The 140,572-nt window shown below is 32.4% G+C and overlaps 6 protein-coding genes across 8 annotated transcripts; 5 read left to right on the forward strand and 1 right to left on the reverse strand.

Moving 5' to 3' along the window:
• Positions 1-669: 669 nt before the first annotated feature.
• On the forward strand, positions 670-13,100 carry LOC134725241 (uncharacterized). Of its 3 annotated transcripts, none has more exons than XM_063588901.1 (8): positions 670-818; positions 2,403-2,669; positions 3,511-3,656; positions 5,199-5,352; positions 6,537-6,794; positions 7,754-7,798; positions 8,308-8,383; positions 11,233-13,100. In XM_063588901.1, exons 1-8 carry the CDS (start codon positions 713-715, stop codon positions 12,365-12,367), a joined length of 2,187 nt encoding a protein of 728 aa, XP_063444971.1. In that variant the 5' UTR covers positions 670-712; the 3' UTR covers positions 12,368-13,100. The 3 variants fall into 3 exon arrangements, with proteins under 3 accessions (XP_063444971.1, XP_063444973.1, XP_063444972.1); XM_063588903.1 differs by having other exon boundaries at positions 2,403-2,476; XM_063588902.1 differs by lacking the exon at positions 2,403-2,669.
• A 3,550-nt stretch (positions 13,101-16,650) lies between these two features.
• LOC134725242 (uncharacterized) lies at positions 16,651-34,580 on the forward strand. Its single transcript, XM_063588904.1, has 8 exons — positions 16,651-16,746; positions 20,625-20,903; positions 23,455-23,600; positions 26,338-26,491; positions 28,715-28,987; positions 29,521-29,580; positions 31,160-31,229; positions 33,797-34,580. The coding sequence occupies exons 1-8, from the start codon at positions 16,683-16,685 to the stop codon at positions 34,347-34,349; spliced, it is 1,599 nt and encodes a 532-aa protein (XP_063444974.1). The 5' UTR covers positions 16,651-16,682; the 3' UTR covers positions 34,350-34,580.
• Positions 34,581-45,123: 10,543 nt separating this feature from the next.
• LOC134725243 (3'-5' exoribonuclease HELZ2-like) lies at positions 45,124-86,015 on the forward strand. The gene is made up of 29 exons (XM_063588905.1): positions 45,124-45,225; positions 47,331-47,459; positions 48,151-48,178; positions 48,537-48,737; positions 51,620-51,778; positions 54,834-54,989; positions 55,514-55,553; positions 57,299-57,510; positions 57,969-58,017; positions 59,900-60,400; positions 61,772-62,299; positions 62,790-64,118; positions 65,288-65,603; positions 65,995-66,205; positions 66,849-66,956; positions 67,806-68,329; positions 69,144-69,617; positions 70,148-70,339; positions 70,978-71,776; positions 73,540-73,621; positions 74,044-77,656; positions 78,293-78,378; positions 78,815-79,072; positions 79,515-79,885; positions 80,458-80,670; positions 81,185-81,391; positions 82,247-82,403; positions 83,299-83,466; positions 84,444-86,015. Exons 2-29 carry the CDS (start codon positions 47,344-47,346, stop codon positions 84,548-84,550), a joined length of 11,205 nt encoding a protein of 3,734 aa, XP_063444975.1. The 5' UTR covers positions 45,124-45,225; positions 47,331-47,343; the 3' UTR covers positions 84,551-86,015.
• A 5,789-nt stretch (positions 86,016-91,804) lies between these two features.
• Positions 91,805-94,658, forward strand: LOC134725244 (uncharacterized). Its single transcript, XM_063588906.1, has 3 exons — positions 91,805-92,047; positions 93,187-93,433; positions 94,280-94,658. Exons 2-3 carry the CDS (start codon positions 93,190-93,192, stop codon positions 94,465-94,467), a joined length of 432 nt encoding a protein of 143 aa, XP_063444976.1. The 5' UTR covers positions 91,805-92,047; positions 93,187-93,189; the 3' UTR covers positions 94,468-94,658.
• Positions 94,659-98,600: 3,942 nt separating this feature from the next.
• LOC134725247 (small ribosomal subunit protein uS3m-like) lies at positions 98,601-103,550 on the reverse strand. The gene is made up of 3 exons (XM_063588908.1): positions 103,478-103,550; positions 100,506-100,722; positions 98,601-98,943 (listed from the first exon to the last, which is right to left on the reverse strand). The coding sequence occupies exons 1-3, from the start codon at positions 103,496-103,498 to the stop codon at positions 98,654-98,656; spliced, it is 528 nt and encodes a 175-aa protein (XP_063444978.1). The 5' UTR covers positions 103,499-103,550; the 3' UTR covers positions 98,601-98,653.
• A 12-nt stretch (positions 103,551-103,562) lies between these two features.
• Positions 103,563-113,393, forward strand: LOC134725245 (GTP-binding protein SAR1b-like). Its single transcript, XM_063588907.1, has 7 exons — positions 103,563-103,715; positions 104,567-104,633; positions 105,298-105,417; positions 105,989-106,054; positions 106,526-106,629; positions 111,646-111,777; positions 112,542-113,393. Exons 2-7 carry the CDS (start codon positions 104,591-104,593, stop codon positions 112,656-112,658), a joined length of 582 nt encoding a protein of 193 aa, XP_063444977.1. The 5' UTR covers positions 103,563-103,715; positions 104,567-104,590; the 3' UTR covers positions 112,659-113,393.
• Positions 113,394-140,572: the final 27,179 nt, after the last annotated feature.

The following is a 140,572-nucleotide window of genomic DNA, read 5'->3' on the forward strand; positions in this document are numbered from 1 at the left end:
TGGAACTCTTGGTTTAATAGCTTCCTTGTGAGCAGTAACCCTCTATCAAAAAAATCATGATAGGAAATGCAAGCACGGGAATATCGTATCAATTGGGAGATATATACCCCGTATGCAGATGCTGCTGGAATGTTGCTACTTAGAAATGGAAAGTTCACAATTGGAAAGCTGAAATCATCTCTTTTGTCGTAAAGTTTTGTCTTCAACCGACCCTCATCGTCAGTTTCTAGATGTAAAAAAAAGATATGAAGCCGACTTAACTGTATCTGTTGAATCCTTTATCTCCATTTCGATGGGATAGATGCGTTCCACATAGTCACCAAATTTTGAATTGTTTAGTGAAAGAACGTCATCTATATAGCGGAAAGTAGAGTAAAAGGATATTGCTAACTTCTTATCTTTCTTCCTAAGAAGTTCCTGCATGAAGTCAGCCTCATAATAATAAAGAAACATATTTTTGACTTTCATCATGCAAGACGATTTCCGAAATGAATGTCCTATTAGATAGAAGATAGTTGTCTAATTTGCAATCATACCTCCTTTTTCTTTTTCTTCTTTTTGTAAATGCACACATTAATGTATAAGTAATGATTAGTATTTGTATTGTTAACGTAAAAAAAATAAAAGGGAAAAGGAAGTGGGAAGTGTATAATGCGGTCATATCCTATCATGTACATATTGTTGGCCTTATGTAGTTATGTACATGCGATAAATGTGTAATGTCTCAATCGACTCAATGAGAATACCCATGGACTGTTTTTGGCTTCATATTTGGGTCAGTTTTATACTGATAAAATTCGTATACTTGGATAGAAACCGTAAGTTTAAATTATTTTGTTTTTAACTTCATTTTCTCTTACCTATTGTCCTCCTCGTCTGTTTATCTGTCAATTAAGAATTTCATCAACGCAAATTTTCTACAACTGACACATTTATTTAATAATCTTGACGGAACTAGGTAACATCATGTATAGCAATGTAACAGTTTATTTGTCTACAACAATTTTTTGAATCCATAAGCAAAACATTTGAACATTGTGCATGTGGCATTATTTATTGTTTGAAAATCGTCTACAGCTGATAAAGAATAAGAACAAACTACATTATTTTACAATGTTAAGTGTTGCGAAAAGTAAAATCACAAAAATACTCAGCTTCGAGGAAAATTCAAACGAAAAGTCCCTAATCAAATGGCAAAACAAAATATCAAACACATCAAACACATCAAAAGAATGGAAACAACTGTCATATTCCTGACTTAGAACAGGTAATTTTTCTTAGGTAGAAAATGGTGGATTAAATCTGGTTTAATAGCTAGCTTAAGCTCTCACTTGTATGACAGGCGCATAAAGTTCCACGAACGATTTTGAGCTTGAATAATTGTATTGGCTGATGTCGAAGAATGTATGCTTTTCTCTTGATGTATTTTGGCTATTTTTTTCGTAGAGTTGCTGTGTCATTGACGAATATCACATGTTTCCTTCTATTCATTTGTTCTTTGGTTCAATATCTACCTTGTAAATATCATCTCACTATCAAAAAATTCATTAAATGAACTAGAACACATTTTTGTGTAGAGTCTAGCTGAGGTGCCGGGTTTTCTCGCTGCATTTTAAGAACCATTGGTGGCCGTAGTCTGTTATCTGCTCTTTGGTCGGGTTGTTGACTCTTTGACATATTCCCAGTTTCCATTCTCGTATTCAGAAAGAAACTATTTTACATATATGGATTTTTTGTCAACAGAAATTATAAACAGCTATCAAAATAATGAAAAGTGGTATAAATCATTTAGACAATTGTTTTTTATTAGAATGCTTTTCGGTTATGTGTGCATGTGGTTTGATTAAATACTAGTATATAGTTGTTGTCCCTTGTAATAAAAAGTATAAAATAAACTCATCACAGATACCAGGATATTATAATTGGAAATAGTTGTAATGTATTATATAAATCTCCACAAGGATAGTTTTTTAAATTTGAATAACAAACTACACATATTGTATAACTTATTATTTTAAATGCAAGACATTACACCATCAAGTTTACAAAGATACGTAATAACATGTTATATGTGGATTACCTCAGTTTTAGTTTGTTACCCAGATTTGTGTTCTCTCATACGATTTATGACTTTCGAACAGCGGTAAACTACTTGCCTTTATATACGACGTCAAATTGTTAGCTAATGCATAAATCAAACATAAATAAACAACAAACATTATTAAGTTCTCAGAAAAAAGTTTTATCTGAAATCAATGTATTGTGCTTTTAGAGGTTTTTTTTTAATTAATGTTCATGGGATTTTTATTAAATAAAAGTCAACAACTACTAGTTTAATTGACATTAAAATTAATTTAATTTTAATGTATTTGTTTGTTTTAACCTATCTTGTCACCTTGTAGTGACAGCAATTCTATGTGAACGGCAAACGGTGTCATTAACATGTGATGAAGGAACTAGGATTCATATAAATGAGGTACATTTTGGACGAAACGAAGAAGTCTTAACTCTCTACAATAGAACCCTGACTAGAGATGAAAATAATACTAGGAAAATTGTTGCATTATTATGCAATGAACACAACACCTGTCACCTTAATAACAGTCTAAACAATTTTACTGGTTTTCTGTCAACGATACCAAGAAAAATAAGTTTCACGTATAGATGTGGTGAGTGTTGATAATTTTGAACACAAATTTTAATCTGGTTTTTTTCTGTGCATTTAAGGATACCAGCATAGTTGTATATGAAGGGGAAAGTTGAATTTTGGTTTTTATAGGACTATAATTCGTCAAAATAAATAAACAGTGGAATGATTCAAACTAACAGCACAAAATTAAACAGGTCAACATACCGTAAACCTTAAACTTCTTTGATGACAATTTCAATTACATATTTGAAATATTGGTTGGTTTTATTTCGTTCATTAAAAGAATCTTGTCTGGTTTTATATCACAATGATAAGATAATTTGTGATTCAATTGACCCTAGCTATAAAACCACGTTTAGTCTACCATTGTTTACATAGGACAATGTCTGTACAAAGTAAGGAATATGACAGTTGTTATCTTTCGTTTGAGGTGTTTGAGCTTTTGGTTTTGCCATTTGACTACGGACATTCCATTTTCAGTTACATAGGAGTTTTAATTTGTTATTTTAATTTTTAATTCGCCAAAATAAAATCAAAAACTTTAAAACACATAAAGATACCTATATGTCAACATACGATCTTCAAAGATATACAATGTGTACATACCAGTTTGTTTAAGAACTGATTGAAATCGTTTTCAGGATAATGAAAATAAAACATTAATTTGTATCGGTTAGAACATATGTGTAACCACAACTATGTAATAATATGTATTTAAAAAATATTTCATTCCTTATGCAAAATAAAATGGCTTTTGTTACCATCAACATCAAGACTCTGCAGCTGTCTTCGAAATTTTATTTGTTGTATTCAATATCATAACTGTTCATTTTATTTGAAACTAAATAAATACATTTCAGAATTTGAATATCGTGGTTGTTTCACAGACAAGGAGGAATATGGTCTGCATAGTCGTGGATTTTTCTTAGCCGAAAACATGTCTGCAAATATTTGCTATATTATGTGTAACACAGGACACGTCATTCGTAATTTTTTTGCTACAGAGGTATCGTTATCTATGTTAATGTATTACTAATAATTTTTGATACCTTAGATTTCCATATCATTTGTCATCTGCTCAACTTCATTAGTTCTGAGTGAAGTTCACGAAATACGTCTATCTGGAATTATCTACATCAGGTCCCCTCGAGGAGATCAAGTAAATTAAGCTAGATACAAAACAGGTGTACAATTTAAAACTAAAATGACCTTAACGGGTAACTGACGCCAAACGGGGGGTATAGAGGCCATTTCTCTGTCATTTTGTGTAATGTTTTAGCAATTTACGAAAATAAATTATAATTTTAACATTTTTTTTACCGACTAATTATTTTCTGGAGCACACATTTCAAAATGGGACTAATAGTATCATTACAGTGTGCTGTCGTCATATTTAGAGATTTCATCTTAATACAAAAAATATTATCTTGATAAGTATGCTTTATCGTCCTTATTGAACAATTATAACTTTGCATATCTGTAACTTTTAAAAATGTTATCTATAGGTAACGGCCGTGTCTTCTTTTAGATTCAAGAAAACGTTTAGGGAGTATTTTTTTGCAAATCACCTTCATCTTTTTCAGTATTTCAATTTTATTTATTCATTTTTTACAAACACATTTTTAAGGTTCATACATACAAGTAGTCCAAATAATTATGACATCTTGAAAGGCTATTATATTTTTTTTCTTTTACGCCTTTCATCGACGTCATAACGCCGAACTCATATTCTCAGTTGGATTTTAGAAGGAATTTACTGCTTTATTAAAACGTTTAGCTGATTTATCCTCAAGATGCTTTATTTTGGGAGTATAAAAAATATTTTTGAACCAACTCGATAATTTGATAATCTGAATTTCCGGATAATATTTAAAACAAAGGTTCCGGAAATTCAGTCTGTCAAATTTTACCGAGTTTGGTGCCAAAAATTATTTTATAATCTCCTAAAAAGAAATCAGATAAACGTTTTAAAAAAAGCAGTCGACAAGTTCGCGCCTCAAATGGAATTGTAACTTATTTATCATTACTGTAGGGATTAATTGGAAATATTTTACACAAACAAACACATAAAAGGTAAGAATTTTTATAGATGCAATAAATTTTAGGCTTCAATGAAAATTTTCGGGCTAAATTGGGTCTCAAAGTTGACAGCAAAATATGCTCTCAAAGTCCAACCGAAAATGGTGGCTTCAGCATTAAGACGTCGCAGGAAGGCGTCAAAGCAAAAATTTAAAATAGCCTTCCAAGACGTCATAATTATTTGGACTAACATACAAGTAGCCTCATAATATATAAACTTTTAAAGGGGATGTCATTCCCCAAAATGGAATGAATAATTCCGAAAGGACCTAGTTGAATAAATTGTGCAATGTTTTAACGCCCTTTACGCCCCCGCTGAATTCATCTTGGTATCAATAATTAACCATATTCATACCCCATACATCAAGCAAACAATTTTGTTTAGAATGGTTACCGTATCATATATTGTCGGTTGTTTATTTCTGGAGGGAAGGGAATTATAATGTAAGACTCGTTTCAACTGTTATAGAATGGAGATCAATGCTTCTGTGGTAGTACCATCGGTCTGAGAAAGTTAGATAAAGGGAAACAGGAAGAAAGCAATTGTGAAACTCCATGTGTGTCTAACGAAAATGAAATGTGTGGATCCATAAACAAAGCGTCAGTTTACGTGTTTGAAACAGGTATTTATTTATATAATATAAAAATAAAGACATGTTGTATGATTGCCGATGAGACAACTATCTGCCAAAGTTGAAATGAAGTGGATATAAACAAGTTATAGATGACATTGAAAGTAAAATAATCAAAAATACCGAAATACAATTTACGTGTCGTTTAAGGTCTCGGATTGAACAACTTATCAACTTATAGATTATAATTATAGTAATTTCATCATTGGGAAATAGTAGATTTCTAATCTTCTTTGTCATATTCGTTAATAATAAGGCCGTTAGTTTTTCTCGTTTGAATTGTTTTACATTGTCTTATCGGGGCCTTTTATAGCTGACTATGCGGTATGGGCTTTGCTCATTGTTGAAGGCCGTACAGTGACCTATAGTTGTTAATGTCTGTGTCATTTTGGTCTTTTTTGGATAGTTGTCTCATTGGCAATCATACCACATCTTCTTTTTTTATACTACAGGGTTACAATACATAGTGATAGCATAAAAATACGATAAATTAAAGGTAACATTTAATCACACTTTACAAAATAAATAGTAGTCGTTATTATCTTTCATAGATTGGATAGGACCTCAATAAACACCTCTAAGGGGAAAAGTTATGATACAAAACGTTTTGAAATAAGATTTATAAATTTGTCTGTTCAATACTTTATTTATTTTATGCTTCCAAAGTGCTTTTCTAGGTTTACCTTCATTAGGATCGCTCAGACCATAATATTTTTAAGCCAAAATTGTGTAAATATTTGATAATCTTAATGACATATTCCATATAATTATGATGTCCTAAGAGCTATTTGTTCTGCTTAATAAAAATTGAAGGTACCAAATAGTCGGATTCATTAAATTTTACGGGGATTGATTTTTTAAATATATTTTTTTTATAATTACGATTTCCTATCGTTTAGGACGATTTCATGCCAAAATAGGGTCTCAAAGTTTCTCCCAAAACTCTCTCTAAAAAAACTAATAGAAAACATTGCTTCAGCGTTATAACGTCGTAGGAAGGCATCACATAAAAATATCAAAATAGCCATTCAAGACATCCTAATTATTTCGGCTATGTATGACCTTGAAGGACTAACAGTTTTCAAAGGTGTCATGCAATATCCATAAGTTTAATTAAGTCAATTTCATACATGTACCATCACTCTGTAATATCGCAAAATGCAATCTTTCTTTAGATAAACAACAAATTGATTTAGCATATACAACGCAGATGAATTTGCATAGTTGCCACTACGGTTCAGGTATGAAAGACATCTACGTCAACTCCCTCGAGAGATCCGAATATTGTGATGAACTGGATGATGCTACCCTGTCAAATACTCAGCATTGCAATGGAGAGTTTTACTGTTTTAATTCGTCAAAAGAATTCCGTAATATTACAGAGGAGTTCCATTCCTTAAGAAAGTACATGAAGATTTCCTATTCTTGCTTAGGTCAGTTGAAGTATATAGCAGTCGAAATAAATAAAACTCCTCCATGTACATAAAAAGTAGCCATTTAATTGAAACATACCTTCGGGTTTAGTGCATTTATATTTCCTTTCCTTTATGACCCGATACGTTTACATACTTGAAGAAAGGGGCAATGAGCAAAAACTATTAAAAAAATTAACAAGTGATAACACTTTGACGATTCATTTTGAATTAGAGATTCACTGTTATTAACGATAAATGACGTCGAAAAAAAAAGTTACTGGATATTTGTTTTTAAAAGTGTTGTTTAATTTTATGCCCCACCTACGATAGTAGAGGGGCATTGTGTTTTCTGGTCTGTGCGTCCATTCGTTCGTCCGTTCGTTCGTCCGTCTGTCCTTCCGTCTGTCCCGCTTCAGGTTAAAGTTTTTGGTCAAGGTAATTTGTGATGAAGTTGAAGTCCAATCGACTTCAAACTTAGTACACATTTTCCCTATGATATGATCTTTCTAATTTTTGCCAAATAAGAGTTATTACCCCAATGTCACGGTCCATTGAACATAGAAAATGATAGTGCGAGTGGGGCATTCGTGTACTGGGGACATATTCTTGTTATTTTTTAATCCATTTGCTTATTTCGTGTCAAAATTTAATATACATTTCATGGCTGCGAATACTAATGACGATACACATTTTGTAAAACCTACAAAAAAGAGTAAAACAACCAAAATACTGAAACTCCATGGAAAATTCAAAACGGAAACTCCGTAATCAAATGGCAAAATCAAAAGCTCTAATACATCAAACGAATGGATAACAACTGTCATATTCCTGACTTTGTATGTACATGAATTTTCTTATATAGAAAATGGTGGATTAAACCTGTTTTATAGCTATCTAAAGCTTTCACTTGTTTGACAGTCGCATACATCATTTTATATAAGTACTATGAATCATTCTTACGATTATTTTTTGTCTAGGTTATCCCAATGCATCTGTAGGATCATTACACTCAATAAATGCAAGTACGTATTAAGATTTAAACCAAGTACCAAGTAGCGTATTTATAAAGATTTAACTTTTCTCTAAAGTAGTTTGCAAATATATTCAGTTCTGCGTTATCAACTAGTTCAAAACGTATGCATTCACTTTTAAGTTTGGTTCATAATTACTTAAGTCGACATTGAGGTATGATTACATTTTGACATTTCATTTGTGAAGTTAATGTTACTATAAATAGAATTATAGTTTCTGTTGAGCAAATGGGTCAGAAAATACCGCGATATTTTCCAAACAGCAAGGAGAGAAATACGGATAATGTATAAAGACGAAAACCTGATCCAACTACAATTAAAATTTTGCTAATTGGTTGGATTATTGTAAGAATTCGAATAACTGTTTGCCACACACGATAGTTTTTTCCCTTTGTTCAAAACATAAATCATTAATTAATCACCTGGATGAGGTATCAATGAAAGAAACTACGCTTCATGGCATGTCTTAGCATTCTAATAGTGACTGTCATTGTTTTCAGGTATCGTTGGTGGCGTTTTCGGAGCTTTTATTCTTACTGTTTGTATCGTATTTCTGACCTTATGTTTGGTAAAAAGGTAAGGTGATTGTTCTGTTAACTGTACGATTACACAAAAGTAAGACAAACAATAATTCGGAATTAAACTGAATAAAGCTATTTCGCCCTTACGTTGACTTGAATCATTGTGACATATTTGCTATGCGTTATAACTAGTGTAGTATCCTAAATCCTTTACTCTTCAATTGATATGATTCTATATGATCTTATATGGTAGCGAATAATTTGTCTAAAAAATGTCTTAATATTGATATTATGAGGCATTCAAGAGCTTTCAGATTCTACTCAGATTTTATAAAACGTTACTTGTGTCAGAGCATAAAATTACTGAATCAGGGTTATATCAAAGAACGTCTGGTTGGAGATTTATTTCCCAAGGGTGTCACCAGCCCTGTAGTCAGCACTTGTGTGTTGACATGAATTAACATTGATATGAGCATCATTATAAATTAACTGTTTATAAAACTTTATATTTTTGTAATACTAAAGCTACCTCAGGAACAGATAACTTTAGCTGTATTAATAGTTGTATTTTTTATAGTGATTGAGATTATAACACAATGTTTACCTTTTACTGTTTGTTTTGTATATTTATTGTTGTCAATATAATGGAACTTTAAGTGACTGTCATACAAGTGAGAGGTTAAATTAGATATAAAACTAGTTTCAATCCATTTTCTTATTAAGAAAATACATGTTCCAAGTCAGGAATATGACAATTGTTATCATTCTGTTTGAGCATTTGATTTTTCAATTTGATTATGGACATTTTGTTTTAAATTTTTTCGGATTTCGCTATTTCTGTCATTGTATGTTTGAGTACGCTTGTAAGGAAAATAAAAGTTTTAAATAAAACATTCACACGAATTGTTGTTTGATTAAAAAAAAAAGAGAGGTATGGTATACAAAAATGAAACGACACACATGAAACTAAAAACCATGCAACTATCTTCAACAAAAGACGTGTCTTTCAGCATTATATTAGTAGCTATATGAATTTTAAGTAATTTGTTATGTTGATGAAACGGATATATAGGTATGTGGTTTCGTTTTGAATAATGACCAAGTGAGAATAGTAGATTTGATTATGATGCAATTATATTCTCATCATATAGCATATAAATGAACATTACACTTTAAGAATGTGTGCGTCCGATTTTTCTTTTTGAAGGGGAACACTCAGACCATACCTTTAAAGGGATTCGCGGAAGACCATTCGACTGCAATATCTAATTTTTGGTTTTTAGAAACATTTTTCTTTCTTCAAATAAGCCATTTAAGGGGAGATTACTCTTTTAGTAAAACATATATACTGAACGGATAGGGATATTTTTTATATTTACGTGTTGCAAGAAATCATTCAAGTTCGGTTGACACCATTTTGTCTTTTTTTTATTTTCTTAAAATATATATATTATAAATCCTATCTTATCACAGTTTATTTCAAAATTTTATCTCATAGATTTTTTTTATGCACACAAATGTGTTTTTTCATAAACAATATAACCAAATTAAGGCAATTTTCAACGATTCATAGCTTGGAAAATAGCACGGTGAAAAGTAAAATCACAAAAATACTGAACTCAGAGGAAAATCAAATCGGAAAGTCCATAATCACATGGCAAAATCAAATGACAAAACCCATCAAAAACGAATGGACAAGAACTGCCATATTCCTGACTTGGTACAGGTATTTTCAAATGTATAAAATGGTAGATTAAACCTGGTTTTATAGCGCTAAACCTCTCACTTTGTTGACAGTCTCATCAAATTCCGTTATATTTACAATGATGCGTGAAGTAAACAGACATAATAAATAAAAGAGTCAAAATATGGGTACATCAGTCATCATCGTGTAACAATTTTAAAAGGAACAATTTAACAGAACATAAACACATCTATCTACAAACACATTCATTGATTCGCGTGTCTGACGTCAGAAAATTGTATACGTCACATATTTTTGTTGTTCAATGTTTATACCAACAATTTTAAAATTATACATAGGTAATGTTAGCATACAGGGTTAAAAAATCAAAAGTATGTAAGAATTAATTTCAAAAATGACCCATACTTTTTATTATATTTTTGAAAAAAGAACAGTTAAATCTTCATTTCGGCAAAGTATAAGAAAATTCTATCTCAAGAAATATATATACCTATGATCTACCTTAATTGGTTTAGCTTGCTGGTAATTAATTAAAAAAGATCAACTAAATTATCTAATTCAAAGGTGAATTTAATAGATGGAAGTCTGATTTTTTTACTAAACCTTATACTTGTATGGCAGTTAATTTCAGTTCCGTTATATTGATTAGGAAATGGGTGAGAATCCAAAACAAACATTATATGCTACTTTGACAATAACTGTGATCCAGAATCAACAACTGTGTTAGTATAAGCATATTTATTCATAGTGAATTGGGAAACAAGTTATTGCAACTTATATAAATCCCTTTTCACTTTTCGGGTGCGAGTACTCTTGTAGCGGCAAAAGACAGCTCTTTTTCTACAAGGGTGTTGTTTAAGTGCAAGATATATTGCTCTCTCTTAACAGGGGTCAGCCATTTATCAAAAACTGTATCAACATGCATAAAAACAGACTACAATATTCAAACAAACATACAAATAGATCTAATAAAGACGTCAAGAAAAAATTATATCTAGTTGATAGTATACTTTTTTTAATGAATACGAGATGATTTTTTTAATCTCAACTAGATATAGAGGTCCTACTTCTTAGTTTTCATAAACAAAAAAAATTAACACATCCTTTCATTAGTAAATGTTTAACATACAAAAACCAACTCTTTATTTATACAAGGCTTATAAGGTATTTAATCCACTGTATTTAATTTATGTTTTGAGATCCTGTAGTAACAGAAAGAAGAAAAGAAGACCGTATACAACAGCTAGAAATGGTTCGAAGATCCAAGATAAAGCTTTATTGGTCATGTTATCATCTAATAATCCATCATCACCCGGATACGAGAGTCTGCAGTTAAATCATACGGAGTTCTTTGAATATGCACAAACCATGGTTACAGCGGAACAAGATTTAACCGACGATGAGGTAATAAATGATCATTGCTCAAAGCAGTCAGCGAATGAGAATAATGAAGTTAATCATTACGAGTCCGTAGAAGCAGCAAATTATTCTCAATATGATAAAGGCAGTCCTCGTAATCAAAGAAGTTTCCAGTCTCTTAATTCATCTGAATCAGTATTGAACAAAAGTCTATTTAATAGTAGCAATAAAATCGACGAATTATTGCCTGGTAAATATATTACTTCTGAGTCAACGATAGAAAATCCATATGACACAATTGATCCACAAGAAACTGGATTCACCAGGAGTGAATCTGACAACAGTATCAACATTAAAATAGATAAAAATGCCGGTAGTGAATATCCAACTCAAAAGGATAGTAAAGGAAATACATATACAATGATTAATTCTAAAGAAAGTGAATTTTACAGAAGTAGTTCTGACATCAGTAACAGTCAATTAGATCAAATTGTCCATAATCAATGTCAAACTCAAATGGAAAGTACAGGTAATGCATATGCCGAACTTGATCCTAAAGAGACTGGATTTTACAGAAGAAAGTCTGACAACAGTAAAAGTCAATTAGATGAAATTTTCCATGGTCAAAAACAAACTGAAATGGAAAGTACAGGTAATGCATATGTCGTTCTTGATCCTAAAGAAATTGGACTTTACGGAAGAAAGTCTGACAACAATAACAGTCAATTAGAGAAAATTATCAATGGAGGAGATCCAATTCAAAGGGAGAGTACATGTAACGCATATGCCATACTGGATCCAAAAGAAACTGGATTTAACAGAAGTAATTCTTTAGACAATGCATTAGAAAAAGTCATTCCCGGTGATGATCTTTACCAAAAGGATCATAGTACAGTCAATCCATATTACATACTTAATCCAAAAGAAACTGGGTTCAGTAGAAGCGAGGTAGAAAACTGCGAAGCGCTTGAGTGAAATTACTATAATGGATCCTCCAAGTTTACTTTTTAAGAACAACACAGTAGAGGATCATACACGTAATGCATATTCAGTTCTTGATTCCGGATTGAAGATACGGGATTTATGTTAAAGGACAGGTTACTGTTCAAATGAATGAAACATCTTTTCAAACAAATAATTAACATGATTTATACAGTTAGACTTAATTTGTAAAATGAGAAATTCATAACAGCTACTTGTAGTGTACGGCTGTAGACGAAATCGTATAGAAAAACTTTTCCCAAAACTAATCTCACATCTACATGCATATGATCATACCAGTGCGAAAAAAACATATCAAATTTCTGCCTGGTTAACGATTTGAAAATAACAATATTTGAATACTTAAAATACTATTGAAAAAGTCACAATTTTATTTTATTTTCACACGAAACGAGATGGAATTTAGATTTTATTACAACCGTTGAACACGATTTTATTATATAATGACCAGCTTCTGTTTAGGGAATGCTTTAATATTTGGCTTGGAAGTCAACAATCTTGAGTTGTACAATGGAGATCAAAATTATTTAGCGAAACTTTTATATTAGACCTTCATAGCTTGGATTGTTGAGTTATCTGTATTACAATGATTTGTGTTTTGTCTGGAACTATATTAAGTTGAGTAGTACCATGTGAAAGATATCAGACTTAAGATTTAGTAACCGAGACGCAATTCATTTTTTATACGAATCATCAGTGGCGTTTGAATTTAGACAAAAAAATAAAACAACATTTACGAAATTGGATAGCAAAATATCAAAAAGCTGTGTGAAATCTGGTGAAGACAAATGATCAGAAAAACGAAGCATTTGTTATCTGAACAGTTTATTGGTAGAACAAATTCTCTTTATCGGTTCTGAAGTTTGGATTTTGAAACTGGATTCAAATGTATTTATCAGTATATCCATCCTTTGTAATAGTGTACATAATAGAAATAAGCCAAGTATAACACGTGCTTTCAAAAGGTTGATGTAATCTTGACAAAATCGAGGCCAAAATGCTTAAGGTTTATTGTTAACAATAGAAAGTAAATAACCTGAGGTTGTATATTTTTACAAATCATATTGGCTTTTGTGACAAATATTGTCTTATTCAAATTTCGTGTGATCATTTTATTACCTCTGAGGGACAAAGCTACAGGATAAATCAATAAAATATAACGGATTCCCTAAATATAAGGATGATTAACGGTCATAGTAAGCAGGAAACAGAAATTTTTTATGAACAAAAGTATAAAATAAGGACTACGAGAAATAAAGTTTTTAATTTTCAACTGCAACTATTTGGTCAAATTAAAAGTGAACTTAAAAAACATAATGCATTGAAAAAAAAGAAAAAAAAAGAAATAACTCGATATGCATTCGATCCGTCCGACGCGTGTTTTCTGTGTATACCTTCAATAAGGAACACTTAAACCCCATCAATTGAAAGACAAGGATGTCGAATTACGAGAACACGGGAAGGAAGAGCTGTATGACCAAAGCAAACCGAAAAAACAATAGATTGATCCATTGAAAGTCAAGTTTGTATGCAGGAGTTTGAACCTTAGTTTTTTTTAAGACTTCTGTAATATAATGGACGGAGAATTTAAGTAAATGTATGCTTTACATCATGTCAATATAGATGCTTTGAAAAATGAGCTGATGATACTGTCGGTGACAATAACCTACGTCATGAACACACAAACCCTAAAATTTGATAGCCAAGGAAGTAGAAGTACATAACACATGTAGAGCTATATGAAAAAAAGGAGCCTGAAAGAATAGTCAAACCATATAATGTCAAGTTTGCCTGAGGATATAAAAAAGAAGATATGATATGATTGCCAATGAGACAACAGTCCACAAGAGACCAAAATGACACAGACATTAACAACTATAGGTTACCGTACGGTCTTCAACAATGAGCAAAGCCCATTCGGCGTAGTCAGCTATAAAAAGGCCCCGATATGACAATGTAAAACAATTCAAACGAGAAAACTAACGGCCTTATTGATATAACAAAAATGAACGAAAAACAAATATGTAACACATAAACAAACGACAACCACTGAATTACAGGCTCCTGAATTTATTTTACAATCTTAGAATTTTCAACGGACAAATCATAAGACTATTTATGAATGATATATGTAACAAATTACTAAGCTGATGATACCTTTCGATACTAACAGTACACCGGCATTACACATGAGTATAGAAAGTATTAATAACACTTAATAAATTGAGTGCCTCCGTAGCTCTTTCCTAGATTTAACTTGTTCTGGAGTTGTGGTTGGAAATAAATTATAAAAGCAAGTAAATGTAAGTAATGGTTTACTTTTACAAAAGATTTTTCGCGTTGTAACTTATATCACATCTTCTTCAACGAACATGAACATCAAAGAATAGCCGGATTCATCTAAGATCAACTGTTAAGTTCACTCCTTATTTCTGATCCGCTGAAATATATGTCGATTGGCGGAAAACAAAAATATAATATATTAAGATACTTTATTATCTCTGTTGGAAAAGATACTGTTTATCAATGACATTTTGCAAACAATACCCGATGTGTTTTGGAGGTTAAATATGACCTCATGAGGCAACTTAATAGGAAGAGTTTAAACAATACTAGTTATTAGTTCTTTCGGGTGTTTATTATTTAATTGTATCCAATGGTGTGTCAATCAACTTTTCCGTCGTTTTTAAAACTATTGAAATTGGTTATCAAAGGTACCAAGCTTATATCTTAATACGCCAGACGGGCGTTTCGTCTACATAAGACTCATCAGTGACGCTCAGATCCAAATAGTTATTAAGCCAAAGGAGTACAAAGTTGAAGAGCATTGAGGACCCACACCGATTGTGCTTATATGTGCAATGAAGTATATAAGCAAATGATCTGTCGTCCGATGTTTGTTAATGCAAATAAAACGGGCTACGTAACTACAATAGAAGTTTTTTGAAAAATATTATAAAGAATATCTTTTTCATTTGGTCTGATTGGCCTATGTTGGCATACTAGTATATAGTTTTTAGCTCACACTCCATGACCCCTCTACCCTATATATGTTATGTGGTGACATTACCAGTATAATAATAAACGCTCTCTAAAGGAACTACATTCTCTACTTTCAGTAGACTATATAGCTAGGTCTGATTCACTTACACTTCTTTCACTTGTACATGCACTAATTGTGTCCAATGTATTGGATTTGTTTCTTATAAAAGGTCAACATATAAAATTCATTCCCAAACTCTCATATATGCTTAACGAATACAGAAACTTTTAAGTCGCTTGTTGAGAAACTTGTGATAAGAAGAAGGAGAAGAAGAAGACGAAGAAGAAGAAGAAAAACACAATGAAATTTACAAACGTATGTTATAAATTGTGTTAGTGCCTAATCACTGACTACCGATGTGATTATACTATTAGGGGGAAACAGTGCATCCGCAGAGGTATCGGCCATGTGCAAACAAAATCAAAACAAATCTCATACATTGTGTCCATCCATGGCGCTTCTTTTGATTTACTTTCAAGATCATTCAATCCTAAACATTTGAAAGCCAGTGATATATCAATACGTAAATACGTTAAGAGATATGTGTTCAAAGGGAACATAAAAAATATAGCAAAATCTCTCTCAGTTCATCTTTACCTGGGGGCATTGAAAACTTCGTTTCTTTACCATTCTTTATTTCATAATTTAAGAAATGAGAGTCATAAACCTTAACAAAAGTTTCAATCTGATTCTCATATATAATGGGATTTTTGTAGTTTTTGAAACGTAATTTAACAAACATCAATAATTGATTCATAGTCAAACGAATATTAGTATTTTTGTGTGTTTACGAAACGCTTTCACAGATATTTATACATTATTTATAGCTAAAGGGGTAATTTATGTTTCGGATTAACTCTTTTTCCTCAAATAAATCGTCATAGAAAGTCAATAACATTGCAAAATATTACACGATTCACACTGCATTTCGAACTGCCAAATAAAGGCATCAGTAGTATACCGCTGTTTAAAAGTCATAAATCGATTGATGCACAACTTTTTGGTTTTTAGTTTTACTAATATATATAATGTATTATCACCACATTGTATAACAAATACACCTATGATGATGTGAAGGATACTTGGGGGTACTTTATGTATCTTAGATTTTATCAATGTAAATCCGATCAATCCCTATGGATGTATTTACACAGTATCATAAATTTATGACGATCTAATCATATTAAGGAAGTCAATTTATATTTTCAGCGGAAACAACAACTTGTTAGTAAAAAATTGGAAAAAATGATTTTGAAGGTCTACTTCCTCTTTGTTTTTGCAAGAGAAGTATTTTCTATTGAACTAAATAGTAAGTCATATTATATATTATTTATAGGTGTTCAGTTCATTTTATTATTTTTTTCTCATTAATTGTGTCATGGGTAGGAAAATATCTGTGTTGACAGGAAGTATCATTGATAAGGTCATAATTATAAATTAATTGTTTACAAAACGTTTTTTTTTTTATGTTTTTTTTTTTTTTAAATCAGGAATAGATTACCTTTGCTGAATTTGGCAAAACAATTTGGTCCTCAATGCCCTTCAACTTCGTATTTTATTTAGCCTTTTTAACATTTTTATTCGAGCATCGTTGATAGACTGGTATCTATGATGCTCATTTTATAAATCGAACATACGTTAAAGTGGAGCAGTCACCTTGTACTACAATTCCAGTAGGTGACATTATATCGTACATCAATTGTGTGGGGAATTGTTATTTCCCTAAAAGTGCTCGGCATTGAAAATAAGATGAAGAAATTTGATACTTGCTTTAAATTTACACTCTGGCATGAAAAAAAAAAGCAGTCACCTGCAAAAACATTCAAAATTATTAATCCTATGTTGTACTACATACTTTCGAAAACTTTCATTTTCTCTAATCTTTTGCAATTGACCAAAAATTAGCAATGATCACTTAATAACTGCATTCGTTGTTTATACTTTTAAAGCAAGAGGTTAGTTACTTTTAAAATTGTTACACGATGATGACTGATGTACCCATATTCTGACTATTTTATTTATTGTGTCTGTTTAGTTAACGCATCAATGTAAATATAACGGAAATTGATGAGACTGTCATCAAAGTGAGAGGGTTAGCGCTATAAAACCAGGTTTAATCCACCATTTTCTAAAGCAGTTGAAATGCTTTTACCAAGTCAGGAAGATGACAGTTCTTGTCCATTCGTTTTTGATGCGTTTTGTTATTTGATTTTACCATGTGATTATGGACTTTCCGAATTGATTTTCCTCTAAGTTCAGTATTTTTGTGATTTTACTTTTTACCAAACTACAAAAAACCCTTATCAATTGTCAAAATCAATTTGACTTAGGTAATCCATTTTGTCCAATATTGAAATTTGAAGAATCATTGTTCGAACGATTCTCAAGCTAGGAGAAAAAGCTAGTGCCGAACAATATCCCGTCCGTCATCCGCTGTACCACACAGGGCTGATCATCCTTTTTCGTTTATAAGACCCTGCGAAAAATGTGTTTCATCATGCCTATTTGAGATTTGTTTATCCAACGGCGCATGAGTATATTTGTCCGATTTTGTTCAACTCAGGTCACTGGATTCAATACCGAAAGTTGTTGAAAACGAGTGGAATTTTGCTTTAGGATTTAGAGAAAATTTCCCTTATGTCAATGTTCGCATAACATTAAAATATCAGTGGTAGTTTAAATTGCTGTTGTATACTTTTTGAGATAAAAGGAAAGTTGTTTCATTCATTTTAAATAAAAAGGTTGAACTTTGTCGATTAACTTTAGGTTTAAAGACTATTGGCAGGTATTCCATTAACTATATTCAATACAAACATTAAAGAAGTCGTCAACCAACCTTTATTCATTTCTAAGAGAGTAAACCGAGTTTGAAAATATGCAAAATAACAAAAATATCGAACTCCGAGGTTAAATCAAAACGAGAAGTCCATAATGAAATGGCAAAATCAAAACCTCAAACACATGAAACGAATATTATTACATTCTGAGTTAAATGCATCTGGTTCAATCCCAACTCCTACATTATATCCAACAGCTCTATCTAGAATATCATTTTTAAATGCATTTTATTTCATTGATTTTGTATTGACATTGTATCATAGATCAAATTTATTCTCCTCTCATATTTGAAGTGTTTTCCTTAGTTTTAGTTTGTAACCCGGGTTTTCCTTATCAATCGATTTATATTTCGAACAGCGCAATACGTTCGGTGTTCCTTGTGTCAATATGTCTTTTGATTGAGTTGTGCCATTTCAATTGATATTTATAGTGTGTCTATCTATATTTGATGTTGCACTTTTTATTTCGGATGAGGATGAAAGTTGGTTACTATTAGAAATCGTTAAAACCCGCTGCATTTGTTTGCACCTGTCCTAAGTCAGGAATCTGATGTTCAGTAGTTGTTGTTAACGACAAAATTATTTCATTTATTAATATTACTTTTACTTATGGATCTTGTCATACTTTGAATGACAAAACTATTTTATTCATTAATACTACTTTTTCTGTTAAGTCTGTTTTTTATGATATACATTTGACGTCACTCTGTACTTATGTATCCCGTCATACTTTGAACCACACAATTATTTTATTTATTATTATTACTTTTACTGTTAAGTCTGTTTTTGTTATATCTACTTTACGTGACTCTGAATTTATGTATGCCGTCTTACTTTGAACGACAAAATTATTTTATGTCTACCTGTGCGAATTTCAAACGCGCAATTTTACACCAGTACTGAAAACTTTCCATCCTTTACGGGTAGACTTTACATAGATAAATAAAATCGTATAAGATAAGCAAAATGAGGATGTTAAATTTGATGTATGCATGCCTTTTTGTGCTTCTTCGTTACATTTGTTTTTTTTTATAGTGATTAAGATGATAACATAATGTTGACTGCTGTACCCCTATTTTTGACATTTTTACTCTTTGAGTATGTTTGTTTTGTTCACGCATCGTTGACAATGTAATGGAATTTGATGCGACTGTCATACAAGTGAGAGGTTTAGCTAGCTATAAAACCAGGTTCAATCCACCATTTTCTACATTAGAAAATGTCTGTACCAAGTCAGGAATATGACAGTTGTTATCCATGCGTTTGATGTGTTTGGACTTTTGATTTTTCCTTTTGATTTTAGACTTTCCTTTTTGAATTTTCCTCGGAGTTCAATATTTTTGTGTTTTTACTTTTTGTTGATATGGTCCATAAGTGTTTCTCGTTTCTCCTTTTTTATAGAGATTAAAACGTTGGTTTGCCCGTTTGAATTGTTATACACCCTTATAAAAATTAAAATCACAAAAAAGAACCTCCAAGGAAAATTAAAAACGGAGAGTCCCCAATCAAATGGCAAAAGCAAGAGCACAAACACATCAAACGAATACATATTCATATTCCTGACTTGGTATAGACATTTTCTTATGTAGAAAATAGTGGATTAAACCTGGTTTTATAACTAGCTATACCTCTCACTTGTTTGACAGTCGCATCAAATTCCATTATATTGACAACGGTGTGTGAAATAAACAAACAGACATAATAGGTAAAAATGTCAAAAATAGGGGTACAGCAGTCAACATGGTGTTGTAATCTTCATCAATAAAAAAAACAAAATAAATATGTAACAAAGAAGCAAAAATGGCATACAGACCAAGAATATTAGCAAAAAGGACAAGAATACACAAATATACCATAGTTCAATAACACAATGACAGGATGTTTAAGTACAGAGCCACGTCAAATATGTATTAAAGAAACATAAAAAGACATGTAGACAAAGCACATAGCAAAATTGAAGGACAAGCATACAAACATTATTAACATTAGTACAATAACGTAATGTACCAGCATAGACGCACGCTGTTTGCTTTCTAAGTAACACCAAAAGACGTATAGACAAAGCACATAAGCAATAATGAAAGAAAAGAATACGAAAACTATCATAAACAATAACAAATTGACAGGATGTACAAGTATCACAAGTATCTTAATCATAATAAAAACAAACAAATATTTAACAAAGAAGCACAAATAGGCAAAAATCAAATTTAATAACCTCATTCATTGCTTTCTTACTTTTGAATATCATTTATGTATGCCAAATTCACCCATAAACGACCGAAAGATCTTTCATAAAGTCATAAAGTCGTTTATATTTGCTTACTATCTAGTTGGGTTTTTTTTTCAGGAACCACTACGGTATGTGAAAACGAAACAGCAAAGCTCTCGTGCATCAACAACTCGAATATTAAAATTACCAGTGTTCAAGTTGGTCGACTAAAAGAACCGTACCGTATTCAAACTGGTAGTATTGATCTTCTCAGTCTCAGTGATGATAATGTAACACAAACACAACATCAGTTAGAAGGGGTATGCAATGAAAAACAGTCCTGTCTAATCAATGAAACTTCTATCAATTTTAAACATTACCAAATACCAAGGACAATTGATGTGTCTTACAGATGTGGTAAGATATGTAAGAAATTTGACAGCATTTTCTTTGCTGGTTATATATCATACTTTATATAGGAAATGACTCCTTTAATGAATAATTATTACTGGTCTGACATGTATCATAAATATCGTTTTTATTATCAAAAAGATCGTGCATGAGAAGGTTGATAACCTTGCTCTAAAGTTTTAATAGAGACATATAATACAATATGTATCTGGTTTGAGTATAATTATTTACAAAAATAACATCGTTTTATCAACTCACTAAGTTTCTACGACCTTCTTGATTCCGTTTTGATTGTTGTCAAAGATCAATAAATAAAGGCAACAGTAGTATACCGCTGTTCAAAACTCATAAATCCATGAACAAAAAAACACGCCAGCAACAAAACCAAAATTTTAAGGAATCATAAAAACACGTGCAAGTATACTAAATGGAGATGTTTGATTTTAATATTTAAGGCACATAGACTGTTAATTGTGATCCGTTTTGATATGAATCTCATTTCAAATTAAGCAAGTAAAGGCAACATTAGTATACCGCTGTTCAATAGTAATAAATTGATTAATTAAGCGAAAAAAAATCCAGTTAACAAACGAACACCGAAGGGGGGAACTTCAACTATAATAGGAAAACAACGGAATCTTCCGAAACACTAAACTGCAACAAAATCAATGACCAACAAACATAGAAACCAACTATGTGATTAAAACTATTTGATATTCTATTTTCCTGACTTAGAAAGGGACATTATATAGAAATGTTTGATCGAACCTGGTTTGATGGCTAGCCAAAACACCCGTTTATATGGCAGTGTTAAACATACCACTAAAAGGACAAACATTTCGTGACAAGAATACAGTACCAATAAATAACATAAAAGAACATTAAAAGATGCAAGTACTGAATGAAATATTGAGAGAGAGAAAAATAAAGATTAAAATTATAAGGACGGGAATGAATATTTGCACCCAACTTTATAAAAAAAAACAAGTAAAATGAATTGGAAAATCTATATCATTATTTGTGTACTGTTACAGGTTAACAAATAACAACTTATAAATCGTCCCCGATGGTATCACCAGCCCAGTAGTCAGCACTTCAAAGTTGACATGAATATCAACTATATGGTCATTTTAATGAATTTTGTTTTTCTTCGAAAAACTAAAGACTTTTTATCCCCGGAATAGATTACCTTAACCGTATTTGGCACAATTTTTTGGAATTTCGTGTCCCCAATGCTCTTCAACTGTGTACTTGTTTGACTATTATAATGATTAGACAAACTAGTCCTTAAATCAAGTAGCTTCTTTTTAGTAGGTTTTTTTTTGTAATGATATATATTGGATATAAAAAAAATCCTACACGTTTCCAATAGCGCTACTCTGAAGAGCCGAAATATTGGCCAATATTTTCTAGTAAATGTACACAGGCAAAATGAGTAGGTACGGTAAGGACCTATTTTGGCCTCCATTTTCAGGTTCATCTGACGAAAGGTTTTGACCACTTTTTAAACACCTGAGTGTCTATTTCATTTGAATCAATTTGTTTATGTGAAAGATTTTAACTGATTTTGACATTAAAAACCACCCGATTCAAGCTTAAATATGAAAAATCTACCAAAAATAATATGCCGAAAAATGTCACCTTTCAGATGGGTTTAAAATGAAAGTGGCCGCATTCGTGTTCATCCTCAATCTTTTAATAGTTTATGTATTATCCTAAAATACAAGTTACATTTAAATATTAAGGATGAACACGAATGCGGCCACTTTCGTTTCACACGAAAAACGTCTAAAATTTAACTAAAATGCTAGAATTGTGAAGATTTCAGTAATTTATAATTTAACATGACTTATTGATCCTAGTACTTGATATACGTGCATTGTGTTGTCAAAAACAGCCCATGTTTTTGTAGCAGAAGCATTCTACTGTACAATAAATAACTAAAAGTTTCCATTTCAACAATTTTGTAAAACTGCTATATTATGGGGCCAAAAAGTGGTCTTACTGGACCTCCTTCTTTGCTCACATGAATTTCACATGAATCTCACATGAAATTCACATAAAAAATTCACGTGAGATTCACCTCAATCGAGCTTATACATGAAACTCACGTGAAAATGTTCATGTGAATTTCAAATGAATTGAGATTCACATGAATCTGATGTGAAATTTTTCATATGAATTTCAAGTGAAATTTACAACAATTTTTTTTAAAATGTTTATGACTTCAATTAAATTTTAAAATTTAGATGTTATTTGAAATACTCTATTTTGAAAATGTATGTGAATTTCACATCAGTTTCACATGAGATTCACGTGAAACTCACAAAAACTGATTTCACGTGAGTTTCATGTATAAGCTCGTTTGAGGTGAAATTCACATGTCAGATTCACATGAAATTAAACTCATATGAAATTGATGTGAATGAAATTTGCCTTTGTTATTGTTAGATTTGAACAGTAAATGCACACAAACACAGTTTATTGTAGTAGTAATCAGTTTTGAAGATTGAATCGCAGTTAAAATTCAGTAAAACTTGTATAAATTTCTCCACAGAATATGAGTATGTTGGGTGCTATATAGACAACTGGTCAAGGGCTTATCACTTTCAACCTAGAAATCCACACCATGAGATGTCGACACAGATTTGCTATCAATTTTGCTTGAAACAAAATCAATTTGTTACATTTTTTGCAACAGAGGTATATTTATTAACAAATATCAATAAAAAAAATGTATGAGATTAAGTCATGATAAACTCATCATAGATACCAGGACTAAATTTGGTATGTACGCCAGACGCGCGTTTCGTCTACAAAAGACTCATCAGTGAAGCTCGAATCCAAAAAAGTTAAAAAGGCCAAATAAAATTAAGTTGAAGAGCAATGAGAACCAAAATTCCTAAAAATTTTGCTAAATACAGCTAAGAATGAGACATTCACACAAAGTATATATGTATGGTATCGCTAAAAATCTCATTTATAATAATAGAAGGTTGCTTTGACAAAATGTTCGTTAATATTCAATATATAACTCTCAAAAGTAGTGTTGGTGTTTGGCAACTCTTTTTTTTATATTTATTGAATTTACCTCATTACGATTATGATTGAATTAAATAACTTTAAAGTTTGACATTTGCCCGAATTATCCGGGAAATAACTAGTTTGTGTTTACTGTGTGCAACGTAATACTGCAGTAATACTGCATAGTTTTCAAATTTCTCAATGGACTGTGATAGAATGTTAATGTGACGTTAGGTTGCATTTAACAAATATAAAAAGTGCTGCGATACAAAAGAAATGGCTGAATTAAAAAAGAATTCTTCAAGGACTTTCCATTAAACATTTTCCTCGGAGGTCGGTATTTTTGTTATTTTGCTTTCTATATTATTCAATACTAGAACACACCCGCGAAATCGCGGGCATATACAGCTTGTGAACTGTTGTAGAATGATTTTTTGTAAAAGATATTATGTATGGAGAATTACATAAAAGGTATCAAAAGCCCTCTTCCTTTTTCAAAAGTCCGATATTTGTTTCCCATCTGTTATTGTTTCTGGCCTACGACCACAATTATTCTTCTCCTTTGCTACAATGCTTCGTTTGGTAAACCGTCAAATCAAATTAAAAATTTGCACCGTTTCAAACATGAAATAAATGTAACTGCTTATATATAGACCATTATTAGTCTAAAAAATATGCTTCTATGACAATCCATCAGTGCTTTTTTTTTGAGAGCCTCATGAACATGCCAACGGTAGAATTTGAATCATGTATAAATAACTAATACCGACTAAGGCTAATTTAAGGGGTTGTCGGAGGGGAAATCCCGGGCTTAGAACCATGAAATCCCGAGATGCAGAATTTAAAGAAATTCATATCCCGAAATCGAAAAATATATTCCGGATCCCGTAAGGATTAATCCCCAAATCCCGAGCTTAAAAACACCCGATCCCGATGCCCCGAAAAAGGTCCTGCTTCCCTCTAATCTCTACCTTACTTTCATTTTTGCCAAATCACTATTTTCCCTTTTAACAATAATTTTATATGCCCCAATTATGGGCATTATGTTTTCTAGTCTGTGCATCCGTGCGTTCGTTTGTTCGGTCGTTCGTCTGTCCGTCCGTCTCGTCCGTCTGTCCCACTTCAGGTAAAAGTTTTTGGTCGAGGTAGTTTTAGATGAAGTTGAGCATGTTTTACTTATTTCAATATATATATGCAAGTGGTGTGGCCCCTTAAATAGTAAACATTTCAAAGAAAACAGTAAACAAATCAGGGACTTTCTATATTAACATAGAAATTCCCTGAAAGAATACAGAGAGTCTCTATATATTAAAGTAGTATAATCGTAGTTTACATGTAGATAAACGCGAAAAATATTTGTCCTCTCTAAAGAGGTATAATAGTTGTGATTCTTGTGATATAAACACCATGATATGGAGAACGCTCTACGATTGGTTGTACTTGTGTCACATGTTTTACTTATTTTAATATATATGCAATTGTTATGACCCCTTAAATAGTAAACATTTGAAGAAAAAAAACAGTAGACAGAATACAGAGAGTCTCTATATATTAAAGTAGTATAATCGTAGTTTACATGTAGATAAACGCGAAAAATAATTGTCCTCTCTAAGGAGTTATAATAGTTGTGGTTCTTGCGATCTAAACACCATGATATGGAGAACGCTCTGATTGGCTTATCTATTTTTCATTTTTGTTATTTATCATACGATTGGTTGTATTTGTGCATGTTTCAAACCGGAAGTATGATCTATGACTAAAAGACAGTCTGATGACGGAATCATATCCGGACTCCTTTTTTGTCGTTTTTCTCCCAAAATAACTCAATCTGAATAGTCATAAGAATGGATGACAAATGCGACTATACATGTTATCTATAGGACACAGAGGCATGATGATTGATTTATTGTGGAAGGAAGAGAAGCGACACCAAAAATGAGGTCTTCTCGTTTAATAGTATAGATTAAAATTAGTGTGCAATATAGCAAGCGTTTCTCTAAAAAGGTAGTCGTCTCATTGCTGATGACATTTGAAAATGTTGTTTGCATTGTAATGTAAGTTTTATTCATTCATGCTGGTAATACAGTACTTGAATCTAAAAGTTTGTGCATGTATAATGTAAAACATTGGTGAGTAATCAACGGGAGATATTAAGAATTACTCTATGACGCGAAATAATGAAATTAGACTATGAAAGTAAATCACCTATGATGTTGCTCCAATGTTTATCAAGAGATTTTCTACATTATTCTAAAAATGGTTTTCTAGCTTTTTCTATATTTGAAATCTTAGTTTAGCACCAATGGTTATTATTTGTTCCTAATCGTTTAAAGGATGACAATAACAGTTTCTGCGGAATAAATTAGATACATAAGCCGAGTAATAAATATTTTTTTATTGTATAACTGTGTTTAAGAATGGAAACGAATGTTATTGTGGAAATGGAGAAAAATTAGGCAATGGTGCGTATAGAGCTTCATCTGGGTGTAATGAGGCCTGCAAAAATAACCAAAACCGAGACGAGATGTGTGGTGGTAATTGGAGATTGTCAGTTTACGATATGAATACAGGTACGAACCAAATAATAATTATTTTGGTCATAGACCACAAATAATTTTATTGGAGTTTTTTTTTTATAAAAATTGGTCAATTAAAAAAAGTAATCATTCCAGGTTTGTTTGGGTTTGTTTTTTTGCAGAATCCGTATTGTGTGTAATGAATAGTAAAGGTCCAAAATTTATAAACTATTGTTGAATCTCAGAGGCCAAGAGGTCTGCCTTTCAACACTGAAGTGCTGTGTTCGAACCTCACTCGTTCAAGGTGCGTTCGAATCTAATCTGTATTGGCAAGGGTTGCTATTTTTCTTGTTGATTGTCGGTGGTTCTTTCCAGGTGGATTCCTCCACCAATGCATACTGGTTGACATGATAGAAACTAGAGACAAGAGTGCTAAAAATTGCGTTAGAAACCAATAAGCAATAAAAAAAAAAATGAGAATATACAGTTTTCGTAGACAAGTCGCTGAAAGATTTTAGAAAATTGAAAGTACTACCTTTATACACATGGCATTATCATAACTTCGATCAAATGAATTTTTTACTTATTTTTATAGAGTGTTACATCATCGTCCCAGGTTAGCGAAGGGTTGAGCGCCTGCTAACATGTTTAACCCCGCCACATTATATGTGTGCCTATCCCTAGACTGAAGCCTGTAATTGAGAGGTTGTTGTCTGTAGTTGTTGATCATATGCGTTGTTTGTTTATTGTTTTGTTCAGTTCTTGAATTTTTCTGTTGTACCACGTTCCAATCATTAGAGGATCCTAGGCGTCCACTAAAATATTCAACCCCGCCACATTCAATATGTGTATGTACCAAGTCAGGAGCGTGTAATCAGTAGTTGATGTTTGTTGCTGTGTTACATATTTGTTTTTCGTTTATTACTGTGTAAATAAATTAGGTTATTAATTTTCTCATTTAAAGTATTTTACATTTATCTTCTCGGGTGGTGGTATGGGCTTTGCTCATTGTTGAAGACCGCCCGGTAACTCTTAGTTGTAAATTTCTATGTCACTTTGGTCTCCTATGAAGAGTTGTCTCATTGGCAGTCATACTTTTTTTATATCTTAAAACATAAAAAAAATAGTTCAACTCTCTTCTTTTATTTTTATCCCATAATACAGAGAATGAAGATGTGAAATTCAGTAAATCTCCTTCTACTGTTTGCAAATTAAAATGAATCATGACTTGTTCGTTCAGATTTTAAATTGTAATGGGAACTAGAAAGTGTAATAGCAAGAAAAACAAGAAAATGTGGGTGAACGTCTATGCAGCAGCAAAAATACAACCCAAAAAGAACAACAGACTAGTGTCAAAACAGTATCCCAAACTTTAAATTCCGGGTCCCGAAATCGTTTGCATGATTCAAATACTACATTAATACAAAAAAAAAATACCTATATTGATGTAAACAGAACTGAAGACAAGCAATGTAGAAGTTTCTAAATTTTGACAGGCAAATGAATATGTTGAGGGTTGAAATCCTCTTATTTTACATATCAGTCATACCTTTTTACTCTCGAATCAGTGATCTATTTAAGGGTTCACGGAAAAACGTACAAGTATAAAGGAACATAAAGCGCACAATTATGTATTCTAATGATGTAATCGACAATAAAGAAGATACGTACAATTACTCCACAATAATGTATAATACTTTGGTAAAAACAAAACGCATCTAATATAGATTCCTAAAGCAAGCTTAATGTACTTAGACAGTTGATTTAAAATCATTTCATACTACTTAATAGTTGGGTATTGTCCCTATGATATATTCTGCGTTTTCATTCTCAATTTTACATTGACAAATCGACTGCTTTACTTGTGAGTAGATTTTATATTTAGCAATTTATTAAAAAGTACAGAAAAAACAGTACGTGCGAGGTTATAATTTTAATGATTACATATGTAATTTCAACATGTGAAAAACCATAAAGCACGCAAAAACCAAACAATATTGTTTTGATATTGCTAAGTTGCCTTCAGTGAAATTGGTATGATAATGTTATTAAAAAAAAACGTTAGATTCGTAAGCAAGCAAATGGCGAACTATTACTTTTTGTTTACAAATTTCAGTCATATATTAACAAATTTGAAAAAATATTTGTCGAATGTTTGATTTGATGTGTCTCTTTGGTGACTGCTGAATATTTATGATAATTATAATTCGGTAAAAAATGAAAGCAATTTGCTAAATTAAGGCAGTGGAAAATTAGTGAAAACTTATCATTCTAAAGGTAAACAAACAGTCAATGGCGTGCTAACAAAAAACAAGATAGACGTTAAGTGCAGCCATCATGCTGGTGCAAAAGATATAAGTGTAACTCTTCAACATTCATCTGTAACCTGTAAATCTAATGGAACTTCAGCGAAACGAAAGCTCTCGTTGAGTACTAACGAAGTGTACACTGGTAGAGACTATTGTTATCTCCTTGAGAATAGTGCTGAATTTAGGGATGACAAGTCTTGCTATGAGCCAATATTTGCGACATTGAATTATTCTTGTGTTGGTATGTAGATAAATTTTACATGCATATTTAGATTTTCATGTATGAAGAGTATAAACTTATCATAGATACCTTAGACATAATTTTAGGTGTTTGTAATATAAATAGTAAAGAATATAAGTCATTAAACCCATTGTGTTTTATTTTGAGTTAGATTGTTTTTATGTATTATTCGGTGTACCAAGTTTTTGTTTATGTTGATTGGTACTAGTTTTATCTTTCAAAATCATATTTTGAAGAATTTTCTTACAAAAGTAATTGCAATAAGGGCTACGATCAAGCTTATATTATTTGGGGACACAATGTTTAATAAATTAAGAAGCAAAAACAAATGTATTCACACACAAAATGATAATGACAACTAAATTATGTATCTTTCATCTATCTTTATTTGTTTCCATCTTTGACAAGCGATTTTTTTTCTCTCACATAAAGCCTTCAGTTTCAATTGAGTTTTACATTATATAAACACAAGTAGAGTATAAATACGTTATGAAGGATTATTTTGTAAAATAGATTGAATATATACATTGTAGAAAACCTTGCAACTGTGATCAGAGATGACACAATGAATAAGGGCGAGCAAAATGGAACAGGCAAGTATAAGGGAAGAATTTTATTTATTGTTGTTAGTAAAAAGCTTAGGAGTATGCTCGTAATTTTTGCACTGGAGACTTGATTTTTTTTTTAAATTTATAAATACAAAACCCGAGTAAAAGACGTTACTATGCCACAATTTCATCGAATGTTTTGTTTTCTCTCAATCGATTTATGACTTTTAAACAGCGGTATACTATTGTTGCTGTCATGGAATACTTTTTTCTCAGATTAAAACGTTTGTTACGATTTATAAATAAGTTGAAAACAATGAAAATGAAAATAGTACGAATGTATAGTCTTTTTCAGACAATTTCGTAAAAACAGTCCTGTTGAACTTACTTTAAATAAAGGTAATACTAACAATGACCACTGCCCTTTCCTCGATCTTGATATCTATATCACTAACAGAAAGCTTAATGCTAAAATTTATGATAAAAGAGATGATTTTTCATTTCCTATCGTTAATTAATCATTTTTAGATGGTGACGTTCCCTTGTCACCATCTTACGGTGTTTATATATCCCAACTTGTACGATTCGCTCGTGTATGTAACAATGTTTTAGATTTTAACGAGAGAAATTTATGTATTGCTGAAAAATTATTCCACCAGGGTTTTCGATATCACAAACTAGTCAAAACATTTACTAAATTTTATCATCGGTAAAAGGACATCATTCGTAAATATAGCTCAACATGCAGACTTCTTATACGTTTAGGTATTTCACATCCATTTTTTTATGGAATTATTCTTGATACAGCACAAAAATGTCAGTATTCACCACAGAAACTAACAAAACCTTTAAATAGGCTTATTAAGAAGGGATATAGTTACGATACTGCGTTAATATTGATTCACTTATAGGGTCTTTGAATCGGAACTAAACACATTTATTCAAAAACCAGTTGTTGGCATGACACGGGTTATGTTCTTCTCATATATGTTATGATGGTATAATATTAAACCCCTAACGGGAAGGATTGTGCCTGATATTCATATGATGAAATCATAATCTTTCAATCAGTTTAATTGAAGTCTGGAGCTAGCATGTCAGTTAGCTGCTAGTAGTCTGCTGTTATTTATGTATAATTGTCATTTTGTTTATTTTCTTTGGTTACATCTTCTGACATCAGACTCGGACTTCTCTTGAATTGAATTTTAAATGTACGTATAATTATGCGTTTACTTTTCTACATTGGCTAGAGGTATAGGGCAGGTTTGAGATCTCATAAACATGTTTAACGCCGCCGCATTTTTGCGCCTGCCCAAGTCAGAAGCCTCTGATCTTTGCTAGTCTTGTATTATTTTAATTTTAGTTTCTTGTGTACAATTTGAAAATTAGTACGGCGTTTATTATCACTGAACTAGTATGTATTTGTTTAGGGGCCAGCTGAAGGGCGCCTCCGGGTGCGGGAATTTCTCGTTACATTGAAGACCTGTTGGTGACCTTCTGTTGTTGTTTTTTCTATGGTCGGGTTTTTGTCTCTTTTATACGTTCCCCATTTCCATTCTCAATTTTATGTTTATTCGTCTTTGATTTCAAAAACTACCTATTGATGCATAATAATATATTATAGGTCTAATTATTGGCGCAATAGGAGGAGTATCAATCATCGTAATAGCAGCTTTACTGTTGTTGGCATTAAGGTAATTATACAATGCAGATTGAATCTTGTAAGACCTACAATGGATACTTTTTATGCTACACGCTCCAAATATTTGCTTTAATCGTCGATTGGTCAATAATTTGAATGACTGTTTTTAATTATGTTTTATCCAAATTTTGATTTGTTTTACCTTTGACATTCCAAATCAATTGAATAAACATTACATGGTAATAATTCAATAAAATGTCTGATTAGATCTGACCATTTTGGTTATTTGTAAGTCTATCACAGACGGGATTTATAATGATATGCTGTTGTGATTTGTGATATGTTGTTTTCCAAACGTTATGCCACAAGATTCGTCGTATTGCCCGTTCCATTTTGCTCATCCTTATTCGTTGTGTCATTTGAGACCACTTTTCACATATATCACAAAGGAGTATTAATGTATAAGTGTGTAAATAGTCTTGCACCTGATTATCTTTGTCAATAATTTAATAATAATCAAAATGTCAATGCAAGACATTCTTTGCGTTCATCGGACAATAACTGTCTTTTTTGACCACGTCCAAGAACAAATTTTATAAAAAGCATTTCAATATTCCGGTATGGTTTCTTTGAAACAGTATTCCTGTTCAAATAAAAAAGATAGAAACGATGGAACAGTTCAAACAAAGCTTTTATAGTTTCTTGTTTCTAAATTAAAAAAAGTAATTATCAAATGACATTTACCCATTAAATAAAAGTCCATATATTTATCTTGTACATCAGACATTAACAAAATGACCTGAAATGACATGAACCTATTCTGTATGTTTTTTGCCTTTTGTTTTACGTAAAAAGTATGAATGTAAATATATAACTTATATTATTGTATATTTTGAATTATTTAGAGGGCATCAGGGGAGATTAGTATTGCACAAACTGATTTTACCCTCTTTAAATAAATATAAAAAAGAAGATGTGGTATGATTGTCAATGAGACAACTATCCACACAAGACCAAAATGACACAGACATTAACAACTATAGGTCACCGTACGGCCTTCAACAATCAGCAAAGCCCATACCGCATAGTCAGCTATAAAAGGTCCCGATAAGACAATGTAAAACAATTCAAACGAGAAAACTAACGGCCAGTATTTATTATTATTATTATTATTATTATTATTATTATTATTATTATTATTATTATTATTATTATTATTATCCGTCTACCGGTCCATCCACTCATAGTGAAATTACTAGATATAAAAATGAAGATGTGGTTTGTTTGACGATGAGACCACTCTTCGCAAGAAAACAAATGACACAGAAATTCTTAACTATAGATCACTTTATGGCCTTCATCGTAAAGTATATTTTGGTATTTACCTGGCGCAGATAGTTTTTTCTTCTGTATTGTTGATTAATTTTAGCATTTTATTTTGAAAGTAATCAGTAAATATCATGTTAATTATTACTTTTTTTAACAAGTTTCGTGTTGAGTTGGTGTATTCACCTCGATTTTAGTTTGTACACCGGATTTGTTTTCTCTCAATCGATTTATGACTTTTGAACAGAGGCATATTACTGTTGCCTTTATTTGAGTTGATAAAGTTATGCCGCAGTTCTTTTACCAAAGATTGGTTTCTGACATTATATAAACTATTCGCCCTTTAAGAATCAAGCGTGTTTTAAAGATCGCGTATTTCAACAATGCATGTGTGCCTAGCAGGGCTTTGATTGGGGTACTTGTTTGTGTATCTTAATCCCTAGTAGGACTGTCGCAATAATATAGTTTAACGTCGTATTTGCCATCTGCCCCATGCTAAATGTGATGTCAGTTTTTGAATAGTGTACAAAATTCAAAATATGTGTCGTTATATATATATATTATTGAAGTCTGGAGCTGGCATGTCAGTTAACTGCTAGTAGTCTGTTGTTATGTATGTATTATTGTCATTTTGTTTATTTTCTTTGATTACATCTTCTGACATCAGACTTAGACTTTTTTTGGATTAAATTTTGATGTGCGTATTGTTATGCGTTTACTTTTCTACATTGGCTAGAGGTATAGGGGGAGGGTTGAGATCTCACAAACATGTTTAACCCAGCCACATTTTTGCGCCTGTCCAAAGTTATGAGCCTCTGGCCTGTGTTAGTCCTGTATTATTTTAATTTTGGTTTCTTGTGTACAATTTTGAAATAAGTATGGCGTTCATTATCACTGAACTAGTATATATTTGTTAAGGGGCAAGCTGAAGGACACCTCCAGGTGCGGGAATTTCTCGCTACATTGAAGACCTGTTGGTGACCTTCTGCTGTTGTTTTTTTTTTCTTTGGTCGGGTTGTTGTCTCTTTGACACAATCCCCATTTCCATACTCAATTTTATATATCTGAGTTTAATGTCTAATAAGAAATTACGTCTCTGGTAGTAAATTCATTCATAGCTTATCCACAAAGTCCATTAGTGTACCTGTCTATCATTATCGTGACCTCTTAAGGTCTTTTGATGGTGCTTTTTCAAGGAGTAATATATGTGTGATTATAACGTTCATTCTATAAGTGTATTTTTTTAAAGTATGATCAAAGGTTAATTTGCATTATGCACGCCATCTGTTACAGGGAGAAGATACAACACAAAGCTGCGGAACAACATCCTCATGACAAGTTATCTAATTCGGGAAGGTCATTTTCTGAGGGGAATGATGACAACCATCTTTATGCAAATGATAAATCCCCTCAACAAAATATGGACGTGTCTAATGCAGAAAACATTATATACTTGAACTATGATGAAAATTCTGTAGTATTCAGTAGACCAACTGACGATACATGTAACACTAGTCTAAAAGGGATACAAAATCAGCCAGCCGACATTAAACCGGTTAATCCTGATACAAGAGTTTATTGCAACTACACTTCAAATATAGCTGGAATCAACCATACATCAGGCGGAGAAATAACTGACAATGATGCAGCTCAAACAGAGGTTGAGTATGAATATACAGACAGAGTGATGCGGAAGAATTACAATGTGTGTAATGAGACAAAAGATGGGGTATATGATGTAGGTAGTCATGTCAGATCAGAAACAAAGAATGAAGATACTTATGATCACTTTTTCGGAGATACTACGGAGGATGATTATGATATTTCCTGTATTAAAAAGATGTAATGATACTAGACTACTTATTCTGACAAGCTTTGTGAATGCAATTCTATATAGGAGACAATAATAACGAAGTAATAAACCCTCTGTCAGAGCTATGGTGACATGGATGGAGGCTTTCATAAAAACATCTATCTAAAAATTAACCGGATTTTCTTTTGAAAATAATGTATAGAATAACTTGACGTTATGCATTGGATATAATGTTCATTTTGAAAAGAGACATTTCTTTCTGAATCGTCGTTTTTAACTGTTTGATAGTCAAATATTATTCGAACACATGAAGTCCTTTTTTGCTGTAATAATACAGGTTTATTTGGTGAGCTTTCACACTTTGGTTATGTGTTTTGCTGCTGTATACATGTAATGCCTGAAGCAAATGCATCTTGTACTTTTATTCCAGCTCCATCATATTGTTTTGTTTTAAAAAATCACCATCCATCAATGGAAAAAATTTCTCACAAGGATGATTTTTTTGTTATCCCTGTTCGCATGTTTCGCCATCCGGTATACAGCTTTTTGTTTTGTTCTTTCGGACATTGTTCTTGTACTCCATAATTTGTCCTCTTCATTTTGACGTTTTAGTACAATTTCGTTGTCCTTATATATTGATTCACATGTTACACCTCCTACCTGTTCTCCGAATCATTGAATTGACAAGAAGTTTACTTTTTGTGTGTCAATACCTAACTTATCTTTATTGTATTAAATGTATCTTCTGTGTTTTCTTCCGGATGAAATCGAATGCCAGTAAATGAGATATTGTATGAATTTTGCAACTATCCCAAATTGTACCTGATGTTGGTAGTTTCGAAACGCAAGCACGTTTCGTGCACACGTTAAGTATCTGCAATCACTCAAACTGGTTATCCTTTGTATTATGTATAGCATAAGAAGGTCATCGAAAGTCATAACAAGAAAGCAAAAAATGCACAAAACCATCTTTAACTCGACGTTTATATAAAATATCGTGACCTTAGAATAAAGTTGTGAATTTTCAATTCAGATTTACATTAATTTTAAAAAAATTATTTATTTTACAATTATAAAGCAACTTATTCCTTGGAATAGGGTTGCTGCCTTCAAGGAAACTATCGAGCCTTGGTTCCTAATGGTTAAATGAAGAGTCATTCTTTGAAAGATGCGCTAACACCATCATTGTTTTAGTATCTGACAGTTACTGAAATTATGTATCAAAGATAGATATAGGAAGATGTGGTGTGAGTGCCAATGTTACACCCCAGCTCTATTGTTCTACTTCATAGTTTCTATTTTTGAAACACTGGTAAATTGAATAGATCTATTGTTACGAATAACAATGGATTTTGACCACAGACTGTGACAAGCGGGGTTTCTGGAAACCCCTGTTTCTACATCCCGCAAACAAAGTCCATTGTTATTCGTAACAATAGAAATTGATTATTCTTTAAATAGCATGAACACAAGAAATTACTTACAGTGTTCACTACAAATTGTTTCAAGATATTAAAAAAAAAAACATTTAAGGAAATTCCAATAGCGAAAAAAAAATTAAACATTTATTTTAAATTAAAAAAAAATCTTCAATTACTCCTTTGCTGAAAGTAATATTTGTTTTATCCCAGTCATATGTTTCTATCATAAAAAAGGGGGGGTTCTAACTCTTAACCCCCTCCCCCCCCCCCCCCCCCCCGTTATCCAGTGGCCGATCCGGGGTAGGGGCTCCGCGGGTTGGACCAGATTTAAAAGATCAATGTATATGACTTATTTGAACCCCCGCCCCTTTCTTTTGAGTTGGGAACCCCAGCTGGATCAGCCCCTCTTCCGCAAAAGAGGGAGTTACGAAATATTAAATCTGTATCATTGTATGCTGAGCGTGCCTTTGAAGTCGGGTTTCTATTGCAGACACACTTATCCCTTTGTAGGTCCGAATATGAATGTTTATTCATTCTCGAGAAGAGGGGGGGGGGCTTTTCCCCCCATTAAACAGTAAGATAGAAAATATAGTTATGATTACCTTTATTTAACTGATACAGGTAAGTACTTTAGGTTATAATATTGCCTTTATCTTTTAAATTAGTCTCATCTACCAAATCCAACGCTTGCTAAGAAATGTCGTCCGTCTCATACCCTTCCATATTGACAACTGCATACAAGGAGCATGACGTATTTTTGGTTTTTAATATGAATACACGACACGGTCAACCTTGACCTGCTGATCCATATCAACCCAAGGATTTATTTGGAATATGAAAAACAACCTTGACATTGGTAAAACATACTCACTTGTCAAAGTGTGAACGAAGATAACCAAAAAAGGTTACTAGTGGGTTTTCATGTAATAACAAATAAATCTTATAAATAATGGTTTGATATTGTCAATAAAATATATGCTATCGTTTTTTTTTTTCATTTTATAATTAATGTTAACAATATAGAGTTTAGAATGGGGTGTAAGTTAGTTATACACCTCGGGATACGGCATGTCTGGATAAGAAACCCCTACGGCCTCCGGCCGACGGGGTTTCTTATCCAGACATACCTTTCCCTCGGTGTATAACTATTACAGATATCTCTCCGTCCAAATAACAATTTATAAAAGTAAACTATTATAGGTCAACGTACGGCCTTAAATACGGAGTCTTGGCTCACACCGAACAACAAGCTATGAAGGGCCCCAAAATTACTAGTGTAAAACCATTTAAACGGGAAAACCAACGGTCTAATTTATATAAAAAACGAGAAACACGTATAAATAAACGACAACTACTGTACATCAGATTCCTGACTAAGGACAGGTGCAAACATTTGCAGCGGGATTAAACGTTTTAATGGTATCAAACTTTCTCCCAGGCTGGCCTACTTCGATTCGTCCAACTCGGGTTAGAAGAGTCTGTCGAGTTTACTCGACTGACAACCGAACCCCCCGAGTTTGAACTTTTGAACATACCCGAGTTAACTCTACATCAACCCTGGGTCGAGGCAGGTTTAGTCGAGTTTCAAGATGGCGTCAAATAATTGCAACAACAAAAAATGATACGAAATAAATGGTTTTTGACAAAATACAGCCGAAGAAAGGGGTTGACAATGGGAATTTATGTTTGTCTGTATTATTGAATCAACAAATATAGTTCACGTGTGTATCAACTGTCGGTAATTTTTATAAATAAAACAAAATTATAATTTTTTTCTCGGAACGATTTTTTTTCTCAATTTTTTTTCGATAACAAACTTTTTTTTATCAAAGCACACATGATTAGGACTTCTCTTACTGACACATAAATGTTTTTATTCTTATTTTAATGCATTTTTGTTCACGTCCCTTTTAATATTCAACTTTTGACTTTGATTCGGAAATGTTGCGCACATGCGCATAAGCAATGTTTTTTTACTCGAGTCAACCAGAGTAGGACGAATCGAAGAAGGCCCCTAGCATAACATCATAATATAATATCAATTGGAAGGCTTAACTCAATCAAAAAACGAAAATTAACACACTATGAACGAATAAATTTGAAAGATGTCCACTTTTTGTAGTCACAGCCTCATCCCCTATTCCTCGATTGTGACAACACCAGGGTTTCCCCTGGGTCAATTATTTTTTTCGCCACCTCTTTCACCAAAACAATATATTTTTCGCCACTTTATTATTTTTTTCGCCAAGTAACACAAATATATTTTACTTTAAAAAAAAAAAATCCAGCCCCCCCCCCTAAATAAGAAGTGGGTTTCACAACAAAATGAAGCATCGTATTGCTTGGAATTGATCTCTCTTGTAAGGTGTAGTCATTACATTGAAGGGTTACTCTCATGCCAACCTTTTGAAAAGATTTCTTCATAACGACAGTTTTCATTTCTAGACCATCGTAAATAACTAAAACTATATGCTTGAAACACAAGTATCACTGAATCGACTTTGAAGTACAGACTCAAATCAATGATCTATATGAAAGTTAAATGATAAAGTTTTAAATCAGAGACCTTTCTCGATTTTGAACATTTTTTGTTAATGTTCTTTACTGGGCTATCATTTAAAGAAGGGGAGGAAGCGTAAAATTTTTGCTTCAAATACGTGGCGCGTCGGAAAGTGGTAAATAAATCCCTTTTGTGACATGCGACAGAAGCCATTTAATCATATCATTTTGTCATATCATACAATCAACACCTTTATTAATTAGTTCTTTGATGTCGATAGCTATGAATGCAATCAGTTGATTATTGATTTCTGTCAAAATCTTAACGAGTTCCAGGTGAATTCCGAGTATTGTCTGATCGGTAAAGTCAGAGAAACCCGCAAAAAGTAAATAAACAAGATGGCTGAAAATAAATCGTTATATATGATTCTTTCGCCAAATTCTTTCGCCAATGACGAAATTTAATCGCCACAATTATTATTTTTTCGCAAATCGCGAAAATGGCGACCGCCAGCGCACAACACATAATTCGATTTAGCATTGGTGGAACATGTGTTGTGCGCTGGCATAAACACAATGGTTGCGAATAGCTATAGTAGGTAGAGCATTAACTGTTTGTCCTTCATGAGAACAAGTTCAGCCCAAGTGTTTTTGGTAGGGTACATACTTGTTGGTCTACCTTTGGTTTTCCATGCAATGTTTTACTGTTAATCTGTTCGTCGTTTTTCTTTTAGTTTTAGTAGATTATTTTTAGCTCACCTGGCTCATCCCTTTGCGTCCGGCGTCCGTCGTCGTCCGGCGTTAGCTTTTACAAAAATTTTCTCCTCTGAAACTACTGGGCCAAATCAAACCAAACTTGGCCACAATCATCATTGGATATCTAGTTTAAAAATGTGTGGCTTGACCCAGTCAACCAACCAAGATGGCCGCCACGGCTAAAAATAGAACATAGGGTAAAATGCAGTTTTTGGCTTATGACTCAGATTTTCAGATGAATCGGTCAATTGGTTGTTGGGTTGCTGTCCCTGAATTGGTAATACTATTATAGATAGAGATAAACTGTAAATAGCTATAATGTTCAACAAAGTAAGATCTACAAATAAGTAAACATCACCTAAATGGTCAATTGACCCCTTAAGGAGTTATTGCCCTTTATAGTCAATATTTAACAATTTTCATTAATTTGGTAAATTTTTGTAAATTTTTACCAAATATAGTTCTCTGTTTCTAATGGGCAAAGTTCATTATAGATATAATTGTAAGAAGCAAAATTGTCTGTAAAGTAAGAACTTCAAACACATCACCATCACCAAAATACAATTTTGTCATGAATCCATTTGTGTCCTTTGTTATAAAATATGCACATAGACCAAGGTGAGCGACACAGGCTCTTTAGAGCCTCTAGTTTTGTATTTTGCTCACCTGGTGCAAAGGGCTAAATAGAAAATACCTTTACCAAGTCATATTTATAACAGTTGTTATCCAATTGTTTAATGTATTTGAGCTTTTGATTTTGCCATTTGAATACGGACTTTCCGTTTTGAATTTCCTAGGAGTTCGGTATTTTGTGGGGTTTTTTTTTAGTCAGAAAAGCACTTTTAAAACAGATTGGGACAAAATACAAATTATATAAAACACATGTATAAGGGTCTGTTTGGAGTTTCCATAAAAAATAATAATGGACAAAACTTGCAGAATAAAGGATACAAATATTAAGAATAGAGAAACCTGAGTAGTCCAAATTATTAAGAATTTAAGAGAATAATGGGATTCATTAATAAAGAATAGAGAAAAAATAGCATAAAAGGATTACATAATTAAAGGACCCACACACTTCATCAAGACACCTCCGTGAATACGGTAAGTGTACAACAATCAGTTCATCAAATGATCCTCAACGGTGTGGATATTGTTGCATGGACAATTTTCAAAAATTGTCCGGTTTGTATTCCAAGATACTATTCTTATTGTAGTAGTATCAACACTCTTTATGTGTCCCATTTTGAATATTTGATGGTATATCATGTTTTTCCCCACTATAGATATCAAAGAATGAAATAGTTATGATTGATATCAAAATAGATTATAGGAAGATGCGGTATGGATGCCAATGAGACAATTACTTTCCATGCAAGTCACAATGCATAAAAGTAAACTATTATTATAGGTCAAGGTACGGTCTTCAACAGGGAGCCTACGCTCATACCAAACAGCAAGCTACACATAGCCCCCAAAAATACTAGTGTAAAACCATTCAAAAGTCTGTTATAAAACATAATCATTATATGGATTTTATCGAACTTGAACTTCGGACTGTCAAATGATTTTAATTTCACAGGCACTTATCTCAGACAAAAAATCCTTCATACCTTAATATATAGGAATCTTTTTTTCTTAGACAAGTGTCTGTGCATCATTCCCAGTTATTCGTGCAGGTGATTTCTATAACTATAAAAAGAAGATGTGGTATGAGAAAATTAACAACTATACAGAGCCTTAACCTTACGGTCTTCAACACTGAATTCGCAACGATCATCCGCATAGTCAGCTATAAAAAGTCCTGAAATCAATTACAAAACAATTCAAACGAGAAGACTAACTGCTAAAAATGATGTACAAAAACATTAACAACAACAAATGTTTTGTTTATATAACTCGTTTAAAACTGTCTTAGGCCGTGTTCACATTGACCTAAATTCGGTGTTGTGTTAGTGTAACTCACACGTAAACTAAACACAATTGCGTTCCCATTGTTACACCCCAGCTCTATTGTTCTACTTCATAGTTTCTATTTTTGAAACACGAGTAAATTGAATAGATCTATTGTTACGAATAACAATGGATTTTGACCACAGACTGTGACAAGCTTCTACATCCCGCAAACAAAGTCCATTGTTATTCGTAACAATAGAAATTGATTATTCTTTAAATAGCATGAACACAAGAAATTACTTACAGTGTTCACTACAAATTGTTTCAAGATATTAAAAAAAAAAACATTTAAGGAAATTCCAATAGCGAAAAAAAAATTAAACATTTATTTTAAATTAAAAAAAAATCTTCAATTACTCCTTTGCTGAAAGTAATATTTGTTTTATCCCAGTCATATGTTTCTATCATAAAAAAGGGGGGGTTCTAACTCTTAACCCCCTCCCCCCCCCCCCCCCGTTATCCAGTGGCCGATCCGGGGTAGGGGCTCCGCGGGTTGGACCAGATTTAAAAGATCAATGTATATGACTTATTTGAACCCCCGCCCCTTTCTTTTGAGTTGGGAACCCCAGCTGGATCAGCCCCTCTTCCGCAAAAGAGGGAGTTACGAAATATTAAATCTGTATCATTGTATGCTGAGCGTGCCTTTGAAGTCGGGTTTCTATTGCAGACACACTTATCCCTTTGTAGGTCCGAATATGAATGTTTATTCATTCTCGAGAAGAGGGGGGGGGGCTTTTCCCCCCATTAAACAGTAAGATAGAAAATATAGTTATGATTACCTTTATTTAACTGATACAGGTAAGTACTTTAGGTTATAATATTGCCTTTATCTTTTAAATTAGTCTCATCTACCAAATCCAACGCTTGCTAAGAAATGTCGTCCGTCTCATACCCTTCCATATTGACAACTGCATACAAGGAGCATGACGTATTTTTGGTTTTTAATATGAATACACGACACGGTCAACCTTGACCTGCTGATCCATATCAACCCAAGGATTTATTTGGAATATGAAAAACAACCTTGACATTGGTAAAACATACTCACTTGTCAAAGTGTGAACGAAGATAACCAAAAAAGGTTACTAGTGGGTTTTCATGTAATAACAAATAAATCTTATAAATAATGGTTTGATATTGTCAATAAAATATATGCTATCGTTTTTTTTTTTCATTTTATAATTAATGTTAACAATATAGAGTTTAGAATGGGGTGTAAGTTAGTTATACACCTCGGGATACGGCATGTCTGGATAAGAAACCCCTACGGCCTCCGGCCGACGGGGTTTCTTATCCAGACATACCTTTCCCTCGGTGTATAACTATTACTTAAAACTCAATGTTTACATGTAGTTTAAATCATGTTTTACCTACACACAGTCGATAGTCAATGTAGGCCTTGTGTAGGTTAAGTGTACACAAAACTAGGCATTTAGGACATTAGTCTTATCGTGTATATATTTAAGGAGGAAACTATTTTTGAGTAAAATTGATATTTTTGATAATTATTAGTTGTCTAAATTTTACAGATTTTTTTTTGTTAAAAAAATTTAACGTACTTTATACCCCTAATTAAGACTCAAAGCAGCATCATTGACGAACCCATAAGGCAGCAACCAATTGACTTTCGGGGGGGGGGGTGCTCTTATAGTTGAGTATAAAACATAAAGGCAAGGGTGGGGTTGTGAGCTATGGACTTTGTTTTGGAAACAAAAAATGTTTCCAGTTTTTGGCCCTGAAAAAAATTTTGTTTGTTTCATCCTCGGCTGCCACTATATATAATGCTAACATTGATTTCGACTTGTGACCAAAATTTGTCCTGAAAAATCAATAGCTCACGCCCCCTCCCCCTCCACAAAAAATGAAGTAAATAGTTGCTGCCTAATTCATTTGAAATGGTCTTCCCGAATCGACTTGACGTACACAGAAATATTCGCCACTGGTCTTTACTCAAAAAACGATTTCACGCATGACTTAAAAAAGTGTGAGGTAATTGATATGTTTGTCTAGTATCTCAGATCAGTTAAATAACACGTAAAATAAATTTAAAAAAAATTACCCTATTCCTTTACCAAATACTCCTTGGAAAAGAAATACCATTTGACACGAACAGAAAAGACAAAAATGTAGTGATCCCTAAATTAAATAACTTAATCCTTTTTTTCGGCTATAAGCACGCTGTTGCAGCTAACGTTTTCTAATGCATTATCGAGACATCTCTAGTATATTCAAACTACTGCAAATTATAAAAATCGCTTTCATAAAGTAGAAACCACTTAACTTAAAAAAGGGGGATGTTATTTTGTTTATCTGAGTCAGATTTTTTTTCGCGCGGACGTTTTTATTCCTTTTTTTTCGATGCTGGTGATCAAATACTTTTTTTTTCAATATTTAACACTTTAATGTATGGGGAAACTCTTGATTCAGAATATTTTTTTCATCATCTGTATGACCATTTTTTTTTTTATCAAATTGGGGATCGGAATATTCCCATTCCCCCCCCCCCCCCCCCCCCAACCCCAACCCTTTTTAAGTCAAATGGTTGTTCCCTTACCGCTAGAAAAAATTTCCAAAATTTACGTAATGAACATTTAAATGACATATAGTTTACAAGTGGGAACAAATCGTATGTACAGGTAGCTAAGCAAGGTGTATAGATGTGAACAAATGTAATGTGAAACCCGTGTACACTACACTAAGCTAATTGTAAACATGTTTACTCTACACGGCGTTAAATTTGGTGTGAACACGGCCTTATTCAGTAATTCATAAGTTTTACTGTTTAATTTAAAGTGATCTTTCAAATTATCTCCCATTTCTGAATTATTAATGTTTGGTAGAACCTGTCTCATAATATTTTGACGTTAATATATAAGGTCAAGGATTTGTATAGTATTACTATACAAATACTATACAAATCTTGATATTGTGGAATATGTTAAAGTCCATATCATTGTACAAGGAACGTTTTGTTTTGTTTTATTTTTAATAACTGTGGTGGGCTTTAGAGAGGCCCCTCATGGGGGGTCCTAGTAATCACATAATCACCATTTTTTTGCCAATATAATCACATAATCATTAAATATTTGCTTATCTTTAGTAATCAAATAATCATAAACTAAAAATACAGTCCTAGGTAATCAAATAATCATGAAATATTTGGCTTAATAATCAAATAATCATTAAAAAAACGGCCAAGTAATCACATAATCAAAAACCCCATGAGGGCCCTCTTTAGAGACTTCTAACAGGTACCTATACTCTCCAAGCTGATCGAAAAAGATTCAATCAACATGCAGTGTCTGAAACCTGCCTTCTCTGTAAAACACACACTGAGGACAGATGCCATGATTTCATCCTTAAATGCACAGTACTAAAGTCACCACGCTCAAAGCATTTAGCTCTACTAAAGCAGCTCTTGGCTAGGAAAATCAGCACCGACACAGCAGAAGAAATATTTAACGACGAAGAGCTTCTCATGCACTGTATTCTGGACTGCTCAATGTTAACCAGAATGGGATATACAGAAATACAAAGTGACATTATCAGAGACATTGAAGAGATCAGCAGAAATTTGATTTATGAATTGCACAATCGTAGGGCAGTGAACCTTAAGTATAATAACAATCTGTGAACTTAATATCGTGTGAGACAATAGTTTAGACAAAGGAACTTTTTAATGATATATTTGAATTTTTTTTCCGAACACCACCACCAATCTTTTCGATTGGTAACCATATATAGATATAGGAAGTTGTGGTGTGAGTGCCAATGAGACAACTCTCCATCCAAATAACAATTTAAAAATTAAACCATTATAGGTTAAAGTACGGCCTTCAACACGGAGCCTTGGCTCACACCGAACAACAAGCTATAAAGGGCCCCTATATACCTGTTTACGACAGGGTGCTCCGAAGTCAACGGAGGAATATACCAGCACAACAACAACAACAACGATAGTAAATCGATAGAACACGGATCATGGTTCGGATCACAAAAACATATAAAGCGAATTTCATACTGCTTTAATAAATATAATAAAAACCTAAAATTATCATGATTTATTTAGTGTTTTATTCAATTGATTTATTATATTATTCTTTGGTTTTGAAAGATGGATTCAAATTTGACAATAAAGTTTTAGTTTCGTTTTGTAAAAAAATACATTCCATCAAACAAAACACGAGGAATTCCACTATTTCGAAGTTGAAAATTTTTGACAGAACTGACAACCGTATCAGTTTTGTAAAATGGGGACTATTGATAGATAAAGAAAGGTCCATATATTTGCTAGATAGGGTTCATTTGAACACCGTGTTAATTATGTTACACCTGCTGACAACCTATACAAAATGTTCTCTTCTGGCGCGTTATTTTCGGTTTCAAAATAAAAACAAACATGTCTTCCCTCTATACCGACTCGGATATTCATAAGAACACATCATTTATCTTGTTATAAATTCTTAATATGCGGCTTTTCGTTCATTTTAATTAATGTTATCAGCTTGAAAACCAAATAATTGGCTCATTTATATATTTATTTACTTCCTGTCTGAGCTTGTGCCAATTTATTATTATTTTTTTTTAATTACAATTTATCATTTTTTGAAAGGGAAACAACTCCTTGGAAAGTACATATCATGTTTAAAAAGAGAACATCTGGCATGTCTGTATGATTGCCAAAATGTAACATTTTAATAAACATGATAATTTAAAGTATAGGTCACCAATACATATGCTTCTAGTAGGTCTTTTCACCAATGAACATATAAAAATACCATATAACAGAAGTAGATATATTGTTTTTTGTCTTTATTTATATATATATTTGACTTACCTTCTTAACTAGGATAACTATGCCCGGTCTCACTAATTAGCGACAACAAGCGACAACAAGCGACAAGAAACTATTTAGCGACAAGAAAACATATTTTTTTTAATTAAAATTAATTATTGCAATAGAATTAAAAGAATATGCAAAAGAAAATAATTTTAGCGACAAGAAAGTTAAAATTGATAGAAAAAGATGAAACATTATTTACATATTTATTTTATCATCTATTATGTATAACAGCCAGTATTACGTTTAATTATTGTATTTTGAGATTACTTTTCCTTGTATTTTAGAACATATTATTTATCTTATAATTTGTTTTTTAAAACTCTTTTCGTGCAATATATATTTAAAGCTCGCAAAATGAATTATTTGTGCATCATTGTCCTGAAAATATTGATACAAATTGTGAAATACAAAGAAACATTACATACAAATTTCTTTATATTTAATAAAAAAAAAATGTTTTCTTGTCGCTAAATAGTCTTCTTGTCGCTTGTTGTCGCTAAAATAATTCTTGTTGACGCTTGTTGTCCCTAATTAGTGAGACCCACTATGCCTATACATGTAATACAGTAATTTATAAGAAATGATAACAAGAGAACAAAAAACAGTTTTGCAAGGCTGTTGCCAGATCAGTACACTTTCAAGTATTAACTTTTTTTGAAATATAAATTAAATTATTGTGATAATTTCACATCAAATAAAATGTTTTGACTTATTTGAATCAGTTATTTCAAGCAATTGAAAAGTAAAGATCATAATACAGGAGGGTGGTAATGGCCTTTACTGTCAGGCATCAATTGGTTAAAATATTATGTGATACATGTACATATGTGTATTTTTTTCAGACCTGTAAAGGGCAATGGACCCTTCTTGGTCTAATGATGTCAGATGTCTCAAATGATTATTGATACCATTTTTTTAATTTTTTTTTTAAATAGCATGATTCGTCAAAATCAACTAATTTTTCATTGTTTAAAAGAAATTGTGCATTTTATTGTCATGCACAAAAAATTACTGTTAACGTCATTTGGAAAGAAATTTACCGCTATATGTCATGAAGGTACCCCCATTACTACCCTGCTACAGGCGAGGTAAAAAGATTGCTGATATCCAGAAGCGTTGTTTTTTAAATTTTGATTCTCAATATTTTAACATCACTTAAATGTGAAAAACACGGGAATAGGATTAAATTTAACGTAATTTAATCAATTTCATTGTTTTATTGTATAACATTTCTGTTTTTCTTTAAAAGGGTTAGTAGTCTTTTGGGGTGTGCGGTACTGTGCGTTGGTGAAAAGACCAACCAGATTGATGTTTGTTATATTGTAACAGAAGCCTGTCTATAAGTTATATGTTTATATTACATGTATGTGATACATGTACATATGAAAAAGAAGATCTGGTATGATTGCCAATGAAACAACTATCCACAAAAGACCAAAATGACACAAACATTGACAACTATAGGTCACAGTATGGCCTTCAACAGCCTTCAACAATGAACAAAGCCCAAACATCTATTTATTTTTTTCTGATTTTCAGACCTGTAAGGGCAATGGATCCTTCTTGGTCTAACGGTGTTTATGCTGGAGATGTTCCAACAGATTTTGATGAGGTCCGGAAAAGAGAAGATCGGCGAGAAAGGATAAGCCAGTATTGGGATTTGTTAGTGTAAGTGAATAATGAAATATAATTGGTGATAAAAGTAGTATGTGTAAGCTGGTACAAAACTTCAAATCGAAATTTAGATGTGAATACTGATAAAAATATTGTGGTTATCAAGAACGTAATAAAAGGGTGCTTGTTTTTCATGTTACTTAATATTTTACAACACCATTTGGTTTTGAATTGAAAAATAGAAAAATATTATTGTTATCAAAATATCAAAAATACAGAAAGACTAGAAAATTTGATGGCAAAATTAAACTTCAACCTATTCAATGAGTTTGATTTTAAAAATATTATCATCTGTTCATTCAAGAAAGTGTAAACCGTAGAAGAATTAAAGTAGCAGTTACACATTTTTCTAAACCTATATTTGCCACTCAATGTTCTTGTATACTACAAAAATTGTACACATCATATTAGAAGTTGTGTGTATATTGCAAGTTTTTTGTAATATTTTTAAATGGCCATGAACCACATTTTGATTGATTATAGAAGTATAATATACATGAGCAATTATGATCATGATGATATATATGTTCATTTAAGAAATACAAACATGATAAACCAGCTGAAGTAGCAGTTACATTCATTTTCTCAACTGAATGTACACTACAAAAATTGTGCACAAATATTACAAGTTGCCTATTAAATTCATGTTTATGTTTTAAAATGCCACATTGAATTTGTGTTTCAGGGTGGACCAAGAACCAAGAGTTACTAAGGTAAGGACATGGTAAATGAGGAAATGTAAAATCTTCATCATGAATGATCTCAGTAAAAGTGATGTACATAAAGTATATTTTGAAAGTGGTTCACAACATTTTGCTGGATATTTCTTCTTTCTTCTTTTTTTTGGGGGGAAGGGGGTGAAGAAGGAGGGGTATCTAAAGAGATTTTGGGGATAGTATTATCATCACATAAACTGAATTTTTAAACATGATATATAATATATACATGTATGTCCCTAAGATATATGTATCAAATTCAGGGTTCTGTAAGACATAGTTTAATTCTGCAGTATATTCTCATATTGCTATTATTATCCATGATTGTGCATCTTTGTTGTATTTATTTTTACAGGGAACATTACTCCATTTAATGCAAGATCTAAAAGATGAAGGGAACATATTGTTTAAAGAAGGCCACTTTGATATTGCCTGGATGCACTATAGAAATGCATTGTTTATAGCTCGTATACTTAGCACCCGATTTTACCATGAAGTTGACAAGGAATTTCTATCTACTCTTTTCTCAAATAGAGCCTTCTGCTGTCTTAAAAAGGTTTGTTAATTTGTAATGTACTATTCCGAAAAAAGTCTCTATTTATGTTGAACAGTTTAGTATATAGTATTGTGTTGCATCTTACCTAAAGAATATATTTTAGAATTTAAAAAAACAGAATACATTTTTAGTGGAAGAAGACGTCAAGTCTTCTGAAGACTTAAGGGGCCGACCCTTGGCATTGAGTCTCCGTATGCCGCATTCATTTCGTGTATTACAATTTCAAAACAACTTAAGATTCCTGACACCGATTTTTACACATGATTAGGCATCTGAATCATTTAATTTGTAAATTATGATTGTAAAACAATCACTATCGTAAATATGACCCTTTTATTTATGTAAATTATTAGATTTCATCTCATCCACATGAACGCTATTTGTTTACTTGTAACAGGATGTTTTAACTGTAGATATTTGTATTACGCATGCGTGAATTTGGTATCAGGACAACTCGCCCTGTTTACAAGTTCGCCCTTGAAGTTACGAATTTACAATCCTGCAGACAAGAAGATTTTGTTTTTATATAAATAAAAAGGATATATAAAGTGTTGTCTTTATTCATGGTTTTCCTTTGTCATGTGAAGTAGATGTCCTTCCTAACATACATGTGAACCTCCCGACGGGAGTACAAAACTCCCGTTTTCAGGGGTCTCCTCCCGTCCTCCCGTTTAGGAGAAAAAACTCCCGTGTATGAAATATTTCATGAATGAAAATTTTCAGACGCCATATTCGATCATTTCTTACTACTGTTCGGGTGTAATTGACACCTGTGTTAAATTTTACCTGAACATCAAAGAAGATGTATAAATATATGGCTTCACTTGACAGCTTGGGTGTCAAACATACTGGTAATCAACGATGTTTACCTCCGGCTAACTGCCGTTGTGTTATCAAAACGATGTGTATTGGGAATATTGAAATACTTTTTTGTTACTTCCCTTTGTTTTAGCCTGTTTTCAGTTATTTTGCTTTTAAAAATGTAAATTGTAAAAAGACTATAAATGATTAATATTTTAATCAAATAATCATAAAATGATGTTGATTAAATGAATTTAAATGATTTTGAACAAATAAAAAAAATAAAATTTATAAATTATTTTAGCAATCTAGACCTCCTTTCAAGGATTAAATTGAAGTTTATATGATAAATTTGTTTCTTCTGGTAGACCAATAATAAGGTCTAGTAATTAGATTAATTCCTAGTTAAATCTTTGAAAATTAAATTTGTAAATGTCAGTATATGTTAGATTTTATTGTGTAAGCTTAGAGATAGCAAGACATTTTACACTGTTTTTAAGTCTTTTTAAGCTTTCTACAAATATGACTTTCATAATGCTTAAAATCCATGCAGTACTAGTGTTAGTGTATGTTATTTTTTTAATTAATATACGATGTTGCAAATATACATGTGGAGCTTATTTCTTTCTTATTTGTCTAAACATTTACAAATGATAAGGAGATGGAGACATGAACAAAAATATATACAGATAAGATATATAAATATAATGATTCATTTGCAAGCAGTGAACAATCATTTGTCAAAAACAAAACAAAACAAGAAACAGATTCTTCTTCTTATTTTATTTTATTCAAATAGAGAGGCAATAAGGGAACTATAAACATTACAATTTGATGGAAATTTGAAGAAAAAACACAATTTCTACATCATTTGGTTACATTTACGACAAAATGTATGTTGATAAAAAAACATGATGTTTTGACCATTCAGTACTTAATAGATGCATAGTTCTTGGGGAAAAGTTTCATCAAATGATATGAATATAAATGACTTTTTTTGTGCTCATTTTTTACAGTCGGTTGTGATGATCTTCCAGTTAGGTTACCCTCATTTGGAGTGTTGTTCCCAACCTGTTAAAGGTCCATCTTTGTGCATTATTCAAAATTGGAAATTTCAACAAGCATCTAATATTTTTAATCTGGAAAATAAACCCTGGTCTGCTAGCTTCATGTATATTTTTTCTACCGATTTAATATATAACTAGAATCATGCAAACAGACTTAAGGAAAAGGCATGTAAGTTCATCATACAAATATGACACTTTTTCTAGACAATCCAGATCTTGCAAAATACGTCGCTAAAAATTGTAACCTTTAAAATTGTTGTTGTGCAGTAAAAACCCATATGGGAACTTTCAAAAGTTGGCGGGTATGTAACAAGTCTTACTATTTTTATGCTCCATTTATGGGCAATATGTTTTCTAGTCTGTCCGTCCATCCTGCTTCTGGTTATAAAGTTTATGGTCGAGGTAGTTTTTGAAGAAGTTGAAATCCAATCAACTTGAAACTTAGTACACATGTGTTCCTCTTGATATGATCTTCTTAATTTTACTGCCAAATTGAAGATTTTACCTAATTTTCATAGTCAACTGAACATAGAAAATGATTGTACGGATGGGAAATCCATGTACTTATGACCTTTTCTTGTTTGAAGAAAAAAAATACATTTTAACAATAATGGAACAAAGCAGCCTGGGTAAGTGGGGCTGCTTTTATGGTAATTCAAGTTACCTTTTATTCACCTTCTTCCACTTCAGAGCTATCAGCTCTTTGATTTTGTACTACATGTAGCACTGGTTGAGTAAAAGATTTGAATTCCCAAACATTGGTAATGATACAAATGCTACATTGGAGCCAAGTGAAATCATTTCAGATTTTTACTTTTAAGTTCATGTTTACTGTTATTTGACTTTTAATTTAAACTATTACTTCTGTTAAAATCATATGTAATCAGTTGAAGGCACTACATAACCAGTTCAACATTTTAAATTTTATAGGGTGTACATACATGTATTTCAACTGCAGACAAAAGTTTCATTTATATCTGTTAAAATGCTGAAAATATCTTTCTATTGACATAGGATATGTACACAGAAGCTATACAGGATTGTGAATCAGCCATTCGTATAAACGAAAACAACATTAAAGCATACTACAGACAAGTGTTAGGATTAAAGGCACAGAAAAAACATGCAGAAGCTCTTAAAGTAGCAGAGATGGGTTATCTTAAACAGCCTAGTGTAAGATTTAAGTTACTTACCATACTGTTCTGAAGTTTGAGTTATCATGAGTCTGATCCTATTCTAATTATAGATATGTCCAGTGCCAACATATTCTTATCTTCCGAGGTTTTGATGAACGGTTGGGTGTGATCAATGCTTAATAATTTAATTTTGTATGTAACACATCTTCTGATTGGCTGACAATATTTTGTTATCAGCCCAAAGACATAATTTAGTCATGTGACTGTGACGTCTTCAATGTTTTTTCATGGGTTTCTACCTTTTAAAATGAAATTTAGAATTAAATTATAAGAAATGACTGTAATATTTTTTCTGTCTATTCGAAATAACATAAAAATGTGGTGCACACTGTTTAATAACCTGCTACACGCGTTATGCAGTGTGCACCAAATTTTTAGCTCACCTGGCCCGAAGGGCCAAGTGAGCTTTTCTCATCACTTGGCGTCTGTCGTCGTTGTCGTCCGTCGTCGTTAACTTTTACAAAAATCTTCTCCTCTGAAACTACTGGGCCAAATCAAACCAAACTTGGCCACAATCATCATTGGGGTATCTACTTTAAAAAATGTGTGGCGTGACCTGGTCAACCAACCAAGATGGCCGCCACGGCTAAAAATAGAACATAGGGGTAAAATGCAGTTTTTGGCTTAAAACTCAAAAACCAAAGCATTTAGAGCAAATCTGACATGGGGTAAAAATGTTTATCAGGTCAAGATCTATCTGCCCTGAAATTTTCAGATGAATCGGTCAATCGATTGTTGGGTTGCTGCCCCTGAATTGGTAATTTTGAAGAAATTTTGCTGTTTTTGGTTATTATCTTGAATATTATTATAGTTAGAGATAAGCTGTAAACAGCAATAATGTTCAGCAAAGTAAGATCTACAAATAAGTCAACATGACCAAAATGGTCAGTTGACCCGTTTAGGAGTTATTGCCCTTTATAGTCAATTTTTAACCATTTTTCGTTAATTAAAGTAATCTTTTACAAAAATCTTCTCCTCTGAAACTACTGGGCCAAATTAATCCAAACTTGGCCACAATCATCTTTGGGGTATCTAGTTTAAAAAATGTGTGGGGTGACCTGGTCAACCAACCAAGATGGCCGCCACGGCTAAAAATAGAACAAAGGGGTAAAATGCAGTTTTTGGCTTATAACTCAAAAACCAAAGCATTTTGAGGAAATCTGACATGGGATAAAAATATTTATCGGGTCAAGATCTATCTGCCCTAAAATTTTCAGATGAATCGGTCAATCGGTTGTTGGGTTGCTGCCCCTGAATTGGTAATTTTGAGGAAATTTTGCTGTTTTTGGTTATTATCTTGAATATTATTATAGATAGAGATAAACTGTAAACAGCAATAATGTTCAGCAAAGTAAGATCTACAAATAAGTCAACATGACCAAAATGGTCAGTTGACCCGTTTAGGAGTTATTGCCCTTTATAGTCAATTTTTAACCATTTTTCGTAAATTAAAGTAATCTTTTACAAAAGTCTTCTCCTCTGAAACTACTTGGCCAAATTAATCCAAACTTGGCCACAATCATCTTTGGGGTATCTAGTTTAAAAAATGTGTGGCGTGACCAGGTCAACCAACCAAGATGGCTGCCACCGCTAAAAATAGAACATAGGGGTAAAATGCAGTTTTTGGCTTATAACTCAAAAACCAAAGCATTTTGAGGAAATCTGACATGGGATAAAAATGTTTATCAGGTCAAGAACTATCTGCCCTGAAATTTTCAGATGAATCGGTCAATCGGTTGTTGGGTTGCTGCCCCTGAATTGGTAATTTTGAGGAAATTTTGCTGTTTTTGGTTATTATCTTGAATATTATTATAGATAGAGATAAATTGTAAACAGCAATAATGTTCAGCAAAGTAAGATCTACAAATAAGTCAACATGACCAAAATGGTCAGTTGACCCCTTTAGGAGTTATTGCCCTTTATAGTCAATCTTTAACCATTTTTCATAAATCTAAGTAATCTTTTACAAAATCTCCACTGAAACTACTAGGCCACAATCATCTTTGGGGTATCTAGTTTGAAAAATGTGTCCGGTGACCTGGCCATTCAACCAAGATGGCCGCCACGGCTAAAAATAGAACATAGGGGTAAAATGCAGTTTTTTGCTTATAACTATGAAACCAAAGCATCAAGAGCAAATTTGACAAGAAGTTAAATTGTTAATCAAGTCAATATCTATCTGCCCTGAATTTTTCAGATGAATTGGACAACTGGTTGTTGGGTTGCTGCCCTCCAATTCGTAATTTTTAAAGAAATTTTGCCGTTTTTGGTTATCTTGAATACTATTATAGATAGCGATAAACTGTAAACAGCAATAATGTTCAGCAAAGTAAGATCTACATATAAGTCAACATGACCTAAATGGTCAATTGACCCCTTAAGGAGTTATTGCCCTTTATAGTCAATTTTTAACAATTTTCATTAATTTGGTAAATTTATGTAAATTTTTACCAAATATAGTTCTCTGTTACTAATGGGCAAAGTTCATGATAGATATAATTGTAAGAAGCAAAATCGTTCAGTAAAGTAAGAACTTCAAACACATCACCATCACCAAAATACAATTTTGTCATGAATCCATTTGTGTCCTTTGTTTAATATGCACATAGACCAAGGTGAGCGACACAGGCTCTTTAGAGCCTCTAGTTTATGTTATTTCTTCATAGACAGAGAAAATATTACGGTCATTCCTTGGATAAAATCGTGGGGAAGTGAAGAATGTTCTTTAAGTCCATTTGATATATATGAAACATTCATCCAGTGATTTTTAGAGTAGTTTTATATATATGCAAAGATTTCTTAAAAATAGTGGTAGAATTATTTGTGCAAATACGTCGGTGAATGGCATTTTATTCAGTAGGAAGGGTTTACCAATTATGTTCTCTGCATTTTTTTATAGTCAGTCATTTCATAAATGATTATCTGAAGGCAGGCATCGAATAAAACTATTTAATACTTGTAATTTTAGAAATGATAAAATATGGGAAAAGAGATCAAATTTGAAACATTTGTTGTATATATCTGTTACACAGGTTTTCAAAGAAACAGTTGAAGAGTTAAGAGAAATTGTTGAACAGCATGCAAAAACATATAAAACACAAGTTTCCATAGAAAAGAGTTCTATTATAACAGAGAGAGACGAACCTGATCCTGAATGGTTGACAGGAACCAATGTAAAGGTCGGGAAGGTTTGTAAATCAACAAAGTTTTTTTGAAAAACAGGCATCAAGAAAATTATAATTCTGGTGGGACTTACAATGTCTCTTGATGTTTCACATGGAAGGTTAAAGAAAAAATAACTTTTGAACAATATGAATAAGTGTTTCATTTAAACTTGCTGGGAATTTGATGGGAAAGAATGAACAGCAGGAACATTACATAAAAGTTAGCAAGCACATTGATTTGAAAATACATCTTAGCATCGTGTACATTATTATAAAACAATAGATATCGTCTTTTTATGTAGCAATTAATTTTTTTATATGTATTAGGATTCAAGTAACTTGCATATTTTTTTACTGTTAAGAAGACATTTTAAATTAGTCTGTCATAATGGAGACTCATAACTACTAACTTTTAGCCAAAATCTTGAAAGAGAACCTAAATTCATAAATACTGGTTATTGTCAATGTATATGTTTGTTTTTCTAAAGTACATAACAAATATGAACAACACCTTCACTCATCATACGAATTTCATTTTCTTTTAACAGAAAGAAGCATCAAAGAATAAAAGTAATAAACAAGAGAAAGGTAAGACCATAGATCAGTATAAATGGTAAATCAAATGCCAAACTTTAATATGACATAAGATATGATAAAAATGGTTTCCGATGATATGTGTGTTTGTAATTTACGTTTGAAGCTGATGAGTTACATTGTTTCTTTTGATAAAATGATGATTTTTGCTATTGACATACAGAAGTTATTGCTCTTGCTTACTTTTAAAGTGACACTAAAAAATGTAAGAAAAACCTGGATATACTCATTTTGACAGCCTTTTGTTTTCATTTGACTTGTGAGTTTTCTTTTTTTTTTTATTAAAAAGACTAGGCACTTCAGCAATATATTTGGAACTTTATAAGATTTTTTTTCAAATAATGAAAATAAAAAACTGCATTTACTGTCTGTCATCTTGTATCTGTTGTAGTATTTATTCAAACTATCTATTCTTGTGTCTAAAAAATTTGACCATGTAAAGGGTTCTAAATGGGCACATTTTGTCTTGAACAAAATAATTGATAAATTCCGCGAGGTGAACCAACGCCTGTGAAATCGTTTTGGTAGAGTCCCTGAAGTGGATACCTTGGTATGCCGGGTTGTCAAATCATGCAAATGAATGCAATCCTTAAATAACATTTAAAATTGACAACAACACTTCAAAAGATCTGCAACTTTATTATCTATGTCTACATGTTTCGCCTGCAAGGCAGGCTTCATCAGGACAATTTTTATACAGAAATTGAGCCCCTGAAGTACTCAAAGTGGTGCATTGAATTTGACGTCGTCATGGTGAGAGAAACAATGAAAAGTGAAAGTAGCAATACAGAGTTATAAATAGATAAGATAAATATAGAAAATCAAAGTTTGTATACAATGTAACTTGAGTTCGTTTTACTATTATATGATACATGAAATTGTTCTAAAGGCTTGGCATCTAATAGGACGAACTTCCCATGGTTCCTACCACTTCGCAAGGCTTCTCTTCCAACCTGGCCATAGTTGGAGGTTACTACTTCCCGGCGCGTCGGCAACAATAGGAAGATTATGATCGCCGCTGTGGATAATAAAATTGTCAAAAACTGTTCCTTTGTTAATTATTTGGTGACTATATCATTTTTGGATCGTCTGCAGTAGTTGGTCTGTATAATGGCATAGTTGTGAATTCCTAGTTCATTTAAGATCATAACAAGTAAAAATGAACTAGGAATTCACAACTATGCCATTATACAGACCAACTACTGCAGACGATCCAAAAATGATATAGTCACCAAATAATTAACAAAGGAACAGTTTTTGACAATTTTATTATCCACAGCGGCGATCATAATCTTCCTATTGTTGCCGACGCGCCGGGAAGTAGTAACCTCCAACTATGGCCAGGTTGGAAGAGAAGCCTTGCGAAGTGGTAGGAACCATGGGAAGTTCGTCCTATTAGATGCCAAGCCTTTAGAACAATTTCATGTATCATATAATAGTAAAACGAACTCAAGTTACATTGTATACAAACTTTGATTTTCTATATTTATCTTATCTATTTATAACTCTGTATTGCTACTTTCACTTTTCATTGTTTCTCTCACCATGACGACGTCAAATTCAATGCACCACTTTGAGTACTTCAGGGGCTCAATTTCTGTATAAAAATTGTCCTGATGAAGCCTGCCTTGCAGGCGAAACATGTAGACATAGATAATAAAGTTGCAGATCTTTTGAAGTGTTGTTGTCAATTTTAAATATAATATAAAATAATTGATAGTTGTACAATTTTATTGCAGTAAATAATAATCTGAATGCAACACCAGCCAGAAATGTGTTGACTCCAATATCTATGAATGGAGACACATCAACAGAGTCTGATAGTGAATACAGTGATGATAGACTCAGTGAAGATGAAACTTTTGCCAGTACTTTCATTAATGTCAAAAATCCTAAATTACCACTGACAAGGAAAATTTCTGCAGCAAGTTCCAAGTTTGATGTTCAAAAGGTATCTTTATGAATTGATAAACTGGATTTAGTATTATTCGTGGGATACCATAATAAAAAAATAAAAAAATGCAAAAACCAATTGAAAAAATGCAATATGAATATCAGTTACATAGACATACATGTGAAATTCTATGTGAAAAACTACAAATGATCACAGAGGAGTGTAATGGTACTTATTTTGCATTGAAATTGTCACATGTTTAAACATATATGTAAAATTCTCTGAGAAAGACATTTACAAGGTTTAAAATAGATTGTCAATAGATTAAGTGGATTCGAATATTTGGAAGAATTCAGTAAACAAGATATTACATGTATGAGTGTTATTTGTACTGTTTCTGCAGAATGAATTTATTAATATTTTTTTTACTTTATGAAAAAGAAGTAATTATCTATCAATGATTTCAGCTGTATTTTCATCCTGATTTCATCAAAATCTGTTCTTTTTATTTTAAGACTAAGCAGTCAACTTCTGTCAGTGATTTGGACAGTTTTTCTTCACCAGGTTTGTACATAAGATTACGATTTTTAATTGATTCATAATTCATCTTGAGGTATAGTGCCTCAGTACTCTCAGATGAAAATATATGTTAATTTCTAAAAGAAAAATCCTTATTTGTAAAGTAAATAAGTAGTAATATAACCTAACATTTCTATATAGAAAAGAGAGTTTTAATAATTCATGAGAATAAAATTCAAAACCAACTGACTGATTAAAAAAGAGATGCAATTCAAAGATATGTAAATAAAAATCATATACAGTCTCCACACACAATAGGGAAATTGTTTACTGTCATCAAAATCAATTACCAATTTATAGTAAAAAAAGGTAAGGCCAGGAATTTTTAATTTGTTGGTTTACGGATCCGCCGAACCCGATTTTGCCGATTCCTAGAATAAAAATAAAATTGACTTTTCATGCTTTTTTATTCCCGCCGACCCAAACAAATACATTATCCCTGAAAAATAATTAAATTCTTCTTTTTTTATGAAATGAAATGCATGAATCACTAACAAAATTGAAAACACTCTCTGTTGTGAAAAAAAAATGGTCCAGTTTACGTTTCTAAAAATAGACAAATCAATTATAACTGACCTTGAAATGTCTTTTACGCAAATAATTTTGGGGAACGAAATCTGTTTATTACACAATAAGTTCGTTTCCCTTATTTGTCATCAGTCTGTAAGATGCATAATCTCATAGAAATAGACTTGTCCAAATGTGGACAGGTGGAAAGCACCTTGGAAGTAAAAGTTCTGAATATCAACAAGTCATTTAGAATTTTCTTGTTTCATGGATAATAAAAAAAAAATATCCTCCATTTGGATAAAAAAACAGGAATGCATGACACTAGATTAACCCGATATTCTCGTTTTTTCCGTGGACGAGTCTATTACATTTTTGACACGTGTGTTAAAACTTATTTTTCGTTTTTGAAGATCATTACTCACCAAGTTTTCTGGAATTGATTAAGAGCTATGCGAATTTGTTTTTCTTGTTTGTGAAAAGACGATTTGATTTCGTCTTTGTCTGTGAACACCCCCCCTTTTTTACGGCAAATCATTAGACAATGTCATGCGATATTTATGACAGCTGAGCAAATATATTTCATCGAACTAAAATTTGAAATGATGACTAAATAGCATAAAAAACACTTTGTTAGAAAGGTGAAATGTATATTTATTTTGCTTTTTTTTTCTGTCTTGAAAGATATTTTTTTTGCTTTTTTTCCCCGACCGACCGACCCAACTTTTTCATGGGGAAAATCTGTAAACCAACAAATTAAAAAACCGTGGCCTAAAATTGTGGAAGAGGTTAATAACATGTAAAAACTTGAGGCTGATTCATATCTGATGAAATATGTTCTTGACTATTTTGAAAATGCTAGAATATCTTGTGTACCTAAAAAGCAGTAGAAATACACTCTGAAACTGCAACTGCAATGAGCTTTTTTTTTATCACTGCATTTATTGTATCTTGTAGGGATAAGTTCACAAAATTTGTACTAATAACATTTTCAAATGATAGTAAAAGTTATATTCAGAGTCTGATAAATCAGTTTTATTTGATTTTCACTGAAACTACATGGCTAAAAATTGTAATTTATAGTGAAGATTTATGATTTTCACCGGACATACTTATTTTCTAGTCATTGGTTGGTCAATGAGACAAAAGTTAAGAGAACCTTTATTTGAAACAGTTATATAAGCTGTTGATAACAACAAGGTTTCAGATCAAAATCTTAAACACCAACTATAGTTCTGATTTGCTATATATATATAGCTAGTTATTTTAAGATTAACATTTTGTTAATTTTTTTACTAAATCTATATGTCTTTTGTAAAATGTTTATAGGACTAATGTAGAGAGTTGGGATTCATTTCAGGGAAAATTTCTTCAACAACAGCTGTGTCAAAAGCTACACCACAACAGTCAGAAAGCCAAAAGTCTACTAGAACTTCAGAGAAGAAAGGAGAAAAGACAGTAACATTAACTATAGATGATATCACAGAGGTCAAATTTCCTCTACCATTGTATGACTTTAAACTAGCATGCCAAATATGTTTTAAAAAGACTGGAGATGGTATACAGGGAACTCGTTATGTAGAAACACAGCACACATGTACACATGACATACTTGTTGTCAAACTAAGACAGAAAAATTCAGTAAACTGGTTGAAAGTACGACCAAGGATAGAGCCAAAGTTTCAACAGTATGGTGGATACAAGTTATGTACACACTTTCAAGGAGGGAGGCCGTGTAAAGTTAAAGAAGAGTTGTGCACCTTTGCCCATAACAAAGCTGAAATGGAGTTATGGACCTTAGATAAGCAGGGAGATATACAAATTACAGAATATATCAACAAATTAAAGTCAATGGGAATCAGTGAGTTCAAAATTACTCAGCATTACTGTGTACTGTACATGTATCTGTTAATGTAATATATGCTTATGTGTCTGCCACAAGAGAGAAATGATTGGGTAGAGATTTATACTTGACTTAAAGGCAACTGATAAACAAAAATGTTATTATATATATTTAAATTATATATATTTAAAATCAAATGGATATATTATGAACAAAGATATTTCTCATGTAAAGTACATGTAACAGGAAAGAGCTAAAGAAATTTGAAAAAAGATGTTATTATAGAACCCAATTCTAAATCAAGTATCCAAATTTCACACTCAGACTATACAATAATACATACAATATAGATAAAAACACGAACCTTACTGTCTATTTAAGATTTTATCTAAATTTGAAGTCTATGCAAGTCATAAAAGTTATAACGCAATCATTTTGCTGAGAGAATGTTCATACAACATGTATTGTTTCTAAGTATTTATGTACCAAAGTCATCAACATTTCACAAATGTCTTATATATATTAAGAACTCTTCATAAGATAAACATGCTGTCAGTAACTGCGAGTACTCTCAAATCGTATTTTCTTGTTAATTCGACCTGTTGATACTGTTTATAATGCTTTTTTGTCATTTTTTATTTATATGGATCTTGGCTGTATACCAGCTTTGATTATTTGTAATATCTTCAATTTTTCACTTATTCTTACAACATTTGTATAAACTTCAAGATTATAAAAAACCGGGTTTTTTCTAAAGTGAACATTGATTGGTTAAATATTTCTCAGTGTGTTTGAATTTATTTGATAGCCTTTTGGTCATGACTGTTTGTCTCTAATATTTAATTAACTGTGCATTTGTTTTCAGATATCGCAGATCAAATTTATTCGTTCTTTGTGTAATCATACGTTTTTTGATTGAGTTAAGTCTGCTAATTGATATTTTATCGTATGTTTTTATATGTTGTGATGTTATGCTATTGTTTCAGAAAAAGGGAGAAGGTTTGGGCCCATTAAAACGTTTAATCCCGCTGCAAATGTTTGCACCTGTCCTAAGTCAGGAATCTGATGTACAGTAGTTGTCGTTTGTTTATGTAATATATACGTGTTTCTCGTTTCTCGTTTTGTTTATATAGATTAGACCGTTGGTTTTCCCGTTTGAATGGTTTTACACTAGTAATTTTGGGGCCCTTTATAGCTTGTTGTTCGGTGTGAGCCAAGGCTCCGTGTTGAAGGCCGTACTTTAACCTATAATGGTTTAATTTTTAAATTGTTATTTGGATGGAGAGTTGTCTCATTGGCACTCACACCACATCTTCCTATATCTATATAATATCTTGAAGGATATTTAGAACAGATAATTCTAACTCCACCAAACTTTTAATATTTCAGTGTCCAGTGATCAGTTGAATTCCATAGAAAGCAAACTTAAGCAGCTTCAGAAACAGGAGATACCTGGTATGAGTTATAAAAACAAGAAACCAGTAGAAATAAAACAGACTGTTCCTGATACTCCACTTGTTGTACAAAAAGAACAAGTAAAGGAGACCAGTAGATCTAGAACAGAAACACCACCAGAACCTGTTAGGGCACCAAGATTTGAGACAAAGGAAACGACTAGAGCTCAACCTGTCAGTGAAACACTGCCATTGCAGCCACCACTGCAGAGAAGGCCACCATTGTTACAGAATCCTCCCAGACCACCAATGTCTACTAACCAACAGTCCGCCATGTATACTGGTCAGCCATTACTGTCAGGACCTATTATCAACACCACAGGGCCACCTTCTATGTACCACCACCCTATGCCAAACTTGTCACAACCTCCACCACCATTGATGCAACCAATGATGCCCATGTCACACCCATCAAGATATGCATTCCCACCACCTCCTCTTAACAGACCTCCAATGTTCAATGGTAGGTCTAACATTCAAAGATTTTCTTATAGCACTTATAAAATCTCAAAATTATTGAAATTAGATTTCAGTTACTTTGTACTTTTTGTTTTGTATTTCTAACTTCATTATTCATCCATATTCAATATTTCGGTCCTGCTGTTATTACTTTGGATTTAAATCAGATATTAATACAAACGAAAAAATATTATACAATTACTTAATGGTAAAAAAATCACCACAACTTTCTGCTGATTGGCATATTCTTGTTGTCCACTAACAATCATTTTGTGCATATTCAAGACAAGTACAAACTAAATATTAATCCAATAGGTAGGTTCTGCAAAGATATTATTTCAGAAGGATTTCTCTCTCAGCAGGTATCTAAGAAAGGTCAAATTGATGTTGTGGCAACCAAAGAAAAAAAAATTAACACATTTAAAATGTTTGATTTTAGTCTTTGACTTTATAGTGTAATCTTAGAGTATATGTATGTGCCATTTATCTTTCAGGTCTTCCAAGACAGCAACATGCACCGCCTGTAAGAATGCCAACACCTAATATACAATCTGAAGCACCAAAACTAGATTATAATCCTGTAATAATTAAACAAGCAGATGATACGAAGCCTACTAAGATTATATTTCCGTACAAGGATACACATGAATTCAGACTTTTGTGTAAAAATTGTTGTATGCCTGGAGATTTTGGCCAGATATTTTTACATGACGTCACACATAAGTGTGAGGAAGATATATTTGTTGTCAGATCCAGGAATTCACACATCTATTTACATGTACGTGAAAGAAAGAATCATAGAGACTTTCTTGGTAGATATAAGTTATGTAATAGTTATGTATACAGAAATCCATCTTATTGCTTATACGGTCCAGAAGTATGTAGCTTTGCCCACTCTGAAATAGAACAGAATTTGTGGACAATGGAAAAAGACGAACAATTCAGTATCACTGAATTCATCCTTCAAAATCGAAGTCAAAGGTACACCATGATGGACATTCTGAGAAAACATGATGGAAATTTCAGTTTTATTTGCCGTGCTTGCTTTAACCATGTTCCTATGTTGATAAGTTTTATGTCTGAGTCTAACAATACTGTTTGTAGTGTAGAACTACATCCATGGCTAACATCTAAAATTTTGGCTCACTTTGGTATTGATGGAACCATTACTATGATAAACAGCAGGGGATTTCTACATAAGACAGCTTTCTTCAAATTATGTAAATGGTTGAAATATTGTAGAAACAGTCGAACTGGGGATTGTAGATTTGCACATAGTTTTGTAGAAAGAGATATTTGGATGTTGGAGAGAGATTCTGGATTATCGCAGGAAGAAATTGTCAATGAGGTCAATAAAGTCTTATCTGGACAAGAACAGCAGCAACAGAATAGAACACAACCTGTTTCGGAAGTTCCATCTACACCAACACTGGCATCTACGTTAAAGTCAACAGCTAATCAGCCAATACAGGCAAAAGAACAGAAAAGGTCAGAGATGGAGTTTGATGAAGAGTCCTGCCCATGGGTTATTTTGCAAATCTGCTCCACATGCTGGAAGAAAGGACAGAAAAGTATTCAGGATGGTGATAAAGATCGTTGTGCTAAGGGACATTCTAATTGGTCAGCTAATAAAATGGTATTACTAGCTACCACAAATAAAGAAGTAAGACCACTACCTAAGAAAATCCCTGCAGGATTTCGTTTCTTGTTATGTAAAGGTGTCAAAGAAAGAAATAAATGTGCATATAATGGAGCTGGACATTGTACGTTTGCTCACAGTGAGGAAGAACTTAAAATCTGGCAGTGGATGTGTGCCCATGATGGTAAGTATTTTTTATCTTGATAAAAGATCTAAAAGTATGACACAACCATTCACCAGAGGCTAATGCAATTTTTAATCACCTTACAACCTTAACAAATTAACACATACAAATAGTAGTTTGAATAAGAACTATTATGCATTCATATAAATAACATGCAAGAATTCTCTAGTAAACTATAAAAGGTTCTGAAATAAGGAAATATAAAACAAGTGTGAATGAGAAATCCAACAGCCTGAATTAGACCTATTTCTGAGCATTATTGAATAAATTCTACATTCCATGCATATTTCTATTTCACTAAAGCAGTAAATTTCCATAACAATTAGACTATCATCTTAAAGCCTAGATTTGGTTCTAAGATTCTTAGGCCACACCAATTTAATTTCTTGTTCTTCGGATTTTTGGACTCCAAAATTTGGGGCGAGCGAGCAATTTGAAAATTTAAATAAAAAAATATTTATTTTGCAAATTCTTAAGGCGAAGCTTGAAAAGTAAAGGCAAGCCATTATAATTTTGTAAACATAAAATAGTAGGTTTCGACAATATTAAAACTTGATTTATCACTTGTTTTTGTTATTTCTTTAATTTCTGAAGTATTTTTTCCCTGTTCACTAAGAAATATTTAAATCTGGTCTATATATGTGTGACTGACAATGAGACAATTCTCCATCTAAGTCATATTCAGTTTGGGGGCAACCCCTTAATGTTATAAATATCCCTTTTTTCATGTTTTATGAGTGATCAATATAAGTTATAATATATTTGTTTGTACAAAAGGGCTCATATTTTCTCAAAGAACTATGAACAGGCTATTATTTGAACTTGGAATTATTTTTAATTATGGACTTTGCATAATTTCTTGTGTTTAAATGGACATGATTACATTTCCGGATGTGGAAAGCGGGAATATAAAAAATATTTAAAAAATCTGTTTTGAGAAAAATAGGTGCGGGCGGGTCCGTCGAACAAGGAATCAAATTGGTGTGGCCTTAATACATTTTTGATATAAATATATAACAGAAACATACAGTCATTATTGAAAAAACAGCATTAAATGTGTTATTGTTAATCATGTGTGTGCCACAAGATTATATATAGAACAAATAGTGTTTATCATGTTTATTGACTAAAGCTACAAATTGAATTTTATAATGAGTTATCTTTTGCAGCTAAGACTCCAGATGATTTATTTGAGTTAAGTAAAGAGGCCCAGGAGAAGAGAGCATCATCAGAGAAGAGTAGAATTGCCAGTGGTGAATCTGTAGTTAATGTACAACAGAATAAAGTTATTTTACCCACGCATATTAAAGCTAGTACACATTACTGTCCATACTGTGGTGTACAGTGTAACAGTCAGAAACAATGGGATGAACACTGTGCCTCTGACAAACATAACTTTAATGTTAACTCCGATAAGGAGCACCAGTGGAATTATAGACAACCTCCATGGGGACTTGCTGCTATTAATTATACACTATGTCCACAGTAAGTCTTCAGAAATTATGCAGTAATAAGAAAATAAAGTACAAACTGTCTTGTAAGTGGATTCATGATTCAAAATACCAAATTTGTAGGTACAGGAGAACCACAAATTTAAAAGTTCAACCAATTTCAATTATAAATGCAGACTTCAGAAAAGAATGCAAAATCAAATGTCCCTGAAAATTCAAAGTTTATTTTAGGTCAAAAGCCTAAGTGAAAGTATGTAGCTCTTATTATGAATAGATTAAAGTATGTAGCTATGAAAGATTAAATTGATTTACCAGAATATTTAGATAGCCATAATACACTTGTTCTCAGATTTTCAATTGTTTGATAGCTTAGGGTCTTGAAAAAAATAATTATTTTTAATCACAAAAATATGAATTATTTTCAGACATGATAACGGCAACAAATGTCAATACTCTAATGTACCTGACATGTATAACTTGTGTCAGTCAGCCCATAGCCAGGAGGAATTAGACGAGTGGAGGGAACGGTATGAATGGAGACAAATGAAGCGTGACATGGCCAGACAAGAACAGGTGTTCTCTTTTATGGATCAGCTAGTAGAACAGTATGAAAGTGAAGATTCCAGTGTTAAAGTGGTAAGTATGGTTAACTGGCCTCAAACAGACATAAACCAGAACTCTTAAATCTTTATTGGTAGCAAAATTAAATGCTAATAGAGAAAAATAAACGTAAATGGAATGTTTCTGCAAAAAAAAAGGAAAAATTAACATAGTATGCAAAGATATTTTAATGCACACCTGCATTTCTGTAGAGTTTGTGGACGATCAGTTTTGAAAAACACGATGTATTTCCATTTTAAAATCAATATTTGCATTTTCAAAATAACAGACAGACAAGACAAGACGATTCAAATTGCTGCAAATAGAATAGATTTATGCTCCACTTAATAAGTGGAAATGACCTTTTTTGTTGTGTTAATGTAATTCTAGTGCCCTTTCAACTGCATATTAAAGTCATGTTTTCTTTGATAATTGATAGAAATTATTCATTATTTTGCACAGATTCCATATTAAAAGAAACAGTACTTTTCAAATTGGATATCGACAACTTAAAAATAATATGCAAATGCTCTTTAAAAAGGTTGGAAAATAATAAGGCAATTATAGAACACTGCTGTTCAATACTCGTAATTGAAACTTATGTTAGGTAGCTGCAGTTAACACCATGATTTTATAATAGAATGGACTTATAACAGATTTTGTTCTTTCTACTTTCCAGATAACAGAGACCCTCTCAGGAGTTAATGTAATTTGTGCAGAAAGTTTAAGTATTTATGAAGAAGAAAAAAATGCTAATTTTACTTGGACCTTTATTGTAAAATCTAGGGTAAGTAATAGGAGAAAGATTGATATGTGATCTTTGCCTGATATGTAAATAGATAAGACTCTTAAAACCCCTACTTTTTTGCTTGCTCTAATGACAGTGTAGATGTTGGAATATTAGAATTATTTTTTTTCGACTATTTAATCTTTAATGGAATTGATTAGCTATATTATACATGATGAAAATGAATGATTACTATATATCAACGGTAAAATGATTTCTTCAGTTTATATACTGTTTAATTGTTGCAATACAAGAAAATTTTATTATGTTATAGATATATATAATAAAAGATGGGTCCGCAGCAATGTTTTGTAAATTCCTTTATTATGAAAAAGACACCACCTTTACCATATTAACTTGAACAATTTAAAATTTTAAATAATATTTTCATACACTTAAAGACCACTGCTCTTTTCTGCCTTCTTAACACATTATTGATAGCCTAGTTTAGTTTCAATGATTTCTGTTAAATTTTATGAAAAATTGCTAATTCATACCTGCCAACTTTTCAAAATGCCCATGGGGGTTTTGCGTGCAAGATGACTGTTATAGTCTTTAAAAACCTTCAAGGGGGCCTAAAACTACATTTTAATGTTGTTTTCTGGCTTCTTCATATTCTGATAAGCCTTAAGTCATTGTAAAATTAATTGTTTTGTTTAACTTGTGGACAAAATTGATCTTCAAAATTTCAATTTGAGAGCCTCCATGGGGGAAATCCCCCGCAAATAGTGACAGTTGGCAGGTATGCTAATTTTTGTAACACACATTTGTGAAAATCTATTTTCATATTTTGGTTGATACTAAAATATTGATCAGATTTATTTTACAGTAAATTTGTTTTATTTGTAGATGCCATTAGAAAGAGTAGCACTATTATATAACCGAGACCGTCTTCATTTTAACATACAAGGAAGTAATTTAGACAGAGGTTGTCAGATTGCACCAGGAACCTCGTTTGAAGATGTGGACAATTCTGGTAACCCATGTTTTATTGTGACTGTTAACTTTAATGGAACAATGTTTGGATCATTCAGTCAATGGGTTGTTTTTGATTTTGGCACCCAGCCAGTTTTAGTACGCAAATTAGCTGTAGAAGTTGGAGCTAAGTCTATACATGAGAAAGTTAAATCATTGCGACAGAAACTTCAATTTGATAGATGGACAAGTGAAAACAGAGAAATCGTTAGATTTGAAACTAAGTTTGTAGATGAACTTGGAGAAAAGTTAAAACGTCAATATAAAGCTCCATTATCCTCAGAGAATGTTATTACACAGCACACAGTGGCTACAGAACTTAATCGTAATAATTATCATCATAAGATGCATAAACTTCTAGAGTTAGAAGAGATTACCAGACATCAAATTATTTCTAGGTAAGTAATTTAAGTAATATGGATTCTTATTTCATTGATAGTTTCATATTTATGCCCCACCTACGATAGTAGAGGGGCATTATGTTTTCTGGTCTGTGCCTCCGTTCGTTCGTCCCGCTTCAGGTTAAAGTTTTTGGTCGAGGTAGTTTTTGATGAAGTTGAAGTCCAATCAACTTGAAACTTAGTACACATGTTCCCTATGATATGATCTTTCTAATTTTAATGTCAAATTAAAGTATTGACCCCAATTTCATGGTCCACTGAACAAAAAAAAGATAGTGTGAAGCTCAGGTTAAAGTTTTTGGTCAAGGTAGTTTTTGTTGAAGTTGAAGTCCAATCAACTTGAAACTTAGTACACATGTTAACTATGATATGATCTTTCTAATTTTAATGCCAATTTTAAAGTATTGACCCCAATTTCACAGTCCAGTGAACATGTAAAATGATAGTGCGAGTGGGGCATCCGTGTACTATGGACACATTCTTGTTTACTTCATCCTTTTGTTTTCAGCAGACATAAGTGTTTGAAAAAAATACTTCTCAAAGGCTTGTATGCATAATTTGTATACACCATGATATAAACCTTTATTCCCCTCTTTCTTCAAAAATCTTAAGGCACAATGAAATTAAGATATTGAAATGAAAAAGGTACTAGATTAACATGATTTAAAACATTATATATTACAATCCCATGAGTTCCCTTGGATAATGGTGAATAGATATACCACTTACCATTATATCATTTATTTAAAAGATTATGAGGTCTTCAATAATAAGGTAATAATCCATACTACATGTATACTGTTTATTTCAGTTATAACCTGTGCACCCAGATAGAATTACAGAATGCTATACAAGGAACAACTTATTTGTATGCTCAAAGTGGTGAACTGTTTGCTAAGGTTCCGTTGATAGACTATCTCACAGAGGACACAGATGCTGGCAAACTGATTCTGACAAGTGTAAGAACTGTACTATTAGCTCCTAGTGACCAGCATGATAATATTGTATACGAAGCTGTTCTTATCGGGAAAGAGAATTACGATTTAGATGGTCGTGGAAAGGAACATATTTATATTGCTTTATCACCTCCATGTGTAACGGCTATGAATAAATTAGGATATAAGACTGGATCGGAAGTTGAAGTAGAGATCCAGTTCCAGATGGATAGAGGATTGTTCTGTATGATGCATCATGCTATTGACTGTCTTAATTCTTCTGACATTGTATTCCCTGATATCTCTAGAATTAATCCACAGTGGAATGAGAAACAGGTCATCAAAGTTAGGTAAGGGATTTATTGGTTATAAGAAGATGTGGTATGAGTACCAATGAGACAGCTTTCCAACCAAGTTACAATTTGTAAAAGTAAACCATTATAGGTCAAAGTATGTCTTCAGCACAGAGCCTTGGTTCACACTCAACAGCAAGCTATAAATTAAAGGGCCTAAAATAAAAAATAGTGTAAAACCATTCAAACGGGAAAAATAACCTTCTAAATAATATAAAAAAGGAGAAACAAGAATTATGTATGAACCACATCAAATAACGACAACTACTGAACATCAGTTTCCTTGACTTATTTTATTATTAAACCATTATTTATCTTTTCTAAAATGATTATTGATATTCAGTTATATTGAATTTTATATAACAAAGGTATTTTATACCTATCAAATTTTCAAAGGTAAGTACATGTAAATATTTTAGATAAAGTATCTTTAAATTAATTTCATTTTTTTTTAATTTTCTAGATCTGTTTATATCTTGGAAAATTTAGCTCATATATATTGAATATTTAATATGATTCTACTTTAGCTCCAATATTCTGAATGGAGACCAGGTACAAGCTGTACAGCATATTGTTGCAGAGAGAACAGGCTATACTCCACCATTTGTTATCTATGGTGCCTTCGGTACTGGTAAAACTGAAACTATTGGACAGGCAGCAATGGTCCTGCTGAAGGAAAGACCTAATTCTAAAATACTGATCTGTGCCCAATCTAACAGGTAGGTCGAAGGCTTGGTGAATATGTGCACACATGTTTCTGTTTGAACTTGAAAATAAGGGATATATAACAATGTAAAGAATTGCTCTAAAGTTACGTACCGTTTTGCGGTACGACCACTATCTTTGTGACGTCGCGTAATTGTTATACTTTGTTTTATTGAATAGAAACGTATAAAAAGATGTTCTATCTTTAACATCTTAGATCATAATACAAAACGCAACGCAATAATCTACAAACATGAACTGAATATATTGTCACATCTTACAAAAATACTGTTTTAACTAACCTGTATTATTTAAATGTATCTCTTTAGTACAACTTGGGTAACTGGGTAACAAAAGTAAAAGGTTATGAGGACGGACAAACAGGAAATAAAATGTCCATCTCATTTTGAAAGAAAAGAAAAAAAGTATAAGGTTGCCTTTATATTTATTCACACAGTGAATAACGTGCTTCAAGCATAAACATATCTGGAAGAAACAACACAAATGTATTGCACAAAAATAAATCTTTACCTCAAGCATTAACTTTATTTGTAATTTACAGACATGTCAGAAATCGATTGTGCATAAAATTTGAAATATCTGTTTCTGATAGATGTTTATAATTTTTCTTTGAAACGTTTGTTTTTTCCAGTGCTGCAGACTTATACATAACTAAACACTTGGACCCATATTTACAGAAAACTAAACAAACACAGCTTTTACGTCGTGTATACTTCACTGAACGACGAGTTAACACTGTAACACCTACGGTTCAGAAATATTGCCTCATTTCTAAGGATAAAACAATGTTTGTTATTCCATCAAAAGAAGATATTCAGAAGCGTAGAATTGTAATCGTAACATTGGCAACATCTTTAGCATTGACCAATCTTGGAATTAAAGATTATTTTTCACATATATTTGTGGATGAAGCAGCACAGGCATTAGAGGCAGAGACTGTCATGCCATTAACGCTAGCATCGGAAACAACATGTATTATTTTAGCTGGAGATCATCAACAAATAAGTCCAAAGGTATACAGTCCAGAAGCTATGCAGCAGAAATTTAATATGTCCCTGTTAGAGCGACTTCATCTTTACTATGACTCTTACTCAAATAGAATGGACAAGTCAAATTCTTTAAATCTATTGCTTAGTATAAACTATCGTACAAAAATGGAAATTCTGCGTTTCATATCGTCAGTATTCTATGGAGGACCAGATCGTCTTATATCACAGTCTAACCTTCAATCTGTGTTGGAGATTACACCTCTGATGTTTTACGGGGTCCAGGGTGTAGAAATACAGGACATGGATAGTGTTTCATTCTATAATACGTCTGAAGTACAAGAAGTTGTAGAGAGGGTGAAGGAATTGTATGATACATGGCCATCACAGTGGGGACCAAGACAAGCAAAGAAAATTGGAGTTGTTACACCTTATTATGATCAGGTAATTTATGAATATTTTGTTTAAAAGAGAATACTGTGAATTCATATTTTCGTTGATTGATGAAGACTTGCATTTTTGGTAGATATTGAATTTTTAGCTCACCTGACCTGAAAGGTCAAGTGAGCTTTTCTCATCACTTGGCGTCCGTCGTCCGTCGTCCTGCGTCCGTCGTCCTGCGTCTGTCGTCCGTCGTCCATAAACTTTTACAAAAATCTTCTCCTCTGAAACTACTGGGCCAAATTAAACCAAACTTGGCCACAATCATCCTTAGGGTATCTAGTTTAAAAAATGTGTGGCGTGACCCGTCAAACCAACCAAGATGGCCGCCATGGCTAAAAATAGAACATAGGGGTAAAATGCAGTTTTTGGCTTATAACTCAAAAACCAAAGCATTTAGAGCAAATCTGACGGGGACTTAATTGTTGATCAGGTCAAGATCTATCTGCCCTGGAATTTTCAGACGAATCGGACAACCTGTTGTTGGGTTGCTGCCCCTGAAATGGTTATTTTAAGAAAATTTTGCAGTTTTTTGTTGTTATCTTGAATAATATTATAGATAGAGATAAACTGTAAACAGCAATAATGTTCAGCAAAGTAAGACCTACAAATAAGTCAACAGGACCAAAATTGTCAGTCAATCCCATAAGGAGTTATTGCCCTTTATAGTCAATTTTTAACAACTTTTCGTCATTTTTTGTAACTTTTCTAAAAATCTTCTTCTCTAAAACTACTTTGCCAAATTTAACCAAACTTGGCCACAATTATCATTGCGGTTTATAGTTTAAAAAATGTGTCCGATGACCCAGCCTACAAAACAAAATGGCTGACATGGCTAAAATTAGAACATAGTGGTAAAATGCAGTTTTTGCTTTATATCTTTGAAACTAAGACATTTATGGAAAATCTTTCAAGATTGAAATGTCCATCAGAATAAGATGTATTTCCTCACAAATTTTCAGTTGAATCGGACAACCTGTTGTTGGGTTGCTGCCCTAAAATTGGTGATTTTAAGGAAATTTTGATGTTTTTGGTTATTATCTTGAATACTATTATAGATAGAGATAAACTGTAAACAGCAATAATGTTCAGCAAAGTAAGATCTACAAATAAGTCAGCATGATCAAAATTGTTAGAGGACCCTTTAAGGAGTTATTGTCCTTTATAGTCTATATTGAACAACTTTTCGTCATTTTTGTAACTTGTATAAAAATCTTTTTATAAAACTACTTGTCCAAATTTAACCAAACTTGGCCACAATCATAATACTAGGGTATCTATTTTTTTTAAAAGTGTCTAATGACCCGCCTACCAACGAAGATGGCCCACATCAGTAAACACATTAACAGGTGAGCGACACAGGCTCTTGAGAGCCTCTAGTTTGGTTATGGCATGTGCATATATATGTATGTCAAAATGTGACTGGGACTATTAGTTACATAGTGTGCTAGTGACCTAATATGATTAATATGGGGTCAGTTAATTCTATAAAGGATGAGAGCGAATCATATTCCTAGAAATGTATAGGTGGTAAGAAAAATATCAATATTGGTGCTTTAAGAACCCATATTCTTGATATATATGTTAAGTTTTCAAATTCAATTTTCTACCTAAATGTCTTTAATAGGTTTAATAGCATATTGTTCTAAAGGGTTATATCTTCACATTGAAAGTGTTTGTCTCTACCCAACTGTGAATTTGTACTTACACTAATCCATGTAATTACCTTTCCTTCAATGATTTAATCAAATATGTTTATATTTCAGGTTCAATTGATACGTAAATCATTAAGGAAAAGACATCCTGACCTAGGAACAGTCACTGTAGAAAGAGTTAATAATGTTCAAGGTACACCTTGTAATTTGCCCTAAAAGGGATTTAAAATATGAACTTCAAACTTGAACCAAAAAAATTTGTTAAGTATGATCTTTATTCTTCAGATGTTTGGTACCACATTAATTTACCGTGTTCAATGTCCTAATAGAACTTTCAAAAGAATTGCAAACACTTATACAGTATTATAGTAACAAGAATTGTAAACATAACACTGTCATTGCAGTTTAAATTTATTTCCATGATTATACAGTGATAATTTCTTTTTAAATATGAACACAATTCTGTTTTGGTCAGACAAGTCAATTTTGAAACTGCACAATCTAAATACTCACCTACAAAAAAATATGTTTGAAATAGAAGGGTAGTTTAAAATGATTTTTAGATATACCTGCAAATAACAAGTGAAAACTAATTTCATTTTATTATTTTTACAGGTAAAGAGTTCCGTGCCTTATTTATATCAACAGTAAGAACACGAAGTTTGATTGACACTGTGCAGACTAATGGATCAGAAGTAGATATTGGTGATTTCGGCTTTTTGTCTGATCCCAAGTTGTTAAACACAGCTTTGACTAGAGCTCAGTCATTTGTAGCTGTTATAGGAGATCCTGTTGCTCTGTGTGCTATAGGTGAATGTACCAATGTATGGAGAACTTATCTACAACACTGTAAAAACATGAAAAGTATACGACCTTCATCAATGACCTTGGAATCTATTAAACAGCAGGTCTCTAATATGATGAATTCAGCATCAGCTAAAGATAAAATGACAAAGATAACAGAGAGTCGTAAGCCAGTTAACCAGCCTCAACCCCCTCCACTATCAAGGCCAGAAAAACTTCCACCCTGGAAAAAGGCTGCTGGAGTGTCTAATGGTATGAATGGTGATGTGAATCACACTTCATCAGATAATAATGTCTATAATTATAGTATATCACCAGAGGGTGCTCTCAAGCAATTAGCAGGAATGGATACCTCTTTAATCGGAAATGACATCATTATTGAGTTGATTGACAATTTAGCTGTTATTTGTAATGGAAAAAGCAAGCTTACTAATACTAGTACTCCATCTGCTGAATATCTTAATTCATTGGTGGCATCAAACCCATTTAAGTATCGACAGTGCGTTTTGAAATGCTTTGATAATAAACTTTATGGACATACTATAGATGTAAAATTACCAAACGTAAATCTGATTACTCAAAGTAAATGTCATGGTGCATTACCAGGTGACACTGTTGTCATGGAGATGTCAGATGATGGAGAACATGGATCAGTTATGGGCGTACTTCAACAAGGATTGGACTGGTCAGAAAAGGCTTTTGTTTGTCGAGTAGACCCAGAGAATACGGGATTATTAATACCGGTAGACCAGGGTATCTGTAAGATGTATAATGTTGTAACATTGCCTCACGTAAAACGAGTTAATAAAGGCCATGTGTGTGTATATTCTCTAAGTAAGAATGGAAAAATCAATTTTAATAATTATGAGAAAGTATCTATACTTGATCCTGGAGAGAAATTATTTATCGTTAAATTCCTGAAGTGGGATATTGATTTGGATGTTGCCTTAGGTATCGTTGTTGGTGTGTGTCCAATTCACACCATGAATTCCGTGTTAGATGTATTAAACATTGATTATAGCATTCCATCATCGATAGAAAATAGTGAGATTGATCAACTCTATCCTACAGATTACACTCTGCCCTCAGATGTTTCCTCGACTCATATAGATATGACAGAAAAGTGGACATTCTCAATATCCTCACCAGCAGAGGCTATCGTCAACGCCTTTAACATTGAAGAGACTGGTGATGGAAATTATGTCATTGGAATTCATACGTCTGATGTTTCAAACTACATCACCAAAGACAGTCCCATAGATTTAGTTGCTAAGCAGCATAAGATATCGCACATAGAACCTGGTAAATCGCCAGTACCAATTATACCATCTAAATTATTGGAAAATGTATGCAGTTTTAGGACAGGAGTTGACTGTCTTGCTCTTTCTATCTTCTTAACAGTGAAGAAAACAGGGGACATAATTGGAGTAGATACAAAAACATCAATTGTTAATTCAAAACAGAGCTTCAGCTTTCAAGAAGTAGAGGAAATTTTAAGTGAACCAGCTTCATCTAGTGATTATCTGAAAAGTTGTGTTCTAGTACTATACTACATATGTGGTATGTGGCGTCAGAAAAGGCTTGGTAATGCTGGATTATATTTCAACTTAGACATTCAGGAGAAGACAACTCCAGAAGCTTGTGTACTGGTACAAGAATTATTAATAACAGTGAACTATCATGTTGCTCAGTACCTTCTAAATAAGCTACCAGATGTAATTCCCCTCATTTGTCAGCTCCCTCCTAGGGAATCTGTATTACAACTTTGGAAGAAGCAGTATGCTGCCGATGCTTTAAATAGTATAGCATTAACACAGCCCTTTTTGGAAATCGGTAATGTTTGCAAATGTAGAGTAGCGTGTACATGCATTGTCAGTTTTCTGAGACAGAATAGCATAAGAATTAATGACTCTTTCAATATGTACCAAGATTTGTTTGGGGCTATTTGTGAAGCTGCAGATTCGAACGCCATCCACACAATCCAGAAAATAGTTGTATCTGTCGAGTCTCATCCTCAGCTTGCTGTTGCCTTCAAGAAACTGAAAGGATTACTTGATACTTTTAATTATAAGTGTTCTGGTACTGTCAGTTCATCAGAGCGTTGTATCTACTCTTTAAACGTAGTAAATTTCGTTCACATGACAAGTCCCGCTGATAATTACATGGATATTGTAGTACATCGATTAATAAAGTCTCTTATATATCAACAATCAACACCGTACAAAGTTGATGAAATACGTATTCTCTGTGAGGTAGTGAATAGTTCCTTGATGAATAACAGAATGTACGAACAATCTGTCAATGAAGTGTATCTATGTACAGCACTTAATTATCGTCCCCTTGCCTTGTACCCAGTAGTAGAATCAGTTAACGAAGCAGAAATAAAGCTATGTTTCCCATTGGAATGTGGTATGTCTGAGAGTCGTCATAAATTATCATTAGAGCTTCTAAAAGCAGAAGATATTATAACTGAAAAACAAGATGTTGTAAACATAACACTGCATGGTCGTATCTATGACAGCGCTGGTAAAATAGCAACCATGAGTGGTATTTCTGTAATAACTCTGAATCCTGAACAGTTTGTTTGTAAAGTGCCATCATTTCATTGGCAGAAGCTTATCATAGCTGTAAGAGAAGAAAATGCTGAGAAGCTTCAGACAGCTGCTGCTGCTTTAAAGTCTTCTGCCATTAATAACAGTAAAAGTGTGTATGCTACAGAAGTGTCATCAGAACATCTTGTAGCAGATAATAAGGCAAGACAGGCAGTGTCTTTTGAGAGGAAATTTGCCGTTGGTAATGTTCTCCAAGTACAGATTACTAGTAGTAAGTCGCTGGGAATTCCTGCTCCTATTATTCAACTTGTCAACCTAACACCATTATTGGATATATGCTTAGAACATCGATCTGATCCAGTATTGTGCTTCTCTGTATCTAAAGACATTGAACTGATTTCTAAATATAGTGATGAAGAAAGTTATAAGAAGGCGTGGCTATCTGTTCTAAATTTAGAAGCTTCAGAAAGAGCTGTAACTACAGGAGAATCAGTGATTATTCATAATGTTATGATGAACTGGCAGGAGAATGCTGATTTTTTCTTGGCCTCATTTTCACTTCCATTGGAATTTTGCCGGCAAAGACAGTTAAGTTTTAGTTGCCATGGTTACTTTTGTGTTAGATATAAGGGATTAGATATACCTTTGGATCCAACTATTAATGAGAAAACAGCATTGCTTCTAAATAATGGAGTACCTATAACATGGGTTGGACATTGTGTTTTATTAAGAGTAGACCAGCAACTAGACACAATAAGAGTTCAGATGCAGTTAACACAAAATTCTGTCAAATTCCCCATACAGTTGCTGACACATGCGGCTAAGGCATTACCTTGTACAGTAGAATGGATACCTAAATGTAACCCTGATATGTAAGTTTATTTGCTTAGAGTAACAGATATTTACTAGAAGCATTATGAGGTATACCGTATATAAACCATTAGCCATTAATTTGTCAAATTTGAAATTATAAAATGGAAATTACTACTATTGAATTATTAAACTCCAGACTCATTAAGGAAAATAAAATTCTATATATTATCACTATTGAAATAAAACACTTTCTAGTAAACTATGTACAGACCAGCTCATTTATGAGGACAATAAAACGAAAATCTACAAACTCAACATGATAGTCTGCAGCAAGTCAGCAATAGGCCATTTCTATAATGAGCTGCACTTTTAAGTTATTTTCTATAAGTTTTTGGACAAGGGAACACATTTGAAAAAATAAATTCCACCCAAAATAAACAAGATAAATATTCAAATAAACCAAAAATATTAGTTATTTCTTCTAACCATGGTATATCTATTCAAATTCCAAATTCATTATTCATAATGCATGGATGTTATATAGTTTATTTTAAGATATACACCCATATAATGTGGAGGCTGAAAACAATACATTATTAGAAATAGAATTCAAAATTTACTAGATGTTTGTAGATTTAGTTTATCATTGATTAAAATATTTGTTTTGCTTGGCATGATTATCTTTTTAATTACAGGTTTATCGAAGAAGCTCTTTTACTGTTAACAGAAAGTTCACAATTGGCACGAGACATTGCTAAACATAGAACTCCAGTTCCTCTAGGTAAGATTTTGTTAATAGTGGAAAGACCCCCAGTTATTAGCTCACAAGACATGATTTCACATTAAAATCATGTTGCCTTGATATGGTCTGTTATATAAGGTATTTTTACACCTGACACCTGTTGCAATTCTCAGTATGCAAAAATTCCACAGAAGACACGACAAAACTGGATGTTATTCGAAAAAGCAAGGTTTGTACATACACCAATTTAAATTGCAAATCTTTGTCACATCCCATTATGAATCTGTTCCCCAAGAGAACCACTGATATTTTGGCTGGAAAACTGATAATCCTAGTCAATTAAGATTGGATTACCACTATTGAAGATATACATCTACCACTTTGAAAAGATGAGATTTGTGCCATTCCAACATCTCTGGATAATTTCTGTCAAAATATTCTGCATGAAATTGACATCTTTAATTCTTTTTTTCAGATGGCAGTAAAGTACCAGTAGTTACCACTAATATATCAACTCTACCAAAACTAGATCTTTGTCAAGAAGAAGCGTTCAATATGGCCGTCACTAAACCATTTACAGTCATTGGTGGTCCTGCTGGCACTGGAAAATCTATGCTTGCAGCTCGCCTCGTTCTAACTTTTGTAGAGAAAAATAAAAGGACCCCAAGAACAGATCTAAAACCACAAGTTTTAGTTTGTGGACCTAATGAAGAGTCTTTGAATTCTGTAGCTAGTGAGTTATTAACATGTAGAATATGATATATGAACCCATTGGCAAATGTTTCCTAGCTTAATCATTTTGTACATTCAAAACAGTTGGTATCAAATGGCAGGGTATATTATAATGGAAATATTACTAAAAGTTTAAATATATGAATAGGAAAAACTTGAAAATTGTTGCTTTTTTGTTGTTGTTGAATTTAATCCATATGCTCAGATTTATAAGTCATAACTGCAAATTTTAGTCACCTGATATTCGGCTGAAATAACATTTTTAATTTGTTTTCCTTAATGTTTTTAGTTAAACTTTGAAAGCAATAGCCAGTTAAATAATTGTAGAAGATTGATAATATTTTAATTTAACATTTACGTCAAGAAATTTGATACATTTAGTTATTAATTAACTGTTATTATGACTATCTGTGTAATCTTAAAAATGTGACTTTCTACTTCAGATTATTTGCTTATAAATGGATCAGCATGTCCTAAAATTGTGAGAGTTTACTGTGAAGATGTTGAGCAAAAGGATTTCCCAACATCTTACAGAAGTCATGTGACAGGAAATAAAGTGTTGTCTGCTGTAATGGAAAGTATTGCCCTCCATCATAAGATCCGTGGAGCATCCAGTCAGTTTTCTGAGAGTATACAGGAACAGGATATGCTCCTGCAATTATATCCCGATGATATCGGACAAGATCAGATAGATGAATATATAGCTACGATAATGAAAGCTGAGGTAGCAGAACTGAGAGAGGCAGATATAATAATGTGCTCCTGTGTAACTAGTGCTCGCTCTAAACTTCGTCAAAACACTAACATCTGTCAGGTAATTTGTATGATATTGAAGACTTATCTGCCCTGTTATTATCCTGAACTATTGATATCTGCTTGAAGCCTTTAGCCTGAGGGAAGATAACAGTGGAGGAATAACTAAAGAGCAGATAGGGAAAAAGACGCATCTTTATCTATTTACTTATTTGTTTGCATCAATAATATATATTTAAAGGTGACAAAAAAATTTAATGATCAGAATCCAACAGATTTAAGAAAGCTGTGGCTATTTTTTTTGTAAAAATTAACTGTTACATAATATTCCAATAAATGACCCAGTATATGATCAGATTCATAACAAACCATCCAGGAATCAAGTTTTCTGACACTGCCATAGTGCAACATAACAGTATAAAAGTCACTATTGACGAATCTGAGACATAATATTATTGACAAATTAAAAATTATTAAATACTTCATAACCAAGTTCCTTTGGTCTTATGAACATGCCTAGGCAAACTAAATTGTTATCTTGCTCCTGTGAAATTATAACATTTGGCCAATTTTGATGACATGACATATGCTATATCTTTATCAAATATGTGAAAATACACCATTTACATTTAGGTAATAATCGATGATTGTGGAATGTGTACAGAGCCAGAGAGTATGACACCAATAATATTGAACAGGAATATACAACAGGTGACATTACTGGGTGACAGTCAGGGTCTAAAACCTACAGTCCACAATAAAGCAGCTAGACTTCTAGGACTACAAAAATCTCTTATGGAACCTTATGTTGATAAAACTGTAGATTTAAAAGTTCAGTTTAGAATGGTGAGTTATTCTTTTAATTAATTACCCCAAATGTCAGATAACCGGTGATGCTTTTCAGTGCTGAAGTTAGCAAGTTAGAAACATTATAGAAATATATTTACAAAAGATAGAAGTAATAGATCACTTATTCTTTGGGTAGATATGGCACCAGCCATAAAGTTTTTATTTTCATCTGATATATGTATCCATCCCTAACTTCATAATAATTGTTCAACGACAATTTATTATTTTCATAATAAGATAATTATAGTTTATTCAAATATGACAAAACATGTGTAGAATAGCTATGCTATACAAACCATGTTAGTTTATTTGTACACAATGCCTAGGTGATTTGTCAATACTTAGAAATATAACACTTTTAAAAATAAACTCTATGTTTTAACCCTTTGACGCCAAATTGGATATCTTAATGGAAATTTATCAAAGCATGCAAATTCAATAGATTATTCTTGATTATTTTAGTCAATTCTAGACTTCTGTATTTACTTGCTATATTTTATATCATTAACAGCATGATGGTATTGCTGAACTTTCTTCTGAGATATTTTATAATAACCAGCTACAAAGTGGTACAGCTCAACAGAAGGACAATCCATCCTTGTCTGTGTGGCCTAATAAACCAGTAATATTCTGTCAGGTCATAGGTCAAGAGGAATGTATTAAAGACTCTGATTCTATGTACAAAAGCTTGTGTAACAGAAATGATGCTAACTGCACGGTAAGTTAAGTTAGACGTCAAGAAGATTATATTTTGAACTGATTCTGTTTTTATGCCCCACCTACAATAGTAGAGGGGCATTATGTTTTCTGGTCTGTGCCTCCGTTCGTTCGTCCCGCTCCAGGTTAAAGTTTTTGGTTGAGGTAGTTTTTGATGAAGCTGAAGTCCAATCAATTTGAAACTTAGTACACCTGTTGCTTATGATATGATTTTTCTAATTTTAAAGCCAAATTAGACATTTGACCCCAATTTCACAGTCCACTGAACATAGAAAATGGAAGTGCGAGTTTCAGGTTAAAGTTTTTGGTCAAGGTAGTTTTTGATGAAGTTGAAGACCTAACAACTTGAAACTTAGTACACATGTTCCATATGGTATGATCTTTCTTATTTTAATGCCAAATTAGATTTTCTACCCAATTTCACGGTCCATTGAACATGGAAAATGATACTGCGAGTGGGGCATCCGTGTACTTAGGACATTTTCTTGTTTGGATTTTTTATGTACAGTACTTTAGATGTAATTGATAATGAACTATACAGATAAAGTTTAGTTATATCATGGTCGACCATTTAATTTGTACTCTTAATATTACTGAGTTTTTTAACAGCTTATTGAGTAAACTGCAAAGAAATAGACTTTTGTTCTGCTAAAATATTGCTGTTATTAAGAATCAAATTTTTTTGAATAAAAAGTCCTTTTTCGAACAGGACAATGATTTGAAAGAATAAAAAGGCTGAAAGGAAACAGGCTTTTATAAAAAAAAGAAATCCAATACTGAAATTGAAATAAAAAAAACTTTGAAAGATATGTTACAAAATACCTGCATTGCTTGAATTCTTTAACTTTGATTGTAGGTAAATGCTGTAGCAAGTTTAATTCGACAGCATAAAGTACAAGAATCTAATGTGGTAGTCCTGTCACCTTATCATGCTCAATGTCAACTCATTACTAAAGGTCTTCTACAGCAAGGGTTATCTGGTATAGAGGTCACCACTGTATTACAAGCTCAAGGTAAGGAAAGATAAGTCATGCCATAGGTCATAAAAGATATAAGTATTCCTCTCTTGCAGAACAAAAATCCTTTTAAGAGATTGAAGGTTGTTCCATTCAAAAGTTAACTCAGAAATTGTTCAGTTGTGTGCATTTATTGTTGCATTTGTTGGTTGAAAGACAAAAATGCAAGATGCATTTAAAATACTATGTGAAGAAATGCTACTACAATAAGGATGCCGCCAATATTTGTAATGCATGTTTTTATTATTAGGAAACCTATTTCATTGCAATTTTCACATTATTAAAACATCACAAAATTTTGTAATATACTTCTAAATAGTATGATTATGGAAAATTATTTCTTACTTTGGAGTTCTCATATTTTAGTACAATATTTTCATGATTTCAACACAAATTGATATGAAAATGAATAGTACAATGAGCTATTCCAAATTGATTCTAGGTATAAAAAATTATTTTTTTTGTTAAAATATCTCAATTTTTTTAGACATCCTTCTTTGTTTGAAGACTCAATGATAATTGATATTCATGATGTATAGGCATACTATGCATCCCAATTTGATTCCCAATGTCAACATTGTCGTATAGACTTTTTATGAAAGTCAATATGTAGGTAAAATAAGCAATTCCCAATTCCTTTTGTCAGTAATTATTGGTCACCATCTATTTTCTAAATGGCAGCCAAAATACAAAGTGCTTGAATTTGATCAAACTTATTTATGAAAGTCGATGCCCCAAAAATAAATATTGCTATGTTTGCATCTTTATTATTTATATGTTTCTGTGTTTACATAAAAACAATAAAGTAGGACCATGGCTGACATGTTAGTTTTCTAGTTGATTGCTGTGTGTAATTAAAAATGTCTAAAAAAAACAATTTGTAACATTTCAGGTCGTCAATGGGATTATGTATTGATTTCATTGGTTAGATCTTTGCCCAGTGATAAAATTGAGAAGAACCCAGACCCAGACTGGATACAACGATATATTGGTGATGTGTCTGATAGTAACCAGATTAATGTAATGTTAACTAGATCCAGATGTGGACTCATTATGATAGGTATATATCAACTTTATAGTCTGATTTCTTCATATGTATGCACACCTAAATATTTAGGTCATATTATTTGTAAGCCAATTTATTTTTTGGCATACTTTGTTTTGTGTTAAGCTTGTTTTTCTTTTCATGATCTTTCTCAATTTCTTGATATATAAATATGAAGGGAAATCCAAGTTTCACATATTCACTACAATTCGAATTCACATTATTTCTGCTCTTGAAAATTACTCACTTGTGAAAAAAAAATCAGTTGTAAGCAAGCTTTACTGCTATCTTTATTCTTCTCAATCTATACACACAATGCTTTTTATTTTGATGGTGATTGTGCTAGTCAACCATGCTGCAAGTTCCACAATGATTCTTGCTTCTCAAGAATGTCGGAGGTCCGAAATTTACAGATTTTGGTAAAATCTCATTTAAAATCAATTATATCAACCTTGAAAATAATGTCAGATGATCTTGCTCACCAATGTACTTGAGTTGAATAAAAAACAAATTAAAATACAAGGAAGAAATATTACATTGATCCTTTATTTAGCAGATCTGGAGTCTTCTTACTAAATGTAACTGAATTAGTTTTATTTTGGTTCACTTTTGGAATATTTTTTACCAAAGAAGATAATAGCAAACAAAAAAGTTATGCCATTTCTTATCTCCATACTATATTAAAGAGACTTTCTATACTAATGGGACTCGTCTCTTGATTTAAACGGATTACTAAGCCGCCTAAATATAGAGCTATGAACCAACAATAAACTTAATTTTGGTATCTCTGATATAAGATGCTAGTAGTTATCATCTACGGCCGAGATCAGTCTAATAATTTGTATAGATGTTGTTTTAAGTGACCAGTCCTGCTAGTAAAGAAAGTCCCTGATACTATAACCTCTTTTTATGATGATAGTCTGTGTGGGTATCTGTGTACTATGGACACATTCTTGTTCCATTTTAATTCACATGTATATATATTTTGACAGGAAATACAGAACTGTTACGTGTCAGTTCTCTGTGGAAGATAATCATTAATAGATTACAGAATCAAGGACAGGTTATGGAAGCAGTTGATTTCCAAAAGTTAATGTAAACAGTGGACAAGATTTAAAATCTATAAAAGTGTATCAATAATTTAACACATTAAATTATGGACCAATTATAAGATATACTGTATGTTGTTTGTGAATAAGTTAATTTTGCTTCATTTGATTGAATATATATCTTTTACATTTTATGTTGCTTTGATATTTTGCTTAAAGATTACATACTGTTTAATGGAACACTTAATTTTGACAAATTGTTGGTTACTTCACAAAGCAATCAATAAGATGTTTTTCTTAAATAGAAATTTGATTTTTCTTTGTTTTGTAGTTTAGAAAATTGTCGATTTTTTTTAACTCTGTTTATCTTGCCATGTAAATAATTTAATTTTTGCTTTAATTATATTATATGTTATATTATATAGCTTGCAGTGTATTATTGTTTCTATTTGCCTTTTCTGATAATGAGATATTATATTTTTTGCGTTTTATGTCATTGGAAAGAGATATGAATTGATGCCTACCAAAATTAACTTTACCAATCTTTTGTCTTTTGATTTATGTATATACATGTATATTTTGTTTATTATTTTTATGATACTTTTGTTATTAACATGTATACACTGGGACTAATTTACCTGTTAAGACAACAGGAGTTTATAGTAAAATGCAGGGGACGAAAACAGCTACCTCCCATGAATGCTGGCTTGCTAAAACGACTGAGTATTCATATTTATAGTGCATAAATAACATTTTACCAGTTTATTGATGCTTGCTTACATAAAAACATGCTTGATTTATAATTTGATATGTTGTTTGATTGCTAGTATATTTTTGATTTATTATATTTGATTTTGATTTCTTTTGACACCGATCTTATGTATGTTTAGGCTTTTACTGTAACAATATTTTGTTTAATCCTAATTTCAGTGGTTCAAAACATCTTTTTGAAAAGTCTGGATTTAAAACACATGTAAGCTTTGTTTCAAGTTATTATTTCCATAAGCTTGTAAGATCGGCTATCACATGCCATCCTGTAATATAACATTCACTGAAAGACCAAGCTTATGACCAATATTTGATTATTAAAATGTATTCAGGCAATAAAAGCAACTATATCTTGTATGCTTTAAATAAAATAATTTTCACATTATCATTTCTTACGAAGTTGCTTGAAATCAAACCTAATATCTGGTTGAATATAACATTGTGAAAATGTTGTGCCTTACTTCAGTTTTATATGTGTTTATATATATTCAGAATAATACTTTTTATTTTATGATTTGACATGGTTTATATGCTTTCTTATATATATGAGGTAACGGTATAATTACACATTAAAAAACAAAAATATTTCTGTCTTGAAAAGAATATAAATTATTGTGTTTCTATACATTTTGTTTTCACTCGATGAAATATGTGAATCATGATTAATTACTGTTTAAATTTATAACGGAAACTAAATTCAGATAACATTCGATTAATTGTCACTTCTAAGATATATATATATTAAATATTTCTTTATTAAATCATATATCTGCTTTTAAATTGTTCTAGTTGTTTTTAGATAAAGATATATTTGCATGAAGGATATTGCCTAGATTACAATAAAAATCATTGTTGGCAAACTGTTTAAGAAATGAATATTTTATCCCTTGCCATACATGTGACAGAGTTGTCAAGCCACAACTGGAGATTTGGAAATTTTCAGCTGGAGCTTGGATCTCATAACTGGAGATTTATCATCAACCTTTTTATCGACGTACACAATAGGTTTTTTTGTGTGTTTAAACTGCATATCTTCCTTTTTAGCTCACCTGACCTGAAAGGTCAAGTGAGCTTTTCTCATCACTTGGCGTCCGTCTTCCGTCGTCCTGCGTCCGTCGTCCGTAAACTTTTACAAAAATCTTCTCCTCTGAAACTACTGGGCCAAATTTTACCAAACTTGGCCACAATCATCCTTGGGGTATCTAGTTTAAAAAATGTGTCCGGTGACCTGGCCATCCAACCAAGATGGCCGCCATGGCTAAAAATAGAACACAGGGGTAAAATGTATATTTTGGCTTATATCTTTGAAACCAAAACATTTAGAGCAAATCTGACATGGGGTAAAATTGTTAATCAGGTCAAGATCTATCTGCCCTAGAATTTTCAGATGAATCGGACAACCCGTTGTTAGGTTGCTGCCCCTGAATTGGTTATTTTAAGGAAATTTTGCAGTTTTTGGTTATTATCTTGAATACTATTATAGATAGAGATAAACTGTAAACAGCAATAATGTTCAGCAAAGTAAAACCTACAAATAAGTCAACATGACCAAATTTGTCAGTCTACCCCTTAAGGAGTTATTGCCCTTTATAGTCAATTTTTAACAAATTTTCGTCAGTTTTTGTAACTTGTACAAAAATCTTCTTCTCTGAAACTACATGGCCAAATTAAACCAAACTTGGCGATAATTATCTTTGTGGTATATAGTTTGAAAAATGTGTCAGATGACACCGCCTACCAAACAAAATGGCTGACATGGCTAAAATTAGAACATAGTGGTAAAATGCAGTTTTTGATTTATATCTTTAAAAGTAAGACATTTAGGGCAAATCTTTCAAGATTTAAATGTCCATCAGAATAAGATCTATCCCCTCGCAAATTTTCAGATGAATCTGACAACTGGTTATTGGGTTGCTGCCCTAAAATTGGTAATTTTAAGGAAATTATGCAGTTTTTGGTTATTATCTTGAATACTATTATAGATAGAGATAAACTGTAACCAGCAATTTTGTTCAGCTAAGTAGGATCTACAAATAGGTCAACATGATAAAAATTGTTAGAGTACCCCTTAAGGAGTTATTGACCTTTATAGTCAATTTTGAACAAATTTTCGTCATTTTTGTGACTTGTACAAAAATCTTCTTGTCTAAAACTATGGGCCATATTAAACTAAACGTGGCCACAATCATCACTATGGTATCTATTTAAAAAAAGTGTCTAATGACCCCACCTACCAACCAAGATGACCGACATCAGTAAATACAGTAACAGGTGAGCGACACAGGCTCTTGAGAGCCTCTAGTTTTTAGTTAAAAGAACAATAATTCCATACCTTTCAACACCTGCATATCCATTTTTACTTGATAAAAATAGAAAATAAGGGGTGTTTAAATATTTATTCATTATGTATAATTCAAGATAAAGTGATCAGCCATCATACATAGTTGGCAAAAAGTATCTCTGATTAAGCTACATTGATAACTTTGGTACCACTACTGAACATGCTTGTTACAGAAGGTGTTAAATTGATAGAGTTGGTTAGAAGCTGTCTCCATAAGTTTGGTCAAGTCATTAGGGCCACCATAGTCAGATAGTCTGACAGCTTTGCATGAAGTGTAGTAAGCATGGTCTTGACCCTTGGTACTGGATCTGCACCATTTGAAATCAAATCTCCAGACAGAGTTGAATTTGGCTAGATACTTGGTCTTCTTTTATTTGCTGCTGGGATTCAGTTTGTATTTTGTCAAATTCTAAAATTTATATTTAAGAATAGTCCAAGACAACTATACTTATATAGGTTGGCTTGGATGGAAAACTAGCAATAAATATCATGTTTGAGTTAATTTCATTTGTCTTTGAGGTTCAGTAAATTTTCCATGTTTTCAACAGCATCAAATATTGAAATACATCGTTGTTTATACAACTTGTACAATTAGTCAATTTAATCCTTTGTCAGTATTTGCCAACAAGGCTGAAAAGTCTGACGGGAGAAATAAGTGAGGATAGGTTGTTATGAAATGATTTATGGTGTACTAGCATGTTAGTGATCATTTAGATAATCCTTAAACAGAAAAAAAAACAAGAATGTGTCCAAAGTACACGGATGCCCCACTCGCACTATCATTTTCCATGTTCCATGGACAGTAAAATTGGTTAAAAATCTAATTTGGCATTAGAATTAGAAAGATTATACTATAGGAAGCATATATACTAAGTTTAAAGTTGATTGGACTTCAATTTCATCAAAAACTACCTTGACGAAAAACTTTAACCTGTAACTCCCACTTTCATTTTCTATGTTTAGTGGACTGAAGTTGGGGTCAAAAGTCTAATTTTGGCTGTAAAATAAGAAAGATCATATCATAAGCAACAAGTGTACTAAGTTTCAAATTGATTGGACTTCAGCTTCATCAAAAACTACCTTGACCAAAAACTTTAACCTGAAGCAGGATGAACAAACGGAAGAACGGAGCCACAGACCAGAAAACATAATGCCCCTCTACTATCGTAGGTGGTAGGCGGGCATAAAAATTATTGATGGTTAGATCAGTCACAGTAAAGCCTTTAACATGTATGCAATTGAAAAATACTACTAAGAAACAAATCTAACCAGGAAAATTTAATACTGATCAATGAACCATAAAAATGAGGCAAAAAAATAATAGCGCCCGGGTTTTTTTTTAAATTGTAATAGTCTAAACAATGTGTTACTGTAATTTGAATTTCATACTGTAATTTTAATTTCAAAATGACTGAATGACGGTTTTTTTTCGGCGTACTTGTCAACTCCACCGTAGCGAATTACATAAATTTGACATAATCCATAATATATTACAGTGAATACGAGCGAAAAATATTTTTATAAGTGAAAAATTGTCACATAAAAATTAATTACATGGCAGTATTCACGAAGTCTAGGCTGATTATTAATCATTTTACAAAACAAACAAAAAAGTGCCAGCAATAGGCGTACGCCCTCTACGCCCCCTCTGAATCCACCACTGGTAGGTTTGCAGCATCCAGTTTTTTAATAATACATTCGGAAAATAATAACAACATGTGAACACAAAATTAGATTGGATGTTACGCAAAAAACAGTCCATATCGCATTCTCTTCACTGGAAGTATGATCAACAGCCTGAACAATATACAAAATATAAAAACAAAAATTAGAAACAATTCACAACTCCATGTTAATGAATGAAAAAGAAAATTGAATAAATACTGTAACTTTAAATTTGGACAGTGTACATGTGCATTTATTGAATTGTACACTTCTATAAGAATAATATTATACGTGCATGTGAAAGACAGAACCTATAGAACAAAAATTGCTTTTAAACAAAAAATAAAAAGTCAAACCATAGAATGTAATACCCACCCGAACATTACATCTATGGTCAAACAGACCTAAACAGTAATTGAATTAAACGTATTGACTGATTGAATGCCAAACCGTCGAATGATTTAATTCCCACCTTATAACGAAAAGAAATTTATTTAATAGCTAACTGACTTCTTTCTTTCTTTAATTATAGTTGTCATGGAATAACATTTTTTATCATTAATTTGTCTACAACTTCTACATCATCTGTGGCATGTATAGTACACGAAAAAGGATGTTGATTTTATCGAAATATGCGCAAACAGTAACCAATGTGTTGTTTGTTTGCTTTTCATTTGGGTATGAGGGTCTATGCATAGGGGACGGTGTTTTCAAAATGGATATTTATGTATTCTTTAAATGTGTTATATGTCATTCTGCTCTACTGTATCTCAGTGTTCTTATTTTTCGCAAACTTGATAAATCCCTATATATATAATATTCTTTTTTCTTTAATAGCAGGTCAGCCCATTAATGGCAATTATTGTCTCTATTAAATATTTTGTTTTCCAAGTTTTCAACCCCTCCTCATACATTTTGTCATATGTTTCTTTATTCTATAAGCGGCATATCCAGACTATCACATGATTTGATACCTTTATCACTGTATCTTTTAAGAAAAATGTTATTAGGTAAATCATGACTATCTATACTTACGTGTTCGAATAGAAATAAAAATGCCTGTCTTTATAACAATTCTTTCGGGTGTAATATGCATGTCGATCCCCTGCTTTTGTAGTATCAAGTTATGATATTTCAAAATGACATTTACTGAAGATCACTGAAGGCACACCACACTTTTTCCTTCTATATCTCTTGCAATTGTTAGTTGTTCACGGTGAGTGCTGGCAAGAAGTAAGTTCTGTTCTCTCTCAGACGTAGCCCCTGATTTTTCGGGATCAAGGTTTCTTATTTATTTGTCTTTTGTTTATTGGTTGCCCTTCTGTATATTCTGTTAGGGTTGCATTCCTTTTGTAATTTAGTAATTTTGGTATTAACTTGATCAAGAAGCCACAGACTTAACTTTGAGAATTACATTTTTGCTAAATATCATGCATGTTGGTCTTTTGGTGTTGTCCCTTGAAACTCAAGTCTTACACTGAATCTGTACATTTTGCTTTGAGACCAAAATATTGTCAGAAAATAATTAAAACTGAACTTGCTTTTTCAGATTAATAGTTAACTTAATTCATGTAATCAAACATAACAACAAGCTGATATATTTGACGTTAAATTGAATTTTTATTTTATTAATCTTCTGTATATCTCCAAAAGAAGTCCATTTTCATTTTTTTTTAATTCTTCATCAAAAGACATTCTGGAGATGTGCAGAAGAGACGAACATGCCAAAGTAGTTTTGGCATCATGTTTTTTTAGATAAACTTTACATTTGTTGAAAAATATATCAACCAAAACCAGTTTTGAAACCTAAACCAAAACAAATCAAAACCAGTTTCAAGAAAGGGTCTGGGGAACACCCAGAAAGCATGATTGTGCATGCCTTGTTCTATAGCTTCTTGGGTCTTCATTGGCTCTAAACCCCTTCAAAAAAAGTTCGGCGGAACATGTTTCCCAATACTTTTAAAAAGCTAGACACAAGTTAACCCAAACTTTAATACTGTATATGTATGCAATGTATGCAATACATGTATATGAAGTTCGGAATATTGAAGATTTATTTCTGCAGAGGATAATGATTAATTTTAAAAATGGTACATAATGACTTGACTATACGTGTATTATTTATAATAAACAAAAAGTAAAAATTGTATGTTTTCAAATAATTTATAAATATAGTTGTGAAAATAAATAATCAGTCCCTTAATGGCTTAAATGAAAATGAAAATCTTGCTTCAATAGCGAAGGAAAAAGATTATCTGTCCTCCTAGTTTACAAAAATAAAAAAATAAATACCCCCCCCCCCCCCCCCCCCCCCAAATATCAAATAGTCGTCCCCTAACTGGCTTTTAGTCATGCAGGTAATCCAAGTTAGTAAGATCATGTAAGGATGTTATCCACGGGCACCTTTCGCCCTAGTCCAAATAATTATGACGTCTTGAAAGGCTATTATATTTATTTTCTTTGACGCCTTACACCTAGTCCAAATAATTATGACGTCTTGAAAGGTTATTATATTTTTTTTCTTTGACGCCTTACATAGAAAATAAATATAATAGCCTTTCAAGACGTCATAATTATTTGGACTAATTTCGCCCCCGTTTCCTAATAGACAAGTGCGCGTTACGTATTTGATACACGACGACAAAAAATTTAGATTCATGAAATTTGTCTACACAAATTTTTGATGTGACAAAATAACAGTCGACAACTTAACGGGCGACAACCCAATTTATCTCAAGCAGGAAGGAATTTAAGAAAGATGTGAAACGAAAACGTAAGTAGAACATGTGCATATATATTGACCAGAGACATATGTATATATGTATATATGTCTCTGTATTGACAGTAATATTGTCCTTAATGTGAAATGATTCACTGTCAAATTTCACTAGATCTCAAGGGTTAAGATAAAATACAAAAACATTTTCTTCAAATTGTCAATAGCTTATTATCTATCCCGTGGCGTGTTGTTATGTGGGTTGTTTCATTTTTCACAAGCCAAGTATAACATGACCGTATTCAAGTACACCCTTTTATGTGTGCTCAATTCGACTTGACTATATAATATGTAACTGTAAACATGATAAAGCTAAAACTGAAATGAGAAAAATGGAATCTCAAAATTCCAGTATTCATTTAGTTTGAAATTGTCTGAAACAAACAATCTATTATCTTATACCTAGCACTAGCTCCAGCCACTCACTTGAAGGTTTATATTAAAAGTAAAACCGGTTAGAAAAAATCTTAATAAATGAGGAACAGCTCCTCAAATGACTAGCTGAGAGATATTTTTCTAATGGAAAATTTAAATATTATTTTATGATCCACACTTAAATTACTTCCAGTTACTTAGTACCTGAAATGGCACATATATTGATATATATTCATGTAAATGCAGTCCTTTTCTGAAAGATAATAAGTCACGAATTGATTTAACGAGACAATACAATTACGTCTAAGAAAAAAATGACAATTTTCAAAGCTAATATTTTATTTAAAAAAAAAAATACAATATGCTAGCTTCTTTTAGATTTTTTTTACATTTAATGTAAATTTTCACAGGCACTTGTTTCTATCCAATGGCAGACCCACTATCAACGTATATTAGAAACAAGTGCCTGTGTAAATTTTGTATAAATTTGTGTCATGTTATGCAAAAAGTAGTTGCATTCACATTTTCATTTTTATAGCCCTATCAAATTATTACTCTATTGAGGTTAAAAAAAAGAAAAGAAGTCCATTGATTTTTTTTAAATGGATGTAGAAATACCTGTTGGCTGGTGGGTTTATTTCAATCAATCCTTTTGTTATCAGAGGGGGTGAGCAATTTGGTCATCCAGTACCCCACTGTTTTCATATATTAATAAAATAAAAAATTCATACACCAATCATATATTAATACATATTTTGTAGGAAATGGGAGGCGAATCAACATTAGAAAAAGAAGATGGGTGGATTATGACACAACTTAAAGTTATCAATGATAAACTGGATGTTGAAGAAAACTATGGACGTGCTAAGGAATTTGCTACAGAACATCCAGTTTATACTTTATTCATAGCATTAACCATAGCAACATGCTGTATCCCTGTCATCTGTTTTCTGACCTTCTTGCTTGGTATCATTATCTTTGGTGTTATAAGCTTTGTATTTTTTGAAGGTGAGAAACATTTTCACATGTATATGAATTTATAGATTGTTTGGATGCAGAATGATATACTTTTCATTTGTGACTTTGCATTGAATAAGTTGTTACTGTCCTTCGAGGCTATGACCTTTCAGAGTTTCAGAATGAGAACGTTCTTAAAAATGGTCAGCAACTGAGGAAAAAGGCAAATAAAATTGAGAATGGTAATGAGAGACAACAACCCAACAAATAAGCAGAAAACAGCTGAAGGCCACCAATGGGTCTTTAATACAGTGAGAAAATCCCACACCTGGAGGCGTGCTTCAGTTGGCTCCTTAACAAAATGTGTACTAGTTCAGTAATTATGGATGTCCATAGGCGGATCCAGGGGGAGGGCCTTAGCCCCCCCCCCCTTTAGTGGAAATAATTTGGTTGATTATATAGGGAATCACTGAAATATGACTGGAGCCGGTCCCCCCCTTAGGTCAGTCAGTGTCCCCCCCCCCCCCCCCCTAACACAAAAGTTCTGGATCAGCCACTAATGTCATACTTAACTCTATTTAAAATGACTATTTAATATTATCTGGTAAATATTATAAAATATATTAAAATTTTGTTTAGTTTGGCACACTTTTGATCTTATTATATAGGCAATTGACTCTGAAAATTGGCTGATACTTGCTCAAAAGTTTTCTAAAGGACCTTTGTCATCCAAGAACAATAAAAAAAAAAAAAAGATTTTGTATTCACAAAAAAATACAAGGGAGATGATTTTTTAAGGAAAATACTTGAACACTCCTTCTGTATATAAAATTGTGCAACATTATGTTAATATTATTGTATATGTTAACTATTTTGAACTTAACTTTTATGTTTCAGGGACAGTTTTGGTGATCAGCACTGTAGTACTTGGAGGTGTGTTGTGTGTTACGACTGTGGTGGCCTGTAGTTTAAGTGGATTTGCTGTCCTATCATACTATGGACTACAGTATTCATACAACTTGTTGAAGAAAACTTTTCCATCAGTTTTTGAAACTGAAGAAGGACCAGATTCTACAAAGAAGTAGAATTTAATGTACAAATAAATAATTATGAAGTTTCCTTAAATTTGCAATGCATAATAATTGTACCACATCAAAGTGTTGTATTCTAATTGATCTGTAAACAAATGCTTTTTTTTTTTAAATTTTAATTATGTTTTTTTATGTTATCATGGTTATGTATAAGTTTTCAGAATAAAATTACTTTCAAAGACTTATCTGAACAAGAATGTGTCCATAGTACACTGATGCTCCACTTGTTTATCATTTTCTATGTTCAGTGGAAACTTTAAGTTGGCCTTCAATTTAGAAAGATCATAACATAGTGTACTAAGTTTCAAGTTGTTTAGACTTCAACTTCATCAAAAACTACCATGACCAAAAACTCTAACCTAAAGCAGGAAGACAGACCAATAGACGCAGTTTGAAAAACATCATGTCCCTTAGTGGGGTATTACCAGTATATTTATTCTCTGCTGGGTGAAACTTGATACAACCAAAAAAAGTGAAACCCAATTAGTATTTGGGGAAAGTATGGACACTACATTTAAGTTTGATACACTTCAGAATTTAAATTACAGATAAAATATTTGACACAATATAGTTTCTGGCACAAAAAGAATGTCTTCAAAACTTAACAAATTAAAATTGAACATTTACCAGTTATGGTGCAATATCCAAAACTAAATACATGGTTATATTCAGCATAATATCAAAGAACCGTATTAATCCATATTTTGTTAAAAGCAAACTTATGCCTTATTAATTTGAATTAAATGCGAATGGAATTCGCTTATTGCCTTCACACACTTCTTTTTTCCTAGGTATTGTTTGGCTTTAAGATTTCTTGCATACAAACTTTTCTGAGAAAGATATGCCGGAGTGGTTATGGTTTTTCTTTTTCTTCAATGTACATATAAAGTAATATCACTGTCAATGTATATGTGCTCTGTCTAACAGAAGTTCCATTGGAAACTTGTTATCTTTTGAATAGTTTTTATTGGTATAAATATTGATTTTGTTATCAGTTTAATACTGTTAATTAAAACCATACGAAATATTACACATGTACATTTACTACAATCTGTCGATACTTTTAGTTTGGCATTGCACAAGGTCATGTCGTTTTCTAACTGTTTAAATAATGTTTTTACACTAAACTCCATTGGATGTTGGATGTGTACTGATAAAAATATATAGTCTTAGATACATGATTTTTTTCATTAGTTGTTATTTGCTTTGACATATGTGTCAGTAACTGGGAGTACTCTCAGATATTCACTGTTGTTCAGTGGTTGTTGTTGGTTCATGTCGGTCATATTTGTTTTTCTCAGTTGAGTTGTTTCATATGTTACATATCGGAGCCTTTTATAGACAACCAATCAGTATGTTTTTTTTTCATTGTTCAAGACTGTACTGTTGCCTATAATTGCTTACATCCACTTCATCCATAACTAGCCCTAGTAATGGATTTCTGATACTATGGGCAAGCGCTGGTTGGTTAAATAAAATATACAAGAGTGCACACGTTGAAATGGTTGCCTTCTTTACTAATCATTGATATTATGTTGATAGTCATAAACATAATTCTTCTTCCGTTAACACCCATGTACCACAACCACTGATAATAATTATACTAATAAATAACAAAAAATAGTAAAGTGCAATACCACACGACAGAGCCGAGGGCTGGTTTAATAACAACCATTAAATATTTATTGTATACATATTTCGAATCAGTACGAAAAGTCATCATTTATATAGATATATATACAACTCGTCTAAACATCAACCAAATTATGTTAGATCTGTAAATTTGCTTCAGCAAATTCTTGTTCTTCCCTCGCTGGGATACGAACCTATGCTACTGAGATATCGTGACACCAAATCGCCTGCACTATAGACTTCCCACTAGATATATATATATATTATTAGTACTAGTATTTCAATACACACAAACATTTGTAAACAATCGATCTCTTAATGCATGATACAAAATATCAAATAGCATGGATGTAAAAAATTAACGTGACCTATCGAGTAGACCCTGTCGTGCCGAATGATTTAACCGCCAAATCACACAAACCACTTAACCTAAACGCCACCTATATGGGCAGACAATTCAGAAGAAAATATTTTCATTCTAATTCATAAAATCAACCGACTGAAATTATATAGCTTTATTACAACATTCACTGTCACATTAACTTAACAATAACCAAGAAAACTAAAACATGATCAATGAACCAAGAAAATGAGGTCAATGTCAGATGAACCATGTCAGACAGGCATGTACAAATAAACAATCCTTCCATACAACAAATATAGTTGACCTAGCTATTGCTTAAAGTTTTAAGAAAAACAGACAAAAAAACACAAAAACTTAACACGGAGCTATGTACCATTGAAATGAGGTCAAGGTCAAATAAAAACTATGAATGACATAGATACAGATCATAAAATATTTCCATACACCAAATATAGTTGACCTACCGGTAATGACCTATTGCATATATAGTATAAAAAAATAAGTCCAAAACTCGAAAACTTAATTTTGACCACTGAACAATGAAAATGAGGTCAAGGTAAGATGACACCTGCCAGCTAGACATGTACACCTTACAACCATTCCATATACCAAATAAAGTAGACCTATTGCCTACAGTACAAGAAAAACAGACCAAAACACTTAACTTAATAACCACTGAACCATTAAAATGAGGTCAAGGTCAGATGACACCTGCCAGTTGGACATCTACACCTTACAGTCCTTCCATACACCGAATATACTAGACCTACTGCTTTTTAGTATCTGAGATATGGACTGAACCACCAAAACTTAACCTTTTTAACTGATCCATGAAATGAGGTTGAGGTCAAGTGAAAACTGTCTGACAAGACGAGGACCATGCAAGGTATGCACATACCAAATATAATTATCCTATTACTTATAGTAAGAGAGCATTTAACATTACAAAATATCTCAACTTTTTTTCAAGTAGTCACTGAACCATGAAAATGAGGTCAAGGACATTGGACATTGTGACTGACGGAAACTTCCTAACATGAGGCATCCATATACAAAGTATGAAGCGTCCTGGTCTTCCACCGTCTAAATATAAAGCTTTTAAGAAGTTAGCTAACGCCGCTGCTACCCCGAAGTCGAGCTTTCTGCGACATAAGAAGCAGGCTCGACAAAAACCGGAGAGTTATCCATTGTGTCATTTGGTGGCCAATTAATTATAGTATCTGAGGAAAGAACAAAGGTACGAAAAACTGAAGATTTACCTTTGAACCATTAAAATGAGGTTAAGGTCAGATGAACACTTCTAGACAACATGTATACCATGCAATTATTGAACACACCAAACATAATTCACCTATATTGCTAATACATGTAGTATCTCAGATAGAGGTATAATTATGAAAACTTAACATTGAACTTTGAACCATGAAAATGAGGTCAAGATCATATGAAACATGTCAGACAGACATGTAACCTTATAACCATTTATTCATACACCAAATATAAGGCAGCAACCATTTGATTTTCTGGGGGGGCTATGGTTTTTTTTTCTACGCAAACTTTTTTTTTCACCTTCGGATCTATTTTTTTGGCGACAAGATGAAAACAATTTTTTCTTTCAATTTTAGCATTACATATAGTGGCAGCTAAGATTGAAACAAACATTTTTTTTTCTCAGGGTCAAAAACAATTTATTTTTTTCTCCAAAAACTGGAAACAAACTTTTTTTTTCCAAAAAAAACCATAGCCCCCCCCCCAGAAAATCAAATGGTTGCTGCCTAATTCATATAATGCTTATAGTATCTGAGATTCAGATTTAACCACAAAAACTTATTCACTGATCCACACAATGAGGTTGAAACTTTCTGATACAATAAAAGGTAACAGTCTTCTTTATACCAGTACATGGATATCCATGGTTAAATGCATATCATGATGACATACACAACCTTGGTGTTTGGATCATCTTCATATGACCTTCAACTTATATTGATGTTTTGATAATGCTTTATCACATTGTTCGAAAAATAGAAAACCAGTTAAACAGTTCACCATTTCCAAAATTATAAGCAAATATCAAAGATGATTGGAACCCTAAACCAATAAAATGTTTTAAAAGACACAGAAGAAATCACAGTATACAATATTTTATTCAATACAAAAGTAACATATTTTTTTTGATATAATTTATATTGTTCTAAATTTGAGGTCATATACACTGCCTACAGTCTGTATTTCAAGTTTTACTGGACATTTTAATAAACACGACAATAACTCCTCCGTGTAGCCAACCAAAAAGTAATATTTCATTGGTCTCAATATACAACTCATGATACAACTGATAAGAACTATATTATGTCTACGCTTGACAATCACATCTGATGCAAGAACACCGGGGAAAGTTCCTTTCATGAATTCACGAATAAAATTGTCATCCACAACTGTTTCTGGTGCTCTACCTTCTCCTTCCAAACTACCTGTGAAAAGAAAATGTCATGGTTTGTGAATAAAACCACTGATGTTTCACATTAAAACTCTCATAAATACCTGTTTTATTAATCTAGCATCTTCTAATGTAAAGTGGCCATATTATACATTATTCTGCACACATGGCACATCAATAGGTGATTCAAATATAACGTTTTTTTTACACAAATGAGCTCATTTATGAATAATGGTTTGTTAAATATCAACATCAGTTCTAGATATACAGTTCTGAATGTGATGTGAATCAATGTGGAACTAGGAAAAGATAATACAAGTAAAACTAGCTATAAAGATCTGAAACCACTTGGTTTAACCTTTTCAAAATCATAGAGTTTAGTCTTAATAATAAATTTTAATTAAAATTGGTCAATGTACTAATTATCTGAATAGAAAGTAGAACAGAGTATTTGTGTTGTCAGAATTTTTCATCATATTGAAAACATTTTTTCTTTGGTTGCATCTTCTGACATCGGACTCGGACTTCTCTTGAATTGAATTTTAAATGTGCGTATTGTTATGCATTTACTTTTCTACATTGGCTAGAGGTATAGGGTAGGGTTGAGATCTCATAAACATGTTTAACCCCGCCGCATTTTTGTGCCTGTCCCAAGTCAGGAGCCTCTGGCCTTTGTTAGTCTTGTATTTTTCTAATTTTAGTTTCTTGTGTACTATTTGGAAATTAGTATGGCGTTCATTATCACTGAACTAGTATATATTTGTTTAGGGGCCAGCTGAAGGACGCCTATGGGTGCAGGAATTTCTCACTACATTGAAGACCTGTAAGTGACCTTCTGCTGTTGTTTTTTCTATGTCAGGTTGTTGTCTCTTTGACACATTCCCCATTTCCATTCTCAATTTTATTACAAGGTTTACATGTGATAGCATTGTTTAAGTGTATTGTAATTTGTATGGCATTTTCATACATATTTTAAAGTTTTGAATACCTAGATGCTTTACTCTGTTTACATGTATATAGATTTGCAAAATTTGTGCCTATACATTTTGAGATAGCAATCCAATTATCAAATGTTTTCTTCTGACAATTCTTTTGGACACGTGATGATAGAATTCCCAATAAATTTAAAGTAGGTGGTCTAAACATGTCATAACTTAACATGCTTAACACAGGGACTTTCTATACTATATAGTATTAGTATAGAAAGCCCCTGCTTTACATATCATTATTGCTGTCAGAAATTTTCCTTTTGTGATTAATAAAATAATATGACACAGCTCCAAGAATAAATCATTTCCTTTTTAATTAGCATGATCAGCAAAGACCTTATATTGTACATGTTGTAATCGTTATCCTTTCTTCAAAATAGTTAAACATCAGTATTGTCATAATTTATTGGTTTTAAGCATTTTTCATCCCAAAATTATATTTTATAATTCTTTTGATCGTTATGAATTATATAAATTTGATGGGACTGATTTGGAAAAAGAATATTTCTTCATATTTTATAAGAAGACATCTGGCCCTTTTCCATCCCAATAAAAATATGTCTACAAATCCATAAGATAATCAAGTAATTTCAGTAATAATACACACTTGAATTCCAACTTTTCCATGCTTTTGTGACTCCTATTTTTGGGGGTGGTTGTGCTTCTTCATATGTTATCCACACATCTCCTCGTCTTGTGGTCTTATAAACTCCGGCTCGTACATTACGTAATGGTTCAGATCCTCCAAGACTTCTTTTGTAACAGGCTAATGATGTTGAGATTCCTCTCACAGGGCAGGTAGTAATACATCTTGACCCAACAAGCTAAAAAAGATCATTGGATAAGTAAGTTACCTGTAACAACAATTTATGACATCTGTAATGACTGTTGATTAGCTTTAATTATATATTTAATTTGGGATCCTAAAATAAACATTTTTTAATTGGATTAGATGTATCAGGTAATTAACAATGATTAAGTACAACTACATTGTATTTAAGAAGCTTGAATTGGTGCTTGAAATATCATCCTATTGGTCAAGGATATCACTGTATCATCATGATCATGAAAGCTAAGTATCTTTTATAACTAATTCAATGGTTTCCCTAGATGAGTATACATGTACATGTCTCAGCTGCACATATTTACAGTAGAGTATGAAATTTCAATTAACTATTTTCCTCTTTTAATACCATCTTTTGACCTGGAGTAACTGTATATATTCTTTAAACTGTTACCCACTTTGTGGTAGGACATTCTTGTGCTAAAACAAGTAAAAGCTACTTAAGAAATTAAAATTAACCTTGTTAAAATATATTTAGCAACAGGATTTCAGTTATCATGGTTATAGTTACAAGACAGATCTGGATGGAGAAATCTTGTGACGACCTTATGCTCCACCAGGAGCGAAGAGGATAGGTAGGTAGGTAGTTACAAGTAACAACACTTCCTTAATTCTATCTTAAACATTTTTTTTTGTAAAAGTCATGCATCATTTCACATTTTCCACTTGCAGTAAAAAATCAAAATCTGGTATTTCTCATCTGCTTTTTTATAGAATTAATCTTTCAAATTACCACAAGGATAGAGTCCTCATTGAAAATAGGGAAATCATATAATAATAATATTTTATGTGGTAAATCCAAAATTTCCCACACACTATCACTATTATTATCTCATACGCTCAAAACACACATCTATGTGATAAACAGGTTGAAGATAACATGCCTAACTAGGAACTATTCCTCAAATAACAATCTCTTAATAATTAATAACTTGATAATGCTGAAAAGGAACTTTAAGAATATGTTAGGATCTGGTTTCTTTTAATCTAGTTCATCATGCATGTCATGTTGAATGATATAAGATTTGTATCAGTTCAATAAATTTATGTTTGTTATTTTAAAATGTCTTTTCAAGTTTAATATTTTTTGTCACCTACTTCAATTTAATAACAGGCATGACATGTGATTTGTACTTTTTATATATTTAGCTTTGTAGGAAGAAACCATTACAGGGAAGCTGAAAGATAAGCCATTCATCTTTTGATATATATCAATAACTTTTATGGAAGCAATTAAAAGTAACAGTAAAACAATCTGATTAAATCATGTAATTAAGTGTTCCCACCTTGATATATATAATTTTATGGAAGCAACAATAAGATTAGCCAATTGATTTAATCATATACTTTAATTAATTAATTATCACACTTTGGTAATTGGATTAAGTTTATTATCATGATTATTTGAATTGTTAAATATTAAAGCTTTAATGTTGGCTTTAAATAATTGAAGTTATTGCATCTTAATAATTAAGTTAGACCAGCACATGATGCATAACATTTTATATAATTTAAACAAAAAAATAATAAAAATTAAAACACATATATTTTAATCTTAATTTCTTTTTTTTCGTTTCAGAATGTTAATCAAAATAAAAAGAGGAAAACAGATACATATATGGATGTTTACAATAGGTTCAGAAATAAGTGGTGCAGATTTTTCTACATACTGAATTATCTGTTCCTTATCAAATGAGTATTTCAACCATGTTAACCATTCACATAAGGTCATGACCATCTGCATATATTCTCATATGGACATTACCATATACCATGTACACATAATTATGCTGAAATTGATGGGGCACTGTGAAAACTGTTCAAATATGAGTAAATAAAGGATGGCAGTAGATAAAACTTGCATAAATGAAGAGATAAATGAAAAAAATGAGTCCTGACTAGTATGGAATAAATGCTGTTAGTCAGCTCTGGAAGCAACACATCCATTCTAAACATACAAAAATACACCTTATCGCTAATAGCCTACTCAGCTGTTTGATGCATACAACAATCACTTTTCCACTGTGGCGTCAGATATTTTATTTTTACGGGAACCTGTGTTATATCCAGTAATGGGGGACAAATAGTGATAAGGTGTATCACTACCACTGTATTACTATTATACTGTTTCAGGAACTCAATTTTCGGCTCTCCCTTGACACCATTTGCGAGTATGGTCTTGAGGAAACGATGATAGTCCGTCGGACGGGGACGATAATTGGCTGACCCGTGTTAAGAGAGAGCCATATCTCTTGCACGTTAAAGACACCCTTGTAGATTTCGAAAAAGAGTAGGCTAATGCCGCTACAAGGCAGCACTCGCACCCGCAAAGTGGAAAGGGATTAATATAAGTTGTAAAACTTGTTTCCCAATCCACTATAAATAAATATGTTTAGATATTATACTGTATTGGACGATCTCCTATGTTCCACATCCCAACCTTGGCTGTTGGACATCAGAGTAATACAAGTCTAGCACTGCCTTTTTCAAATCCTGACTGTTTTTAAAGTAACAACTGTTTTAAGGATGCAAATATTTACCTACATGTTCAGTCTATAAAAAAATTTACATGAAAGATAAGATATTTTCAATGTCATATTTTTCGTTATTATGTGCAAATTGTTATCCTTTTATTTGCTTAAGTGACTGATTTTCAGTTCAGATATATTGAATTGTTATTCCAATTTCATATTTACATACATATATTTATAAGGAGCAAAAAAATAAAAATTTACCAAGCTTCTGCAAACAGACATTCTGGTAAAAATTACCGGAAGTTACTGATACCGAACTGTTTTAAAAGAGAACTTTTGATTGGTCATTTCTGAAAAATGACCAATGAGGATTCACGTTTCATTTGTAGAAAAGAAACGTCATTTACTTCCATTTTGCTTCGTGTACAAAGCGAGTCAACGAAATATAACCAATATTTACACAACATACTGTTGTGAAAGACAATTTCATAAACAAGATGTAAGTTTAAAACCTTAATGACAGATCTGTATAATTTTTTGTAAATGATTTATTGGGGAAAACAGTTTACCTACAGTTTCATAAGTCTGGTTCAATAGTTCATTTTCACAAAAAAATATTCCTTTGACCTCATCACTGTCTACACAGCATCTGCATAACGCCTCGATAAAATGAAACGTTCAAAATATACACATAATCTTTGAAAGTACCAAGTTAGTTTTCTTTTAATAATATTTATATCTAAAGTCTGAAAGTCTTCAATGACAATTCTGGGTGTCAGATCAGCATTTTACTGAGGGCAAAAACTAGATGATTCCACTCAGACTACAAGAAGTTGATGAACAATGAGAAATGGACTGAAATATTGTTATGTTTTCTAAATAGTTGCAAGAATCTCCACTAAACAGATTTTTATGACTTGAATAGAACTTTTCATTGCAACAACATGCAGCTTTAGATTCTGAAACTACGGCTATAAAAGGCACATACTAATTTGGTGTTGAAAAAGTGATTTTTAGCACTACCTTCCTAACCTTGGACTGGTGTGTCACAACACAACATTTTAACAAAAACCTGTATAAACCATTTGAAAATTATGAAACTCAACAGTTAATTCATGTAATTAGTACGAATCACCAAAACTAACATCAATACATGATCAAATTGTTCTTTTTTTAATTAACTCTAGGAGACTATTGTCGAAATCATTTTGTTGTTTCATATATCAGTTTAAAGAATTATTTGAACAATCCATGCAATTGATATGTTTACGGCATAATTTGTTTTGTATTTGTGCATGTAAAATATTTTCTAGACATTTATCTAATGACATTATTGTGATTATATTTCAGTAAAACTGGTGTTGTTATTAAAAAATGTTCTTATGGGATTGGTTTACTGGTATTTTAAACTTCCTGGGTAAGTCATAATTAGCATGCAGCATTTACAAAACATTTAATACACATTGTAGTCGTAGATAATAAAATAAAAACAACATATCCGTGCCTTTTCTAGATCTGATTCATATGTTATCCAAGCTAAGTTTTGAAATTGATTTGGTGGACATGGTGGAAGGGGATGACTATATCATGACTTTAAGAGTATTCATATAAGTAGCAATGCTAACTTTACAATAAGGAGTTATTTCTGAGCAATTTTTTAAATGAGAAAATAAAAAAATACTTTATATCATGTATATTGTAAAGAATATAACAATTGCGCTTCATCATGTTCATATAGATTAAAGATGTTAGATGCATCAAAAGAGCTTTTTCTTTTTTTACATCCTTAGTCAGGAACACTCATAACAGAAAAAAAATACTGTCAAGATGTTTGAATACTTGAACTACATTATATACGACAAAAATGATAAGACATGTTAGAAGGCTAGCATAAACAATCTAGTAAAACATTTGATATACATGTATTTTTTGTATTTAAATAATTTGTATTGGAGTTTCACACAAAGTAAACAGTTAAAGATTGGTCTGCAGATAGTAAAAGAATGCTGTTATTACATGTCGAAAAGTAACAGAAGATATGACATGTATGATGTGAATAAAACTTAGTATTTTATTTGCAGGTTTATATAAAAAGTCTGGAAAGTTGGTATTTCTAGGTTTAGATAATGCAGGAAAAACTACTTTACTACATATGTTAAAAGATGACAGAATGGCACAGCATGTTCCAACATTACATCCTAGTAAGTTAAATGTGTAACATCAATCTTAATAGTTTTAGACAAGTGGAAATCAATTAAGATAATGAGATAGTAATTTAATTCCAACCAAGAAATTAAGAAAAATGGGAAAAAAATATATTCTAGAAGTCTTAAATTTTATTTTATAAAAAAATTCTTATGAGTAACATTGAAATAAGAGATAAGTAGAAGATACCAAAAGTTAAAAAACAAACATATTGACAATAAAATTGAGAATGGAAATGGGGAATTTATCAAAGAGACAACAACCTGACCATAGAAAAAACAACAGTGGAAGATCACCAACAGTGCACCAACAATACCATGGCAAAAGTACAAAATTGACAAAAAGACTTACAACAGTATACAAAATACACAATAGAAAACTCAAGACTGGGCAAAACAAAACTCCACAAGAAAGTGGGGAGGATTTCCAGTGATCAGGATGGGTAAGTGGATAATTGAATCCTTTTATAAAATATGCATATACATATATATTTGCTTAATCATCAGTTGTATTCATGAAAGGGATGATGAATACATTTTTTATATGTAATAATTATTTTATTTTCAGCATCTGAAGAATTATCAATGGGTGGTATGAGATTTACAACTTTTGATCTAGGAGGTCATCAACAAGGTATGATAGCTAAAGTTTTTTTTATAAGAGAAAATTATATAAAACATATTGGTGGTTAATGCTCTTTTTATACATTGTATCTTTAGGAAATGTCAAGTAGAGGAAAAGCAATAAGATATACATGTATCATTGAAACTTAAACAAATACTGTCTGATATTTACTCAGAGGTTGCTCATACTGAATCAAAAATTTGTGCATGCATTTATTATTGGGATGTTAATCAATGCACACAGATGCAAGATTTATAATGGCAATTTTCAGAAAATTCCTCATATAATTAATGCTTTCAGATTTTAAATTACCAGTTTTTGTTTAAAAAAAAAATACCATTGCAATTTTTACAATAATTTCTGAATAAACAGTTTTCATTAAAGTATCATGTTTTTATAATTAAAGATACTGAGTTTTTTTAATTCAATACTGAAAAGGACGAAAAAAGAGATGATTTTTGTTATTTTGTTTGATTTCAGCACGAAGAGTATGGAAAGATTACTTCCCAGCAGTAGATGGTATTGTATTCCTTATTGACGTCTGTGATAGAGAACGATTCGTAGAAGCTAAAGCTGAACTAGATGTAAGTTTACCTCATTATTTAAACAAAATTTAATTATATACATTAGAATAACTTAAGCTGAGGGCATCAAATTCCTGTTATTTAAATCCATAATTAATTTTAATTTTTGTGATATTCAGGAATGTTAAAGAAAGTTGTAAAGCATGATGTTTCATTCCCTTTATTTTTGGGATACGATTGCTGTCAAGCAATCTGTAGACTTTTACCATTGACCCTATGACACACTCCCTCACGTCATTCGTTTTATTCTAAACATTCGGCAACATATCAGATTCTTATTATTGTCTTGCTTTAAAAGGTAAAAACAAGCAAAACAATTGAACATAAACAACTTTCCTGTAATGTTTTACTCATAATCTTCATGTATGATATTTTCCTTGACTTATATGCGTGTTTTTAACAATACGGAAAATCAGAATTAAACAGTATTTATATTTAGTGTTTTTATAAATTTAGAAACACGTCAGAGGGAATTCCCAAATTTTGATAACTTGCGAGAGTTCTCTGAAAGCCGATCGATAATTCTATTTCTGTCACAAGAACTGAAGTGGAGTATTTCTATATTTTACCGTTATGAAACTGATATTTGATACTGTACTCTCATAAAGAAATGGAGAACCATTCATCATATCATTTAATAAACGTTCTTGTTCCAAATCGCAAGTCGCGGTTTGTTTATGTATTAATGTCCATGCATGGTCTCACTAATTAGAGACAAAAAGAATTGTAGAGACAAAAAGCGTCAAGAAGCAACAAGAAGAATAATATTAGCAACAAGAAACTATTTAGCGACAAGAAAACATTTTTTTATTTATATTACTTATTCGAAATAAATATTAAAAAAATATGCAAAAGAAAACAATTTCAACGACAGGAAAGTTAATTTTGATAGGGGGGAAAAATGAAACTTGTAAATCTAATTCAGTTGCTACATTTATTTACATGATATTTTATAAGGTATCACAGGAAGTATATTTTGTCTTTTTATTTGTTTTTAAAACCATTTTTGTTTGTACAATATATAATTAACTTGCAAAATGCATTATTTGTGCATAATTGTCCAGAAAATTCATACACAAATTGTGAAATACAAATTAAGAACTGAAATCAAACAAGAGGAAAACATAATTAAAATGTGAATATTTTTCATCATTTTATTTAGTGTATTGTCTCATTTAACGATATTTATCATGTTTATGCATATAGATTGAAGATTAAAGGAAACTGATGACAATCTTGAGTTTTCAACAGGTGTTCACTATTCGGTACAATAATTTTATATTCTGGTGCGTGTAATTGATGAAGGTGTTAATGGATGTTATTGTTGCAATAAAACAAAGGACACGCACCTAGTTAATCTCATTTGTTGCTCTTAATTGTGTATTACCTTAGAGTGAAGCCACAGCTAATGTTGGTCCCATCAGGAAAAATTAATTGTACAGTTAGGAAGGAAATAATATTTCATGTTTTTGTTTTATTAAATCCTTCAAAAGGAAGGTGACAAATCTTTGTTTTTATTTTCATTTTATAGCGTTTACATTTCCTTTGCTCTTACACATGTTTAATTTCTAAATCTATCAATATGATAATAAAAAGTACACAATCTCTTCATCAAATTTTTTTTAATTTCTTCATCTTTCAATATAATCCTAAAAAATATTTTAATGTATGTGATAACAAAATGTATTCTTGTCGCTAAATAGCTTCTTGTTGCTTTTTGTCACTTATTATTTTTCTTCTTGTCGCTTCTTGACGCTTTTTGTCGCTAATTAGTGAGACCCCACATGCGTGTAGTTTTCCTGATTTCAAGGGGTATCAGATTGAGTGATTCTCCGCTTCATTGATTAATTTGAAACTCATGGGATTCTTTCTATGTCTGTCTGCATATGGAGGGCTATTGTTGTTGCATAATTTTAAATCACATGCATAATTTAAATTAAAATAAATGTTTCATCGTAAAAATTACCTAGAACACCCCTTCAGCAGAAATGGAATCTTCCATGTTATCGTTTCGAGTTGTCTCCCTTTTCGAAGTATTCGTCAAGAAGAATTAACTCGTTAATGCCGGTAAACGTCGTATTATATTAAGAACGATCTCAATGTAAACAGAGGAGTGTGTACGGAAAGGAGTCATGCCCTCTGACCCAAAGGAACTTCAATAATTAAAGAGTAAGAAATGGGGTTCCTCCTAAACTGGTCCGCCGTTCTATATATAGCTTCGCACCGAAGGTCAGTGTTGCGATAAGTGAACACAATATGATAGGGGTCCAGTTTAGGGTTTCTCCTAGAATTACGGTGATAAGATACGGAAGCAAGTTAACTCGTAACACGGCAAAGTTTGTAAACTTAATAGAAATAAAGTTGAATTACTTGAATTTTACACAGGAGTTAAATGAAAACTTAGACAAAAATAAAGAATGTGTTAAAGCATTAATGTTTTAACTGATCTTTCAAACTAGAACATAGGCGGATCCAGCCCCCCCCTCCCCCCTTTTTTTGTGGTTGATAATAAATTAAGGGAATCATTGAAGCATGACTGGAGCGGACCCCTCTTAGGTCAGTCAGCGGGCTCCCCCTTAGGAAAAGTTCTGGATCCGCCACTGTAGAACTTAATCCAGTGGAAAGTTAAAACATTGCTTTAACTGTACCTTATTAAAATTGAACATGTTGAATATGTATATATCCAATTTAAGTTAATTAAAGCTGTAATCCATGACCACAAATTGAATGCTATGTTTACAATTGTTGAAAGCCATGTGCTTTTTTTGCGGGGAAAATGCGGACCCATTTAACAGGAAACAGTTAAATTTCATTGTAACATTTATTTATAGACAGTAAAAATAATTTTGGCAATCATTTTGACTAACTGCTAAGATATTATTATTCATGAAAAATTTTCTTTCGGGTGAAACTGTATATACCTTAATTATCTACATCTGCCACAGTATTTTCTATCCAATATACAAGGAACATAAGCTACAAATTGGTCATTGTACTTTCAAATTATATACATTTTACAGACTTAAGAGGTATTGGGTGAAAGTAATAAAATCAACGGTACCAATTTTGTTGCACCAGATGCGCATTTCGACAAAACATGTCTCTTCAGTGATGCTCGTGGCCAAAATATTTGAAATCCAAAGCTTATATAAAGGATGAAGAGCTATAATCCAAAAGGTCCAAAAAGTATAGTCAAATTCTAGAAACGTATATCATGTATATTCATCATTTAACACCATTTGAATGCATTTAAATAAGTTGGTACGAGTTAGCAATGGTTTGAGTTTTTTTTTTTTTTAATGGTAAGAGTTTACAATGGTACAGGATAACTATAATTCGATAAAACACAATAGGTACATGGCTCATACACTTGTAACAGGGAATGGATATTCATTAAGTTGAGTGACTATTCAGATTGTTACATTTTGCATGTGCAGTTGAATTAGTTTAGAGAATAATACTATCCAGCTGTACCAGGGTTACCGGCCAAAAATGCTTGAGACTCGCGCATGTTCATGCTTTTTTTGCAGCAGTATTCTTGGATCTGTTTCTTTCCTCTTTGATCTTTTGAATTTTGGCCAAATCTCATGCATTTGTTTAATGAAAATTTGGCAGAACTGCTATACATTTGTCAATGAAAACTATGGCAATCGTATCCCTCAGAGCATTCTGCTCTTTGATTTTCTTCAAAATTGATAATATTTTTTTAAACTTGTTAGACCAGAAAGCCATTTAAAATGTTCTATTTTCTCAATAATAAGGCATTTGCCAAATTGGCCTGTTGTGTTTTATTTTGAAAATTCCATAAAAATTAACAAATATTTATTTTAGAAACCTTCAAACTCAATTCATCATTGTATCCCCTCTGTAAAAAAGTATTGTGTTTCCTTTTGTTTAATTTAAAGTTGAATTCTACCACCCTGAAAACATCATACAAGTTGATTATTTTAAAGACTCTTTTAAGTTATAATGATATTATCACCATTCGGAGACCATAATCAGATTGATGTTTTTAAGTTGGGATAAAATGGAGAAAAAAAATTTGCAGATGGGCTTTTATAAGATAAGTTTGTAGTTTGTTATTTACTGTGCATGCCTATTATTAACAAAAACAAATATATGAAGCATTGATTTAGATTTCCTTATATGAATCTTGTAACAAAGTTAACATACACATGGATAGGTTGATAACACTTAAGGTCAAGGAACAGTAAATGGGCTATGTTGCAGATTTTGCTAAAAATTTGCATACAACCTTGGCTCGTTGAACTACAACTGAAAATCTAAAAAACGAATACATCTATCTCTTTTATTTTCTGAAAAAATTCAGATTGATTTGGGTGAATATTTGTATAGAAAGCACATAAAATAGGCGAAAAACCTTCTAAATTTTGTCTTATAATCGCCAAATCTTTAATTCTACTCCATAGATTTTTCTTAAAAAGCTATATATTGTTGACACATAAATTTCTGTTTTAATGATATAAAATAATCACAGGGTCACCGACTTCGTTTTTTGTCTTATAATCAATTTGTTACCTTGTTGGTAATGAAAAACGTCAAAAATCAACGTTTTACGGCCTGCAACGCGATGACTTTACGATTATTTCAACGTTTTGTTGGATTTTTTCAAAAAGAACGCAACTTTAAATGATGTATACCGTAAAAACCAAGTCGGTTACCCTATCTTTATTTTGCATCATTATAACGGAAATTTATGTATCAACAACATATAGTTTTCTAAGAAAAATCTATGGAGTAGAATTAGAGATTTGGCTATTTTAAGGCAAGGTTTAGAAGGGTTTTCGTCGATTTTATGTGCTTTCTATACAAATGTTCACCCATTTTGTAAGAATTCCTTCAGTAATATTTCAAATGATAATTGAGATAAATGCATTATTTTTTCGATTTTCAGTTGAAGTTCATCGAGCCAGAGTTGTATGCCAAATTTTACTGAAATCTGTGAAATAGCCCATTTACTGTAACTTGACCTTAATTGTATTAATCTCATTACAGAGTTTACTGACAGATGAACAAGTTGCCAATGCGCCATGTTTAGTTCTTGGTAATAAAATTGATAAAGCTGGTGCCGCTAGTGAAGATGAAATTAGACATTGGTTTGGACTCCATGGACAGACGACAGGAAGGGTAGGTTTAGATATGTTCCTGTCAAAGGAAGATATATCACATAAATAACATCTCGTAAAAGTAGTAGCATATAGGAATTTGAAACTTATTCTACTGCAATAAATTAACTATCGTCAGAAAAGCCAGTCGAACAAACATTATTAAAAGTATATATTTAAAAAATACTTTTTATAAAATTAAAAATTATAGACTTTTTTTTTATATATCTGGATGACAAAAAATATTGAAAATTTTTACTGAATTATTTTGATCCAAGTTAGTAAGTTGAGAATATTATCTTGAAGTTTCTGAAACAACCAGTGGCAAATCAACAAAAAAGAATATAGACTTCCATTCTTAATCATTTAGGAAAGGGCTCAATGAAAAATAAGTAAATGAGCGATATGGTATAAACTGCTTATAAAACACTAAAACTGTAAGTTGTGACTTCTTTTAGAATGAAATATATTGAAACCATCACACCATGATTCTTTACAGTTTTGAATAAATTCATAAGACATGCATGAGCTAGTGTGTGACAGGTGTATGCAAGATAAAAAAGAAAAAAATATACATTTTCCAATACAAAAAATGTATTTCTATATGACTGAGCATATGGATTTATCCTTGTACATCTGTAAAAATGTGTATTCACATTTGGTAAAGTTTAACAAATGACAATGTATATCTGAGATATATTTCACCACTCATAACTTGTACAACATGAATATCTGTCAATTTTGTTTTTACTATGTTATATATTTTAATATCTTTTATCTTTTCAGGGTACAGTTGCACGAAGTGAGCTACCTGGCAGGCCTTTAGAACTGTTTATGTGTAGTGTATTAAAACGTCAGGGATATGGTGAAGGTTTCCGATGGATGGCACAATATATTAATTAAATCATCATTGGGTGAATGAGACGGATGCATGTTGTAAGAAAGGACGTCACCAAACCTCATTTTCAGACAGAATTTTATACAAGTGTATATTTTGATAACACTTAATGTACAGATAATAATATCAGATTATTAGAATAACAGATGAACACAATCAATGGTTGTTTACAGTATGATTATTATGCAATGTTCACTTTAAGTATGATCCATCCTGAATAAGTTATTTGAAGAAGACTCAGACCATAGCTGGTTCATGTTTTATGGTAAAAGCTTTAATATCAAGACAGGATGAGTGAAAGCTAATGTTGAATATTCTTAATACTGAAAGCAATTTTGAAATATTAAATAAACATGATATTCTGTATAAGTAAAGTTGTAGTGTGTTATTCAGAAATTTGATAGCATGCTACTTGTACTATTTATAGAATTATAGATATAAAAAAAATCTTAATTGCCATTGAATGATGCATTTACTATAATGAAAAATGTTTAAACTTATCAGATTCTGTTAACTTTTTCCAGATCATATGGTCAGCAATCAAAAATATTACTCCTGGTGACTTTTTGATCAATGTAGGCACTCATAGTATAACTTAATGTGGATATTTTGTAACAAGCTACAAACTAAAGTATATGATATTTGACATGGTATTTCCATTGCATCCATAATGAACTTTAATTATTATATGCTTAAACATGGAATAGACACCTAGATAAATAAGGATTTTTATTAATTTATCGTGAGTTTGATTTTTTTACAGATAATTGTTGTCCCTTGTACAATATTCTGGTTCAAATGTGTTACAATTACTTAATTTGTATGATGTTCTGGGCATTAAACATGAAATATAATCATGATAATATACAAAAAAAAAAAAGTTTCTAAAGTTAATTAGTTGATATTACATTTCAATCATTCTCATCTGATTAAGCAGAGCTAATGTAATATTAAGTGAATTTTTGGGGTATATTATCAATCCATCTGATTTCCATGAAAATCTGTTTTTTTTTAGCTCTGCCAGATGAAACAGTTAAGAAGCTTGTTTTATTGACCTCATTGTTGACTTTTGTACATGTTTTAGTGACTATAATTCCACTGACTATTGGCTTGTTCTCAGATTTTTAGTATATAAAGCATCGTTTGTTTCCAGTACTGCCTCACATGTGTCTTCCATTTCTGTAACATAGATTTATAATATGACCATACAAAATTGGCCAGTCTTACAGAAAAAACACCTAAATAGTCATTAAAAGTCTTCATCAACAGTACCTGGCAAAGTATACAATGTACATAGCTTTAGGCTAGAAATATATTAGATATTTAAAAAAAAAAAAAAGCTTCTTTTGAACATGAATCACATATACAGTACATCAATCACAGGGTAGTAAATGCTTTTTTGTACTGCTATCTTTCGTTAAGCATGGATTTGGTGTTACATCTCCTAGACTTGTTTGGTGTTGTAACCTGGTTTTATATGGTATTTCTTACAAAATTTGATTTCAAACCTTCTCAGAAAGTTTTGTTTTAATGAGTTAGCATTTTTTTCATTTCCCATAGATGAAGTTATTTGAGTGCAATGATGAGTACAGGTTTTTTTTCTTAATTTTCACTGAACATCAATAAACATGAAAAAATAATGTAATGCAGACACACTAAATCTTAAATTGTTTTTTTGATGTATTATTTGGTAAAACAAGCAAAGTTCTAGAAAAATGTTGGTTCTCAGTTTTTACTGACAAAATTTTGCTAAGGACCAACATAATTTGGTACTATGCAATAGTAATAAATAGACCAGCAGATTTTTTTCCAAGAAACACCAGGGAAAATAAATTTCGAAGAACACTGATACAAAGATGAGTTTAGGATATTCATATTAATCTAGTGTTGTCAAATGGTTTGTATTTCATACATAATTTGATAGCATTGGTCTTAAAATGTTAAGATATAAAATGGCAAAATAAAAGACAAACTTTTAATCCAGTAGCTACTGCAACAGAAACAAATCATGAAACATCTCAAATTTGAATGGATTGTAACCCTTTGTAAGTTATGATAACAATGTCAGGACTGTATAATTAGTTAGTTTAGATAATGAGTGACAAAACCTTTTGTTTTGAATTTGAAAAATGATTGATAGTTTGCTGTATCCCCCTAAACACATATTATATTTTGTATACATGTATACATGTAAAATGACCAGGATAATGTTTGTTAAATGTAACTTGTATCCCATTTCCGTATGACTTGTATTCTAAATTATGTTGAAAATAAGATTCAAAATAAATTTGAACTGTTTTAACATGTTCCATACTTGAATTAAATGCTTTTAACACAAAAGAAACTAGTTATTTATCCAAAGTTGATTAACAGCATGTTAAATTTGTATACAAAGATACAGAGAGTTAAACATGTTTTTGGAGATCTCAATACTCCTCTATACCTCTAGTTTAATATAGAATAAACAAACACACACTGACACAGCAAAAGGCACATGTTAAGGGAGATCTCAATACTCCTCTATACCTCTAGTTTGATATAGAATAAACAAACACACACTGACACAGCAAAAGGCACAGTTAAACTCGGTTTAAATGAAGACATCAACTAAACTGATTGATAGATTGTGTCTTTATCATGAAAATCCATTACAATCCCTCCTGTCAGGGGTTTAGTATCATACCCTCATAAGATATATGAGAAGAACATAACCTGCATCATATTACAATTTTTACTGGACAGTTTTTCAGCAAATTTTAAATTTGCCTCAGTACCTAAAACATTTCTAATGAACACAACATTTTGAATTGACAACCTTATTGTTTTAAGTAGGGTATATCCTGTATTTTTATTTTTTCATTCATTGATGATGATACTACTGATGGAGTTTTTATTCTCTGAGGGTATCACTGATTAGTAGTACTTCTGTGTTGATATAAATTATCATTTATATGGTCATAATTATAAATTAACGGTTTACCAAACTTTGAATTTTTGAAATACTTCCGTCTTTCCACCTCAGGAATAGGTTTCCATACCTGTATTTGGCAAAACCTTTTTTGAAATAAATGGTCTTCAACTCTTCAATTTCCAACTTTTTTGGGCCTTTTGAATATTATTTTATTTGAGCATCAGTCATGAGTCTTTTGTAGACAAGACATGTGTCTGGCGCAAATACAAAATTTCAATCCTTTCATCTCTGATGAGTTTATTATTTAAAAGTTTTTTTGTCACATCAATTGTCAAGAGAGTTTTGCTGTACACTTTCTAACTATTACTGTTCTGTTTTTCTGTAGCAACACATCAATGATTTATAGGCCATGCAAAACAGAAAAAAACAAATATCCAAGAAAAAAACGTCTTTTATACACCCTTTTACCGAAACAAAGTATGGTATTCCTTGTCCGTTTGTCTGTCGGTCATCAACATGTCAGACAAAAACTTAAAAAGCTTAAACCAATTTGTATGAAACTTTGGTGAATTGTTTATATCTATTGAATTAAGCTCCCCCAACATATTGTTTCGCTATAATCAGTTAAGCAGGCAATGTATAGCAGGTTTCAAAGATCTTTTAGAGTACACAGACTCTCTCATCTTGCAATAGTAATATGGAGGAAGGTGCTACCTTAAATGCCAACTTTTAACCAAGACAATGTTCTATATATTGATTGAATGTTGGTTGCTTAAAGCCCAGTGGCAAATATTTCACGAATGTCCTATGCTACATTAGCATATTAAAAAGAAATTCGATTCCCAAATTGATGAAAAAATATCTGTTCAAGCAGAGGACAAAAAAAATATTTTGAATCCAGATGTTCACCAAAAACGATTTTATCTTATATATATATCTAAAAACATTTAAAACTTCCCAAACCACACAACACAGTAGTTTTTTTTAGGTGAAAATACAGTCGTATTTGCAAATTTGTTATGATGAACCTTTTTAGGCTATTGGTACTTTACGGAACGGAACGGAACGGAACGGAACGGAACAGAATTTCATTTAAGGTATCCAAAGGGGGCATTTATCAAAATTTCGAAAAATCTTTAAAACAAAACAAACTTTAAAATTTCTGTGTTTGACGGTTTTCCATATACAAATAACACAAATGTATACTTAATCTCATCTTCACAGGTGAAATGTGCAATAATGTATAACATCGGGAACTATTCTGTAAATGAATATGTCGGATTGTCCTGATAAATTATCATGAAATTAACGCATTTGCAAGTCATGCATTATGATATCTAGACTGACCTCACGTCGTCCTTTCCGACGATGATTAGAAACATTGGTTCTGATTTTAACTTTTTAAATTTATTATTCCGTTCCGTTCCGTTCCGCAAAGTACCAATTGCTCTGAGGAATTGGTATTTAACGGAATCGAACGGAAACAGACATCTTTAATGTAATTAAACCAGTATGATAAAAAAAAATTGTCTGACACCTCTTTTTGCATAAGTGGTATGTGTTTTAGATAGCATTTTCGACTTGATCAATAATAAAAAATTTAACACAAAGGCAGGATACACAAAAAGTCTTTCTCCTTCCATCGGTAATTATATTTTAAAAAAGAGGCCTGCAACAGCCCGTTCCGACGATGATTAGAGACAGTGATCAAGTTGAATCTGATTTAAACTTTTTAATTTATTATTCCGTTCCGTTCCGTTCCGCAAAGTACCAATTGCTCTGAGGAATTGGTATTTAACGGAATCGAACGGAACCAGACATTTATAATGTAATAAAAGCAGTATGATAAAAAAAAATGTGTCTGACACCCCTTTTTGCAGAAGAAATAAGTGTTTTAGATAGCATTCCCGACCAGATAAATAATTAAGAATTTAAAACAAAGGCAGCTTAGACAAAAACAAAAAATCTTACTCCTTCCATGGTAATTATATTTTTTAAAAGAGGCCTTCCACCTCTCGTGCCGACGAGAATTAGAAACAGTAATCAAGTTGAATCTGATTTAAACTTTTTAATTTATTATTCCGTTCCGTTCCGTTCCGCAAAGTACCAATTGCTCTGAGGAATTGGTATTTAACGGAATCGAACGGAACCAGACATTTATAATGTAATAAAAGCAGTATGATAAAAAAAAATGTGTTTGACACCCCTTTTTGCAGAAGAAATAAGTGTTTTAGATAGCATTCCCGACCAGATAAATAATTAAGAATTTAAAACAAAGGCAGCTTAGACAAAAACAAAAAATCTTACTCATTCCATTGGTAATTATATTTTTTAAAAGAGGCCTTCCACCTCTCGTGCCGACAAGAATTAGAAACAGTAATCAAGTTGAATCTGATTTAAACTTTTTAATTTATTATTCCGTTCCGTTCCGTTCCGCAAAGTACCAATTGCTCTGAGGAATTGGTATTTAACGGAATCAAACGGAACCAGACATTTATAATGTAATAAAAGCAGTATGATCAAAAAAAATGTGTCTGACACCCCTTTTTGCAGAAGAAATAAGTGTTTTAGATAGCATTCCCGACCAGATAAATAATTAAGAATTTAAAACAAAGGCAGCTTAGACAAAAACAAAAAGTCTTACTCCTTCCATTGGTAATTATATTTTTTAAAAGAGGCCTTCCACCTCTCGTGCCGACGAGAATTAGAAACAGTAATCAAGTTGAATCTGATTTAAACTTTTTAATTTATTATTCCGTTCCGTTCCGTTCCGCAAAGTACCAATTGCTCTGAGGAATTGGTATTTAACGGAATCGAACGGAACCAGACATTTATAATGTAATAAAAGCAGTATGATAAAAAAAAATGTGTCTGACACCCCTTTTTGCAGAAGAAATAAGTGTTTTAGATAGCATTCCCGACCAGATAAATAATTAAGAATTTAAAACAAAGGCAGCTTAGACAAAAACAAAAAATCTTACTCCTTCCATGGTAATTATATTTTTTAAAAGAGGCCTTCCACCTCTCGTGCCGACGAGAATTAGAAACAGTAATCAAGTTGAATCTGATTTAAACTTTTTAATTTATTATTCCGTTCCGTTCCGTTCCGCAAAGTACCAATTGCTCTGAGGAATTGGTATTTAACGGAATCGAACGGAACCAGACATTTATAATGTAATAAAAGCAGTATGATAAAAAAAAATGTGTTTGACACCCCTTTTTGCAGAAGAAATAAGTGTTTTAGATAGCATTCCCGACCAGATAAATAATTAAGAATTTAAAACAAAGGCAGCTTAGACAAAAACAAAAAATCTTACTCATTCCATTGGTAATTATATTTTTTAAAAGAGGCCTTCCACCTCTCGTGCCGACAAGAATTAGAAACAGTAATCAAGTTGAATCTGATTTAAACTTTTTAATTTATTATTCCGTTCCGTTCCGTTCCGCAAAGTACCAATTGCTCTGAGGAATTGGTATTTAACGGAATCAAACGGAACCAGACATTTATAATGTAATAAAAGCAGTATGATCAAAAAAAATGTGTCTGACACCCCTTTTTGCAGAAGAAATAAGTGTTTTAGATAGCATTCCCGACCAGATAAATAATTAAGAATTTAAAACAAAGGCAGCTTAGACAAAAACAAAAAGTCTTACTCCTTCCATTGGTAATTATATTTTTTAAAAGAGGCCTTCCACCTCTCGTGCCGACGAGAATTAGAAACAGTAATCAAGTTGAATCTGATTTAAACTTTTTAATTTATTATTCCGTTCCGTTCCGTTCCGCAAAGTACCAATTGCTCTGAGGAATTGGTATTTAACGGAATCGAACGGAACCAGACATTTATAATGTAATAAAAGCAGTATGATAAAAAAAAATGTGTCTGACACCCCTTTTTGCAGAAGAAATAAGTGTTTTAGATAGCATTCCCGACCAGATAAATAATTAAGAATTTAAAACAAAGGCAGCTTAGACAAAAACAAAAAATCTTACTCCTTCCATGGTAATTATATTTTTTAAAAGAGGCCTTCCACCTCTCGTGCCGACGAGAATTAGAAACAGTAATCAAGTTGAATCTGATTTAAACTTTTTAATTTATTATTCCGTTCCGTTCCGTTCCGCAAAGTACCAATTGCTCTGAGGAATTGGTATTTAACGGAATCGAACGGAACCAGACATTTATAATGTAATAAAAGCAGTATGATAAAAAAAAATGTGTTTGACACCCCTTTTTGCAGAAGAAATAAGTGTTTTAGATAGCATTCCCGACCAGATAAATAATTAAGAATTTAAAACAAAGGCAGCTTAGACAAAAACAAAAAATCTTACTCATTCCATTGGTAATTATATTTTTTAAAAGAGGCCTTCCACCTCTCGTGCCGACAAGAATTAGAAACAGTAATCAAGTTGAATCTGATTTAAACTTTTTAATTTATTATTCCGTTCCGTTCCGTTCCGCAAAGTACCAATTGCTCTGAGGAATTGGTATTTAACGGAATCAAACGGAACCAGACATTTATAATGTAATAAAAGCAGTATGATCAAAAAAAATGTGTCTGACACCCCTTTTTGCAGAAGAAATAAGTGTTTTAGATAGCATTCCCGACCAGATAAATAATTAAGAATTTAAAACAAAGGCAGCTTAGACAAAAACAAAAAGTCTTACTCCTTCCATTGGTAATTATATTTTTTAAAAGAGGCCTTCCACCTCTCGTGCCGACGAGAATTAGAAACAGTAATCAAGTTGAATCTGATTTAAACTTTTTAATTTATTATTCCGTTCCGTTCCGTTCCGCAAAGTACCAATTGCTCTGAGGAATTGGTATTTAACGGAATCGAACGGAACCAGACATTTATAATGTAATAAAAGCAGTATGATAAAAAAAAATGTGTCTGACACCCCTTTTTGCAGAAGAAATAAGTGTTTTAGATAGCATTCCCGACCAGATAAATAATTAAGAATTTAAAACAAAGGCAGCTTAGACAAAAAGTCTTACTCCTTCCATTGGTAATTATATTTTTTAAAAGAGGCCTTCCACCTCTCGTGCCGACAAGAATTAGAAACAGTAATCAAGTTGAATCTGATTTAAACTTTTTAATTTATTATTCCGTTCCGTTCCGTTCCGTTCCGCAAAGTACCAATTGCTCTGAGGAATTGGTATTTAACGGAATCGAACGGAACCAGACATTTATAATGTAATAAAAGCAGTATGATAAAAAAAAATGTGTCTGACACCCCTTTTTGCAGAAGAAATAAGTGTTTTAGATAGCATTCCCGACCAGATAAATAATTAAGAATTTAAAACAAAGGCAGCTTAGACAAAAAGTCTTACTCCTTCCATTGGTAATTATATTTTTTAAAAGAGGCCTTCCACCTCTCGTGCCGACGAGGATTAGAAATAGTAATCAAGTTGAATCTGATTTAAACTTTTTAATTTATTATTCCGTTCCGTTCCGTTCCGCAAAGTACCAATTGCTCTGAGGAATTGGTATTTAACGGAATCGAACGGAACCAGACATTTATAATGTAATAAAAGCAGTATGATAAAAAAAAAATGTGTCTGACACCCCTTTTTGCAGAAGAAATAAGTGTTTTAGATAGCATTCCCGACCAGATAAATAATTAAGAATTTAAAACAAAGGCAGCTTAGACAAAAAGTCTTACTCCTTCCATTGGTAATTATATTTTTTAAAAGAGGCCTTCCACCTCTCGTGCCGACGAGGATCAGAAACAGTAATCAAGTTGAATCTGATTTAAACTTTTTAATTTATTATTCCGTTCCGTTCCGTTCCGCAAAGTACCAATTGCTCTGAGGAATTGGAATTTAACGGAATCGAACGGAACCAGACATTTATAATGAAATAAAAGTAGTATGATAAAAAAAAAATGTGTCTGACACCCCTTTTTGCAGAAGAAATAAGTGTTTTAGATAGCATTCCCGACCAGATAAATAATTAAGAATTTAACACAAAGGCCGGATAGACAAAAAGTCTTTCTCCTTCCATCGGTAATTATATTTTAAAAAAGAGGCCTGCAACAGGCCGTTCCGACGATGATTAGAGACAGTAATCAAGTTGAATCTGATTTAAACTTTTTAATTTATTATTCCGTTCCGTTCCGTTCCGTAAAGTACCAATTGCTCTGAGGAATTGGTATTTAACGGAATCGAACGGAACCACACATTTATAATGAAATAAAAGTAGTATGATAAAAAAAAATGTGTCTGACACCCCTTTTTGCAGAAGAAATAATTGTTTTATATAGCATTCCCGACCAGATAAATAATAAAGAATTTAACACAAAGGCCGGATAGACAAAAAGTCTTACTTCTTCCATTGGTAATTATATTTTTTAAAAGAGGCCTTCCACCTTTCGTTCCGACGAGGATTAGAAACAGTGATCAAGTTGAATCTGATTTAAACTTTTTAATTTATTATTCCGTTCCGTTCCGTTCCGCAAAGTACCAATTGCTCTGAGGAATTGGTATTTAACGGAATCGAACGGAACCACACATTTATAATGAAATAAAAGTAGTATGATAAAAAAAAATGTGTCTGACACCCCTTTTTGCAGAAGAAATAAGTGTTTTATATAGCATTCCCGACCAGATAAATAATTAAGAATTTAAAACAAAGGCAGCTTAGACAAAAACAAAAAATCTTACTCCTTCCATTGGTAATTATATTTTTTAAAAGAGGCCTTCCACCTCTCGTGCCGACGAGGATTAGAAACAGTAATCAAGTTGAATCTGATTTAAACTTTTTAATTTATTATTCCGTTCCGTTCCGTTCCGCAAAGTACCAATTGCTCTGAGGAATTGGTATTTAACGGAATCGAACGGAAACAGACATCTATAATGTAATAAAAGCAGTATGATAAAAACAAGTCAGACCCTTCTTTTTTGAATGAGTGGTAAGTGTTTTAGATAGCATTTCGACTTGATCAATATTTAAATAAACAGCTGCGCCATGAGCGCATGATACGCCCGTCGTCTTGTGAAAAAACATAAATCTTTTTTGAATAACACAGGGTTGTACAGGATGTCATGCTTAGTATATCCTGACTCCTTCCTTATTCCCGCTCAATAGGAAGATTCATCATTGTACAAGATGTATTTGGAAACCCGACGCAACATTAGCCTGTTAAGTTTTAAGCAATAGAGATACAGCGCAACATGTGAAAAAAAAACTCTTTTTTTACAAAAAACTCAATAACTCGAAAATATAAAAATGAATCATCACCAAAAAGTATACAGATCTTTAGATTAATATAAAGAAGTGTTTAAAGTTTTAAGCAATAATCATAAATCGTTTTTGAGATATGGTACGACATGTAACCCCCCCCCCCCCCCCCCCCCTTTTTTTTTTTACAAAATACTCAATAACTCAAAAATGAAATTTTGAATCATCACCAAAACGTATACAGATCTTAAGATTAATATAACAAAGACATGTGTAAAGTTTTAAGCAATAATCATAAATCGTTTTTGAGATATGGTGCGACATGTAAACCCCCCCCCCCCTTTTTTTACAAAATACTCAATAACTCAAAAATGAAATTTTGAATCATCACCAAAACGTATACAGATCTTAAAATTAATATAACAAAGACATGTGTAAAGTTTTAAGTAATAATCATAAATCGTTTTTGAGATATGGTGCGACATGTGAAAAAAAACACACCATTGTTTTAGTTACAAAGTGCCGTAACTCAAAAAGTTGTAATCTTATTTTCACAAAAAAAAACTCCCCCTTTTTTACAAAATACTCAATAACTCAAAAATTAAATTTTGAATCATCACCAAAAAGTATACAGATATTAAGATTAATATAACTAAGAAGTATTTAAAGTTTAAAGCCATAATCAAGAATCGTTTTTGAGATACGGTGCGACATGTGAAAAAAACACACCCCTGTTTTAGTTACAAAGTGCCGTAACTCAAAAAGTTGTAATCTTATTTTCACAAAAGAGTATACAGATCATTTGACCATCATAAGAAACAACTATGTTAAGTTTCATGAAATTTGGATAAGTCGTTCTCAAGTTACGGTGCGACATGTTTACACCGGACAGACGGACAGACGGGCGGACGGACGGACGGACACTGGACATTTGTATACCATAATACGTCCCGTCAAAATTGACGGACGTATAAAAAATAACACAAAGACAGGTTAGACAAAAGGTCTTTCTACTTCCATTGGTAATTATAAATTAAAAAAGGGGCCTTCCGAAGATGATTAGAAACAGTGATCAAAACTTGACAGACAAAAGATTGACGTGCGAGTTTAACACAATGTAATGTGATGCCTGAAACACTTCTCAAGCAACGTGGGTCCTATTTGGCACCACAAATAGCAGAGATCTACAAAAAGCTTGGCTGTGACAAAGAGACGTCTGCAGTACTCAAACTTTATTTATAGAACGAACAACATAAAAAACAAGTACACAATCCCGAACCTAATAACCGTTACACTATCCCCCCTTTTCTTTATAAACAGACAGTTCTCAATAAGAATATCTCTTATTTTTTTGCACAAATGTTTTTGTCAATCTTTGAAACGTAAGGGTTGGTTTATTTTGCGTCCATATCGACTGATTTTAGGTGGGTGCTTTTCTTTTGTCATCTGATGATTCCCAGGTAAGTCTGGAGCCTGTGTCCTCGACTCACTGGAATCTGAACTGTCATCCATCTTGGGTGAAATCTTTGGATTTAAGGCATCATTGAGAGACCCTATCTTCTTGGTTACGTTTGCATGGGTCTTACTACCACTTGAGACTGGACTCAGTGTCCCCGAATCACGTGATATAATCTCCTTCTGTTCTGATTCATCATCTTGTTTGGTTGAATTCTTGCCCGAATCTAAACTTTGTATCGTCTGTTCTAATGAACATATGATATAGTCTTCAAATAGTGAATTCTCTTTCTTTGAACTATCAGATTTATCGTCGTTAGCCGCATCATAAGCATCTGAAATTTCGACAACAAATTCTTGCGATAGCTTAATATTCTTGTTCTCAAACCCACCTGAGTCTGGAGCCTGTGTCCTCGGCTCATGTGGCACATTTGAACCAATCGCACTTACCTCGTCCATGTCTGAAACATTATCTTTTTCAAGATTATCCTGTAGGCGAGTTTCCACTAAAACCGACCCAGTGTTGTTATTGTCTTGTAAGGAAGCTGGGTCTAAAACATCAACAATACTTTCTTTTAGACTTTCAACTCCTCCATATACATCTGTCTCGTCCATGGGCTTTAAAGTATCTAAAGTGGGTTCCATTTCAGCCGTCACTCTTGATATTTGGCAATCATTTTCTGTTCGATACCGTCCTGGTATCAGCTCATTATTTATCAGCAGATCACCTTATTTGGCCATTATGATACCATCTACTTCTTTCAGTAAGTCTATTCCAATCAAAATATCATCTCTTATGGGGGCAATGCATACTTTCCAAATTATCTCCTTTTTACCCAGTTGAAGCTTTGCAACAATATTCATGTCAGCCTCCATTTCTTTCCCATTTTCTGCATTCAATAAGCAAGCTTTTATACCGGTAGTACCGCTCAAACCAATACAATTTGCAAAGGATCTTGAAAGTACCGTTACATCTGCTCCTGTATCAACAATAGCATCGACCTTATTGCCATTGACTTGAATTGGAATGAGTAAATCTTGTCCTCTGCCAATTTGATAATATATCTCCTTTCACAATCAGCACCAGTATCTTGTCTTCTCATAGGGCTGGGGGATCGTGATCTTTTTGGACAATCACGTTTGAAATGGCTTTTATCGCCACAAAAATAACATCCCGTTGACTGTGCTGTCAAGGTAGCTGGTTTTGAATCATGCAGCATGGCCCTTTCTAAAAGATCTCTTAGTGCTTTGATTTCATTCTGTAATGTTTGATTATCTGGTTTCCGAAATGAATTTACCAACTGCCTAACGCTGTCCATCCCTTCATATTGGTCAGTACTCTTTTCCTCTTCATCTTTCCACGTAACGCGTCTGGTCCTTTGTTTTGTATTATAATCAACATCCCTGCCCAACGTAGCATGATAATTGTGTTGTAGTTGTACAACAATATCTAGTGCTGAAGATACAGTCTAAGGTTGGTGGTTTAAAGCTTCATATGCTATTTTGGCGTTCTTGTGGCCCTTCAAAAAGTGTTCCGCTGCAAGTTCCTCTTGTAACTCGATACTACTTGTTGGGTATGCTCTTGAGACTAATCGTCTTACTTCTTCAGCAAACTCTTCATTCTTTTCATTGTGTTGTCTTAAATCAGATAGTTTTTTTCGTGCAGTGGATGGGGGCTCTTTTCGGTTGAACCTGTTTTCCATGTGACGCGAATTGGATTCAAAAGTATCTCTTTCCTGTCGAGGAATTGCGGTCATAAATTTACTCGCCTGTCCTCGCAGGCATTCAATGTACCTATCTGACTTTTCCTCCTCTGTCCATTCGTTTCTCCTAGCTTCCCTGTTGAATGGGATAATAAACCCCTCATAATCATCCTTCCCGTCGAATGTTGGAAGTTTTTGGTGCGGAACGTCACTATTTGGTACTTTTTGTCTTGTCTGCTGTGTATTGTTACTACTGTGCATAGCTTCAATATCACTAGAAAACGAAGGTTGTATGTTTCTTATCAAATCTTGTCTATTATTTGTGTTCATAGAACTCGACCTAGACTCCCATCTTTCTATAGTGCTTAACAACGGTTTAAAAGGGGGGAGTGTTGTGGTATCCCTTGGTGTTGATGACAATGTTTAGTCTGGGACTGTTCCCGCGACCAAACTGCAAACTCCCGTTCTGTCTGTCATCATCTAAATTCTGTGTTGTTGTATCCCTTTGTGTTGATGACAATGGTGTGTGTGTGAATTTGCATTTGGTCTGGGACTGTTCCCGCGACCAAACTGCAAACTTCCGGTCTGTATGTCATCATCTGTATTCTGGGACGATGGCCTGGGACTGTTCCCTCGACCGAACTGCAAATATCCTATTGGTTGATTATCTAAACTAAATGAAGGTGGTCTGGGACTGTTCCCACGACCGAACTGTAAAACCGATTTCGGCTTGCTATCTTGACCGAACAGAGATTGTCTGTGACTGTTCTCTTGGTCAACCTGAAAACTGTCAACTGGTTTGTTTTCACCTAACTTAGGGTCTAGGTGTTCATTATTTCCATCATATAATCCATACTTTGGACAAATAGAAGACCCAGAAAAATCGTCAACTGTGTAACCGGAAGTATTAGTTCTTGTGCTCTTAATGTCGGATTTCGATGTCTCCCGGTTCTGCAAAAACGTATTGTTCAATTCTTCTATACTTCTACTTTGTTGGTAGAGTAGCTGCATTGTATTGGCAGAAACCTCATCCTGTTTTCTAAACATATGTCATGGTGTCAGCCAAGGTTCCCATGTCGTTCCCCATTCTTTCTAACACGTTAAGCATTTTTATGCCCAACTGATCACCATTTGGCGGGGAATCTTCGCTGACTTTTCGATCAGAACCCGTCTCTACCCTTGTATCGTCATTCATGTTTATTATTAAATTGCAATTTATAAAAGATTGTAATTTTCAATCCTGTGGATCGACGTGTACTGAAAATGATTCCCTATCTAACCAATACTCTTGGCATATGTCAAGTGGTAATCTTCTAAACCACTTTTGTGCCCATATTCTTTTAGGATGAAGCCCGTCTCTTAGCAGGTGAAAATTAATATTTTGTCTGTTGTGTGATGACGAGTGGAATAGACCTGAGATAGTTGTGTAGAACAGTTTCACTCATAAGTCCTTTATTTTCTAAATTCGATCTGTAATACTTAAAAAACACGTATTACATGAAACAGTCTAAAAATATGCAAATTATTATGATACAAAATGCAAATCTTGACTAAAATAAAATAAAAAATAAAAAATAAAAATGTTTTTGTATGTCCGGTAATTTGGTGACGAGGTCGGAGCCACCGGAATTATTTTTTTTCAAATGCAAATTTTCGTCAGCTAAATTTTTTGTAAAATTAAAACAATTTTCAGTATTTAAAGTATAAAAATTATACGATCTCACCGGAATAATTATGTTTGGGTTGTGATTGACGGGGATCCGCTTCTGGATCGCCCAATCGTCGGCTCACGTGGTTTTCCAAACTGGCAACTTTCCGATGAATTTCCAAACTTCTCAGTCGAATAAATTCACAATAGTCGACACTTCTGACACCAGTGTGATGCCTGAAACATTTCTCAAGCAACGTGGGTCCTATTTGGCACCACAAATAGCAGAGATCTACAAAAAGCTTGGCTGTGACAAAAAGACGTCTGCAGTACTCAAACTTTATTTAAAGAACGAACAACATAAAAACAAGTACACAATCCCGAACCCAATAACCGTTACAGTAATTAAAAAATTGACACTGTCATAGTTTAAGTACACTTGTATTTCTACATCAAAAGCTTATGTCATTCGCACTGTATATTGTCAAAGTTGCGGACTTCTAATTTGATAAAAGGTTGATTTTGATATTTTCATTTGTAACCACTGTAATGACGCCGGGTATAATTGACGAGAGCTTTGTTTTTATTCAAGACATTTTTTTTCATTTTTTTTTTAACTTAAATACACATGCATGATATTCATTAGCACAATTTAAAACTTACATTCAAATGAATTCCAAGAGGATCAACATTACTTTAGACATACAAATGTAGCAACTCATTCCGAACTTTAATAATTAACGACAACATTTTTTTGCCCATTTCATCATTTTTTTTCCCGAAAATTTTAAAATATAATAAGGAATGGATGGATTTTGGGTAACCTGCATTTGTGTTAAATTATTTATTAATGATCAGGTCGAGAATGCTATATAAAACAATTACCACTCATTCAAAAAAAGAAGTGTCAGCCTTTTTTTATCATACTGATTTTATTACATTTGTAGATGTCTGTTTCCGTTCGATTCCGTTAAATACCAATTCCTCAGACCAATTGGTACTTTGCGGAACGTGCAATGTGAAAAATGCCCGGCAGGCATGGCTTTTTATCAGGAATTTAATGTAAAAAAACTCATCAAAATCGGACTTGAAATAAAAAACAAATATATTTTTTCAGCCCCCCTCAGAGCAATTGGTACTTTGCGGAACGGAACGGAACGGAATAATAAATTAAAAAGTTTAAATCAGATTCAACTTGATCACTGTCTCTAATCATCGTCGGAACGAGAGGTGGAAGGCTTCTTTTAAAAAATATAATTATCGATGGAAGGAGAAAGACTTTTTGTGTAACCTGCCTTTGTGTTAAATTTTTTATTATTGATCAAGTCGAAAATGCTATCTAAAACACATCCCACTCATGCAAAAAGAGGTGTCAGACAATTTTTTATCATACTGCTTTTATAACATTATAGATGTCTGTTTCCGTTCGATTCCGTTAAATACCAATTCCTCAGAGCAATTGGTACTTTGCGGAACGGAACGGAACGGAATAATAAATTAAAAAGTTTAAATCAGATTCAACTTGATTACTGTTTCTAATTCTCGTCGGCACGAGAGGTGGAAGGCCTCTTTTAAAAAAATATAATTACCAATGGAAGGAGTAAGATTTTTTGTTTTTGTCTAAGCTGCCTTTGTTTTAAATTCTTAATTATTTATCTGGTCGGGAATGCTATCTAAAACACTTATTTCTTCTGCAAAAAGGGGTGTCAGACACATTTTTTTTTTTTATCATACTACTTTTATTTCATTATAAATGTCTGGTTCCGTTCGATTCCGTTAAATACCAATTCCTCAGAGCAATTGGTACTTTGCGGAACGGAACGGAACGGAATAATAAATTAAAAAGTTTAAATCAGATTCAACTTGATTACTGTTTCTAATTCTCGTCGGCACGAGAGGTGGAAGGCCTCTTTTAAAAAAATATAATTACCAATGGAAGGAGTAAGATTTTTTGTTTTTGTCTAAGCTGCCTTTGTTTTAAATTCTTAATTATTTATCTGGTCGGGAATGCTATCTAAAACACTTATTTCTTCTGCAAAAAGGGGTGTCAGACACATTTTTTTTTTTTTATCATACTACTTTTATTTCATTATAAATGTCTGGTTCCGTTCGATTCCGTTAAATACCAATTCCTCAGAGCAATTGGTACTTTGCGGAACGGAACGGAACGGAATAATAAATTAAAAAGTTTAAATCAGACTCAACTTGATTACTGTTTCTAATCCTCGTCGGCACGAGAGGTGGAAGGCCTCTTTTAAAAAATATAATTACCAATGGAAGGAGTAAGATTTTTTGTTTTTGTCTAAGCTGCCTTTGTTTTAAATTCTTAATTATTTATCTGGTCGGGAATGCTATCTAAACCACTTATTTCTTCTGCAAAAAGGGGTGTCAGACACATTTTTTTTTTATCATACTGCTTTTATTACATTATAAATGTCTGGTTCCGTTCGATTCCGTTAAATACCAATTCCTCAGAGCAATTGGTACTTTGCGGAACGGAACGGAACGGAATAATAAATTAAAAAGTTTAAATCAGATTCAACTTGATTACTGTTTCTAATCCTCGTCGGCACGAGAGGTGGAAGGCCTCTTTTAAAAAATATAATTACCAATGGAAGGAGTAAGACTTTTTGTCTAAGCTGCCTTTGTTTTAAATTCTTAATTATTTATCTGGTCGGGAATGCTATCTAAAACACTTATTTCTTCTGCAAAAAGGGGTGTCAGACACATTTTTTTTTATCATACTGCTTTTATTACATTATAAATGTCTGGTTCCGTTCGATTCCGTTAAATACCAATTCCTCAGAGCAATTGGTACTTTGCGGAACGGAACGGAATAATAAATTAAAAAGTTTAAATCAGATTCAACTTGATTACTGTTTCTAATTCTCGTCGGCACGAGAGGTGGAAGGCCTCTTTTAAAAAAATATAATTACCAATGGAAGGAGTAAAATTTTTTGTTTTTGTCTAAGCTGCCTTTGTTTTAAATTCTTAATTATTTATCTGGTCGGGAATGCTATCTAAAACACTTATTTCTTCTCCAAAAAGGGGTGTCAGACACATTTTTTTTTTATCATACTGCTTTTATTACATTATAAATGTCTAGTTCCGTTCGATTCCGTTAAATACCAATTCCTCAGAGCAATTGGTACTTTGCGGAACGGAACGGAACGGAATAATAAATTAAAAAGTTTAAATCAGATTCAACTTGATTACTGTTTCTAATTCTCGTCGGCACGAGAGGTGGAAGGCCTCTTTTAAAAAAATATAATTACCAATGGAAGGAGTAAGATTTTTTGTTTTTGTCTAAGCTGCCTTTGTTTTAAATTCTTAATTATTTATCTGGTCGGGAATGCTATCTAAAACACTTATTTCTTCTGCAAAAAGGGGTGTCAGACACATTTTTTTTTATCATACTGCTTTTATTACATTATAAATGTCTGGTTCCGTTCGATTCCGTTAAATACCAATTCCTCAGAGCAATTGGTACTTTGCGGAACGGAACGGAACGGAATAATAAATTAAAAAGTTTAAATCAGATTCAACTTGATTACTGTTTCTAATTCTCGTCGGAACGAGAGGTGGAAGGCCTCTTTTAAAAAATATAATTACCAATGGAAGAAGTAAGACTTTTTGTCTATCCGGCCTTTGTGTTAAATTCTTTATTATTTATCTGGTCGGGAATGCTATATAAAACACTTATTTCTTCTGCAAAAAGGGGTGTCAGACACATTTTTTTTATCATACTGCTTTTATTACATTATAAATGTCTGGTTCCGTTCGATTCCGTTAAATACCTATTCCTCAGAGCAATTGGTACTTTGCGGAACGGAACGGAACGGAATAATAAATTAAAAAGTTTAAATCAGATTCAACTTGATTACTGTTTCTAATCCTCGTCGGCACGAGAGGTGGAAGGCCTCTTTTAAAAAATATTATTACCAATGGAAGAAGTAAGACTTTTTGTCTATCCGGCCTTTGTGTTAAATTCTTAATTATTTATCTGGTCGGGAATGCTATCTAAAACACTTATTTCTTCTGCAAAAAGGGGTGTCAGACACATTTTTTTTATCATACTGCTTTTATTACATTATAAATGTCTGGTTCCGTTCGATTCCGTTAAATACCAATTCCTCAGAGCAATTGGTACTTTGCGGAACGGAACGGAACGGAATAATAAATTAAAAAGTTTAAATCAGATTCAACTTGATTACTGTTTCTAATCCTCGTCTGCACGAGAGGTGGAAGGCCTCTTTTAAAAAATATAATTACCAATGGAAGGAGTAAGACTTTTTGTCTAAGCTGCCTTTGTTTTAAATTCTTAATTATTTATCTGGTCGGGAATGCTATCTAAAACACTTATTTCTCGTGCAAAAAGGGGTGTCAGACACATTTTTTTTTTTTTTTTATATCATACTGCTTTTATTACATTATAAATGTCTGGTTCCGTTCGATTCCGTTAAATACCAATTCCTCAGAGCAATTGGTACTTTGCGGAACGGAACGGAACGGAATAATAAATTTAAAAAGTTAAAATCAGAACCAATGTTTCTAATCATCGTCGGAAAGGACGACGTGAGGTCAGTCTAGATATCATAATGCATGACTTGCAAATGCGTTAATTTCATGATAATTTATCAGGACAATCCGACATATTCATTTACAGAATAGTTCCCGATGTTATACATTATTGCACATTTCACCTGTGAAGATGAGATTATAGTACATTTGTGTTATTTGTATATGGAAAACCGTAAAACACAGAAATTTTAAAGTTTGTTTTGTTTTAAAGATTTTTCGAAATTTTGATAAATGCCCCCTTTGGATACCTTAAATGAAATTCTGTTCCGTTCCGTTCCGTTCCGTTCCGTTCCGTAAAGTACCAATAGCCCCTTTTTAAATACTAATGATTATTTTTTAAGTTTGACTAAATAATTGTAATTGGTAGAGCTGAAGGGTTTCGGTGAAAAAATCCGACTCGTCGTGAGTTTTTTTTCAAGAAGACACATGGTTTCCAGACAATATCTTTAGTACAAGTTAATGGATCGCTAGAAGGTTCAATACTCAAAAGGAAGATTAGAATTGATTTTGGGGTTATGGTACTACATTTTGACCTTCCTCGAAACTTTTATATTGTGCAAAAAGAGAGATAACTCCAACTTATTTACAGAGAAAACGGCTTGAAATTGTCACTTCCAACCCGCATTCGACATGACGTCGTTAAATAATCTTCGCTTTTGGCACGGTAGTGTATATGGGACCAATACATGGATTACTCATGAGATGCTCCTTAAAACATTCTCTCACCTTAACTAAATGTACTTATTGATTTATCTTATAGAAAAACATGTTACGAAATCACGTAAAAATAAAAAATTGGACCAGGCTATAAATAAGCCAATGAAAATTTAGAAGAACTGTATTTAGTTCCAGAAAACTGTAAACGCCTCCAGGTTCCCAAAGTAAACAAAGAGATGTGGAGAGGGTTCAAGAGTAAGAAGCAAAGGGATCCGGATTTGGCACTACAAAATGTGCAAAAATGCATGACAACTACTCTACTAATGGTAGTCAAGTTTTTAAATGTAATGAAATCTGGAGGGGACATGCATGAGGTTAAAAACACAACAAAAGACATGTTTAAAATGTTAACCCATGGTATATATACATCAAATAGAAAACGCAAACAGCTAATAACGCCAGGAGTTCCTATTAAATATAGGAGGGTAGCAGATATGGACACACCAGTTACAGAGTACCTTTTTGGTGACAGTTTAGACACAAAATTGGAGGACCTTGAAAAAGAAGACAGGAGGATAAATAAAAACCAAAGCATGCAAAAACTTCTGGACATGGACAGAATGGCAACAAGAACAAGAAGATGAAGGTCGATTTTCACAAATAAATAATAGAAAATTAACTCAAAAAGACCCCACAAAGGCATGCACCGAAAAGTATTTCTCAAAAAGTTAATAATTATATATATATTCAAACTGAGACTACTATAACAATTATAGGTCGTTATAGATGTCGCAGATCCAAAGCATGATAATAACAAAACGGTTCAATTATGAGGATATTTCAAAAAAAAGATTACGGGGAAAACATGAGCTATTTATTAGTAACTGCGGTGGTAGACTTTAAACTAGCAGTAACTCCGAGTATATTTATTTCGATGCTTTGTGGCAATGTTTTAAAGTTGTTATCCTTATGCTTACAAATTTATGACTCGTTTTGTTTGCTTGCTTGATTTGTTTGTATTAAGTTCGCTCAAATATTTTTATTCAGAATGAGATCTGGAAACAAAGTAGGCGAAGTTTACCCTGTATATAGATAAATTTGATTGTCATGTCCAATCAAATTTAAATATAATGTATACAAGTTTAACTCCGCCTTTCATATTGTTTTCATATGTCAATCTTAATTACAAATTTGCTTTAACAAACATTAAAACAAACAAAGCAAACAAGCAAACTAAATCTTCAACTTGCTTCATAAGGGTAACAGATGTAGTAATGGCTATTTCTGTGCCTTGTACTGTTCTTTTAGGTTGTGCCCATTGCAACTGATTTAAAAAAGATACGGTTTGTTCTGATGTTATGCTGTATAACACCACTGTCATGTTAATGATAGGGGATGAAGTTGAGCTTTTTCAAGCATATTTAATCCTGCCACACTCTTTAGGTGCAAGCAGTTCTTTTCACAATAAAATCTCAAGAGCAAAACTCATTGATTCGCATGGCATACACATTTTAGCATATTAACTTACAATCAATTTGAATTTTAAAAAAAAAATGTTTTTCACAAGAGTCGCATATTCCTAGCTGTCATTGTTTTGTTATAATTTAAACCGAAAAACTTCTCTCTTGATATTTTTACATTTTTCTTGCCAGCCCTTGACTTTTTTTGCCGACTATATGGTTAACAGTATATCAACCTTCCAAGTCTTTCTTCAATGGCTAGTATAAAATGCGAATAAAAGTGACGAAAATTAGTATCATAGTATTTCTGTCAAATTCTAAATCTAAAAGCGAGCTGTTTTGATCGTAAATTTCGTCAGCGGTGCCAATATTATAACTATGTACATGCAGGTTCATTATGTTGTTATAAACTTTGTCAAACATTTGTGAAATTTTACGGTAGCTGGGCAAAAATTGCTTATGCCCAAACGAGTATCCAGAGCATAATGACGAAAGAATATATGATGAGTTTTCCCGTATTTTATAGAAAAAAAAAAATCTTTTTGCATTTACAGTCTAACGTTAAAATTTATAACATATAAAATACTTTGTTAACCTTCGTCGAATTCAATTAAACTTCCTTGAAGGTTTTTTTTCGTGGTTAATTTCAGAACCCATTTTTTTCCGTTCAGCTTTTATTTTTCGCTAAATTTAAGTTAGCCGATCTGGCCACCATTTAATAACATATTGCACAGAGAGGCATGCTTTCAAATATCTAGTAATGTTGCTACATCAGATGCAGTTCTTAGCCACCGTTCTGCTGATTCAATTTCAGATGAAAACATTTTACCTAAGAAGTCGAGGACACTTTTCTGCGATTGATCCATCTTGTTTTCATAAAGTAAAATAATCCTTAATGAAAGACCACGCATACTGCTTCGATGATGATTGAAGGTTATCCACGGCTCCCGTTAATCATATTTGAGGGTAACTGGTTTGGACGTTTACTCCAAATTAAGCCAATGACCGTTATTAGATTTTCAATAGATTTTAAACACATGCAATGAAATGATTAAACATAAAAAATAAATAATTTGAATCTAAAAATTGTTGTTATTGATGAGTTTTCAATGACAGGAATTTTATGACTGGATAACTCTAAAACTTCCGGAGACTTGTCCCTGCTTATCAACTTCCAGCAGGTTCTTTGGCCTGGAACCGCTTGGGCCTTTATGCCTTTTACCGAGGTTCGGGCGTACATGTAAAAATTACCTAGCTACGCCACTGCATGCATATGATACTAATCGCCATTTTGATTTGCCAGTTTTAGTGAGCTTTATTGAAACCCAGTTTCACCATTTTTATTATTTTCTTATCCTTTGTTCATTTTAACACCTTGTGAATACACAGCCTCGGATACTAAATGTGTCCGAAATCTTGCATTACTTACATTATTTCTTCTACATAATAACTATCCACACTGTACTCCAATTTCAATTGATTCAATTTGCGGTGGGGATAACGAGACTTCGCAAACTTTTTAAGATTGTTGAAGACAACTAGTGATTTTTTCTTATCTGCAACCATATGTGGAAATAAGCATACCACACCACCTTCAAAATTTAATTAACCTTTGTTTGCATAAATTATTAATAGCACCTAAGAAACCTTGTTAACACTCAGCATCGGAGACTAAAAGCCCGAATGTAAATTAACAATTTGAAAATCTATAGATTTTCAAAGTAAACCTGCAACATCGAATTTGATTTAAAAAAAAAAAAGAGTTATCCAACCAAACTGGTGAGCTTGACTTCATCACCTTCGAATTATAATTCTGATATAATAACAAGTTAGATTATTAGACCATTGCATATATTATTTGAAATGGAATCGAGTGAATGGCTAAACTTGTAAATACTGCCCAAAATTGACAAAATTTGTATGATAATTTGGATTTGAAAAATGAAACTATTTAAAAGTATTACAACTTCGAATTCTAAAACGATAAATTAAAATGTTGGTACTGGCGATGGTGTGTTCACTGTGAGATATGTAGTCTGATGCGAGAACAAAATTGACCACAATGATACATGATGATGAGCATAATAAAGATGTGTCATAATGTATTTGAGAAAGAACAAAATGTGAAGACGGGTATTTATTATCGTTTTCATAACAGCGTGGACAAGAACATTTCTTGGCGCGCTCAGGTTATCAATTGACTGGGTCAGATTAGGAGAAGGTTCGTCTCCCGCTTATCATATCGTACGTGTTATAGACATTTAAACAGTAGAGTCGCCAAAGGTTCTAAAACGTCTAAATCAAATCATACGAATAACAAGCAGAGGACTAAACCTGGTGTGTTCATGTAAATGTTGAATACTTAAACTTTCTTTTTTTGCTTCTCGTGTACCTGCATGTACTATACTAGTTTACCAACTTAAGTATTCCGGTTGTTGACGCTGTTATGAAAATGATTTTATCAAGGAAGCAACTCAACGACATATATTTTGGCACCCAGCCTTAACCATATTTCAAAATCTAAATCGTCAACTATAATGGTTCATTTCATGGATGCATTTTAAGACATACATAAAAAGAAATTTGCTTAGTAAAATTCAGATATGGCATATATAGAAACTTTATTTACACGATTAACATTAAAGAAATAAAATTGTTATGGTATACATTCCTCAATTGAAATTAAGACATAGAAGAGAAACAAATTTATTCTAAAGCTATAACGTTAAACGTCTTGTCTTAGAGTAGGCTACCCATAATCCCGGTTATAGTTTAGAGCACTAAAGTATGAAAGCACTTTGAAATCCGTCGTATACGGACTGATTATTCTAGTGAATAATTCTTTTTAAACAAATACGATGTCTATTTGAGTTGTTAGCAAGCAGAGACAGTAACAAGTTTGTTAGAAAAGATGTCATTCTTGACACCATCATTGTCACCAATAATAGCCGAGTGTCGTGAGTGGATAAGTTTGGGTGTCCCTGAAAGAGATCCAACTAAATTGTTTCTTTTCACTGGAAATGTAACTTGTCGTTCCTGTTTAATTTTTCGATCACTAACACACCTCAGTCTATTTTCTGATGAATTGACACTTTTGCTGGTACTTACGCTCCGTAGTGAATGAGCAGTTCTGGGGCCACTCATACTTTTGATGGGTCTCAACTCAAACGGCTTCATGGCACTTTTATTGTTTGTTGAATAATCTAATCCTGATTGAGTCTTCCAGAAAAGACCTTTTTCGTCATGTGGAAATGTGGCTTTCGGAAAATACCTTCCGAAAACTTGTCGGCTTTGAAGAATAATTGGCTTAGGTTTTGAATCCTTTTTCTTTTCCAACGAGTCCTTTGGTTCGAGGGATCCTATGTCTATGTGTGTACAGACATGGGGATATTGGTCCGTCCTGTTGTAGTTAAAATTGCTGAATCCGTCCACCACTTTCGGTGGACCTCTAATTCTAACAAGTGTAGCCAGAGGCAGATTTCGTTTCTTTGTTGTTCCTTTATCATTTCTATTCTTCTGTAACAGATCCCAACTTACTGGAATATTCCTATAGTCGGGCGGATTGACAAACGATATTTCTTTTTCCATAGGAATGATAAAACTATTTTCCTTCTTGCTATAAAATATTACTCCATTTTTAACACAAGCTTTGTTACCATACAAAATAAAATTAAGTCTTATAAATCCTCTTAATCAGGCTGAGATTAAGTCAAACGTGTTTTAAATTATGTATTGAAATAATAAGGGGGCATCCTTGGTATACAATAAACAAAACGTATAATCAATGTTTAAATATGTTTTAATATTGAATCAATAAACTTTCCTTTCTTATTACAAACAAAATTAATCAACTAAACACAGGCATAATATGATATGTAACTGTTTCAGCCCTATGGTCGGATTAAGGGATATAAAATGTCTCAGTGCAAATGCAAATGCATAACATAATACACATCGATTTTTAATCGTGGGGAAAGGGAAAGTTGCTAAACCTTTATTTTTTTTTGCATATATATTTTCTAGTTTTACTAGCTTCGTAACTGTATAACAAATTTAGTTTGTTGTCTTTGGGGCATGTAGAATAGTGTTATATGTAATTTTACACTTTCTTGTAATGTAATTGATAACTACAAATAAAATGGTTATTCCAACTGAGAATTACGTGAGTTTATGTATTTTATCAATATTCTACCAAAATCTTAAATCCAAAATCGGGACGCCTTTCTTAGTTGTAGGATAAAGACTGGTCAGCTGGTGGCAGCCAATAAACAGGGTTTTTCCATTGAGAATCCATTGAAGAAAGTTTGCCCAAAAGAAGACAGTTAACTTCTGGAGATTCTGTTAGAGTATGCACTGCAGTTATAAGTACAATTGCTGTTTCAGTCTATGTATACAAGGAGCAATTCTTAAAGGAACTGTATGCCCTTTAGGCTTATTAATACTTTTGATGTATATTAATAAACCTTTCAAGGAACACGAACTCTTCCGGATATGCATGACTGGCTTGAAGCAATAATTGGCCCGAACAAAACAAAAAACTGAAAAAAACTTCATAAGCTTAAACATCATTAAGTTTGTAACACTTTCCTATTGAAAAGTCAGATAATAAAAAAAACATGGATACTATTTATATATATATATATATTATGGTGGTCGTGTGGTCTAGCGCGCCGGTTACAGTGCAGGCGATTTGGTGCCACGATATCTCAGTAGCATGGGTTCGAATTACGGCTAGGCCCCGGAAGAACAAAGAAAAAAATGCGAAAGCAAATTTACAGATCTAACATTGTTTGGTTGATGTTTAGTCGACGGTTATATATGTTAGCGGCAATACGTGAAATTAGGCATTAGGCTTAAATCCTAGGCAATAAGCTAGTCCTATAATATAAGACTCTGCAGGTTTATATCATTTACATTATGATATAGGAAGATGTGGTGTGAGTGCCAATGAGCCAACTCTCCATCCACATAACAATTTATAAAAGTAAACCATTATTGGTCAATGTAGGGCCTTCAACACGGAACCTTGGCTCACACCGAAAAACAAGCTATAAAGCTCCGGGCCCTAAAACTACTAGTGTAAAACCATTCAAACGGGAAAACCAACGGTCTAGTCTAAATACACTTGGTTTACAGTAACATTTAGAAACTCAATTGTATAAAATTATCGCTGACTTGAAATATGACTTTAATGAGCAGAGAGGTAAGCATCGGTTTGAACGCCCCGTTTCCCACTTGACGTGGCTGTTTATGTATACATCCGACACGAAAAGAAGACGCGAATAAACTGAGAAAACGCAGAAAAATGCATATACATGTATATATATATACATAAGTATATTCAATACCAGGAACCAGAATGAGTCAACGTTTTGCAAATATGGTCAATTTTGATATTTATTTTCTTTATTGATTTTGTCTTGCTGATAGCTTTTGTTGTGTTTAGTTTTCTGTCTTTATTTACATATGAGACTTTTTTAAGTCGCTTTATGAACAATATATGTCAGAATACATTATGATGATGCTGCAACTATCTTCTTCTCTTTTTTATATACAGAAAAAAAATCAACAGATGATTATTTTTATGGTACATGCCTGGTTTAACAGTATTATTAAGAATTACATTTTTTTTTCTAATTTCATATAACTTAGATCTAGTAAGTTTAAAAATTTAATACGTATGATGATCAATGATCATTATATTTTTTCATTTTTTATTTTTCATTTTTGATACAAGATAAACACAAGATATATATTATGCATATGGTATCTGCATTCAAGTTATGTTACCTGCACTTAAAGTATTTTCATTGCCACGTTTAGGCTCAGTTTAATTGTCGAGCCTGCGACTTTACTTGCAGAAAGCTCGACATAGGGATAGTGATCCGGCGGCGGCGGCTACGTCGGCGGCGGTGTTAGCTCACTTTTTAAAAGCTTTATATTTTATATTTTAGTAGGTGGAAGACCTGGATGCTTCATACTTTGTATATAGACGCTCATGTTACGAAGTTTCCGTCAGTCACATGGCCAATGTCCTTGACCTCGTTTTCATGGTTCAGTGACTACTTGAAAAAAAAAATAAGATTTTTTGTAATGTTAAATTCTCTCTTATTAGTAGTAATATGATAACTATATTTGGTATGTGCGTACCTTGCAAGGTCCTCATGCCCGTCAGACACTTTTCACTTGAACTCGACCTCATTTCATGGATCAGTGAACAAGGTTAAGTTTTAGTGGTCAAGTCCATAACTCAGATACTTTAAGCAATAGGTCTTGTATATTTGGTGTATGGAAGGACTGTAAGGTGTACATGTGCAACTGGCA

Source organism: Mytilus trossulus, chromosome 7 (genome assembly GCF_036588685.1).
Source record: "Mytilus trossulus isolate FHL-02 chromosome 7, PNRI_Mtr1.1.1.hap1, whole genome shotgun sequence".
Lineage (NCBI taxonomy): Eukaryota > Metazoa > Mollusca > Bivalvia > Mytilida > Mytilidae > Mytilus > Mytilus trossulus.

What these genes read in the sequence shown, in the direction of transcription:
- LOC134725242 (XM_063588904.1), top strand. Translation starts at nt 16,683, where the DNA reads ATGATTTTGAAGGTCTACTTCCTCTTTGTTTTTGCAAGAGAAGTATTT. An exon ending in ATTTTCTATTGAACTAAATA is followed by an intron (nt 16,747 to 20,624) that starts GTAAGTCATATT and finishes TTTTTTTTTCAG; the next exon opens with GAACCACTACGGTATGTGAA. An exon ending in AGTTTACGATATGAATACAG is followed by an intron (nt 26,492 to 28,714) that starts GTACGAACCAAA and finishes ATCATTCTAAAG; the next exon opens with GTAAACAAACAGTCAATGGC.
- LOC134725244 (XM_063588906.1), top strand. Translation starts at nt 93,190, where the DNA reads ATGGGAGGCGAATCAACATTAGAAAAAGAAGATGGGTGGATTATGACA. An exon ending in AAGCTTTGTATTTTTTGAAG is followed by an intron (nt 93,434 to 94,279) that starts GTGAGAAACATT and finishes TTTATGTTTCAG; the next exon opens with GGACAGTTTTGGTGATCAGC.
- LOC134725245 (XM_063588907.1), top strand. Translation starts at nt 104,591, where the DNA reads ATGTTCTTATGGGATTGGTTTACTGGTATTTTAAACTTCCTGG. An exon ending in TGGTATTTTAAACTTCCTGG is followed by an intron (nt 104,634 to 105,297) that starts GTAAGTCATAAT and finishes TTTTATTTGCAG; the next exon opens with GTTTATATAAAAAGTCTGGA. An exon ending in ATGGACAGACGACAGGAAGG is followed by an intron (nt 111,778 to 112,541) that starts GTAGGTTTAGAT and finishes TTATCTTTTCAG; the next exon opens with GGTACAGTTGCACGAAGTGA.
- LOC134725247 (XM_063588908.1), bottom strand. Translation starts at nt 103,498, where the DNA reads ATGTCTGTTTGCAGAAGCTTG. An exon ending in TGTCTGTTTGCAGAAGCTTG is followed by an intron (nt 100,723 to 103,477) that starts GTAAATTTTTAT and finishes GATCTTTTTTAG; the next exon opens with CTTGTTGGGTCAAGATGTAT. An exon ending in ATGGAAAAGTTGGAATTCAA is followed by an intron (nt 98,944 to 100,505) that starts GTGTGTATTATT and finishes TTCTTTTCACAG; the next exon opens with GTAGTTTGGAAGGAGAAGGT.
- LOC134725241 (XM_063588901.1), top strand. Translation starts at nt 713, where the DNA reads ATGTGTAATGTCTCAATCGACTCAATGAGAATACCCATGGACTGTTTT. An exon ending in GTAATTTTTTTGCTACAGAG is followed by an intron (nt 3,657 to 5,198) that starts GTATCGTTATCT and finishes CAACTGTTATAG; the next exon opens with AATGGAGATCAATGCTTCTG. An exon ending in AGTTTACGTGTTTGAAACAG is followed by an intron (nt 5,353 to 6,536) that starts GTATTTATTTAT and finishes ATCTTTCTTTAG; the next exon opens with ATAAACAACAAATTGATTTA.
- LOC134725243 (XM_063588905.1), top strand. Translation starts at nt 47,344, where the DNA reads ATGGATCCTTCTTGGTCTAACGGTGTTTATGCTGGAGATGTTCCAACA. An exon ending in AGACATCAAATTATTTCTAG is followed by an intron (nt 68,330 to 69,143) that starts GTAAGTAATTTA and finishes TGTTTATTTCAG; the next exon opens with TTATAACCTGTGCACCCAGA. An exon ending in AAACAGGTCATCAAAGTTAG is followed by an intron (nt 69,618 to 70,147) that starts GTAAGGGATTTA and finishes ATTCTACTTTAG; the next exon opens with CTCCAATATTCTGAATGGAG.